Source organism: Pygocentrus nattereri, chromosome 21 (assembly GCF_015220715.1).
Source record: "Pygocentrus nattereri isolate fPygNat1 chromosome 21, fPygNat1.pri, whole genome shotgun sequence".
Taxonomy (NCBI): domain Eukaryota; kingdom Metazoa; phylum Chordata; class Actinopteri; order Characiformes; family Serrasalmidae; genus Pygocentrus; species Pygocentrus nattereri.
The window spans coordinates 14,003,562-14,147,740 of NC_051231.1; the positions used below are offsets into that span (position 1 = coordinate 14,003,562).

The window sequence follows — 144,179 nt, forward strand, 5'->3', positions numbered from 1 at the left end:
AGACTCTGACCTGAAATTCTGAAGGAAAAAGCAGTTAACACAAGTTAGCTTCACACTCTTAGTGAAAATAAGGTTCCTCAGTGGTCCCTGGCTTCAACCTGAGATCCTAAGTCTCAGAAAACACTGTAAAATCTTGAAAATGTAAGCATGATTTTCTGGGTGTGACCTAATATTCTAATGAGCATGTGTGATTGACATTCCTTAGTCCAACACCCCCGGCCTGCTACACCACTGAAGCAAAACTAAACACAACAGGCAGACAGTTGAGCTAGCTGTCCATCTCAGTTAAGCTTGCTACGCAAGCTTTCGCTTGGCAGTTGGCTTTCTCTCAGTAAGATTCTCTGATTCACAGTTTAGCACAAACTGTGTGGTAGGGACAACCAACAGCAGCCTGGTGATTGATTGGTGAAGATTAGGAGCATTCAGTTTACGTAAAAAGAGGAGAATTGTGGTGAAATACATTGCCCATGTATTGAGATATTTAAGCATGAAAAAGCTTTTGGAATTTTACTGAATGTCCTCATGATAAAGGGTATCTAACAGTAGATGTCTGAAGCATAGTCATCGTTATAGCCATTTTAGGAACTCCAATTCTAAGTTAGTCTGGCCTATGAGGAAAAAATAATGCACACCAAAAATCTCTGCATATCTATGCCCTCTGGTGAGCAAAAATGTCCCTAAGCTGATACAATTTGTCATGCATCCATTTTCCTCCACATGTTACTGGATCCTTTGAAGTACGAGGTCATTAAAGAGCCAAAATATGAAAACTGCTTCAGGCAAGCTAACACTGTTGTACACTGAACTGACATCATAAAACTGGCAACCTCGCCAAAATACCCAAATACCCCATGCGTACCAGCATGCTTTGTTTAATGTACTTAAACTGCTTTTGGCAGTTTCAGGCAGCAGTTTGAGTAGCAGATTTTGGTAATTAAGAGTGTTGAAGCTTGTATGCTCTCCACTAAAAAAATCCTCACAGCAATGTTCCATCATCTAGTGTAATGCCTTCTCAAAAGTGTAGACACTGTTACTGCAGCACAAACTCACTATTTATAAACCTTCATTTCAGATGAAACCCTGGAGGAGCAGGTGTCTGCAAGCTTTTGGACATATAATGTAGCTGCAATGTGGTGCCAAGTATTAAGCAAGGCCACAGCTCACCTCCATTCTTTCTCTTCCTCTTTTAGCATCCTATCTACCAAGCCCTGGAGGGACAGCATTCCAGTTTGTGTACATAGATGAGTCAGGGGAGATCTGTGCAGTGAGCCCTCAGTTTACCTTCTGCGCACCAAGGCCTTTGGATGAGCTGGTGACGCTGGAGGAGGAGAGGAATGGAGCAGAAGAGAATGAGGGAGAAGACTTACTGCTGGTGGTCCCCAAAGCTCAGATACTCCAGGTCAGACCATGCCTGTGAATAAGGAACAAAGGCAAGGACAGCTGGGTATTTCAGACCAACTAACCAATGTACTGTGCCATGTACCCACAGAGCCATCTGGACGCATGTCAGCAAGAACTCAAGCAGTTACAGAAGAAACTTGATGCTGCCACAGAGGAAGCAAAGAAACAGAGGGAGCGAAACGAAACATCAAAGATGGATTTTGAAAAAGAGAGGGCCGAGATGAAGAGTGAGATTGAAGAACTGAGGGACAGCCTGAGATGCAGCGTGGAGAAGATTCAGCAAATGGAAGAGAAGCAAAAGGTATAAGCACTGCAGCTAGAAGAAATGAAATGGTATAAGCACTGCAGCTAGAAGAAATGAAATGGTATAAGCACTGCAGCTAGAAGAAATGAAATATAATTATTGTTGGTAGTGAAATGGTACCATAGATAGTACCTAAAGAAAACATTCTTAGCTTTAATCTGTATTAATGTAACAGCATTATTCAAGCAGTTTAGCATCACTTTCATACATAACGTGTAAAGAGCAGCTTGCATTTTTAAGTGATATAAAGCAGTGGTTTTAAACCTGTGGGCCATGGCCCCCCAGTGGGCCATGGTGGTACTGCTGGAGGGCCTCTGGCTGTATGTTTTTTATTTGTGAAACAATATTGCGGTGTATAGACATTTTTTATGTTGCATGATTATACATTCAAGTGAAATTTGATAGGTTACACTGTTTATTATATTTATGTTTTTAATTTTAAGTGATTGGCTGGTGTGTATGAAACTTCTGTGGTTAGTTGAGCGAGCCATGAGTAGCTCTGGTATAAAGAATTATGAGGTTTTGATATGATAGTACTCATATATACCATAACAAACATGTCAAACATGTATGGTTGTATGTCAATGCATGTCTAGGAACAATTTAATATGTGTACATGGATTGTCACAAAACACTAATATTAACGCTGCGGCTCAGACCTTTAATCTCATATCTTTATTCTTAGGATATGCTGAAGTCCAGTGAAAGTATCTCTGCAGAGGTTAGTGTGCTGTTAGCAGAAGGAACTGAAAACCAGCAGCGAATCAAAGAACTTGAGGAGGATTTGCTCAATCTGACTCAGCAAAAACAAGAGACGGACGCAGAGCTGGACAGGTAGGCCACATTTATTAGTTATGTAGATGCACTCAAAAGGAAATATGACTCTTACCAAGAGCCACTATGAAAAATACAACACTCGTCAGCTATTTTTGGCTGAACTTTGTAGATGACTTGCTGGAACCAGTCCAGCATCACTCCTGTGCCCAAAGCTCTCATACTTATACTCAGTGTATCTAGACCAGTTCTAGACTGTTCACGAATAATGTTTTTTAAGTATTATTTTTAAGTATTGTACAATAATAACAAATTCGAAAAGAAGTGCTTTATCAAAAACAGAATAAATGCTGAAGAATGACTTTTAGAGCTATAGGGCTTAAAAATTATATAAAACTTTAAAACTGTGTTTAGAACATGAAAAAGCTATCAAAAATATCAAGGCTGTATTTACTTTGGCAGAAGGAGCCTTTAGCATAAAACTACAAGATGGTTCTTCGAGGTTCTTTAGTAAATGAGTTTGATTCTATGAATTTTTTTTTTTCATCAATACATTTTTTTGTTCATTCATGGAATATATTTAGACAGAAATGTATTTAGATTTATAGTATTATAAGTGAATGAGACTTTCCAGGGTGATTGTTTTCACAGCAGGGGGTACTCGTCCCTCATCTCATTACTCACCAGCATTTCAACACAGTCATACTATTTCACATACAGATAAACAAATGAAGTCCTACTTCTTCTGATAACAGAGCAACAGGGAAAATATTTAATTTTATTAATTAAAATATCCAAGTTGATTTCCAGTCTGGTGGTGGCCGACCAGAGGGCGCTACAGACAGAGGTTAATTTGTCTTTAATTTCGTTTATTGTTGTTGCTCAAGTGTTCTGTACTAGGCTAAGTTCATTTCTGTGTTTTTGTAAATACATTTTGGCCCAATCCCATTTTTTATTTTTACACCTACACCTTGTTTTCGAGCGTCATCTTGCTGCTTGGAACTGAGCTACAAAGGGTAGCTGAAATCTTCCCTACGAAGTGGGACAAACATCCAGTAAAGAGTAGCATTACTTATTTAACAGGGAAATTCTTCAGTGATATAAAGCTGAAGTCAGCTATTCGACAGCTTCTCATTCGAATTTTGCCGCTCCACCTAAAATGGAGCAGCAGTTACATTCTGGAGCTTCAGGCGTTAGAACTGCTATTTAAAGACTATTTAAAATGGAACGCGCTAGTTACAGTGATGTCATTGTCCTATTAGCAATTTTTATGCTTGTTATGTAGAATATTACCATAATACATTGAAACGACATTAAACTACACAAATCAATGGTTATTGTAATTTGTCAACAGAGAAAATTCTTTGGTTGCTTGTGCAGACATGAAAATGTGAAATGCCATTTTTTTCTTTTTCTCATAACACTCTGTTTGGAGTGTGCCTCTGAAAAACCTTCATTTCGAGGACGATGTAGCCTTAACACTTTGCCCTACCCCTCTCTATCGCAACGAGAATCGGAACACCCTACCCCTAGACATGGGCATGCAAAACGGAGGGCCTAAGGGCTGAGTGGTAGGGGTAAGGGGTGAAATGGGATCGGGCCTTTTCCTTTTATTACATTGTTCACTTTATTAAAAAAAAATGTAACTTTACTGTTTGCAGGATGAAAGAGAGAGTCAAGAAGATGACTACACAAAGGAAGGATGAGGAGGATGAGAGGAGGAACTTGCAGGTGAATTGTGAAAAAACATCAAATGTTTAAAATGACTCTTTCCCGTCTAATGTAATTAAACAGTGTTTGGTTTGTTTTGTTTGTTTTTGTTTGATTTAAAATGAAACAATGACCGAACAGTATGTAGGATTTTTTTATTCCTTTTAACCAGGAGAAAGTAACTGGAAATTGAACACAGACTTACTATAAATAAAAGCAGATGATTTGAAATACTTTACAGCCAATGAATGCCTGGCATGCCTTTGCCTGTGTCTTCTGAAAGGTAAAGCACTGTCAACTCAATATTGAGAATATTGAGGCGAATGGGTCTGAGGTCAGATGAAGTGATATGGTTTGCAAGCTTTAGTCTGGGTACCAAGGACTTGGCAAAATATGAGATCTAAATATGAACTTTTTTAATCAGACAGAGAGCGTACAGGCTCATGAGGAGCTGCGGGTCCTGCAGGAGCGCCTGGAGGCAAGCGAACGGAGCACGGAGGCTTTACGGAGGGACCTGAGTGAACTCGGAGCCCTGCAGAGCCACAGCCATGCTGAGCTGCATCAGGTCAGGTTGCAGGCGGCACAAATGACCCTGCAACTTTCCCAGGCCAACCTGGCGCTCCGTGAGGGACAAGCTGCCTGGTCCCAGGAAAGAGAGAGTATGAGGCAAAGTGCGGAGGTGAGGGAGGATGCTGTTAGACACTGCATCTCTTCATCAGTATTAGATTTGTGTAGCTGCATCTCATCTCACTGTCAGTTTAGTCTCAGGCAGCTGTTTGTACAGATTGAATTGACTTTTGTTGGCTCTTTGTTTCATAGTTTTAATAGCAGTACAGGTTTTTTCTTATATTGATTTCATTGTGTGTGTTGATTTCAGTGTGAGTGTTGATCTCATTGTGGGTGTTGTGTTGATATCAGTATCAGTCTTGATTTCAGTGTTGGTGTTGTTGATTTCACTGAGGATGTTATCTTGATTTTAGTGTTGGTGTTGTTCATTTCAGTGTGGGTGCTGTTGATTTTAGTATGGATCTTGTCTTGATTTGATTTGCCAGCCTGCTAGCTGACTTATTAGCAGTAAAATGTTTAATTAAAAAGTAGGGTTTAAATTGTGTGCTTTGTAGATTGTGGTTAATAGGATGTATTGGTTTGCCTACTGGCTTATTAGCAGTGAAAATATTTTAGCTAGGAAACTGGCTCTTTGTTTGTCACAAGATCACGTTCCACAAAAGTTTGTGGTATTTGTTATGCATTTTCTTGTTTTCAAGTTTTAATAGCAGTACAGGTTTTATCTTATATTGATTTAAATGTATGTGTTGATTTCAGTTTGAGTGTTGATCTCATTGTGGGTGTTATGTTGATTTTAGCAGTAGTGTTGATTTCATTGTGTGTGTTGATTTCAGTGAGTGCTCTATGATTTCAGTGTGAGTGTTGATTTCAGTTTGAGTGTTGATCTCATTGTGGGTGTTATGTTGATTTTAGCAGTAGTGTTGATTTCATTGTGTGTGTTGATTTCAGTGAGTGCTCTATGATTTCAGTGTGAGTGTTGATTTCAGTTTGAGTGTTGATCTCATTGTGGGTGTTATGTTGATTTTAGCAGTAGTGTTGATTTCATTGTGTGTGTTGATTTCAGTGAGTGCTCTATGATTTCAGTGTGAGTGTTGATTTCAGTGGATGTAGTGTTGATTGCAGTGTGAATGTTGATTGCAGTCTGGCTGTTGTTGATTTCAGTATGTCTAGAACTATTCTTCCTCTCTCCACAGCTGGATAAGGAACGAATCCAAAAACTGAGTCGTGAGCTTCAAAAAAAGGAAGAGTGGCTCCAAGAAGAAAGAACAGAGCGAGAGAAACTGGAGCTGGAGCTTGGAAATGAGAAAGACTGCAACCGGGTAAATATATCAGTGTGTATGCAGGACTATACTTAGACACTTGCTGTCATTCTCTGTGTCCAGCACACAGCTGGGTCGTGTTTCAGGCAGAGTCATGAGTTGAGAATAACTTTTGGGCCTGTTGTTGCATAATAAAGGTTAAAATAGGCTTCGCGGCTAACACTACAACTAAATACATGTGCTTTCTGATGCCTCAAGAGCCACAAACACAGATGCAAAGTTGATGAGGCATAGAGAAAATAGAATTTAGAAACTGTCATCCAATAAACAAGCAGATACAGTTGTTTCTTAGCCTAAATTCAATCGAATTATAAAATGCTATGGATAATAGTTTGTTTTGTAGTTTAAATGTGAATAACACTACATAAAAAATAATCACGATGAATGGAAACAAAATTTCATACACATTATCTTTGTGTGCAGGAGCTTAGGGCGAGTCTCAGAGCCATACAGAAGGAGAGGGAGCAGCAGCAGCTGGAGAAACAGGCACACCTTTCCTGTTTATCTGAACATGATAGTGTCTGCATATTTCTTAAAGGCTTTCTGAGTATATTCACACTGATTGTATGTTTTTATTCAAACGCAGGAGCTCTTAGATCACATTCATCTGCTGCAGCTGCGGATGGAAAGGGAGGCCGATGCCAAATGGACAGAAGCAGCATCTGCAACACGTCAGTCAGGCTTTTTGAAGCTACAACACAACCACTTGCTCATTTTTGTAGTCTTCGATCAGTTAGCGTTATGCTAACATACTCATGATACTTATTACTGTGATTATATAAACAGAATTATGTTTTTATGCAGATTAACATGGGCCTCTTGGTCTTTTTTGCCTGGATATTTTATTACTGTACTAGATATATGTAATTGAGCTATAAGGGCTCCACCCATAAGTGCTTAAACACTGAATAAAAATCATTGTAGTTGTTGTTCTTCATATTGTCATTTATTGTTATTATTATTATTATTATTATTATTATTATTATTATTATTATTATTATTATTATTGCATCTGTTTTGTCTTATTAAACCTCAGAAAAACTAAACATTATGATGCATATTGTGTATTATGGAAATGCTTGAAGCATTAGTATATAATACTATTGCAGTATCACCCACTGTCTGTAAATTAATAACTCACTCTGTCCAACTTTACAAAGGTAGCTACAAAAGAATGCATTTGTGGGCAGAGCTTGGCAACACCAATTGATTCATAAACTCTTGTATCACCCCTTAGTCAACATTGAGAGCGCACCATCAGCCATAGAGACGTTTGGCCATAATGATCTAGAGGAACCTCCTGAGATACAACCTCTGATCCACAAAGAGAGGGATGAGGACAACCAGGAACAGACTGAACAGGAGAGCTCGATTGGGACAAGAGAGCAAAGCAAGAGTGAAACAGACAGAAAAGAGATGGTAAGAGAAATAACATTAAATCTACCTCCTTGTTTCTTCACTCATTGTCCAGTAAGTGTTGATAGAAGGAATTGGACTTAATAATATGGCTTATTGGTTTATATTCAAATTTGTTACCTAAAACTATATGGAACAGTTTCCAACATGTCATGTTAATGTTATGACTGAGACATATTGCATTCTGCTTTTGAGTTGCATCTTGTGGAATTGAGTAAGATGTTGAGATGATCTGGCAGTGAATCTTTTATATGGGTTTTTGTGTGTCTTAAACAAGGTGCCAGTTAATTTGGGAGTCCAGGATGATCCGAATGCTAACAAAGACAAAGCGCTTATCCTGTCTGACATCAAGGGGCACATACCGAGGTAACTATGATGGACGCTAAACCTAACTGCTCAGTTTATATCACAATTACATTTAGAGCCAGTTATTCATTCAACCTAATGAGAAACTGTGGAATAGGCTCAGTTTATATCATTATACCTTCATTTAGAGTCATTTATTCATTCAGCCTAATGAGATTCTGTGGAATAGGCTCAGTTTGTATCACAATACCTACATTTAGAGTCAGTTATTCATTCAGCCTAATGAGATTCTGTGGAATAGGCTCAGTTCGTATCACAATACCTATATTTAGAGTCAGTTATTCATTCAACCTGATGAGAAACTATGAGTCCAGCTTATTAAATAATTTTCTAGAAAAACTCTGGAGTTTTTTTCTGATAATACTTTGTGAATTACTGATTCTGAGATGTGCTGAGTTGCTACAGTTTCTTATTAGATTGAATGGAATTTTTTTGCCAGTTTTCTGTACAGTTTGTCCAGTTTCACAACAGTTGCTATAAAAGAGCATGTTTGTGGGCGGAGCCTGGATATGTCAATTATGAAAAAAACCTGATTTGTCGAAAACTAAGAAAAATGATGTCTCAGGTGTGTGAAGTACACTGCAGATGTGGTACCGTAGTATGTGAAAACATCTTAAATCTAGTCAATAAATGTAACATTTCTTATGCAATTTTATGTAGCCCTAAAGGGGAATTTCACCCATTTTCCAAAGTTTCTCCATAGATAAATTTTTAATATGTTAACAGAGTCATTCAGGATGCTTTGGTGCTCTGTTCTAGAGAAACGTACTAAAATTGTTCACAGCGGTGGTGATAGGAACCAAACGTCTAAAAAGTTTTAATGCCTCTAAATGCTACAATACAGAAAGTTAGATGAATTGGTTAGGAATACACTGCCTGACACTTACAATAGTTTTGAGATTAACCTCCGTCCTAAAATGTATTTTTAAAAGCTATTAATGGTGGAGGGATACATGCAGGGCATGCAGGTTCACTTGTGATTTTGGATAGTATATATATATAGTCTATATTTGTGCTGTAGTCATGGCAACCCCTGGTTCCTATCACCACCACTGTAAAGAAATCCAAGTAATTTAGTTTCTCTTTACACCAAAGTACTTCAAATGACTTTGTTGACACATTTATTTATGTAGAAATGTTAAAAGAAATGGTGAGGTTTCCCTTTAAGTTTCCCTCTATTGGCTCAGTAGTTTTTTCAAGCATTATTCCTCTAAAGAATTTCCACATTCATTACATAAAATTTATGAAACATGTCAAGATATAAGTCCTTACAACTCACAATTAGAAACATTAAATATTACATATTAAATATAAAGTATCATTTTTGCAGTGCACAAAAAATAAAAATTCTAATGAGCAATGAAATCCGCACTGTTCCCCAAGAACCTCTGACCAACAACAAGCTGGCAGAAGATAAGAGCTGTCCTCCTCTTACTGTGGCCTAACATTTCCGTTCACTTTCAGCTCTTTTATAAAACGCAAAGCATGAACGCAGTTAGCCCTTCAAAACGATTCCGCTGCAACTGCGAAGCCGCTGAAGTATTTTTATAGCATGGAAAAAGAAACCACTCACAGAAGGGAGTTGGGTTGAATCTCCAGCCAAGTGCTCTTAGAATTGCGGAATATTGCTCAAGTGCAAATTTCCCATGAAAGCACCCCTCTCGCGTGCCTCTCTCTTTCGTGCGCGAGGCTCAGATGACAGACCCGTGGCCTCATTTAATCCCTGTTTGCCTTCCCGCAGTGATCTTGCTGATTTTCCCTTGTGGTGACACACAGGAATAGAGCAGAGGGAGGAGAACCTGATGCTACTTGTTTACATCCCTGCCACATCATGTGCTCGAGCTGAGTGTAACATATCAAAACAGAGCTCTGCAAGCTGCCTTGTTTCCTAATTAATGAGGTATCTAATGGATATGCTGTGTGCGACGGGTGTGTGCCTTTTATTGTGTGAATGTGTGGCTGTTGGTGTGAAAATGAGTAAATAAATAAATCAGGGAACTTTATAAAGATAGATGCTTAAATACATGTGCCAACTTGAATTCATTATTTAAATATGCTGTTTGATTCAACACCTTTATATCTGTTTTTTTTGTGGAATATTTTATATAAATCACAAGATTATAGATCTATAATGTAAAATGCTTGGGCAGACCTGGTTTAACTTCTGTACATTTTACTGCACAATTACTGTTTATTTAGTGAATCGAACATATTGGGAGGGGAAATAAAGCACATTGTGCCACAATTTATAATATGTAAACTCAGGACATAAACAGTAATTGCTCACTAAAATGTGCTGAAAATGTTCCCTGTGGTTTATTTTCAGCCAACAAAACATGTAATTTGACCAGAGGTGTTTAAACACTCATTTCACTGCTTAGAAAGATGCAATAACATAAGCACAGAGTAGCCCACCCACTGAGGTTTGGGTACATTTGCGGTGCTAGATGAGTAGACGTGGGCAATTGTAGCAAAAAAATAACATCATGATACTTTGATACTTTCAATGCACAATGCAAATCATGATGTTTCGTTTTTATGAGATTTGACAAATAAAGCACCAGTGAAAAAAAAAATACTGTCAAAAACTATAAGCACAATCATTTTTCTCACATTGAAATTCACTAAATCCAAATTAACAGGACTAATTACACGTCCTCTGTAATAAAACATGCAGTTAGTCAGTGTTCTTCAAGTACGATCCACAGTAGACTCAGAAAAGCATGCTGTGATGTGAATAATCACAGTAAATATCGTGCTTTTGCCCACCCCTACTGATCAGTTAGATTAATACAGTCTATTAGCTTTGACTAAATGTGCCTGAAAAGATTTTGAAGTGTTACAGATTCCTTTATTTGTGTATGCAGTGTTTACTTTGAATGCTTTCACACAGTGAAAGAGAATCTCTTCAATAAAGTGCTGTCTATTTATTGACCTCCGTGGTTAATCATGTGATTTTCACACTTGAATGCTGTCAAATTTTTGAGGGTATTTACACACATGTAAGGTGAACCTTGTAGGAAATGCAGCCCTTTTTATAATAATAATAATAATAATATTGATAATACATTGAGGTTCTATACTAATTGAAGGCTTTCCTAGAACTGTGTATCTAACCCAGTCATTTTTGTAGTCACTTTAAAATCTAATTTCTGATTGGAATATTTATCGTTGTAGGTGAGCGAACAAATCAACATTATTAAAAGTGTTTTTTTGTAAATGTTGTGTGTCTGTTGTGTCAGTTGTACAGGATTGTTTGATATGAAAGAAAGCTGCCGTTTTGTCCATTTTATCTCTGTCTTTGTGGAGAGGTCCTCACCCCTCCCCTTTCATCCTCATTGCTCACTAGCACACAGAGAGAGTCCAGATAACAGTTACCAGAACAAAAATATTGTATTTAGCTGTAAGGTTAACATTATGATTAACAGCAGATGAGTGTACAGGACATTAAGGGGTGTATGCAAAAGTTTAGCACAAAAGAGTAGAAGATGTAGATATGCAGTTTAGGCACAGGGTGGTCAAGATTTTTCCGAAGTTTGGTTAGCTTGCTAATAAGCTCATTGACATTAGCCTGGTGGCAGTCGTGGCCTGGAGGTTAGGGATCTGGCCCTGTGACCGGAAGGTTGCCGGTTCGATCTCCAGGGCTGACAGTTCATGACTGAGGTGCCCTTGAGCAAGACACCTAACCCCCAACTGCTCCCTGGGTGCCGTGGATAGGGCTGCCCACCGCTCCGGGCAAGTGTGCTCACTGCCCCCTGGTGTGTGTGTGTGTTCACTAGTCTGTATGTGGTGTTTCACTTCACGGATGGGTTAAATGCGGAGGTGGAATTTCCCCATTTGTGGGATCAAAAAAGTATCACTTCACTTCACTAGTTTTTACTGTTGAAAAGCCGTTCCACTTGTGCAATGTAGGTTCTTCAAAGTCATAAAAACTATCCATCCATCCATCCATCCATTTTCTAAGCCACTTCTCCCTCAGGGTCATGAAAACTATATTTAAGCAAAAAGTAAGATTTTGAAAGCGGTATAGTCTCAGAAATAAAGATTCTAAACTGTATCCCTCTTGTTACTGGGGTGGGACCCTCAAGGGTACATCTTAGTGCCTTTAGTCAGAGAACATAATGGTACCATAATCCATTGAAATGATATTTTCCAAGTTGTATTGACTCCACACACCCCATCTCATCTCCAGGCTTTAATTTTATTGTTCTATTTTAAAGCATTAGGTTATGGAAAGATACAAATACCCACTTTCCACCTGGAAAAGCGCATTTAAGGTACACAGTTGGACCTTAAAACCGCTGTTGTACCTTTAAGGGAACATTTACATTGTTTTTTACCTTGATGAATGAAAAATGTTCCTGCACAGTAAAGAAAATGGTTCTATATTGAAACATGAACAGTCAAAGAACCATTTGCAAGTTTAAATGGTTCTTTCCATGGTGAAATGGTTCTTTGGATAAGTGGAGAATGTGCTGTATATGGTTTTATATATAACATTTTTGAGAAATGTTAACAACTTGATATTGCAGCAATTGCAGAACTGATTTGGTGCTACGTAGAAACATTTTCAAAAATGTTCTATGTAGAACCATCTACAACACATTCTCCATCAATTTTTGACTCTTCTATAAATGTTCATGGTTCTATTCATTCATTCATTCATTCATTTTCCAAGCCGCTTCTCCCTTAGGGTCGCCTGGGGGGTGCTGTAGCCTGTCCCAGCACTATCCAGTCCAAAAGAAGTCCAAAGTGTATCCTATCTTCTGCCCAATGACTTTAAATGTTCATGGTTCTATATAGAACCATTTTTTAAATTAAAGAATCTTGTCAGAAAACTTTGAAATCAAATCAAACGCTCCTTAAAAACCAAATCATTCCGAAAAATCTGGCACCAACCGGACTGTTTTAAACATGCTGATACCTCCTGTTAAAAAATGAGAAGCCAGACCTCAGCTGGGTTAGGGTTAGATGTTCTTCAGAGGAATTTAAAAGCTGCTTTTCATGATGTGACATGTTGCTGAGTAAAGATCTATACAACCTAAATGATCTGGCACTTTCCTTGCTTTTATGCTATTGTTCCATCTGAGTGACTTCAATACACATTTGCCTGTTTTTTGCTTCTCTTGCAGAATATGTAATCCACATTGAAATATAGGTTCTCCGTGTGGGTATTAATGCATAAAGCCAGATGAACAAATTAAATGTGGGGGGATTGCAGATCGTACACATTTATTGGTGTAATTCTGTAGACCAATGGGGTGGGGAATCCTCGCTATTTGAAATATTAGCCTAGTTTTATACCTCTAGGAAACTCGCAGCAGGTGAGAAAGAGAAGATGCAGAGCAAGCTGTATCTGACAGACAACCAATTTCAATCATTACGAAAAATTGTGTCAAGAAGACTCTTCAGGACTGCATACAGGTATTAAAAGAGTCCAAGAAAGAGAAGAAGACGCTGGCATTAACTCTGGTTTACCTCTCGCTGGAAAGCCTGATGAACAGAAGAGCCCTGTTCAGTGATCTAACTGGGATTTATGGGCCACAGTGCAAAACAAACATGAACTGTATCAGACTTCTAGTGAATAAGAGATGAAAATGAATGTTTACTTGCTAGTAATTTTTATTGTTCAATTTTTATTTTTATTGTTTTATTTACTCGCTCAAATTATTACTGTTGTTATTGTTGTTAGCTGTCAACATGGGCCATATAGATAGTGTTTCTCCAGAATATTCTGTATTCTGTTTGGGTCTTTAGCCTTCTTAATGGTTTCTTCATGATTCACCTGATTGTGTCCATCCACCTTGTTGCTGGTCATCCTCTTCCTTTTTTACCCTCCCCCCAGTTTCCCCAGAAGAACCAGTTTCCATGAAACTTTTTCTCTTAATGTGTCTAAAAAGTTTTATCTGGGCTTCAACTAAGAAGTGAGACTTGATTTGGTTGGGGATCCATCTGAGATGCTCTGAAGAGGCTCACCTCAAGTCTTGTCCAGGGGCCGGATTCACAAAAGTGTTTTAAGAAAGAAAATCTTTTAAATGTGGGTTTTTCTTCAGTTCATTCTTCAGAAAAAGTACCGAGAAATGGTTGTTCTTCAAATAATGTTCTGAAAATTCTCTTATTTTCTTTTCTTAATTATTTTATTAAGAACAAGTGTTATTCTTGAAAATATTATGTTCTTAACTATTATCTTGTCTCAGGCTGTATAAGCTGACAAGGTGAGCATCTAAATTTTTCATGAATGCTTTCTCAGCTGCTCCTCATCCATCACCTCACGATTATCATACTTCCCCAATGAGGGTTTTTTCCTGTTGGCTGTTTCTTCCACCATCCTCTGTAGTTCCTTTTTCCTTTTTTTAAATGTTTAGTTTGATGTTTTTTCACTGTCCTTTGAACTTGTTTAAATAACGGAAAAGACAGTTAATACAAATTCAGAATGTATCTTGCGTCGTTTATGGAACGCAATAAAATGCAACATAGTATATACAGGAAAACAGATTATCTTAAGAAAATTGTAAGGAAATAATGAAAATGATGTTTAGTGAATATTTGAGAACTTCTTAAGTTTTTTTGAGAATTGCATTTAAGAACATTTTTATGAACTTTTTAGCGTTTATCGTGAGAACCGTCACAACTTTCTTCTTGAGAAAGCTTTCATGTATCCAGCCCCTGCTTTTTACAGTCCAGCCTTCACACCCATAATTAAACACAGCAAAATATTTATGGATATTTATGGTGTTTGGCAGATGCTCTTATTCAGAGTGACACACGTAGGTGAGGGAAGTGTTAAGCGTCTTGCCCAAGGACGCTATGGGACTGATCTCCAATCTACAGGGTAGAAGGCAGAGGTTTCACCCACTACACTACACCAACCACCTTGCTATCTGAGAAGAATCCACAGCCTGGACGGTTCTGATCCTTGTTTGTAGAGACACATCATTAGTGCCAATCTGTGTTGTGTTTCTTGACTGCTGGATCTTTTAGTTAGTAATTGAACCAAAAGCTGGTAACATTAAAACTAATATGGAGGTTTTCAGGGTCAAAAATGGAAAGTTCTTGAACTGTCAGGTCAACCATTCAACCAGAACTTGACTCAGTATGCATTTCACTTACTGAGAACAAGACTGAGAGCAACAACCCTCCAAAACAAACAGGACCCTAAACATCACTGTATTACAGGCTTGGCAGAACATCAGCTGAGAAATATTTTGTCTCTATGGGTCACAGGCTGGAGATGATCACTGCCAACAAAATATTTGCAATCAGTTATTTAAAAAGACAGTTGAATGTAAGATGCTAATGTTGATTTGTCTGATCAGCGATCAAATATTGTGTTTTGAAAAGGGGGAACAAGCTGCAAAATGACTGTAGTTCATTCGTGGTTGGTGTAAATATCCTTGTCTTCAGCACATTAACCTCATTTCAGGTCCAAAATGCTGAAATACAGAGCACAACAACAAAAAACAAGTATTTATAGCTGCTTCTAAAATGAAAAGTACCCACTTTTAATAAGCCTTTGGCAATAAAATGGGTAGAACATTAATCAGAGAGGTGAAGAGAAGACGCAGCCAGTGACGTCACCTACAAACACATATAAATAATGGGTTCTTTGCATGATGATGGAGAAGAAACGATTTTGCTTCCCTGAAAGCTTTTCGCAGGATGATTGTATAAAGAACCATTTTCGTAAAGGAAGTGTAAGTATAAAGAACTTTTTTTTTTTCTTCAAATTTAAAGAAACTCCACTTAATGCAAAGGTTCCAGGAAGAACCTTTAACTTGGTGTACAAACCTTCAAATGGTTCTTTATACTCACATATCTTTTTCATACATTCATTTCAAAAGTACACACTTAAAGAAGATGGTTAGTCTAAGGTTCTTCATATGGAACCATGAACACTCTAAGAACCCATTGCATGATTATGGGGATTGTTGCATGGTGAAATGGTTTATTATGATGGAAAATGTGCTGTGTATGGTTCTGTATAGAACCTTTTGAAAAAAGTTAAAAACTTAATATTGCAATAATAGCTGAACCCTTTTTGGTGCTATATAGAACCATCCATCCATCCATTTTCTAAGCCGCTTCTCCGTCAGGGTCGCGGGGGGATGCTGGAGCCTATCCCAGCAGTCTTCGGGCAAAAGGCAGGATACACCCTGGACAGGTCGCCAGTCCATCGCAGGGCAGACAGACAGACAGACACACACTCACACCTAGGGGTAATTTAGCATGTCCAATTGGCCTGACCGCATGTCTTTGGACTGTGGGAGGAAACCGGAGAACACCCACGCAGACACGGGGAGAACATGCAAACTCCACACAGAGAGGACCCCGGTCACCCGGCCGGGGAATCGAACCCAGGCCCTCCTTGCTGTGAGGCAACAGTGCTACCCACCACGCCACCGTGCCGCCCGCTATATAGAACCATTTCCAAAATGTTCTAATATAGAACCATGTACAATATATACTCCTGCAAATCCAAAGAATCATTTCACCATGCAAAGAACCCCTTAATCATGGTGTTCATGGTTCATGGAACCATTTTCTTTACTAAAGAACCCTTGAAGAACTATCATTTTTTATAGTGTAGGGAACCAAAAATGGTTCTTCTTTGGCATCACTTCAGCAAAACTTTCTGTGGCATCAAAGTGTAACATGGGAAATAACTCTTTAAAGCGCCTTTATTTTTTAAATGTTATTGTTCCAAAAACCCTCTAATTGTTCCAGAATCTTTACATGATGTGGAGGTTCTCTTAACTTCAGACTCAAACTTGTCTCTCTCCATTCATTCAATCTTTTCTTATTATATGAAATAACAAAATATTGTTTATTTCAATAAATAATATTTGAAAATTATCTTCCAGTGCAACAAGACACTAACTAGTGAAAATGACAAGGACACATGTATGGAAAGAATCTTATAATATTCTTATAATAGTCTTATATATAGTTTTCGCAGTGTGTCACCTCACTCTCAATCAACAGACGCCCTGCTAGGCTGCCAATCTTATGGCCTCATGCCCGCCACTCCCTTCTTTCTCATTATGAAGCCTGTGGTAATGCATGCTTGCTTTTACAGCCAGCTCTAAAGCCTCCGCTGAAGGCTGGGAACAGGATTAATAGCCCGCTGCTCCCTCTACACTTTTAATTAGAAATGGAGGAGGGGTGAGAAGACTCTGGTGTCCACAGCTCATTCCCTCTCTCTTTTATCTCCCCATTCGTGCTTTTTTCTCCTTGTCCTTCTCCCGGTGACCTGGTAAACACCTCTGTTATTGCTTTCTCAGCAAATCAGATTTCAATTATTTTTGCTCTGGATTTTTTAATTAATTAGAGAACTTCTGCACCTCATTCAGTGCCTCAGCGTTCCTTCTGCTGCATTCTTCTTTACCACAGAACCGTTTCCACGAACAAAAGAACAGAAATGGTGATTAAAAAAAACTTACAATAGAAGCCAATGGGAAGATCTTTTACCATTTCTGCCTATTGACTTCCATTCTACATGCTCTTTAAGTCTGATGGTCTTCTCTGCAGAGCTCTAGATATACACATAGATACTATGAGGTGCAGATATTATCTATAGATACTATGTGAATCTGGTCCGCACCTGATAGTACCAGGTGCTCACCACATGATATCTGCTGGTAACTGGTGTGTACCCAATGGTATCTGGTGCTCACCACACAGTATCTTTTGTGCTCCTGATAGTGTTGGACGCTCACTACATAGTGTCTAGTGTACACCTAATAGTATCTGGTGCACATCCAATGGTGTCTGGTATGCATCTGAATGTATCTGGTGCTCACCACATAATATCTGCTAGTAACTGGTGCGTACCTGATAGTATCTGGTGCTCACCACACAGTATCTTCTGTGACGCTGATAGTGTCAGGTGCTCACCACATGATATCTAGTGTGCACTTAATAGTATCTGGTGCACACCCAATAGTATGCACCTAAAACTATCTGGTGCTCACCACATAATATCTGTTAGTAACTGGTACATATCCGATAGTATCTGTTTTTCACCACACAGTATCTTATGTGCTCCTGATATTGTCAAATGCTCACCACATAGTATCTGATTGTATTTGGTGCTTACCTAATAGTATCTAATGCTCACCTCACAGTATCTTGTGTGCACCTTATATTATCAGGTGCTCACCTAATAGCATCTGGTATGCATACCTAATAGTATCTAGTATACACCTGAAAGTATCTGGTGTTCACCAGATTGTTGCCTAAAAACACCACATCCTTACAGGTATTTCTGAATAGAGAAAAACTCACTAAAATTATCAGCCATAATAATCTGTCATAAACCTCCAATGTAGAATGTGCAGATTAGGCTGAAAAGTGCTGGAGTATTTTGAAATCTTTTTTTCCTGAATTAACAGCGTAACAGTTCTTTCCTTTTCAGTGTCAGAGCGGCATGAATGCCATGTCCCTCGACACCTCTGTTCTTCTGCATCCCGGGAGCGTACCCTGGAGAACATCTAATTCCAGGCAGCAGAGAGCAGATCAAATATAAATGAAGATGGAGACGCATAAAACAGGGGAATAAAATATACTGCTTTGCCTCTTTACGCCCTCCTTGGCCACAATCTCGTTCCCATGGCAACACGCCTTGCTCTGGTCAGATATATGAGATCATTAAAAGCTCCCTTGTAAAACAGTGTATAATGTATGGACCTTGTTTTAATCCTTGCACCATTTTATTGATCTCTGTTAAGCGAATGTTAATTATGGCAATCATTTAATTAGCAGAGGCCGAACCTGCTTTACTGCTTTCTTTCTCTCCGCTCATTACTAAAAACGGTCTTCCTGTCAAACCCATCTATCACTCCGAAGTAAGAAAGGATGCACACAGTATGTGTATGATGTGTGCCTCAGGCTACAGTGCTGTAGGTCAATGTGTGAATAGAAATAGGATTATTTAGAAGAATTTTTGTTGACAATTCCAGCTGAACTTCTTGCAAGTGAGTTTTCCAGCTTGCCTTATAGCTGTGCTGACTAAAATAACTCTTTATTTAGTTAATTTTATATGTAAAACAAACACATGATCATCATTTAACATGGCAAGAGCATGATTAGTGAGTTGTTAGTCGGTCACCTTCATGTAATGTTTCAACAGCTTATTAATAGTTGTAGAATTAAAATTCTTGAGAAACTTTTATCATTTTAAGAAGCGGATTTTATATGGTAAGGGTGTAGCGATACACAAATGTTGACTAGTATTGTGATTTTTGCATCATGATATTTAATTTCTCTTTTTTAATTTATTATTTTGTCCTAACAGTGGATTATCAGCATTTTAAGATGCAGTGACACGGTGTAGTTTTGCCAGCTGGTAGGGCAGTGCTGATATTCCTCACTCTAACACTGGCCAAATCTCATACTGGACTTACGGTTTCCATAACACTTATTTGTGCAAGTTTCTCCATTTTAATGATGCACACAAAAGCTGCTTGAGTGCTAACAGCTCCCCCTTGTGGTGAACCTTCAGCCTGATAAACCGTGAGAGTGAAATACATGCCAGGTCCATGAAATACGACAGAAACACAGGACAAAACAGATGCACAGCACATATTATTAGCATCAAGCACATCAACCTACAGATAAACAGTAATCTGCGCTGCACTGAATCTGACGGAGAGTTTGGAATGCATAGCGCTGTGACTACCGCCCTCCACATACATGAAGACCACCAGGACATCTTCTTGTTGTAAATTTGATTTATAAATCCGTTCACCCAGCTTTACAGATATAGAAATGGTTATGAATACATTGCTTGATGTCTGAGCCCTTGTTTTTGGGAGATTTGACAAGATTTTGGCCTAAAATGTGTTTTTTCACCTCATTCATGGTGGAGGGATACATGCAATTTATAAACTGTCATTAACCCAGTTTTACAGATACATAGCAAAACAAAAGTGTAAGTGTTTAGTACACTCTTAAAAAGATGGTTCTTCAAGGGTTATTTAAAAGGAAATAGTTCTATTTAGAACCATGAGCTCTATTTCATGCTTAAATGGTTCTTTGCGTGGTGAAATGGTTCTTCAGATTGATGGAAAAAGTGTTTTTTAGAAATAATTCTATATAGCACCAAAAAAGGGTTCTTCTTTTGTTAACACTTTGACAAAACAACAGGTGAACACGTTTTGGTGTGATACAGTGTAGAAACATAGAAAAGGAAAGTCATGGACGACCGTTTGAGAGTTCCTGTGCACAGATGGCAGATGAGCTTTTAAAAAGTGAAATATAAATGTGAACATTTTTCAGTTGCAGTTTGTTCTGTTGGAGGGATACATACAGGGTGTTGTGAGGCAAAATAATCCCCAAAGAAAACTTGTTGTAAATATGATTTCAAAACTGTCACTGACCCAGTTTTACAGATATATATCCAAACAAAATCTTAAGCATGTAGTACACTCCTAAAAAGAAGGTTCTGCAAGGGTTATTTAGAAAAGAGAATTGTTCTTTTGAGAACAATGAGTTCTATACAGAACAATTTCATGCTTTAATGGTTCTTTACATGGTGAAATGGTTCTTCAGAGAGTTTTATGGAGAGTGTGTTGTAAATGGTTCTATATAGAACCAAAAAGGGTTCAACTTCAATTATTTTTAAAAGTTTAACATCATAACAACAACATTTTTGGTGTGATACAGTGAAGAAAAATAGAAATGGGAAGTCATGGATGACACTTTGAGAGTTCCTTAGGTAGTCTTTTAAAATATGAAATATACAACTTAAATATAACTTAAATATAACTTTCTTCAGTCGCAGTTTGTTCTGGTGGAGGGATACTGGTAGGGTGTTGTGAGGCAAAATAGTCCCTAAGAAAACTTTTTTTTTTTATATATTTTAGACTATTTTACCATCATCAACATTCCATATAAAGCTCAGGAGACACATGCAGGTTCACTGGAAGATTTTGATAGTAAATAAAATGTCTATATTTCTGTTGTAGTCATGGCAACCCCTGGTTCCTATCACCAACACTATACTGAATCTAACAGAAATGAAGAGAACATCACACATTTCAATGAGAGATTTCTTTATAAAATAAATTTGGGAACAAAACTTTCAAAAACAAAGTACAGTAATAAAAAACGGAATATTTAGACACGTTATGGAAATATTTAGGCGATTAATACAAATGGCTTTGTTTAAACACTTTTCAACTTTAATCAAGCCAGTTCTAGCTTTCCACTAGATTTGTGCAAGGCACTGAAAAGAGTTGTACAAAGGCACACAGCAGACAGAAAGAGAGGGAACTACTGGGGAGAAAAAAGGATAAATCATGAAATTAAAAGAGGTTATATTGATATGCATAATTTCTGTCCAATAGATAACCAAATTAGGGATTTCACGTTTTTACAGGGGCACAAAAAAAAAATAAGTCTAGGCTGTTCTTGAAAATCCCTGAATTTGGAGATATGTCAGAACATCTTACAATGAACACAAATATTGTTTTGCACATGATGAAACAACACATGCATAACAAGCCCATTACAAGCCCGATGCGTCCTCATTAGCAGTTCTAACTTGCCCTACAATATTCATGAAGCTTTAAAACACAAAAGAGAGACAATCGATCTGACACTCAATATGCAGGTACATCATTTCAAAAACATGTTATAGAAATAAACAAATGGAAATATATAAGTGAAATTATACACAAGCCACCGAAAGGAGATTCTTCATGAGAGATAAAGTATACATCTATAACAATAATGGTCAAAACGCATGCACAAGTAAACATTATGCTATACAAAAAACAAAAACAAAACAAACATGACTAAACAAATACGTTTTCTCACAATCGTTACAAACATATTAGCATCCTGTGGCCTTTTCCAAATCTCTGTTGCCACAGGTTAACTGCTACATTTACAGAGCCGTCTAAGCAAGACTATCATTGAGGGGTCATAATACATCACGGATTTGCTATTATAATCCTATTCCTTTTCATCCAAGCACCTGAATAAAATGTATTCCCAGAGGTATGGCTGTGTATCCTAATAGCTATTGCAACATTTTTGTAGAAACACATGAATGCATACACATGCACACGTTAAAAAAGTGTGAATTCCTCTCCTTTTTCAAAATTTCAGTATAATTAAATGGTTAACATTCAAGCCATTCAGAGTGGTTTGGTGTGAAATGCTCCATTCTTTAGTTAGAATTGTTGACAGTGGTGATGAGAGGAACCAGACGTCCACCTCTAAAAGCTCCCTCACAGAATGTTATACACTGCCTGATGACTGAGACGTTATTTTATGATAGTTTTGAGAGGATTTTGGCCCTAAAATATATTTCAAGGTGTAGGAATACATGCAGGGTTTTGTGGGGCAAAGTAGTCTAAAAGAAAACTTATCTTAGATTTTGCACTCATTAGAAAGTGATTTCCCATCAACATTCCATATAAAACTCAGACGACACATGTAGGTTCACTGGTGGTTTTGGATAGTAAATAAAATGTCTATATCCGTGTGGTAGTCATGGCGACCCCTGGTTCCTATCACCACCACTGTAAAAAAATCTAAACAGTGAATCCAAGAAAGCTGCTAAGCTTCTGCGTGATGAATGTTTATGCATCAAACCACACCAAATGACTTTATGCATCTCAACAACTGAATTATCAAGAAATTTTGATCATTTGGTGGAATTCCCTTTTACAAAATGGCTTTGGCTTCTGTTTTGTTTTAATCTGGAGCAGTGGTCACCAACCCAGGTCCTGCAAATCTACCTCCCTGCAGAATCATGCTCTCCAGCTAATTAACTTCTTCTGAAGCCTCCAGTTTGCTGGGTAAGATGTATTACTGTTAGATGGCATGTTAGATCCAGGACCTCCAGAAGGAGGGTGGGGTGGGTGACCAGTGATCTGGATGAAGTGTACTGTGTTTCCTTCAAGCCATATGATGTACACTGAAAATACAGCTGTAGTTTGGCCTCAACAAAAGCAGACTAGTTCAGCATGTACAGGGTTCTCACTGGACAGACAGTATTCATTTGAATGTGCTAAATCTGCAGGCCATTATTACCCTGTCACAACTCCGGATATCAGTGCATATACATTAAACTGTTTAGACATTATTGGCCCTGAAGTTTAATCTAGTTCATAGTACATCTGTACAGAAAATGGCTAATGCAATGAATGGTGGCTAGGATGGCTTAATTTGATGCATTATTAGCTGCATTAGCTTTTCTGGGTCTAGCATCACTTTGCTGTGAAAATGAACTGGTCTGCACAATGAAAAACCTCAGACACTGCTAGTCTTGGAAACCTTACTCTGCTCAAATTTCAATTCTGAACTCATTTGAAGTTTTCAAATTTGCTTTAAAGGCACAACAGAACTGACCTTTCCAAGCTCCGCCCACAAAAGTTTTCTACTAGCAACTTTCACTAGGTTGGAAGAGTTGAATGAGAAATAACAACGTTAAAGTTTTCAGTTTATAACGCTGTGCTGAACTGGACAGCGGCAGCCTATCGAAATTTGGTAGGTTGGAAATGACAATGACGAACTTGCCACCATGCTAACGTTAGCTGGATTACACAACAAAAACCTACGTTAATGATCATGATGAATTTTGCATTAGGATTTTGGCAACTTAGTTGTGCATGTCTTATAAATTCTGTCCAACATTGCAGCACTTGGTATGAAAGAACTCATTTGTGGGCGGAGCATGGATACAGCACTGTAAAAAAGTTAGAAAGACCTTTCATTTATTCAATTTCCAGTCATTTCCAGCTTTTTAAGAATAAACAAGCAGATATATTTAGCAAAACATTACACAGAAGCCTTAACAACTCAATCTAATATCAGATGTTTGAGTGTTCAGTGTGTCACCCTTTACCTTTATTATAACTTCCACTCTTTTCAGGGGACTCACTTTCATTTTCTCAAAGAAACCTGCAGACACAGCTCCAAAGTTCAGTCTTAGAAGTTGGTTGACCATTTTCTAAAGTAATCCAAACACATTCAGTGACGCTGAGCTCTGATATCTTGGGTGGTCAGTCCATTGTTCCGCCTCGTTGTTTGATTTGCAAATGTCCTTCTTTTTGTCTGTTTTAAGTACTGTTTATCTGATGCAGACAGTTTTGGTGTCTACCAGGTCTTTCAGGTGGTTGTTAAGAGGCCCATAGCTGTTTTGACTGGAAATTAAATAAATAAAAGTCTCTGACACTGCACTGTGGATCCTAAAACTGTTTACAACACAAGAGATCTATTTGGCCTCTGTTTAAGTTGCAAATGGAAAGAAGAGCAATAATAAATAAGTAGCGAAAATCTCAATACTTTTGTATTGTAAAGAAGACCATAATGAAAACACTGCAGAAAATAGACAGAAGTCATACAATATACAAATCAGTAGGGACAAATTTTAAGCCTTAACATAAAAAATAGTGCACACACAAACACACAAGTTTAACATGCAACACACAAACACAAATGTGTAGCCCTATAAGATGTCAAACCTTATGGCTATGTCCCATTAAGGATATGCATTACATTCTGTACTGCATTCTTGCATAATCTACTTCAGCACCAGAAGAGCAACAAAGAAGAGCTTTGTGTGTATTTATATGTACTGCATGTTCATCCAACACTATAAAGAGGTATGAAGCTTTCATAATGCTTACGATTATGATTATGGCTCATGATAACAGATTTATGGACTGACATCACACTGAACTGGGGAATGATCCAGTAAGGCACTCTCAGATTTTTCATTATACAAGTGCATTTTAACAGAGTAAAAATACAAAAATGCAAGAAATATTAATAAAGCAAGAAATATTGTATTAGCTGGTGTATACAGCTTTGAGCTCTTATTGGATGCAGGCCTGAAAAAAATGTCCAATTTGGAGTACAATGTCCAATTTGGAGTACTGTGGCAGCCAGACTGGCTGATATGGACGCACATATGATTTGGTCCTTGTATATAGTAGCCCTGAGTGAAAGTTTTGGTCTGCCCTGAACTAGAGACGCATCATGTTGCCTTTGGAAGAATGTTTGAGCATTTATGATGCAAAACGGAGCCGTTTTCACACTCTAATAGACCCTTTGCTAAGCCCCTCCCTTCTTGGTTACTGCGGCTATGTCTGACAACCTTTGGAGCTTGGTATGTTAACTTGTGCTGCTTTCTATTGCAAATGTAGATGATTCAGCCTTCAGTCTCAACTTAGCCTCGCACTTCAGAGACTCGAGACTCAACTGGGACTCGCACTACAGAGACATGAGACTCAACTCGGATTCTCACCTCTGAGGCTAAAGACTCAACACGGACTCACAACTTAGAGACTCAAGAGACTGTAAACTCAACTTGGACTCGCTCTCCAGACACTCCAGTCTTGACTCAGTCTTGCATTCCAGAGACTCAAAAGTTGACTCCGACTTGCACTTTAGAAACTTGAGACTTGACAAAGAGCAGCACCTCATAGACCCGAGACTCGATTTGGACTCTCATCTCAGAGACTCAAGACTCGACTAGGACTCTCACCTCTGAGACTAAAGACTCAATTTGGACTCACACTTTAGAGACTTGAGACTCAACTTGGACTTTCACCTCAGAGACTAAAGACTCGACTCGAACTCCCATCTCATAGACTTGAGACTCACACCCAGACTCCAGATATTAAAGACTTGAGTCAGACTCACATCTCAAAGACTCCAGTCAGACTCGCATCTCAAAGACCTGCGACTTAACACCGACTTGCATCTCAGACACTCAAGACTTGACTCAGACTCACAGCTCAAAGACTAGAGACTCGATTCAGACTTGCACTGCAGAGCTTCAGGACCTGACTCAGACTTGCATCAGATTCATATCTCAGAGACTTTATGCTGTGTTGTGTTCCTGAGACTTAAGACATGAGTTGGACTCACAGATCAGAGACTAAAGACTCAACTTAGTCTTGCACTCCTGACTCTAAAATTCTAAAACCTTGTCAGATCTGCATAGGTCTTGCTACGATTTGTCAGTCTGTATTTAAGGGAGAAGTTTAGTGAAGGGTCAGTTACCACCATATTAAACTGATGCCTAGACAGTTTCAGTTACTTTGGTAGTGATACCTTAGTACAAACTAATCCTGCATTTCTTTCCTAAAAAAATTATCAAACACAAACTGCTTTCCAGATGTAGTTGTCTCATTAAATTAAGCTAGTATTAAATTAAGCTTAACATTGCTTCTTGACAAACAGTTCTGACAAAGAACAGAACTAAACATGGACAGGAGAGGGAAAGGGAAAGAAAAAGTACTTGAGTGATGATTTGGAGGAAAAGAATGCTGCTCAAATATTTCCCTCCAACCTCAGTATCCCCTAAGGAGCCCTAAACTCAGCTTAAAATGCATCCTTGCCAGTTGCCAGTTGGAGATATATAGTTATGAACCGAAGTAACATCGTAATTATGACGCATAAAACACAGGTGGAAATAGTTGGCATATGCATAGAAAAATAAATAGAACTGCATATGTGCAAAGACTGAAAAAGTTAGATGAAATGAAAAGCAATGCAAACCATCTGGATTGAAGTTTTTCACTGTTTTCGGGTGCTTAATTGTCTATTTAGGCTCATATCCTGAATTTTTCTTATAATTTGTTTTTCCCCAGAATTCCGTCTAAGATATTCTCATATCAAAAACAACCCATTTTCCAGTCTCTCTTTTCACCCCTTAGAATTAAGCAGGCTGCATCTTTAAGACTCATATATGCAATTGAGTTCTGTTCTGATTGGCTGCCATGCATTGTGTCTCGCTGAAAAAGCAGTTCAGGCTCAAACACAAAGAAACCCAATGTGAAACTGCTGTATGCTAATTGGGTGTATATACAGTACACTGTTAAAAATGGGTCAACAGTTCAACCTAAAAAAATTACTTCATGTATTAACATTCACTGCTATCAGAACAAAGACACGTATTTCCAAAGTGATAACTTTACAGGAGAAGGAAAAAACATACTTGACTTTTAACATAAGTCAATAGAACCAGACCTTTTTTGCAAGTAATTTTGGGCCATTTCTTTTGTCCTGTTCATCATGAAATTTAAATATAATATAATGGGCAACAGGCATTTTCAAAATATGTCAAAAACTGAAAAATGACAAAATTGGAGATATGAGGTTTTGTTCTGATAGCAGCGAATTGAACAAATTTTATTCAACTCCAAAAATTACATTATAAATCATTGAAAGAATCGCTCATTTAAAGTTTATTTTAGTTTGAATATAATTAATTTACTTGTTACCACATGAAGCAATTTTGATGAGCCATTTTGTACAGGTATGCAAATGACATCATAAACCCAATGGATTGAAAAACAGGATTTTTTTCCACAGCACCCTGTGGTTTTACTGTAGTGATGTTCACATAGTACATCGAACTCTTTCATTAAAAAAGAGAATTTTCATAGTACAAGCCCTTAAAAAAATTTTGGCGTCTTCATATTTCTGAATGTGCTTGTCAAATATGCAAATATGTAAAAATTGAACGGCAGCTTCTTTTCACCTCATTCATGTTCAAATTGAACTTTATCAGCCCTATCGTTCTGTCATTAAATTCCAGAGCCAGTCCATATATCACGCCAGTCTTGAGGGATGGCTGTCTGTTTTCCAACCATGGCTGGAGCTGAAGGAATCAGGGGTGGTATCTGCACGTGGAACGCATATAAGCCGAAGAGTACATATGAATGTGCACGAGTATGAATGCATGCTGTCAGAAGAAAGGCTCCAATGCTGTGGTGGTTTGCTGTCCACATAAATTATTAATGATAAATCACTCCTACACACCTCCAGCAGTCTCCACCAATCACTGCGCTCTGCCTGTCACGCTCTTCCTGGTCCCACCCACATCCCCCTGCAGAAGACTCCAGCTTTCATCCTCGCTGTCTCCACCTCTCTCCCTCTCCTCCTCTCCACACTCGTCCTCCTCATCCTCCTCCTCCTCAGGGGCTGAATCTTCATCTCGCTCACGCTTGATGGCCTGGATGGCAGGGGGTGGCAGCGGGGCAGCGGCTGCACTCTCCCCTGAGTTGCTGCTCTCCTCGAAGACCTCCGGGTTCTCCAGCATCTCACGAATGAGAGGAGGCATGGGGCCTGGGATCTCCATCTTTAATGTGATGGCTCGTTCCGCTCCTACAAACGCAGGAAGAAATGTTGGATGGGTCTTTTAAGTGGGTAGCTGGCACATCTGCCAAAGCACCACTAATGTTGAATGTATTTTTGAGCAACATGTACTGCTTTCTAGACACCATCTTTCTAGGACCCTCCACATGCTTATTTCAACAGGATAACAACAAGCCACAATCTGTATGTGCAACAACAGCATGGCTGCATGGCTGCGTGCAGGACCTAGACTGGCCTGTCTGTAGTCCAGAACTGTCTCCCACTTGTATAACATAGGAACTGCAAAAAAAAAAAAAAATCAGCTGGATCAGTTTGTGTCTTCAGCCCCCAAAAGATTTTTAAGTGCTGCTAAAATGGAAGGTGATGGAATCAAGTTTGTAATGAATGTATATTTACAAAAAACAAGAAAGTTCAGAAGGTAAAACACTAAGTAATTTATAGGTTTTATAATGTTTTCAATTGAATGAATGTCAACTAGGATTTACTAATCACTGCTTTCTGTTTTTATCAGCATTTCACAGACTGTCCCAGCCTTTGAAATTAGGGTTGTACATTAAGAAGCAAAACTATACTTTATTCATGTTTTAGTTACCTCTTTATTTACAATACGGGCCATCAAACGATGCCATACCATGCTTATATGATTTTTACAAAAATGTCACATACACTGGTTTTTCGTTGCATAACCTCAGTTGTGCATTAACATATTTACTAACACTAACTTATTTTCACTTCATCAACAAAACATTTAATTTGACCAGGGGTGCCCAAACTTTTGCATTTGACTGTATACTTATTGCTCACTGATGTACAGCAGTATCTATAGTGTATAGGGTATATAGTGATGCTGGCGTATTGTGATATTGTTTTTCAGATGTGCCTTATATATAGTAGGGCTGGACAACAGACAATATTTATCATGATCATGATCAATTTAATCATAATCATCTTTTCAGAGTGTATCGTTGATATTGTCAATACTTAGAAATGAGCATAATTAGTTGTGTTCTTTGCTTGGTGAATTACATACAAAAAAGTTCAAAATTAGGGATGCACAATTGAAATCAGCAGATTTCTTTATCATAACATGCAATTAGTAATCGACCATTTTATTATTTTGAATTTGGCCAACATATCGATATGCAATAATATTATATGAAGTATATCCATTGGTGCTGAACTCACAGTGTTAGTATGTAGATGTGTGTGCAGGTGAGAGCTGACCTTTAGTGCTGATGCCTCGGAGGTCAGTGACCTTCATGAGCATGCGAGGGAACATGTGTGGCTTGTTGGGGCGTCTTCTTCTGGCATAGATCTTTAATGCCTCCAGCAAAGGCTCCTGTAGCCGGTCCACTCTCTGAGGCTCCTCCAAGTCCATGCGGTCTAAACAATAGACAAAAGAGAGTGGAGAGTCAATAACTGAGCAAACAATCACAGAAAAATACTGAGAATAGAGAGAGGCAGCAGACAGCATAAGTCAGGTCAGGCCAATTGCAACTGGATCCAGTAATCAGAAATACATGAGTGGCCACTTACTTAGAAATACATTTCTTATTGGTACACACTGTAGATGTTCAGTTAGAAACAAAGGTCATCTTTCCATGCACATGTTAGCTATCCACTAACCCTACATCAGTATTTGACCACAGAGCCATTCTTGGCTGGATATTGTTGGTTGTCAGGGTTTTCTTAACTCAGCAGTGACACTGAGGTATTTCCATATACACTACTATATACCACTGTGCTGATGAGTGAAGGTTCAACTGCAGACCCTTTCCAATGACCCACAGTTGGTCTACAGGCTCAAACTGTAAACTCATTTGTTGCAAGACTCTTCTTTAAGTGACAAGGGCAAAACAGGAGACATTTATACAGAAAATTACACAGAACCTCAACAGCTTAATCTAATATCAGTTGTCTGAGTGTTCAGTGTATCACTCTTTACCCTTATTACGGCTTCCATTCTTTACAGGACACAGTTTCTCAAAGAAATCTCCAGACACACCGCCAAAGTTCAGTCTTAGAAGGTGTGGTAATTCTTTACTGTAGGGTTTTGTTCATTACTCTACATGATACCTACATAAGCTCATCATGACAGTTGACATAACCCTACACAAATGAATATGAATGCTTATTCCAATTCGCCTCATCTATCATAAAGGCGACTTTGATCAAAATTGTCAGATGTAGCCACTATAGCGAATCACATCTATTGGAATAAGCATTTGTGAACATTTATGTAGGGTTATGTCAGCTGTCATGGCAAGCTTATGTAGCCTTATGAACAGAACCCTACAGTAAAGTAATTCCAAAGTTACACATTCACACTTGTCCCTCCATAAAACTTAACTCCACATCTCAAATGTCCAGTTTTGCTGTTCTAGTGCAAACTTCACATCTGAGGCAAGAAAGGAGCTCGATTTTCTCCTCTCTTTAAGATGAAAGATTTAAGTGCTGTTTCTCTGACGAGGACAGATTTGGCATCTACCAGGTCTTCTAGATGGTTGTTAAAGTCCCATTTTCTCTGTAGCTTTTAATAGTTTTTAATCATTTCGAGCATTATAAACTTCTATTTCTTTTTCATTTCTTATGAAAATGGATGATTTTCCATTATTCTGAAGAACACTTTCATGATGGCAAGAACATTTTAATTGTGGAAAGGGTTATTTGAGTGTTCATGGCTCTATATAGAACCATTTTTTTTACTACAGAGCCCTGAAGAACCATCTTTGTTAAGAGTAGGTATCTATAACAAACTCTGTGTTTATGAGCAAAGCCTCAGCACACAGGCAGATTTCATAGGCAGTTTGAACGATGCAAGACACAAGACAAACTCTCACACAAATGAATTGTTGCATGTTTCATTTTTTGCCAACTCCAAACTCAAGATAACAAGCAGCAAATACTTTGAGATACAAGTTCAGCGTTTAAAGTGTGTAAAGCTAAACAGAAGTGGGTGATTGAAGTACCTCCACAAATGAGGCAGATGGCGCTGAGGAGACCAGTCTCTGTGTCATCCATCTCAAGAGGAAGGAGCTGGCCAGCAAAGGCGAACACGAGGTCAGTGAGGGGACCGAAACCGGCGTTGTGCATCTGTGTTCGGTTAAGAGTCAGTCCGTCTGAGAAGGTCATGGTGTCCTGCTCTGGTGTGTACCTCGTACAGATCCGCAACATCTGAGGAGACAACATGGCTGATGAACATCGGTGGAAAAGGGTGATGTTTGATAATGAAGAGGAGGAGAATAAGAAAAAGGCATATAAAGCATTATATTATCTGCACTGAATGCGTATAGGTGAGCATGAGTTCTCAAACTGAAAGCAGTGTTTTTCATTATGTTTGTGGTTATTATGCCAAACTGGACGGATATTTTAACTGCTGGTATTTACTGTCTGCACTGAATAAGCACTTATTTTTGGCAGTAATCACGTTTAATGTAAAGTATTTATGTTAAAATGATGTAAACGTTTAAATCAAGTAAATTCAATGTGTTACCTTGCTCAGCAAGTGGGCATGAATACCTCTACCCAGTCATTATTATTTTTATTTTAGTTTTTATTTCTTTTTATTTTATTTTATCTTATTTATCTTAGCATCCTTGCAGGTATTTTAAAATGCCACAATGTTAATAAATAAATATTTACAATAAAACCTGAAAAAACGACAGAAAATAGCTAATCGCTAACAACCTAACAGCTATCTCTCTGTCTTTCAGTGCAAACACTGAAACCTCTGATATTAGATTTAGTTGTTGAGGCTTCAGTGTAATTTTCTGTTGGCTTTATGTTTTTATGCTTGTATTTGATGGCTGTTTTGACTGGTAATTAAATAAATGAACGGTGGTCTCTGTGCACAGTGTGTGTGGTGTACAACTTAGAAAATATTCAGTGGATTATGGTACAATTATGTTCCCTGATTAAAGATGTACCCTTGTGGGTACCACCCCAGTGACAAGAGGGGTACTGCCCCACTGAGAGTGCAGACTGTGTACTGTATGAGCAGTAATTCTTACGAGTATGTCGAGGCAGGCAGATTTGAGCAGGGTTATCTGGTCTGCAATAGTGAGGGAGGTGAAGCCAGGCAACCGCTTGGCAAACTCCACTATCTTTATGATGCATTTAGTGGAGAGCTCACTGAACTTGTCCCACAAACCCAAATCCAGCTGCACCCTGTGATCTGCACTCGAGTTCTATATAGAGAAAACAAAAAGAAAGATGAAAGTTAAACAGACATTTATACTTTGTCACTGCTATAACAAAACCACGCATGTCTGATATGGTAACTTTACAGGAAATGCTTTTAAACTTAATGTACACAATCGAGTCAAAGGTTTGGACACATTAAATCACAGAAGGGTTTCCTCCCTTTCACTACTTTTCACATTTTACAATAACAGTGAGAACAATGCAGTGAAACAACACAAATTCCAAAATACAACGGTCATAGAAGGAGCTAACTATCTTTTAATTTGGATTGATCGGTACCGTTTTAACAGGACATAACAGGCTTTTAACAAGGATTTTATCCATCTGATGCCTGGTGAAGTTTGGGAGAAATCTGGAACCACACTTTGCTCTTTAAAAGAGTTCCCAAAATAGCAACTATTTTATTGACAATAAATCCTTTTTACTTTATATGTATTTTCTTTATGTTTTTTTGGTATTTTATTCTAATATGCAGTGGGTTTACAAACAAAAACACTCACTGCAAAAAAAATACCCACTATGTCACTGTGTCGACCCAACAAAAACATTTTTATTGCTAAAATGAATTGTTTTAAACATTTAAAATGGTTTAAAAATGTGTTTAGGTGACTTTTTGCACAGTACTAAATAAATATATTTTGCATTTGTCTTATAAATTTCATTTGCATTTAAAAAAATATATTTAAGATTATTAGAAAATGATAGTCAACATAAGTGTGTATAAATGTTTGACTTACAAGATTTGAATTTTGTGGTCCATTTATCATGAGATGTTCAGTCTAAAGAGCAGCTGTATTCAAATAATGGAAAAAAAATTAAAAATGAAAGATTTGAGCAGGGTTATCTGGTTTGGATATTATGACAACTGTTGCTATCATATCAAAACTCCATCTTTTTGCCTTATACAAAGATTGAAAATGCCAGCTGCCCATTGTGAACATTTTATGAAGAATGGTCCAATCATGGTCTTGTACTGTCTCCTCATATTTCAGCTTTTCATGTTCAAATGCATGTTTTTTGTGAAAATATCTGTAAACACACAGCTCAGGGGGCTGTGTAGGAGTGTTTGTAGGCCTTAGACTCACAGTAGTGTATTTCCCCAGCTGACACAGCGAAGGGAAGGTTTCTCTGTGGGCTTTGCTGACTTTGTTGACCAACTCTTCCAGTTCTCCACTCAGCTCATAGCTTTCTGGCAAGACCACCTCCTCCTTCACGTCTTTCTTCTTCTTATTCCGGTCATTCCGCACCGCTGATGGAGAGAATGAGCGAGAGGGTTCACTATCTATACCAAACAATCAGTGCAATTTTAGAGCAGTAGCAGTAAATCTGCAGCCAGGGGGTAATCAATACGGGTAATCAATTCAATGATTACGGGTAATCAATTCAAAAGTTGCTATGTTAAGAGTCACTTAACATCACTGCTTTTCTATGGACATTATACAAGCTATGAACAACTGCTACACCTTATAATAAATGCATATCCAAACGTATCCACACACTTATTAGAAGGGTGTGTGGATAATTTTGGACATACAGAACTAATCAGATAAATATGAAAAAATTCTTTAATCACTGAACCGGGAACGTAATGGATAACCCCAGTGTAAGTGTATGTTTCACTTCTAATAGTTGATGCTCTGTGCTTTGCATGTGTGCATTGTTTTCCTAAATTAAATGTAGGTTAATAAACAGGGGTGAACAAAGTACAAAAATCAGTATTTGAGTGAACATAGTGACATCCTAGGTAAAATATTATTCATGTAAAAGTACAAGAGCTCTATTTACTTGACCTAAAGTATGAAAGTACTTTCTTTTAGAGGTAGTTGAACAAAAGTTTTGTGAGGCATTCTAATGATCCCACATTTCTCCTTTTCTGTTTCAGTTTGGGAAATGGCTTTTTGTTTTTAAAGTTACAGTTGCTAAGCTGTGATTGGACAGTCAGTATTTGGGGTAGGGGTTTAGTGAAAGGTAAATGCTGTGATTTGCTTGATTTATTAGTGAGAGTGTATCATATTAATATGTTTATTATGGAAAATCAGATATTCAATTCACAGTATCTTGCAAAAAGCAATGGAAAATGATAAATGTAAGATATTTTACTGTGAAATCCATTTGTAAAAGTAAAAATCTCCAAAAATAAGAAAAGATAATTGAAAGAAGTACTTAAGTACAATAATAAAGGACATGTACTGTCTTACTGTCCACCACTGTTAACACTTAAAAATAAATAAATTATATATATATATATATATATATATATATATATATATATATATAAATACTGCAGGACCTCGGCTCACAGTGGATATCCTGAGAGGAAGGAAAGTGTGGGATGCTTCTGGCAGAGGGCTTGAGTCAATGGCTAATGGCAGGAAGGTCTTTCCCTGTGCATCACATAAGGGATTAAAGGGCATCTATCATGGAAAACTTCCCTCCCTTCTTTTTAGAATAAATGAATTTCATGTAGAACATAAATCATTGTTATAGTTTCAAACCTGAAGACGCATTTATACATATCCACCTATTAAGCCTACAGCAGTTTACAGTTTACAGCTCCACTTACTCATACTGATGAGGAGGGTTTCAGACACAATACAGGGCAGTCAATCAGAACAGAGCTCAGTTACATATATGAATATTACAGTCTGTTTAATTGTAAAGGCTTAAGAGAGTTAAGAGGGAAATGATCATGTAAAAATGAATTATGATTGTTTTTGGTAGTTAACAAACATCATTAGTTGGCCCTGAGGAACAAAACTAAAACACATGAAAAATTTACAACATGGGCACATAGACTTAAGATGACTCAGTGGGAGCACATTCTGATTGATGGTGATGATGCAGGCTGTGTAGGACACTGTGTACTGTTTAAATATTTAGATGTTTTTAATAATAATAAAAATCTCTATAAAAGCTGTATATTCTATTACTATTACACAGTCATTAAAATGGGTAAGATGGCAAGTGAGTCCAAAGTTTAGAGTGGTGGAGTGGTAGAAAAATGCCTCGTCCAATGAGTGCCTACTCTTTGCACATTAAGTAAGATAGCATCTTACTTACCCACCATATTACCCCACTTACCTCACCTCATTGATCCCTTCCTCGGCCACAATACACCCTTTAACTGCTGCTGCACTCTGCACTTAACTTTAGACCCATACTTTGCACATTGTAAGGTCTACAGGTATGACTGTGTGTGTGTGTGTGTGTGTGTGTGTGTGTGTGTGTGTGTGTGTGTGTGTGTGATGTTAGGAATGCGTGTTTTATTTTATTTTGTTATATTTTATATTTATTTTATTCAATACATGTAAATGTCTGTCTGGTACTGTGCACTGTGAGCTCCTGTAACAAAAAAACAAATTCCTTGTATGCATAAGCATACCGGGCCAATAAAGCTTGATTATGATTCTGATTACGCTGGAAACAATCAGTGAGACTGTATATTTATATTCTCCTTAAAAGAATACTTAAAAGAATGCCAGTAGTGGGGTTGAGGCAGGGAGCCCCTTTCTTTGACCTTGTAAGCTCTTTTTCTAATATCATCTAAGAACTGACAGCCACAAGTTAGATTCTCTTACCTGTAAAGGAAAAAACAAAAAAGCTAACATCTCAGAGTGAAGGTGTGGGTCTTCACAAGCTTCTGTTCATTTCTACCTTTCATTACTGAAACACTGGGAACTAAATGAATTCTTCACTCCTCCTCACCTTCTTTAGACATGCCGACCTCAAAGCACTTCTGTAAGCGACAGTACTGGCAGCGGTTCCGGGTCACCTTGTTGATCTGGCAGTTCTTGTCTCTGTGGCAGGTGTACACCATGTTCTTCTGGATACTGCGTCGAAAGAAACCCTGAGAAAGAGAAGGAGAGAGACAAGAAAAAGTTTAAAAATACTCAGTTTGTTTCTTGATTTACTTGCTTTACATTCATTTAATAGTTTGCTGAACTGCAATTCCTTGCTTTTCTCATCAATATTATTTTTTTATTTTAATACATTTTCTAATCTATTTTCATTTTCACCCTCATCCACTATCTTTATCTATTTTGTTTTTTTGTTGATCTCTTATCAACATGCTCTTTTGTGCTTTCTTCTGCTGTTGTAAAGCACTTCATGTTGGATTTTAATGTATAAGATATGCTATATGAATAAAATGTATTAGTAGTATTATCTGCAAAGTCTAAGATGGTCTTCTTTTACATTTGAAACCTGTTTTCGAATCTAGATTGAGTGCGAATTTAGATTGAGTGCGTGATTGACCAGGTTCTGCTGTGTATGCTTGTTGGAAAGGGACCCAGTGTGTCAGACTAAGATTGTTAACTAGTGAGCTATAAATGTGCCATCCAGATTCTTTGGTAGGACATCTATGTTCTAAACTGAGCAAGGGTCAGAATCACAGCCAAAGACTGTGAGTAAATTCTGTAACAAACTCCACCACTAGGGTGCAGCATTTGACCATTTAAAACAAATGTTTCCATCTGGTCCAGCATTTTTTCTTCCATTCCTTATCACAGCCAGAAATGTAATTAAAGGGGATTTTTAAAAATTTCAAGTAAATTGTTAAGATGTAAACAGAGTTATTCAGAGTGGTTTGGTGTGACATGCACTTCTCTACTGAAAGTTACAGAGTCAGAATTCTTTACTCTAAAAGCTTCTTCATAGAACGCTGTTACATGGAATATATGTGAAATAATATCTGAGACATTGTTTGTAAAAAGTTTTGGCTTAAAACATATCTTTATTTATGCTGGAGGGTTACATGAAGGGTGAACTTCTCCCCAAAGAAAACTAATTATTTCCGATTTTCCACTGTTTTACCATCATCAACATTGCATAGAAAACTCAGAAGACACGTGCAGCTTCAGTGGTGGCTGTAGATAGTAAATAAAACTGCTGATTGTGGGCCAGGCCCTCTTGACCAACATCGGTGTCTGACCTCACAAATGTTCTTTTGACAGGGCACAAATCCCAAACACTCCAAAATCTTGTAGAAAGCTTCCCAGTGGAGTGGAAACAATTCTAGATGCAAAGGGAGGCACTTCCATATTAATGCCCATGAATATAGAATGAGACGTCCCACAAGCTCATACAAGTGTGAGACTTCACTGCAATGGATCTGGATGTTGCTCAGGGACTCCAAATGTTTAGAAAGAGTTTTTTGCTTGTTTGGGAACCTCTTTGGAACACATTTCAAGAGCCATCAGTGCCATCTTCATTTATTTCTAGAGTAGATATTTTGATCTGCATGTGCTGGTACAGCATGTTTAGACAGGAGCTGGTTTGTGCACACTTGTGCTTTGATGCTAAACTGAGTCACACTGATTCATACTGAACTGAACTCAGTGACCTGTGCTAAATGCCTGAACCCAACAACCTGAAACAAATCAAACAGAACAGACTTGAACTGAATTAAACTGTGTGGCTGTTAGATGACTGTAAATCAAAAGAAAATCAAAAGAATAATCCACAAACTGTTCAACATTTCAACAACATTACAGAGTCAGAATTGTTCACAATGGTGGTGATAGGAACCAGATGTCCACCTATACAATCTCCCTCACAAAAAGTTATTACATTAAATGGTCCATACTGCCTGATGTCTGAGATACTGTTTATGATAGTTTTCAGAGCTTTTTGGTGTAAAATATTTATTTTTTGATCCATTCAGGGTGGAAGGATCCATATAAAACTTGCATAATAAAATACACATGTAGGTTCACTGTCTTTATTTGTGTTGCATTTTTTTTTATTTCAACCACTGAATTATGTTAAAAATTGATGAAAATTTGGTGGAATTCCTCTTTAAGAAAATGGAAGTCACTGACTGGCTGATGTGGTTCAAAGCTTCCATAGTAGGAGGTCCTTACCTTGCATCCTTCGCAGGAGCTGACTCCATAGTGGTAGCCTGAGGACTTGTCCTGGCACACAAAGCAAGGCTTGTAGACCCGAGGGGGAGGGGGTGGAGAGGGGGAACTGGGCACCATCTCCTCTGAACTTGTACTTTGAGTTTCCACCGCTGCAGAAACAGAGGCAAAGGAATATTAAGCTTTTGAAGTCAAGAGTCATCAATATTGTTTTGCTATACTGTTTCAATGTAATTGCATAATTAATTAAAATGACATAATATAACCTGTGCAAAAGTTTGAACACCCCTGGTTAGATGGCATGAAGTTAACCTCTAAAATATGGCATTTTTCCTGCAGATTTCAGTGCACAATTTCTATTTATTTTCTTTAATAAAAAGTTTAAAATATTGAAGAAGTGGAAAATATAATGTGATAAACTTTGCACAAGCCACATTTTATGTGTATTTATTTCTGATATTACTGTTAAATTTATCAAATAAACTGTATTTGTGCATTAGAACTGTGTGTCAAGGATGTGCTCACTTATTGTCACTTAGAAAACCAACAAAAACATAAAAATTGAGCAGGGTGGACAAACTTTGCATATGACTGTAAATTACATTTCTTTTGATTTACATTCTGTTTAGACAGGTACTGTTTGTATCAACATAAGAAAATGATAAAAAAAAAGGCAAAAATGTAAAGGATGTTTTCTGGATACACAACAAAAAAAATCTAGTCAGAATCTCTTTATTTGGCCAAGTATGTTACACATATGAGGAATTTGTATTGGTGAGTCACAAATGTATGACATGACACACACTGAACAGACCAGACAAGCATACTGACATTAACAAGTATTAAATAAAAACACAATAAATAGAATTTAGAATAATAGAATAGCATATAGAATAATAATAATAAAAATAGCCAATGTGAAAAGAGCTCAGTAGATGTGCATAAGAGATGTGTGGATATCTGTACATATGCAGATATGAACATCTGTACGTATGCAGGTCAAGTATATATTTAAAAACATGCAGGTCATGTTTTTAAAAATATACTTTAAAACTATTATACACAGAATGTTTCAACGTGATATGAACATTTGTGAAAATTAACTTGTACAGAGAGTATATGCATAATGCTACAAAAGGAATTATTGTAATACTGTAAGGACGTGTGTTGGTTCAGTTTAAGTTTAAAGTGTGTTGGTTGATGAGCACTGTGGACATTTTTCATCAAACCCAAATCATAATAAAGTATCTCCTCTTGTACTTACAAACACAAATTTTATGTGGATTGAAGGTTTAGAATCTGAACTTTCCACACAATTTCAATGAACAGTGAGAGATGATTCAGATATAATTACAGCATGATGTAGTTGTCATTTGTGACTTCTAAGGGTCAAACAGTTGTAAGAGAATCAAAGTAACTACAAAGTTGACCTGTGCTGTTGTCTTCTCTTTTGGTAGCATTTTCTGCCACAGTAAAAGCATTTATCCACAATGTGTGTTTATATCCCAGAGAGCGAACTTTAATTTAAACTATAACGATACTAAACTATAACTAGCGCTGAGGCGAGAGACATGAGCAGGAGTCAAAGGGCTTATATTTTGCAAAGAAGGAAGCAAATGAAATCTTTCTTTTATAGCTGTAAATTTATATTTATATCTGTAAATAGCACCGCTGCCAGTGTTAGTGCTTATTTGAGTCATAATTGCTTTATTTTCTTAATATCTGTGTAGCACAGGTTACAAATAAGTGATTTTCCTCACATGATTGAGGCCACAAACATTATGAAGAAGAATACGTATCTGGAGGGGTCCACCTCTATCATCCCTGATTGGTCCAGGAACTGTTTATGATTGAAATCTTGAACTTATAAAAAATGCTCCATCGTTGTGAGACAGAAAATCCAGTTCTAGATCAAGCTAAGCTCAACATTAACTGGCTAAACTACCTTTTTTTTATTTGTCATTGATTTCAGCAGCTGGAGTTAATCCTGAAATTTGGGGATGCTGCAGCCCCCCACTCTACTCTACTTGATCAACAGTACTTACATTAGCTCAACAGCTATTCAACCATCAGTGAATGCTGTTCAATCAACATAGAATCATTGTTCCACATCTTTGATCATTCCCATGCTGAAACAATGGCCATAAGATCAATTAATGATGGATATTTTATTCTAAACATCTTTTGTTGGTATTATATGGAGGTTCTAGACTTTAAAAAACCTTCACATTTATATATCACATTTATGAAAACACATTTTAAAGAACTATTGATTAAAGATTCTTTAGAGAACCAGAAGAAGCAGGTTAGTGCTATACACTCTTAAAAACAAAGGTTCTTAGAAGGTTCATGGCTGTAGATTTCTAAGAAATACCTTTAATTGGTATAGAAGTTGTACATTTTGTTGAGGTTCTTTAAACTTTTTTTTTCCTCAATTGCACATCTCATTTACAAAATGAACCTTTAAAGAACCACTCACTCCCTGAAAGGTTCTTTAAAGAACCAAAAGAAGAGGCACAGTGCTGTACACTTCTGAAAATAAATAGTTCTTAGCTTGAAGTATGTTCTAGGAAATAAAAACTGTAATTGGTAAAGAACCTTTACATTATTTGGAGGTTCTTTCAACCTTCATTCAACACTGAATCAATGTTCAACAGGGTTTCCAATGTTTAATGGCCCATAAAACAAGCAAGATCAATGCAGAATTAACAGCAGAGACCTACGTTCTCTCAACCAGACTTGCTCAACATCAAATCAACACTGTTTCAATTACTAAAAGTTCACTCTCTGGGTTCTTAAGCACTCTGTGGAAATGTGAGCCGTGTTCTGCATTAATCTGGAATGCGTCTGTATACAGTACAGTACACAGCCCACTCTGACTCTAACTCTGAGTGAAAGGCAGAATCATTGACGGCTGTCTGGTGCCATTAACAGATGAAGAGCGACTACTCGAGACAGAGGGTCCCGAATGCGCTGAGCTCATGGGGGTGAGCTGGAAGGCAAATATTTTCTGAGCCCAGCTAGAGGTAGGGGTGCTGACTGATGTGGAGAGAGACAGAAAAGCTGAGAGTGAAAGACAAAAAAATTAGCTGTAGGCCAGATGGCGAGATTGATAAGATTGTCTGGGGCAGAGCAGCTTTGACTGACATGAGACTGTATGTCTGTGTGCACACATTTCAAACCAGACAAGAACAGGACAAACAAAAGGCATTTTACAAAACTACATCCCTGGTCACATTACAAAAACACACTTCTACACACTTTCACTTATACAAGTACGGTTATAAATGAGTTGTAGATATTTTGCAGTACATCCCTGGTCAAAATATGCAACGTTATGTAAGCAACGTTAACACAACCTATTAAATATGGCATTTTTCTGCACATTTTAGTGCAAAAATTCTATTTATTGGTTTAACATACTGGAAAAAAAGAAAACATGAAATATAAATCATGACAGAAATTGCACAGGCCACACTGTATGTTTCATTTGTTCTAATGCGTTAAATTCAGCAAATACACAGTAATTGCACATTAAAATGTGAAGTGTGTGCTCTGTAGACTTATTTTAGGTTATTAAACTGTTGCACACAACTGCACACAAAACCCTAAAACTAACTTTAATCTTAACCTCAGAAAACAAAAAGAAAATTTGGCTTTTGTAGAAATCACTTTATAAAGTCAATGGCATCTTCACCTTGTAGGTTTGTGGGTTTTCCTCTGGTTCTACCACAAATTCAGGACATTTTCCTCAAAACATACAACAGAACAGTGCTGAGTAGCTGCAACTGATGTCACTTGGTTCAACTTTCACCTTTTGCCACCCTCTATCCTGCCTCTAACCCCCCTCCAAACCCCCCCACCCCTCCTCTATCATGTTTCCTGGACCCTAAATTCCTCAGGCCCGGCTGGCTGGCTTTTTTACTGGAGGTCCAGGCTCATAAGCTGCCCTATAAAGGCCGTCTGTAGCCTGGAAAGGGGGCCTCCGGCCTGGTTGACCGGAGCTTTATTGGCACCAGGTCACCTTGGCCAGCCATTCACGCCATTGCCAGCTGTCCCTCTGGCTCCCTACTTATAAAAAAGAGGGGGAAAAAACAGCCAAAACAGGGATTCTTCAGAACTTCAACTTTTATTGCCCGCAAACAGCCCCCCTCAAAAGCCAGTGCCCTGAATGGATACCACAAGGCTGGCCCAAATGTGTCCCCTCTTTATCCCCCTGTTTCTCACACCACGGCCACTGTTTAACAAGGGTGGGATGACTTCAAAAAGAAAGACAGGAGGCCAGAAAGGGTGATCTAATAAAAAAGGAGGAAAGACAAATGAAGAGAATGTGAAGAACAGGAGGTAATGAGAGAGACAGACAGAGAGACAGCCAGACAGAGAGGCAGAATGAAAGCCATGTCCATCTTACTTTGACCTTGGCTTTGACTGCACTTTGGTCACTCAACACTTGAACGTGAACTGAAATTCATGGTAGGTGTTGACTGCCTAAATGGACGGATCATTCTAGGAAACATCTTTAAAACAAGACTTTAAAAATGTCTACGTTTCACATTTAACATTTCATTTGTGAAAAGAATGTTTAAAGAACTATTAATTGAAAAGTTCTTTAGGGAACCGGATAAAGCAGGTCAGCACTGTACACTTTAAAAAACAAAGGTTCTCAGATGCTTTCTGGACACACATCTAGGAAACACCTTTAAGTGGAAAGGAACTTCTACATTTTGTGGATGTTCGTTAAATGTTTTTTTTTTTTCCAAAAGTTCCTCACACAACTCATTTACAAAGAGAACCTTGAAAGGACCACCCACTGAAAGGCCATTTCAGGAGTCAGGGTCAGTGCTGAATACTCTTAAAAATAAATATAGGGAATACAGACTTTAAATGGTATACAACCTTTACAGTTTGTGGAGGTTCTTTCTACAATTTACAAGATTGAAAGAACATTCAACCATCCCATTTACACAAAACCACCAAAAAAATAACAAAAAAGATCCACTGAAAGGTTCTTTGAGGACCCAAAAGAAAATGGGCCAGCAATGAAAACTAGGAAATATCTTTGATTGGTCTATAAACTTTAAAATTTAAACTTTTTAAAACTTTATCCACACTCACACATCTCATTTTCAAAAAGAAACCTTAAAAAATATCTAATAAAAGATTTTTTAGGGAACCGAAAGAAGAGGTTCAGCACTGAAACCAGGGAAAAATCTTGTTTTTTAATTGGCACAGGACTTTAAGGAATTAAGTTCTTTAAACTATTCCATTTTTTAAAAAAAAAAAGGTTTCTCACCATCTTAATCACAAAAAAACTTTTAAAGGACCATCCACTGAAAGGTTCTTTAAGGAGCCAAGAGAAGAAGGTAATTGCTGTACACTCTTAAAACTAAATGGTTCTTATAATAATAAGAACCTTTTCAGTATATGGAGTTTCTTTCAACCTTCTAAAAGGTTCTTCACAAATATTCTTCACACTCACATGTCTCATTTTCAAAAAGTACTCTTAAAGACCCATCTGAGAGTGAAAGGGAAGGTTTACAAGACAGTAGTGCATCCTGCTATGATGTATGGTTTGGAGACTGTGGCTCTGTCTAAAAGACAGGAGGCTGAACTGGAGGTGGTGGAGATGAAGATGCTGAGATTTTCGTTGGGAGTGACAAGGATGGACAAGATTAGAAATGAGCAGATCAGAGGGACAGTGAAGGTGGAGCAGTTTGGAGATAAAGCCAGAGAGTCCAGGTTGAGATGGTTTGGAAATGTGTTGAGGAGGAATAGTGGATATATTGGGCAAAGAATGTTGGAGATGGAGCTGCCAGGTAGAAGGAGAAGAGGTAGACCTCAGAGAAGGTTTATGGATGTAGTAAAGGTGGACATGGAGACGGTTGGTGTGAAAGTAGAGGAGGCAATGGATAGGGCAAGAAGGAGGCAGATGATCCACTGTGGCGACCCCTAAAGGGAGCAGCCGAAAGAAGAAGACTCTTAAAGACCCATCTAATGAAAGGTTCTTTAAGGAACCAAAAGAAGAGGGCCTGAGCACAAGGAACTATCCTTAATTGTTTAATTGGTACAGGACTAAAGAATTTTGTTGTGGTTCTTTAAACCTTTTAGAAGATCTTTCACTCACACATCTCATTTTCATTAAAAAAAAAACCTTAAAGAACCATCCATTGAAATCTTCCTTAGGCAACAAACAAAAAATTAGGGAACAAGCTACATCAGTCCAACATACAACATAGTTAATTGCATATATATTAATAAATCAGACGCATGGTTACTAATATAGGATAAAAAACTAAAAAGGTGGTTCTTCAACGGTTCTATATAGAACCATGAACAGTCAAAGAACCCATTGCATGATTAAAAAGTTTTTTGCATTGTGAAAGGGTTCTTCAGCTTGATGGGTCCTTTTTGAAAGAACCTTTTTGAAAAGCGTTCTTTACAGCACCAAATGAGTTCTACTATTTTTACCAGCTTGACATTGTCACAGTAGAAGAACACTCTTTGGTGCTATTTGGAAACATATACAACACATTCTCCATCAATCGCACCATGCAGAGAAGCTACATAGTACCATTTTAGCATGCAAATTCTTTCAATGGTTCTAAATAGAACCATTGAATTTACTAAAGAACTCTTGAAGAATCTTTTTAAGAGTGTGACTAAAGAAAAGGGCTTAACATATCACACACTAAGCGCCAAGTCTGTAAATCACACTGTGGAAGACTAACTGCTTTATTTGTTTCAGGCCTCTCTTGATTTCTGAATAACTGAATCGAAAGTCACAGGTGGCAGATCTACATATGGCTTAAGCAACCTCATCTTGGTATTAGCTGGTTAGCAGCAGAAAGGGAACGTGGAGCTGTCTGCTGTCGCTGACATTGTCTGAAGGCCGACAACACAACCAGAGCCGAGTGTTTATGTAGTAACCTTAATCTGAGAAGGCTCTGTCTGTTTACACACCAGCAATGCACAGGAGGTGCTGAAAAAGCAACTGTTATAGTACGAGGGGGTGATATCTGAACGACTGACAGACAGACGAGGCATGTGTAATGCTTGTCTAGTAAAGTTTATCTGTTGTTTTCTTTTTTTTTCCTCTTCTATACTGATATAGCGAGGTTGGGTGGGGGTCACACGGGGTTAAGAGGAAAATCTTTTAATCAGCTTCTAGCAAACACTGAGGGGCCTTTAAGTATCTGCAAAGCACTCCTCAAAATCTAGTAAAAACAGCTCTTCTGCAAGAAAAATATGTTATGTACGCCACTCAAAATGCTAACATGTCTATTAGTGAGTAGACACTAGAAACTGTTAGTACTGTTTGCACATTAGTTGTACATTTACATGAGCTACTTTACAAAACATTCACCTCAAACAGACGCTAAGAATAAAGCGCTGCACGAGGAACCAAAACAAACCTGACAATTCATATCATTTGCTTTTTAAGATCCATTTTTCACTGCTGTCACAGAAACACCACCATAACCACTTTAAAATACAAATGAGTTGTAAGACATTTATACCACTGATAGACAATGTGCTGTAGATGGTTCTATACAGAATCTTTTTGAAAAGTCTACTATATAGCTCCCAAAAGGGTTCTTCTATTGTGTATAAGCTTGACATTGTGAAAATAGCAGGACCCTTTTTAGAGCTAAAAAGAACCATCTACAGCACACTGTCCATCAGTTTGAACAAGGTGCTATATAGGACCCTTTACACAAAAAATCTATATAGAAACATCCACAGCACATTCTCAATCAATCTGAAGAAGATGCTATATGGAACCCTCTTCAAAAAGGTTCTACATAGAAACATCTACAGCACATTCTTCATCAACCTGAAGAACCATTTCACCATGCAAAGAGCCTTTAATCATTCAAAGAGTTAACTGAGTATATAGAACCATTTTCTTCACTAAAGAACCCTGAAGAACTGTCATTTTTGAGTGTGTAGGTAAGCTTTCGCTTAGTTGTAAGCTTTCTTGCAGTAAGCTTCTCTGACTTTGATGCAGGGACACCAAATACAGATTAGTTAAAGCTGTGAGGGCGGGACAAACCAGATCAACTTTGTGATTAGTCAGGATACTGTATATGTAAATGTGACCAAGAATTAGGACCACCCAGTTTACCTGAAAAAAGGATTATTATTATGACAAAAACATCAGCCAATTTGTGGACAATGGAGGTTATTCTGTGGACATAGTCTGTCCCTACATATATATATACATACATATACATACATCGTCTGGAACCAGTCTGCCCATTCTCCTCTGACCTCTCACCTCAACAAGGCATTTTTGTACACACAACTGCCGCTCACTGGATATTTTCTCTTTTTCGGACCATTCTCTGTAAACCCTAGAGATGGTTATGTGTGAAAATCCCAGTAGATCAGCAGTTTCTGAAATACTCAGACCAGCCCGTCTGGCGCCAACAACCGTGCCACGTTCAAAGTCACTTAAATCCCCTTTCTTCCCCATTCTGATGCTCGATTTGCACTTCAGCAAGTTGTCTTGACCACCTCTACATGCCTAAATGCATTGAGTTGCAGCCATGTGATTGGCTGATTAGCTATTTGTGTTAAGCAATTGAGTGTGTGTATATATATATATATATATATATATATATATATACACACTCACTGTATATGTATGTACACACACTGTCCACCAAAGCAAAATGAACCTTTTGCTATGCTTACAAACCACATTAAACTCTTTCATTTCACAACATGGGTGCCTGTTTTTCCAAATGTCTCAGCATATGCTGTAAGCATGTGCTACTTTGTAGACGAACAATAAACTACATCAGCGTTGAAACGTAACAGACAGTGTAATTACTGTCATTATTCTAGTACTGTTTCAGAAACATATAATAGATGTTTCGGGAGGCTGAGGCACGGACGTGGTGGGCTGTGGTATTGACGATGGAGCACAGATGAATAGCTTCTTTCATTTCCTCTGCATGATTGTGTGTATAAATGTACTGTGCCGAATGGGTGAGTCACTGCCAGAGTGCTACAAACTTGTTTTCAGTTCTTCACAGAGTTCTTAATGTTCTAAACTTGTAACAAGAGCTAGGTGTCGACTTTCAGTCATCCAGGGGTGCATTTTAATGAGCGTACAGTTTGAGATCCCACAGGGGCACAAAGTTATTTTAATTCAGATTGAAAATGTTAGTTTTATCTTTATGTAAATTGCCTGTTTTTGGCTTATAATATCATATTCCTCTGATAATTTAGTTGGAAATATCTGACATGTTTATTTTTTCTATGGTGTTTAATGTGTATTAAATCTAATAAACTGTACAAAAATGTACAAAAATCAAGAAACACTGATTTGGACTGATATGAGCTCTGCTTTATTCTTAAATATAGATGGATGGTTTTCAACTCATGCACAGCTTCTGCTTGTTATGCTTTCCTTTTATGCATAATATGATTGTACATTCAAAGAAAAACCAGCACCACCCCACCTTTAGTTCACTTTCAGATCTGTGAATAGAAATTTCAGTCAAACTGTATTTGAATAGTGCCCCCAAGGTTTCATACAGATGCTCAACTTTGTTCTTAGAAATTAGGAACCAGATGTGAATACGTTTTGAGGTTTTGGCTTGAAAATATAAATATTTTTAAATTCCATTAATGGTGGATGGATATGTGAAGAAGCTTGTGAGGCAAAGTCCCCAAAGAAAACTTATTATATCAGATTTTCCACTATTTTCCCATCATCCACATTCCATATAAAACTCAGAAGAGTCGTGCAGGTTCACTGGTGGTTTTGGACGTTAAGTAAAATGTCTATATTTGTGTTGTAGACATGCCGACCCCTGGTTCCTATCACCACCACTGTAAAGAAACGTCTAGACTGAGCCATTTGAGCCTAATGAACCAATTTAGTACATATATAGTAGAATTTAATGGCTATTTAGTTTAGTGTTAGTTAAGGATGAGCTGATGATCTACAGCGGGCGCTAATCATAAATCATTACCAAAAATCTTGAATTATTTTTAAAGCCTGTTAAATTTTTTATATATTTTCCACCCGTATTCCACCCAACCTGGAGCTGTCAACCTCACCTGGGTACCTTCATGTTGTGAGATTTCGTAACACGGCAACAGGAGTGTGCGATGAGATGTAACTGGGAAATCTGACAGAGCAGGTCAATTTGAGAGCAAGCGTATTTTTCACAGCAAAGCTGGCGCCGAGTGCTGAGCCCGAATGCTTCTCGAGTTGCAGTGTGGAGGCCTTTTTTTTCTTTCTTTTTCCTTTTTTTTCCCAAGCGTTTGGCCCCGCGCCAGGCCATGGCGCTCTCAAGTCTCCTTGAGCCTCGTTTGATTTGCTAATGCGGCTTTTACATAACTGCCTGCATTACAAAATGCTCCCCCCCGCCTTAAACTGTGGTGTTTGGAGGAATGTGAGTGTGTGTGTGGACATTTGAACTGTTGACAAGTCAATTGGAACACGCTCTGTTGTTATAAGTCTATCTGAACTACACTAAAAAAACAATAATGAAGCAAAAAAAAACATGATCCGACTGCGGCTTTGTCTGGGACAGTCTTCAAATTAAATAGAACCAAAAGGATCTCAATGGAGGGAACAGAGAGAAAGAAGCACTTTTGCTTCTCTAAAGAACATAAATTTTTGTAAATGATATCCACATCATGTAAACATTCTAAAGGTTCTCACTAGAATCAAAGCCATATCTAAAGGAGAATTTCACCATTTTTTACAACTGCATAATTGTGTGTGAGATGTAAACAGAGTGATTCAGAGTGGTTTGGTGTAAAATGGTTCAAATTTCTTTACAGTGGTGATGATAGGAACCAGGGGTCACCACGACTACAACACACATACCTACACCAGTTTCATATGGAATGTTGATGAAGTTGTCTTTGGGAACCGTTTTACCTCACTACGCATATCCCTCCACCATGAGGAAATTTTAAGGCCAAAATCTTCTCAAAACTATCATTAAACAATGTGACAGACATCAGGTAGTGTATTCAATAACTGTAAGGGAGCTTTTAGAAGTGGACGTCTGGTTCCTATCATCACCACTGTTGCCAATACTCCCTCTAGAGTGAAACATTTTGCATGAAACCACACTGAATGGCTTTGTTTCTATCTCAATCTTATAATTATGCATATCTTTTGGAGGGAACATCAGTGGAATTTCCCTCTAAGACAGCACACATGGAATGTTCATATATTGAAAATGGGACCCTGAGGCAAGACCCTCAAACACCCTCAGTCCACAGAAAATGCTCTTGAACGCCATTAATCCTTGTTTTCACTATAAGAGGTTGTATACATAACAATAGCAGCAGTCTCTGACTGGGCTAACTTTACACTTAATCCTCCACAAACCTGCGCTCCACCCAGACACTGCAGGCTGAACACAGGAGCTGTGGGAAAATACATAGAGAACACAGAGCAGGAAAGAGTTAATCTAACTTTAACTTCCCCTTGTGCTGCCGCCCCAGCTCTGCACTCTTAAAGTACACTCTTAAGGTGACAAACAGGGTCCTCTGGAGTGATATCACAAAAAAACACTTTTGTTTCCCTAAGAATCCATCAGTGGATAATTCTTCAATATAGAACCATTTTCTTTACTAAAGAACCTTGAAGAACCATCTTCTTTAAATGCATATATAGGCCCACTCTTGACAAGTGTGTGGTTTTATGTACCAAAAAGACTCATAATCCACTTTTACACATTCATTTCCAACCTCCTTGTAGACTGGTGAGCTTAAAAAGAATTCATAAAAAGTTCTTCCAAGGTTCTTTAGAAATGGGGTTGGTTCTATTTAGAACCATGAGTTTTTTATAGCACCACCTCATGCTTAAAATGTTCTTTGCATGGTGAAATGGTTCTTCAGATTGATGGAGAGTGTACTTCCATACAGCACCAAGAACATATTATTTCATTATTATATTATATTATATTATAATTTTTGAAAATGAGATGTTTAAGTGTAAAGTGCAGTGTGTGAAGAAGTGTTACACTAGCATGCAAACGGTGCTGATTCCAGACATCCTCCAGTGATTGGTAGACAGTTAAAAGTTTTGCATAAATTAGAATTCTCTGGTTCTCCAGGTGGTGGAACTGTAGGAGGAGTCACCAGCTTTTAATTGACTATTTATGCCTGGGTTATCTGTATGCAGTTACACGTGCTGTTGAATTTGTTACTGCTGGACCAAAGGGTTCTCACAGGGGAACCACTTTTGGTTCTCTAAAGAAGCCTGAAGTGGACTATGCTTTAAAGAACCATGTATGTAAATTACATGTGCAGGAGTAAAAAAAACTTTTTTAAAGTTTAAGAATGTCCCAATAATGCAAAGGTTCTACATCAATTAGAGGGTTTTTCTAGAAACATGTCCAAACCAAGAATCGTTTGTAAATCTTTAAGAATGTACAGTACTGACCTTATTACCTCACAGTACTTTGAGTACTAAGTTGTTAGGTCATATATATATATATATATGTGTGTGTGTGTGTGTGTGTGTTTGTGTGCGTATATCGTAATTTAATGTTTTATAGAATGCTTTTTCTTTGGAATGATTTTCTAAAATTCCGAATGATTCATTTACTAAGATGTAAACAGAGTCATTGAGAGTCGTTTGATGTGAAATGCTTTGTTCTAGAGTCAGAATTGTTCACAGTGGTGGTGTTAGGAACCAGACTTCCACCTCTTAAAACTCCCTAATAGGAAGCTATTACAAGAAATTGTTATGAATACACTGCCTGATGTCTGTTTATTGTTAGTTTTAAAAAGGCTTTGGTCTAAAAAGGTATTTTATAAAGTCTATAAACAGCAAATATGTACATGCAGAGTTTTCTGAGGCAAAATAGTAAATTTTATAAACATTACTTTGAAAAAATTAGAAGACACATGTATGTTCACGGGTGGTTTTGCATAGTAAATAAAAATGGCTATGCTTGTAGTCATGGTGACCCCTGGTTCCTATCACCACCACTGTAAAGAAATCTGAACCACTTCACACCAAACCACTCTGAATCACTAGTCACATCTCAAACACTGAACTTTACACCATTTTTCTAGCTGCTTAATGTCTTAATATGTTGCAGTTCAAGTTCTATCTCTTCACCACCCACCCAATAGGACCATTGCCGTCATCATTATGCACTCCCAACCCTGCCCCCTCATTGCTCCCCACCTTCCTGCCGCATCAGGAGGAGGATCTCTTCCTGTCTTTGAAAGGAAACCTGTGATAAAAGCTATCCACTGTCCAGGAGATGACCCAATAAAACTCTCTCTCACATATACCAACACGAAGCTACAGAGTCACACCAAATACAAACCTCTAACCACCCCCACCCCCCACCCAAACCAAACCTGGACTCCATCCAAGAGCTCAGCTAATAAAATGGGTAACACCACTGTGTCCTCCAGGGTGACTTTACACTTCCTTGCAACAACAACATGTAACCTTGGCCTTATAAACAAAATATAGATAGAACATTGTTGCACAACAGATTGGTTGACCAAAGACTGACTGAACTGTTCACTTCAATTCTAGTTTTCAATTCTAATTCTCTAACACCAAACCACTCTGAATTAGTCTATTTACATCCCAACCACTGATATTATGCAGAAATTTTGATGGAATTCCTCTTCAACTCTTATCAAGCCAGTAGCTGGCAATTTAGTGACTGCTTATTACTGCATCATCAAGCAGTAACTAGTATGAATTACACATTTTCAAGAACACTTTTATTGAGATTCTTATTAAGCCTTTTTCAACTCCACAGAATACACATGTCCAGACACATGGTCCGAACTTGCTTAAGATGGACAGGAAAATCGGGGGTGTCCTTCTTAGGCACATTGTTAAACCTAGATTGCCCCTATAATTCGGCAGCGTGCATACAAAGCCCCTTTCTTCTTTACAGCACCCCATAAACTGACTTTTTTATTTTGCTTTTTCCTGGATGAAGCTGAGTCAACATTTGGTCACAGCCCCCAATATTGCACTTCACCCCTCTCAAAAAAGAAAACCTCACCGAACAACACCTTCCTGTTAAACGACACAAGGGTCTCAAACGACCATGAAGTCCACCTCAAACCTGACTGAGACCTGGCTAGACCAGCTGGAGAAGCAGACAGGCTGGGAAAGTTGGCCTTGATGCTAATTGTAGACCATAAAAGATGCTAGACGCTAACTTAACAGGTCATTCAAGTCCATGAACAGCTTCGGTCCACCAGCCTCACCAACACCATCACCCTCATCAAGCCTGAAACAGCCCGAATCACAAATGCAACATTTCTGTCAGTACTTTTTCTTCCATAGTTTAAGCACATTTTGTATTTGTCATTTCAAAATGTTCAGTGGTTGATAGGAACCAGAGGTCATCATGACTACAACACAGATATAGACATTTTATTTATTGTCCAAAACCACCAGTGAGCCTACATATATCTTCTTAGTTTTATATGGGATGTTGATTATGGAAAAAATAGTGGATTTCTTTGGGGACTATTTTGCCATGCATGTATCCCTCCAACATTATAGTTTCATTGGTGGTTTTGGATAGTAAATAAAATGGCTATATTCACACTTATGGCTCTTCAAGGTTTCTTTACTAAAGAAAATGATTCTACATAGATCCACCAACACTTAATGGACAATTTGCATGATTAAAGGGCTCTTTGCATCTTGACAGTGTTCTTCAGATTAATGGAAAATGTGCTGTACATGGGTCTTTATAGAGCCTTTTCAAAAAGAGTCAACGTAAAACCATCTACAACACATTCAAAGGGCTCTGCTATTGTTATAAGCTTGAATCGTAACAGAATTATTTTTGGTGCTACGTAGAACCACTTTCTTTAGTAAAGAACCCTTGAAGAACCATCTTTTTTAAGCATGTTTGAGTTGTAGTCTTGTTCATATCACCACAGCTGTAAAGAAATCAGAACCATTTCACACCAAACCACTCTGAATCTCCCTGTTTACATCTCAAACTCTGAATTATGCAGAAATTTTTAAAAATCTGTGGAATTTTAAGATTAAGTAGGAGTATCTAAGACTTGTGGAACAAACCAGACCAGATGTTTGTCCCATTGGTGTTGATGTCCTCCAGGGATTGAATCCTATTTAAGGCACAGAGTGTTTCGAGACAAATCGCAGCCATGCCCAAAACCGAGAACCCAGAAAATCTAGCCCTGATCCTCTAATAAGACCAGAGATAAAAAAGAGCAACAAGTTCAAGGTGAACTCAGAGGGCAAGCATGGAGCAGTTGAGGGGACTGGACAGGACAGGAGGATCTCTTGGAGACAGAGGGTGGGCCCATGTTATTTACAATGTTTCTCTCACCCAGTGCAGTCCAGCTATAAAATGCTATTACAGCATAGGGCCAAATTCCAGCAGGAACCTGTGAAACCTGCTCAGGCACACACGAGACGCCCAGTAGGCTGCCACACAGACCCTTTCAGAGGGGCTTTCTCAAGTCTTCATTAAATCTCAGAATGATACTCTTCATGCTTCATGCCATTAACTCCATTCTCCCCTATTGGTTTCTCATTGACATTAAACTGTGCTATGCTGTTTTGTTTGTTTGCCTCTTGTTCTTTCTCACCCTCTAGAACATGGGAAAGTTTGTTGTTGGCCTTGAATAGCCCATCCAGCTCTCTCTAGTGTCCACTTAAATCTTAGAACTATGGATACGATTTGCATTCTCTTCTCCCTCACAATCTGGCAGTGCCCTTCCCTCTGCAACAAAGACATCTCTCTGGTCCAAGATGACTTCATTCGTATTTATGTTCCCAACCACGTCAGAAGCATAACTTCTTTGGCACCTATTTGTTATATTTTTAATTAATCTGCTACTCTATAAACAGTGACCGGGCTGATTCGATTGAGAGGTTCTTTAGGGAAGAGATTCTTTGCCCAAAGTGTGGCCTGCCAGAAAGTTATCCTAACCCCAAACCAATCTGTCCAATGAGAAAAGACATACATACTCTATGGTGCATTCTATCCAACTCCTTCGAACTGCAATTCCACAGTAAGAAATAAACAACAGATTTAGACATTTTAAATGATTATGGTTTATTTAAACCCAAGGCCTCAATAGAGATAGTAATGAGCTAAATATGCAGTATAAACAATCATCATTTATAGGATACTTCCTGCTGCGTGGTGTCTTTCCAAAACTATAGGCACTACATTTACACTCCTGAAAATACAACTGATAAATGAATTTTTTTTGGTATTTTAAAAGATCATTTTGATTTTTTTTAAAGTGAAGTTAAAAGATTTATATTGATCAAACCTTATTCAAAATTTGCTATCCCATGTTTTTATGTCACTTCCCAAACCAAGACTTTTCATTTAATTTGGAGCCTTATTTTAGAGCAAGAAGTGAGGCTGCATCCCTGTCCCTCATGGCCACATGGTGAGCTGTTAGATCCTATTGATTTGGAGTAAATGTGTCCCAAATTCTGAAATTCAATGCCAAACGTCAAGAGTTATGTAAACATCAAGAAATATGATGATTTTATGTGCATGCAGCTGTTCAAAGCTGTGTTTTCTAGTCATGTTCTGGCTGCGTTTATGAGTTCTGCTCAATATGAGCTAAAATTTTCACTACCGAAACATTTGGATAAGTTTGGGCAGGATTTATACTGTACTGGCAGTGACAATTTTTTTTGGTTATTTGTTTTAATAAAGTAAAAATAATTAAGGTAAAGGGTCACTTAAAGCAAAATGATTTTACTCAGTTATAGTCAGTTAAAAGTGACATTTATGACAGTGCTTTAAAAAACATTTATAAAAGCTCAATTTGAAACCTACTTCTTTTCTTTTATATCTTTGACATTATTTACTTTATTTTCTGTTTTTGGCTCTCAGCCCACCACATATATTTAATTCAATTCAATATTGCACATTGCCCCCCTAAGAGAAAAAAGTTTTAGCACCCTGCTCTATGGCATTTTTTTCTTTGTTTGTAAGACAGTATGCTTATAATAAAATAAAAAATGTATTTATATAAGTATAAATTTCTCAAGATTTATTTTTTCTGTCAATCATATTAAGAGGTAAACATGGAGATGAAAACGTCTTAATCCCTTCATCAGCTCCCATTCTCCCTTTCCCAGTGTTCCTCTTTCATCTCTTGCTCTGTTCACAGCTTGTCCCCACAGGCTGCCTGATCTCTTAATTGAGCCTATTGTATGTATAATTGAATAATTAAAGACTTTCATGATGGGTCAGCAAATGATGGGGGGAGGAGCCGGCAGACACTCCAGGCTCCAGAACTACAGACAGCAGAGTTTGCATTCTGACTCCCACACAGAATAGATAACGCTGGATCATTACAAGGCATTTGCGTTGAACCATAACAAAGCAATGTGACAATTTACATGTTATCAGTTTATTAAACCATAACTCCAATTATTTAGCTGTTGTTTATGTTTTTACATCAATTGGAAACATCAGCTGCTCGTTACACTGTATGAACATTTCATGATGAATGGACCAACAGGGATGGTTCAGAATTACTCCTGTTACATTAACATATCCACATTATTAGGAAGACTTGTATCTACACTCACTGTGTATTGTAGCTCTACTGACCATATAGGAGCACTTTGTAGTTCTACAAATGGTTCTTCAGATTGATGGAGAACGTGCTGGTTCTATGCAGCACCGAAAAGGATTCAACTGTGACAATTCTACAGTCACAAGAGATAAAAGAACACTTTTGTTGCTAGAACCAAACCCGAACCAGAATTCCACCATGCTGAGAACCTTTTAAGCATGAATTAGTTCAATGTAGTACACATGGTCCTAGAAGGGACCATTCCCTTTTCTTACAGAACCTGTAGAAGAATCATCTTTTTAAAGAGTGTAAAAAGAACCACACCCTTTACTAAAGAGCCCTTGAACAAGCATATTTTTTAAAGTGTAGGCTTAAGTCAACTTGGGGTAATGTAGCCTTATGAACCTACAGTAAAGTGACGCTAAGATTCTTTCATTTAACTTTGAAGCATTGAGTAAAGCAGCTATTAAAGCAGCCCAATGGCACTAGCACACTAACAATGCATCCTTCAGTAGATAATACACTGCAACCTAACATAAACACCAGTTGGCTTTTTTCCACCAACAAACTCTGACGTAGCAGCTGATATCAAGACAAATGCCTTAAAGGAGAACGGGACAGGTCACTTGGCCTAAAAGCACTCCTCAAACATCCTCTCATCACTCTCTTGGCGAACAATGTAATGGGATCCACTGAATGGAGCGGGAGCCCCCCCACCACACACAAATGCATTGTTCTGACATACTTCCAAAGATTATGCTGAGTGTTTGAAATGAAACTGAACACCACGTCCCAAAGGCCTTTGTCACCCGAGGGTGCTGAGTGGTCATTTTTTGCATTGTCTTGCTGCAGTTTTGCAAACTTTTGGCATTCTTTGTGTGTACTATGAAAAAAATATATTTTTGAAGAATAATCACCATATCATAACAAAGGTATATATGAATTCTCTTCCTGTCTCTGTTGTTATAGTCTCATAACCTTTCCTCAAAAAAACACTCCGATTTTATACGTAGTTCACTCAATAGGCAATAACTAACACAGAGCTGAGCATTGAATCCTCTTATAGCTAGTTCAAAATTGAAATATGCTTTTCAAGGCGTATTAATATGTCACAGTATTTAATCAGACAGCTCACTCGCACTGCAGTTAGACACTTTGGCAGCTCTTCTTTACTGAGTGGCTGCTAGTTTAACTGCAGCGCTTGAACACTTGTTGTCAGAAGCATACCTCATTAATCAAAGCCAGAAAGAGCACGACAAGCTGATGGAGCAACACAAAAACTAGCAGGCATGCAGACACAGGATCACATTCACTTTGTCTTTGTCTCTGTCACGCACACACACACACACACACACACACAAAGGCGTGTTTTTATACAAAGTCAGGACATGAGGTCATACATATGTCCCATTTGTGTTACATATATCGCAGTTGTTGGAACAAAACCTCAAAAAAAAGAAACTGTACAGGAGAAGGAAAAAACCTTCTTTACTTTTATTGGATTCAATGGAACCAGACATTTTCATTTTGTCATGTTGGGCTGTTTCTGTTGATCCATTCATTGTGAAATTTACACACAATGTAAAGAACAACAGGCATTCTCAAATTATGTAAAAAAAAAAATATATATATATATATATATATATATATATATATATATATATATATAGCAGAGGTGGGTAGTAACTAGTTACATTTACTCAAGCATATGTAATACTGATGGATCAGTGCTCAAACACTTTTACTTCTACTCAAGCATATAAGTGAGTAAAGGAATTTACTTTTTACTCAGTTGCATTTTAACTGTCCATATTAAGTAACTAATTTTGCTTCTGTGTTTAATTTCATTCTGTTTTGTCAATGACAATGTCTGTATTTGAAGCATTGGTAACTTGCGTATTTTATTTTAGACCAGAATAACCCGAAAAAAGAGAAAGTAGAGCCATACAAACTCCAGCTCCTGTGCTGAGAGATGCCAGATTTATTATAAAGTTCCACTGTTCCATATGGTTCTAAGTGCTTAAGTAGTTTTTTGTTTTTTAATGTTATTTTTTTAATAGATATTTTTACTTGAATTGTTATTTTATCATTAGTCTTACTTGTGTACTGATTTAAGCCACTCTACACACCTCTGTATACAGGTAAGCGCTCTACATGTATTGATAATAATCATAATAATATTAAAATGTCCCATTTGTTGTGGTAGCGATATGGCAAAAATATATCACAATACATTAAGTTTTAATGATACATGTCACAATATTTGCTTTGTATGATATCTTAGAAGTTGCATAAGTAACAAATGAAAAGAGAAAAATACTATCAAAAACTATGAAAACTATTATTTGTTTTCAAAATTGACATACTTTGTTATCTTAAAACCAACTAATCAAGACTAATTATTCTCTCTTTGTAGTAAAACCTTGGGCCTCTTGGTGGGCCCTAGTATTTATGGGTAGGGCCAGGAAATATGATGATATTTATCATTATCATGATAAATTATGTTACAATATTTCACAATAGGCTTCTCTGATTATATAATGTATATTGTCAGTACTTCTAGAACTGCATGTTTCACCTGCAGTTACTGAGTAATAAGCCTTAGTATGTAATAAGCCTGAAATTTTAAGGGGTTAATAGCCAATATCTATCAATGTAAACATTGTCAATGCATGTTAACTATGTTTTTCTGTGGCTTAACTAAACAGCCTAGACATTTGTGTCCTAAAAATGTCCTGAAACAAACCCAAACAAACAGAAAACAGCAAACAGACTGAAGGTTAAGCACATAGAGACCCTCAGGGTGAAGAGGAGACACTTACAAACGCACTGACACTTACACTGCAGGTTGGTGCTGGTGCTGTTGGACCAGGAGAAGGGTTCCAGCCCAGAGAAGAAGGAGCTAGCCTTGCGCAGCATGCAGGAACCCTGAGTGGACACGCCAAAGAGAGGCCTTGCACCAACTCCTAGAGCCTCCATGCAGTCAAACATGATGTCCACTTCTAAACCAAGCTAACCAAGTTCTCTATAGTCTCTGTCAGCTGCTGTCACTCACCAAACAGGACAGTAGGACAACAGAGGAAACTTCTATTCAAGGCTGAGCTGCTTCTTTTAGCACCCAAAACAAAAAATAAAATAAACTGCTTTGGGAACCAAAACAGCTTCTATGAGAAGCATCAGAGAACTTCTTCAGGTACTACTGTCACTTTCGTATCCTCTTGTCTTTGGATCTTCACGCCTTTTTCTGCAGGTCTGAGGGTCTCCAGACTGACCACCTTCTCCTCTTCTGCCTACGTGCTTTGGTTCTAGATCAGCTGGTCTCCAAAACCTGGTTTAGATGTAAAAGCTTCTCCAACCAGCACACGGAGGTTCAGCAGGACAGTGTGTGCTAGCTGCACTCACGTTGAGACAACACGTCTAAGCTCAGCCCACATTGAACAGAGGGGAAGGGTTCGGGGAGGGAGGGAGGGAGGGAGGAGGAAGAGAGAAAGAGGGAGGGAGAAAGGGAGGCGGGAGTTATCCTGGTTGGCCCAAACTTTCTGTCTTTCCCATTTTCTGGCCAAGCGGTCAGTCAACCCTGCGTCATATTTCAGAGTTTTACAAATGAAAGCAAACAATCGCTCTCCCCACAGTCCCTTTCTCTCTCTGTCTCTCTTGCCCCCTCTTATTCCCTCTTTTCCGCCAATACTGACTCCTTTGTTCTCTTTTCTCTCTACACATCTTACTTAATACTCATGATACTCCGTGTTGAAACAATATAACTGTTCTGACGTTGTTCTTTTAATTGTTTACCATCATTTACACCTAATCCATCAATGCTTTAAAACGATTCATAACTACACAGGGCTCTTAGTAAAAATGAACAAGAAAGCAGTTTTTGTTTTTTTAAGGTGAAATTTGTTACACTAAAAATGACCAAATATCAAATCATAAATACATACACAAATACATAAATACAAATGCATACGGCTGCAACTTTTTGCCTTTAGTCCTCAAAGTGCCACTATAAACGATGATGTATAATCTTGGTTCCTTATAGAACCATGTCGGAAACATTTTAAAAAGTTTAAAAGATCCTTCACAAAGGTTATATACCAGTTTAAGGGTTCTTTTTGGAACCTTTTGCATTTTGTAGAGACTCTTGATGAGGTTCTTGATGCTTAAAAGTCTCCTTTACAAAAAATGGTTCCCTAAAGAGCCGTCCATTAAACCACCAAAAGTGGTTCTTCTATCCCTCAAAGAACCCTTGGTGGCAGTTTTATTTTAAAGAGTGCACTATACTTTCAGCAAAAAGGGCTCTAGTACCAAAAAGGAAGAACCATTAAAGAAAGTTACAAGTTTTTATATCACAGAGAAGAACCATTTCAACACGCAAAAGGTTCTTTGTGTTGTCATGGTACACTTTGAATAACCCTTCTGTTAAGACTGCAGCCATTATTATTATTAATAGTAGTAGTAATAGTAGTAGTAGTATTACTATTATTATCACTATTATTATTATTATTATTATTATTATTCATTTAGAACTAATAATGTTTTTATAAGTTAATAACAAGTAAGTCATGACATTTTGAGGCTTTCTAATGTATTTACAACTACAACCATTGAATGAATGTGTTCTTAGGGAAAATAGTTCTATATAGAACCATGAACACTCAAAGAACGCTTTGCATGATTAGGGTGATTGAAGGTATGTTACTTGTGGTTCTACATTGAACCTTTTTGGAAAAGGTTCTGTATAGCACCAAAATTGGTTCTTCTATTGTTATGATGTCAAACTGTAACAAAAGAAGAACATTTGGTGCTATTTACATTTACATAGAACTCTATTAATGTATACCTGCCTTTTCAGTCTATAGCAGTTTAGCCCCACCCATTCACACTGAAGTTACAAGGATACTTTCAGTCTGGACTGCTTTTTGAATTAGGCAGAGAGCAGCCAATCATTAATTCATTATGTAAATTATATCATTCTTGCAGTAACCAAAATAGCCCGTTCAATTCTATTGAATAATGAGAGGTTTAAAAAATGGTCATGTAAAAATGAATTATGGCTGTTTTTGGTAAATAAAAACACAAACATTTGAAGTGGACCTCAGGGAAAAATAACAAAAATACAAGAACAATGTGGGATATGGGCCCTTTAATGGCAACGGGTGTGCCTTTTTCAGTTATTTCCTATAATTTCAACACTTCCAGTATACAAAAACAGCTTAATAAAAGAAGTGATAAGAATCAGTACAGTGATGTTCTAGATAGGAAGTGTGTTGGAAAGCAAAGTTTTGGGAAACTCTCTGGATATTTGGAGTCTAGCGCCCTCCATAGGTGAAAAACAGCAAGCAAAGGGTGGTGCTTTAGTGCACATACACACTACATCTAAGGATCATTAGGAAGATCAAGGCCAGAGAGGGAACCAGGCTTTGTTTTTTACCTTTATCTATACCTTCTGTCTCTCTCTCCCTACCTCTCCCATTATTCCTGTGTTTAGACTGGCAGCCTAACAGTCGTTCTCCGTAGCCCCCTGACCCTTTACTTCGCCAGTGCTTTCACTGGAAGTCCTCTTAAGTCATATTATTGTTACCCACGCTAGTACACATTGTGCTGTGACCCTTTTTTCCTCTTCTCAACCCCATCATCCTTGTTTTTTTCTCCATCTTTCCAGCAATTCATTGAATCAAAGAGACCACAAGTGAATGCGGTTCCAGACAGGGGTAACTTTCCCAAAACGGCTGCTACTGAGAACCAGTCCACGTCGACTATCCCTCCAGACCCATAAGTGACCTCCTGCCAATTTCTTGCTATATGTTCCATACAAGTGCTGCCCAAGCCAGCCAAAGCACATTTTATGACCTCTAACACTGTATTATGGAGGATAACTTAGACTATGATGTGTGGAGGCTTTAAAGCAAATGTACATCTTTGAATAATTATACCTTTATTAGATCAGGTACAGCTTGGCTGACATTTCATCCAAATGTGTAAACAAATACGGTAAAGCTACAGAGCTATGCAAAAAACCTGAAAACGTTTTTTGATTTCCTAAGTGAGAATACGTTGGACAAATTTTTTTTTTTGGTGAGGAAAAGTTAAAATTAATATATGAAAGGTCCCGTAACTTTTACACAGGCCACATTTTATATGCTTCCAATACACTAAAATAAAAAAATGAACAGTCAACAAAGGCTGTGTTTACATGCAAAGATTTAGCCAATCTGATTGAATACATTCAGTGTTTATATCACAGTCTACTCAACAATCTGATGGAAAAATTCAATTTAAGCTCACACTACAAGTAATCTGATCCAAAACTGTGTGCATGCATAGAGAACCACTTAGCGTAGACGATACTATGACAACCAATATCATGTGAGTCCAGTCACAGTGAGATGAGCAGCAGTAAGCGGTGCTTGTGTTTTTTATTACTTCACATGTATTTAAGAAGGCTGAGAGGAGGACGTTGTGTTCTGAGACACATAAACTGGACGCCGTCAAACTAACGCCATCAAAGCAGAAACTTTGTCTCCTCTACAGACCAGTTGCTGCTCCCGCCATGTTGAACATTACACATTTTCGCTATGACATACTGTATGTTCACATGCACAGAACATACTTAACCTTTCTGATTGGAAATGTAAACAGATACAGTCATTTACACTGTTATTAATCTTTTATTTAACAGATTATTTACAGGATTATCCACCTCGCTCAATCAGACAGAACTTGTCCAGTCCAGCTTTAACTGGACACAAAGTTTTGAGATTAAAATGGTTATAAGCATATAAGCAGGTCAAGCAGACAGCAAACAACCATCAAACTTTTTTGTTATGAAATGCTAATCAACAGAAATTAAGAGGCGAAAAACATTAGAAATAGCTTCTTAGCTTTGACAGCCTGCAGATGTTTTGCCGTCTCTACTTTAAATCATTAAAGAGACCTAGAAGGGGTATCTGTGTCAATGTGTTCTCAATTTCTCTGTGAAGTTTCATAGAGTTTGGGAGGGAACACTGTCAAGGCCACTGCACACCGGATGCGCTGCGTCACGTAGCAGTGTGTCTCTATAGAACGCTGACAGGTAGAGCTGATATACGCCAGGCTCAAGTTCATTTTGATACTCTACTTGTGTAAAGTGTTCAGGATCACCCATCAAACTGGCTTTTTTCGATCTGAAATATAGAATATAGAGGCTAGGCTCGTAGCATTAGCTGTGGTAAGTTACCATTAGCATTTGTCTGTTTATGTAAAAGACTGGCTGGTGGAGTCGCAAGCCCTGCCTCACATCGACTCAAAGTTCCGGTGCCGGATTGCAGACCTCCATTAAAAACCAAGACTAGCCAGTTCTGCCGTCATTTTTTGGAATGGCAAGTTTTTTTGTCTATAGGCAAAATTACTAGTTCTTTGTTTACAGGGTGGTGTGTTTTTTATTCTTAAATACAATGATACCATAACTGTATTGTTTCCATGTCCCAGAAATCACACCATGGTACACCACTGTACTATTGCAACAGTAGCGAACAGGATAATGCCACAATTCTTTTTAGCTTATTTTGAATTAGACAAGAATTTTTGATGTGAATGTTTTGATTTGATTCACCAAACTGCCTTAACCCCTCCAATTCCTTATCCATTTAGAGAACACATTTTCATACTTTATTTTGTTTTTTATTTTACACTGTTACTAAACTATAGTCACTGACCACACTGTACCAAAGCAAACACATGCCCACCATTCATTACATAAACACTACAGATATAATGCACTCATAACTCAATTTGAATACCATCTTCTTTATTTGTATACTCTACCACGTTATCTTTTGCCCCTCCAAGACAAACTTTTGGGGACTCCCGGTTTAAATTAATCAAAAACCCAAATTTACACATTTTTCCAGTTACCCTAGATGTAGTCAATCAGCCAAGGTCTGGCGTCCAACTTCTGCTTCTTTAGGTTAGCACTGAAGATAAGAGGCTAGCATTTCTAACACTAGAAGTCAATAGTCACCCACATCTTTTCTGTAAGCACATCCTTAAAACTTCTGTCAACCACCTCAAACCTTATAAAGGTCTTCATTTAGGCTGGATATGGTTGGGTGGGTTGAGAGATGTTGTTAATTTGTAGCTTTTGGTGGTTTCAGTTTTCTTTATAGAAATCATTTGGTTTTGTATATGAAAGTGTAGATCCTGGCATCTTGCCTTTTCCCCTCCTTACCCAAATTATACTCTTACTCATAAATATCTTATGTATAAATACCTTAATGAAGAGCTGGATGCGGTTCGAGCAGATTTAGAGCAGTTTGGGATGAATTAACAGAAAAGATTTGGGTGACTATTGACTTCTAATGCTTGTTAGCTACATTAGCCTCCAGTTTGAAACCAAGGAAGCACACTTCCAAACTGTCTAAATGAGATTTTTTGCCAAACTATTGTTTAATTCCTTGGTCACTCTGCAATGCACTTTCCAACTCAACACACTTTCAAGTGTCTTGAAAAAGCTCCTCTTCTTGGCACATACCTGTGTTTTGTCACTCAACCGTTCCATTGCTGTTTTCCTTCACTTTTGTTTTGTCTTCTGTGTCTTCTTGGCCTCTCACTTCTTTTCTTTCTAACTTATGCACAGGCCACATTTCATGCTTTATTTCTGTCAAATCATCAATAAACAGGAAGTGTGCATTAAAATGTGTGTCTAAGCAGAGGATGTTTACACTTATTTACCCATTAACACAATACTCCATCTGAGCAGGGGCGCCTAAACTTTTACACACCACAGTATATATTTGCGAGTATAACATCGGAGAGACATAAACAGTAACTGAGTCGCAGAATCATCCTTGTTTATATTGCACTTTTCAAAAGTTAAAAAATTTCAGTGATTAACAGATTTTAGTCTAAATTAATGAAAATTAATATAAAATAATATAAAAACAATTTATAGGAGAAAAAAATAAGCTTGGACACACACACGTAGCCGCCTCCTCCCTCCTTCCTTCCCTTTCCTCGTTCTAGAGGACTGAACTCTGGAAAGCACCCCCAGAGGGGCGCTAACCATTACCCCTCCAACACCCCTCCACAACCCCCCCCTAAAACTTCTGCTGCCCTCCCTCCCTCTCTCTCTTTCTCTCTCTCTCTTTCTTTCTCTTTCTCTTTTTCTGGCGCCTTGTCCTCAACCGCTGGCTCACTTGCTTTTTCTGTCTATTTTTCCATCTCTCTCTCTCTCTCTCTCTCTCTCTCTCCCTTCATTTCTCGATTCGATTTGATTTTTATTGTGCCGTCCATCATAACATCGTGGCGTATTTACGATTAAGTGTTTCTGTTCCGTTTTCTCTCATTTTGTCATAGTTGCTCAGTTACAGTGCCAATAAAAAGGGGTAAAAGAAAAAGGGTGGGGCTTATTTTTTATCTTTGAAGTGAATTATTTATTTATTTTTAGTGGCTTTTACTTTCTTTTCTTTTCTGTTCTCTTTCACTCCATGTCAGTGTAATCTCTATGTGTGTTAGCCTCTACTTCACCTCATACCTCTGCTCTCTCTGTCTCAACATTTTCACCTGTCTTTCAACAGCAGCGCCCCCCCCCCCGTCCCCCCCCGTCCCCCGTCCCTCTCTCGCACACACACACACACACACTCCTCAGTGACACACAGCAGGGAGCAGAGCTGCACAGTTTCAGCTCCGTTCTCTCCACACCTTGAGGCAATTACACCCCCTGTCCCATATGAACCCCCGCCCCCCCCCAACACTCCCCCCGCCCCAAAGCATGAGGGCCACAGAAAAGAACCTGGATTGAAGCAGCACATAAAGTAATACAGCTGGCCTGTTGCACCTCTCTTTCTATTTCTTTTTTCTCTCATTCCTTCAGCTTTCTCTTCTTTCCTCTTCTCCTTTCAGACATTCCCTTCAGTCTCTTTTAGGGCTGTCACCATGAAATTTTAGCTCATGATTGACTGTCATGTACAAACTCAATTCTCAAAATGATCGTACAGTAGGTAAAATGTAGGAAGGGACATGTATTTTAACAAAAACAATACAAAAACAAGACGTAATGTTTCATCATATCATCTTCATTGTTTTCTGTAAATATACCTTCATTCTGAAATTGATGCCTGCAAGACAAAGTTGGGACAGGAGTAATTTAAGACTAGGGACATTGTGAAATACTAAAAAAATCTTAAACAGGTGATGTAATCATGTTTAGGTATTAAAAAGGTAATACAGGAAAGGCTGAGTACTTTGTGAGCAAGGATGGGTGGAGGCTCACCATTACTAACAGTTTAAGAACAACGTTGCATCTCACCCTCTGCAGCGCAGCAAAGATTCAGGAACCTCTTTGCATAAAGGAGAAAATCACAACTCTCCAGACCTCCAAACTCTCAAAGGCACTGCATTAAAAACAGGCATGTTTCTGTGATGGAGGTCACCGCATTGCAAAAAATTTTGATCTTAGTAAGTGAAAAGATCTTAAATGTAGTTAATACATATAATACTTCTGATTATGAGATTGTGGTAAGAAAATTGCAAGATTATTCTTCTTGTTTCTAGACATTTTTACTTTTACTAGATATTTTTAAGTAATTTATCTACCAAGAGTGTCTTATTTCACTGGCCAGGTAAAGTAAAATGATCTGCCAGTGGAATAAGACACTTTTATAAGATTACTTAAAACAACTAGAAATGTCTACAAATAAGTTAGTCATTCAGAAGTCTCACAACAATCAGAATTTTTTAAAAATTTTTGACTACATTTAAGATGATTTCACCTGCCAAGATATAATTTATTTGCAGTGCACATGGGCTCAGGTATACTTTAACAAACTGTTCACAATAAACACCATTCATCGATGTATCCACAAATGTGAGTTAAGTCTGTACACTGAAAGTTACATGTCAAAAATGCCCAGAAATGCTGCCGACTTCTCTGGGCTCAAGCTCATGAAATGGACTGATGCTCAGTAGAAATGTGTACTGTGGTCTTATGAGTCATCCTTTCAGAATGTTTTTGGAAATAATGGACATTGTGTTCTCCAGTGTAAAGAAGAAAAGGGCCATTCACATTATTACCAGTGTAAAGTTCTAAATCTAGCATCTGTCATGGTGTGAGTGTATGGGTGGGTGTGTGGTTGGGGGGGGGGGGGGGGGGGGGGAGTATTAGTGGAAAGCCTGTACATCTGTAAAAGCTCCATTAACCACAATTTGAAGCAACATATTTTTAGATGGCATCTTTTTCAGGGATGTCTTGCTTATTTCAAAATGACACCAGGAAACATTCTGCATATGTAATGGTTGGTAATCAGAGAGTGTGAATAATAGACTCACCCAGCCAGCAGTGCAGAACTGTCTCTCACTGAAAACATGTCTTATTAAGCTCAAAATATGACACCAAATGTCCCTTATGTGTAACAGAAGATTGGATCAGTTTGTATCTTCAGCCCTCATGAATGATTATTAAATGCTGTTACAAGGAAAGATGATGTAACTCGGTGGCATGCATGCTCATGTCCTAACTATTTTGGAATGTGTTGTAGGCATCAAATTTGGAATGACTATATATACAAAATCACTAGAGTTCAAGGTAAGACAAATATTATGTTTTTACCGTTTAATACAGGTCAAACAGAATTCATTACTAATTACTACTTTTTCTTTTCATTAACATTTCACACACTACCACTGCTTTTTTGAAACTGGGATTGTAAATAATTGTGATTAATGACTGAATTGTCTCCTTTTGTTCATTGTATGCAACTACTGAAGGACAAGCTTAAATTGGTGAAATTAACCAACTAGCCATTTAGCTGTTTTTACTGCCCTCTAAACATGTAATATGACTGTACTCATAAAAAGTGACTGTATAAAATGACTGCAGTCAGCCTAAATAACTGCAATCATCTCAAATAATTGCAATTGGGGGATTATGCAATAATTGTAATAATTGTTGCTTCCTCTCTCTCTCTCTCTCTCTCTCTCTCTCTCCGCTTCATCATCTTTCAATCATTCCCTTCTGTCTCCTGCAGCATTTATATTCAATTCAATTCAATTTGATTCAACTATATTGTCATTATACAATACAGGGTAGTACAGTATAACGAAACACTATCGGGCTACTTTTCCAGTGAAGTAATAAAAGATGCATAGTATACAGTGCAAAGACAAAATACAGTAAAAGACAAGACAGTCTGGCTGTCTTTCTTTCCCTCTCTATTTCTCTCTCTGTCTTTCTCTGGCTTTCCCTCTATCCACTTCAGTCTTCTGCTATTATGCTGCTCTTTTTGCTCTATCTGTTTTCTCCTTTTCACCTCCTTTTTAATTTCTCTTTCTCTCTCTGTCTTTCTCTGTTTCTGCCTCTTTAAGAGTCTATAATTCTTTCTCCCTTTCTCAGGCTTTCCCTTACTCCACTTCTTCATCTTTCACTCCATCTCCTGTGCCAATGCTATTCTCTCCCTCTCTTCTCTCTATTTTTAGCCCTCTCATTCTCTCTCTCTCTCTCTCTCTCTCTCTCTCTCTCTCTCTCGCTCTCTTTCTCTCTCTCTCTCTCTCTCTCTCTCTCTCTCTCAGGCTTTCCTTCACTCCACCTCTTCATCATTCAATCATTCCCATCTGTTTTCTGCTATTGCTCTCTCTCTCGTTCCCTCTCTATTTATGTCTGTTTTCATTTCTCCCTCTGTCTCTTTGTCTTTTGTTCTCCCTCTCTTCTTCCACACTCTCCCTTTCTCAGGCCTTTCCATCATTGAATTATTCTCTGTCATACACTAGAACACTGCTCTCTCTCTCTCTCTCTCTCTTTCTCTCTGTCTCTCTCTCTCTCTCTCCCTCCCTTTCCCTCCTTTTCTTTCTTTTCTCCCTCCAATTTACTTCTGTCTCTTGTTTTCTCTCTCTCTCTCTCTCTCTCTCTCTCTCTCTCTCTGTGTGTTTCTGTCACTCGTTCATCCACATTCCAGCCGTTCATAGAGCTCGGCAGCCTCAGCCTCAGGTTCTTTAGTGTTTAGCGTGGAGAGTTGGTGTCATGGGCTGGCGAAAAACGGAGCAGAAACAAAACCCGCTCTGTTCAAACAGCAGCCTCCCCCACCCTGCAGCTCCAGCTCCAGCCTGCACTCACTAAACCCAACCCAGAAACGCTGCGGTTACAGCTACACGCCATTTGGGCTGGCATGTTTTAAAGTATGTGTGCTGTATTTGCTTCTGTTGGAATGTGCAGCTCCTTTAGGGGATGTTAGGCCGGCTTTGCACAGCAAGACTTTCACACCACTAAGTTTCAGGCCGAGACATTCAGCAATGTAAAAACTTATAGCATCACATGGCAGGAATGATACTGAGCGGACAGTAGCCTCTTTCTGCAGCCCCCCTAGTGTCCCACCAGTGAAATGGAAATCAACAATAATCAATAAAGTGATAATCAAATAAACTCAGATTGAATAAACATCAGATGAAGTCTCTGTTGTCTGTGTGTGTGTGTGTGTGTGTGTGTGTGTGTGTGTGTGTGTGTGTGAGACTCTAAGTTGAGCTGCTTGTGAGCAACAGGGGTGAAACAATTCACACCAGTTGATTAGTAAATTACAATTATTTAAAGAAGAGAGAAAAGTTTGGTGCCAGTGGGCTCTAATGTTAGCAAGCTAACCTAGATTAAGAGACCCTTAATAGTCCCACAATGGGGAAATTTCAACTCCGCATTTAACCCATCCGTGAAGTGAAACAGCACATACACACTAGGGGGCAGTGAGCACACTTGCCCGGAATGGTGGGCAACCCAATCCGCAGCGCCCGGGGAGCAGTTGGGGGTTAGGTGTCTTGCTCATGTGCTGTCAGCTCTGGGGATCGAACCGGCGATCTTCTGGTTATGAGGCTGGATCCCTAACCTCCAGCCCACGACTGCCCCTTATGTAGCTCATGTTACAACCCAGTGGCAAAAGTCAAACTGGTCCTTTGTGGATACCCCTGATATAGGCTGTGGGGTGTATAGGGTGTTACCTGCTGAGGCTCTTGTTCAGAATGTTTTTTGTTATTATAATTATCTTTAGCAGAAACAATAATCAAATCAGAGGGTGCTGCAGCCCCCTTAGCACCCCCACTTCTTGGGTCCTTGGCCAAGACATTAAGGTAATCAAGGTAATTAGCAGCGTTAAAAACTGAGCATGACTTTTAACACTCAAACAAATAAATATGATTTAAATATGACTGCAGCTTTCCTCTGTTTTCTGACTAATTCAATTGCTGTGTTTATTTTCACATAGAAAAATTTACTAGATCTTATTCCCAGTGGTGGTGATAGAAACCAGGGGTCACCCTGTCTACAAAACAAATATATACATTTTATTTACTATCCAAAACCACCAGTGAACCTACACATGTCTTCTGAGCTTTATATGGAATGTTGATAAATGTAGCGGAAAATCTGAAAATATAAACGTCTTTGATTGTTATTTTAACCGCACAACACCCTGCATGTACATCACTTCCATAAATGTACTAAAAATATATCATTTTTAGGCCAGACTCTTTACAATACTATAGTAAAACAATGTCTCAAACATCAGGCAGTGTATTCACAACCATTTCATTAATAACCTTCTGTGAGGGAGCTTTTAGTGGTGGACATCTGGTTCCTATCACCACCACTGTGAACAGTTCTGACTCTGTAAGTTTCTCTAGAACAGAGCATTTCACACCAAACCACTCTGAATGATTTTGTTTACATCTTAACCATTTCATTTTATGCAAAGTGGGTTGAATTCCACTTTAAAAGGTACACAAAGCAGTTTAAAATGAAGTTACATGCAGTATGTTTGATTATTTCAACAATCAGCCAGTTTAGTATATAATATTAATCATATATCACATTGTTCTGTCTATCATCTATAGTATACACTCTACAGACTGTAGCAAAAAGTTCTTCCAGGGTTCTTTAGTAAAGGGAATGAGTTCTATTTAGAATCATTTCAGGCCTGAATGTTTCTTTGAATGTTGCTTTGATGGAGAGTGTGTTGTATATGGTTCTATTCAGAACCCTGTTAAAAATAGTTCCCATGTTTTTTAGGTTCTATACAGCCGCATATACAACACATTATCCATCAATCTGAAGGGCCAAAGCACAAAATGGTTCTACATAGAACTCCTGGACGATCTTTTCAAGAGTGTAGTATAGTGTGAGGTTTTGGGGTTCTGTGTGGATGCCATGTCCAGGATTGTAACCTGAACTTGATGGGGGTGGGATGGATTTCCTTTACTGCCGCTCGGGTTAAGCATATGCGCATGTATGTGCACCGTAACTCACACCCCCTACTATTACAGAACACAATAAAGCATAATAAAACATACAATTACGTTCATTTTTCATCTGTTCAGTGTGTTTCCGCAGTCGGCTGGGCCTTACTCCTGTTACATTCCGCCTCTCTAATGAAAACTCCTTCATCGAGGATGGAAAATAAACAGATTTGAGAGTAACTCTACCTCAGGCAGTCTTTCTGTGAAGAATAAAGCAGCCAGAGCCGCTCTGCTAATGCTGCTGGCATGGACTTCTGCTGCTGTTCCAACCTCAAGGTCAAGCAAACTAATGGTTGGTCAGCTTTAACAGTAAATACTGGCATATGGCTTTTTACTGGTGCAGCATTCTGTCGCTCTCTGCCCCACACTCTTTCATCTTCATCCATCATCATCCGTCTACCCACACCTCACAGCTCTTTTGTACTGTTCCCTTTCTCTCTGCTAGCACAAAGTCCTTTTTAATAAATCCATTAAAAACCCATTAGATCATCTGGATCACTGTACCGGCAAGGTGCAAAATACAGGGGGTCCTGTGGGGTCTGGGACCTCCTAATTAACCACTTGGACCCCTGAATGTCCCTGTAAATAAGCTTATCACAAGATTACGCTGTCTGTTTGGGAAAAATACACACTCATTTACAGATTCAGTGAAGCTCATTGTTTAGCTGCTTCACTCAAAATCAGCTTCTGTCATTGGTGTTCTTAACTAACTAGAGCTGCAGCACTGCTCTGCCTCAGGGTGGCGCTGTAGCAGACTGGCTCACTGTGTTATTCCTTTATAGCCTTGAAACTGTAACTCTGCCTGGATTCCTCTGAAAAACTTTACATTGTGCTGCAGCATTACTGCAAATCTGAAAACTCGCCCAGTTTCCCAAGAGTTTGGTGTGAAGCGTGACTGTTTCTTATTTCTCACACTGAATACACAAGAGAAGATGACTAAGATCTTGCAGATCTGTGTGTCCTCACCCTCAAAGCCTTCCTGTTCTCGACTATTTTAGATAATTGGTTTAATCTGAATATGCAACTATCGCAACTGTGTCGCAACTAATATCCACTGTGATATTGTGTTCTTTGAGCGGGCTACTGCAATGATAAACAAAGCTAAACCAGCTTTAAAGTTGGCATGGGATGCACTTAAATCAGTCCTCTTAAGGACTTCAGCCCATCAGATGAATGCCTGTAAAACTCACCCTACACTTAGTTTCTTATTTGGTGTAACAGTGTTATATTTGTACTTGTACAGACTGTGATCCTGACTGTACCTATTCATGTTTGTTTGCACTGTACAGGAATGTAAGTTACATATCTGTTGAAAGCTAATAAAAAGTTGATCACAAAAAAAGCCCCGCCAGTCTCCACGGAGACATCATAATCCAAAACAAGTGGTCTGATAACATGGCAAGAGTCAGAGATCAGTTTAGAGATCTGTGAGTCAGGAGGCAATAAACGCCACCATTCTAGACTCTGCTACTCTGAGTCAGTGATTTATACAGTTATTCTGACAAATAACTATTTGGCAATATTCTGGCAAATAAACATGAACTTGCTCCCTTTCAAATCAGACCAAGATCATGATTGTAGCACAAAGTATGTGGCAATGGTGCCCCTTTTACTGGTGCAACAGTTTACAGGTTAAAAGCCAGAGCTGGGCAATTAATCACATTTCATTTTCGATTATGCTTCCAATGATTATGAAAAAAATAAATAATCGAGTAAATCTTATTCCACATTCCATTTTGCAATGATTCTTTTTTTTGTCTTCCCTCCCAAAAATCTTATCTAAATTATTTTGGTCTAATTTGTTTTTATTTATTGTTTTTACACATGATTACTAGTTTTCAGCAGGTTGTGGAAATGCACCATGACACACTTGATCTCATTTCTTTTGATCTGATTTAATTTTATGTTTTAGTTTTGCATTAAGGAGAAGGATTCTGTTATCGTGAAGAGCATCACAGCAGCATGGGCTGGCGGTGAGTACAACTCATCAACACAGCCGCAATGTTACTCATTCTCAAGTTATGCTTTTATACAACATTTCTGCAAAATGAAGAAAAAGGGTCAAACAAAGAAGCCCGAACATCAAATCAGACATGCTGTAATGTTGGCATTTCCTCCGCCACAAAAAGTAGGACCCTTTACATTACAGACAGAGCCGTAAAACTGATTCCCAGATGAAGCTGGATGCGGTTTTGTTCCAGTGAGTCTGTAAAGCGCTGCCGTCTGTTTGTTTCTGGCTGATTTCAGTTTGATTAGTACTTTAACACTGCAGGAGGCTCTTCCCTTAAATCTCTCTCTCTCTTTCTCTCTCTCACACACACACACACACACACACACACACACACACACACTATTTTCTAGCTTTTATTTGCTCTCTCTTTTCAGACTCTCTTCCCTCTTTATCTCTCTTTTGCTTTGTTTTGCCCTCTCTCTTTTCTTTCTCTATTCCTCCATGTTCTCTCTCTTTTACTGTCTTGCTCTATCTCTCTCTGTTGCTCTCTCAGTCTTTTATGCTTTCTACTTTATTTTACTGCTCTTACTTTTATCTGGTTTTTATTTGCCCTCTCTCTTTTCACTCTTTCTCTCTCCTTTCCTTCCTTCCATTTTGCTTTCTTTATTCTTGTCTCTTTTGCTCTTCCTCCCTCTTCTCGTTCTCTCTTCTTTCCTTTTCTCTCTCTGTTGCACTCTCACTCTTTCCTGTTTTTGTTTTTTCTCTCTTCTTTTGCTTTCTTTCTTTATTTATTTCTCTTTATTGCTTTCTCTTTGCTCTTTCTCTCTCTCTCTCTCTCTCTCTCTCTCTCTCTCTCTCTCTCTCTCATCTCCCTCTCTCTCTCATCTCCCTCTCTCTCTCGCCCTTCCTCCCTCCCTCCTTCTGTGCTGGTTTTTGAACTTTTCTTTTTTTCTTTCTCCTCGTTTTACTTTTAGAGACTGAACCTCGTTAGTGTGTCAGAATATAATCATGGCGGTTGAGATAAAGTCCAGAATATATGTATGTAGTTATACACTGATAGAAATAAACGTACTCTGCAGGTACATGATTCGTTCATCAAGGTACAAACAATGTAAGAGTACCCTCAAAGGTACAACGGTGGTTTTAAGGTCCAATCGTGTACCTTACATGAGTTTTTCATAGTTGAAAAGTAGACATTTGTACCTTTTCATAACCAAATGCTTTAAATCAGAACATTAAAATAAAAAGGAGTTGAGACGGGGTGTGTGGAGTCAGTTCAGTTTAGAAAATATCATTTCACTGGATTCTGGTACAGTTATGTTCCCTGACTAAAGTACTCAGTAGGAAGCTGTAAAAAATGAATAAATGTTAGATGTATCAAAAATAACAATATTATTATTATTATTATTATACAATTAATATCCAGAATTCGTTTTTTGTACTATTTTTAAAAATAATACACTCTTTGATGTGGTCATACTGAAATGAATCCCAGAGAATGTAATTGGTCCCCACATGTAGTTTAATATTATATTATTAAGTAACAACTGTATTAGTCCATGTTGTTTTTATATTAAGTTTCACATTAATGAATGTATTTGTAAACATTAAAAACACAGATACAATGTTAAGAATTGATGTCTAATATTAAGTAAAGATGTAACAATTGCATTTATTCATAAACTTCACTTCTTGGTTTTTAAACTGAATTGAATTGAAAGATTTAATAAGCAATGCTTAATAACAGCTTAACTGGCTTATGATTTTACTTCTACTCCACTTTTTACTCTGTACTTTTTTAGTCATTAACATTCACTTTGTTCTGTTGTGCTGGTTCAGCTTCTATACTGCTTTACTGATGGCCACTGCTCCCACTTTGAGCTCTAATGTTTTATATTAGACTAAAAGATCAGAATAGAGCTGAGATATACAGAGACGAGAAAAAATAACATGACAAACTTAAAAAACTAAAACCTAATAAACTAGGCTAAAGCATACTTGTAAAGCATACATACAAACAACACTTAATCTGCTTTGATATTTTGACAGCAAAGTTTAGCTACTGTAAAGAGCATAAGTACCACATTTACAGACCAATAACATCATCATCATTAACTTTAGAAATGCGTAGAAAATGAACAGCTGTTAGCTTAGAACTAACATACCACTGAAATCCAATAGGGGCCCTAGTGGAAACTAGCATTACTGTGTGTTTTTCTTTCATCACTTTTGAAGGAGTGTTAAAATCAATGAAGGCCTAGTGCTAACAGCCATGGTTTACCACTGACCTAATAGTAAAGGCTGACATTTCAACAGAAAATAATTAACAAATGGTGAAATGCGCAGCCCTGAACCGTCTATAAGATCCCATTCAGATTGGACGGCACGGTAAATTCAACTTTTCCTGAAGGAGAGCAAGAGCTTACTGTGTGCCTGCCAGGTATCAAGTGAAAAAAAGAAGAAAAAAAAAACATTTGGGATGCGGAAGTGTTTGGCTTAACCTTTTATGTCTCCAAATTCAACATTAACTGATCCCAGACGGCTGAACAAAGTGCTCTTTCATATGTGCTCAATAATTCAAGTGCATTGTGGTAAGCTCTGAGGATGAACTGTGCTTCAGTGCTTTTGGAATGGCCGGGCAAACACTCGGTCACAATATTTAAGGTGGAGCGAGCTTTTGTTGTGCCCCAGAGCGAACGCACTTAACCTCAATTGCTTCTGTGCAAATATGGCCGGTAAAAGGGCAAACAGGCCGACTGCACACAGGAGGAAGTTTGTTCTTTAGGCTGCGTGTCCAACCAAATAAAACTATGCAAATCTTGAAGGAAGTGAAGTAACATTTAATCACGTATGAGACAAACAGAAGTTTATCAGAGCAAAAATCTCATGGTTTTAAGCAGTCTACGTTATTCTGGACAATCAAAACTGTCCCCATCAGGTAAACAGCACTTAAAGCTTTCATCTTTGAGAGAGAGGAGAAAATCAAGCTGCTGCAGATCTGAAAACGTCCACAGGTGTTTCTGTCCATCCTTCCACTGTGAGAAGACAACTCAGTGCTATGGGTCTGAAAGGATGTGTAGGTGTCAAGAATCGTCACTGAGAAAAAGAGACACATCAAACAAAGAAGCTGAACAATGGACTGACCACCCCAGGGTTCAGACCTCAACATCACTGAATGTGTTTGACTACTTCAGAAAATGATCAACCAACTACTAAGACTGAGCTTTTGAGCTGTGTCTGCAGATTCCTTGAGAAACTGAAAGTGAATCTCCTGAAAAGAATGGAAGTTGGAATAAAGGTAAAGAGAGACAACCTGAACACTCAAACAGCTCATATTAGATTTGGCTGTTTAGGCTTCTTGTCATTTTACTGTGAATAATGTGTAATAATGTGTACTTAATGTCATTTTGACTGGAAATTCTAAATAACAGGGCAAACTCCACTTGTGCTTTTTATATATTAATGTGTGTCAGCATTTGGTTAACCCATTCCTAACCCCTGTTCTTACAGTCGTCATCCAACACCTTGTTTATCTAATCAGGACTCCATTGTGTTGAATCTGATGCTGCTGATGGAGTTCCTTCAATGGCTGGAGGCATCCAGGAGAAATTTGTAATCCAGCATTGTTCTTCAAACTAGCTCAAAAAACAAACACAAAAAAACCTACTTACTGTACTTTTTACTCTTACTGTATTTACTTTGTTACCGTATTTATGTTTATTTGCAGTTTTATGAGCAAAAACACAAGGTACATTTTAATATACCCATGTATATCACTGATGTCCTAATAAAACCTTGAATCTTAATTTTCATTGCTTTCAGTTTTTTGACATGATTTTAAAAACGCCTGTTGTCTTTTACATTGGGTGTGAATTTCATGATGAATGGACCAAAAGAAACGGCCCATAATGAATAAAGTCTGGTTCCACTGACTTGCATTAAAAGTAAAGTTTTTTTTTTTTCTTCTCCTGTAAAGTTACCATTTTGGAGATACAATGCTTAGTTCCAACAACAGCGTTGTGCTTTCATCATTTATTGATCATTTTCCTACAATCTGAAAAAAAGATGGTTCTTCAAGGGCTCTTTAGTAAAGAAAGTGGTTCTACATAGAACCATAAACAGTCAAAGAAGCCTCTGCACAATTAAAAGTTCCTCTGCATGGTGAAAAGCTTCTTCGGAGAATGTGCTGTAGATGGTGCTACAGAGATTCTTTTATTGTTACAAGCTTGACATCTTAACAGTAGAGGAACCTTTTTGGGTGCTATACAGAAACCATTTCAAAACTATTCTATACAGAGCCATCTACAACACATTCTTAAATACCCTTTCATAGGGCTGGGTGATCAAATGATAACGATGATTATCGCCATATAGCTTTTCCTTGATAGAGCGATAAGACGTTTGATAAATTTTCAATATAATAGACCATTCTCACACTTCCAAATGGGGGAGAGTGGGGGCACGATTAAGATGAGTCTTTAGAAATAGCTGAAACGCAGAGTTATACATTCCCAGTTTCAGCGGAGAGACCAACGATCTGTTCTCTGTCACCAAGTGTTGGTGACAAGATCAGTGGTGTTACTATTGTGGCTTAGAGTGAACTCTTTAGCAGCGCTATTCACAATCACAATCCTCACAACTCCAGCGCTGTTACAGCGCTCAAAAAGTCATATTTTAATATTAGTGCATTCCCAAGCAACGAAAGTGAAAGAAAGAAGTGGGTTCATGTGAGCTACAGCCCTGATTTAAATGAAAGTAAACTGAAGAAGCTGTGAGGCATTGGAAAGCGAGATATCGCTATCTTTCCAGGCTAGCTAGATAGACTCTAGATAGTGTAGATCAAACATGACACAAAAGCACCACTTTCAGTTGAAACTTACCTAAAAGGAGGACTCTGGTGTTGATATATTATGGTTCACCCCTCAAACTACTACGATAATATAGAGAAATCCAGTCATCTGGTGTTTGAATACTGTGATATGCTCTGATATGAATATGGTAGGACTGATGGCAGTAAGGCGGTCAGTGATCCATCACTGACGTACTGAGCCAGCTAATGTTTGCTGTTCGTACTAAGTTGGCGTTGTTGAGAAAGTAAACAGTTTAATACTATTGTTGGCCACTTGTTTAGCATTTATAACGGGATAGCCAAGCACTTGCCACCAGACAGCTAAAAATAATCTATTTTCTTTCTTAAATTATGACTATTGCAAAAACAGCTCACCAGCTCACTTTCTCCCACTGTCCCATGACAGATTTGTGAAATGTTCCGTTGTTTGGTGAGCGTTTGTCGTGTTCCGACTATAAAGGTTAGTTTAAAACAGTAATTAATCACCCAGGAACAAAAATCAGCCTTCAAACTTACAAATAAGTAATGATTTGACATTTATAGCGATATGTATCGATATCGAACAATATTAATTTTGTTTTAACATTTTTTGCCATATCGCCCAGCTCTACCCTTTCATGATGAACAGTATCCTTTAATCAGGCAAAGGGCTCTCTGAGTGGTCAAGGTTCTTTATAGAACCCTTTTTTCACTAAAGAACCCTTGGAGAACCATCTTTTTGAGAGTGTACGTAAAAACGTAGCTACAGGTACAGAATTATTTGGGGCCTGAAAGCCAAAGAAAGTGAGTATTTAAAGTATGCAAAGTCAACGTCACATGACACCAGTGAACACACACAATGGAACAATAAGAGCAGGTGAAGTCACTTACACATGCAGTGAAGTGAGACCAGCACAACAGCACCTGAAGGCCAACTCTCTCTCTCTCTCTCTCTCTCTCTCTCTCTCTCTCTCTCTCTCTCTCTCTCTTGCTCTCTCTCAGAGAGAATAAAGGACAGTGCAGTCAGAGGGAAGAGCAGATTTTATCTCTTATTAAAGGCTGCTAATGGACTCTGAGTTCGCTCTGACTGCACCGCATAATCACACAGATCTGAGATAAAGAATCACACACACACACACACACACACACACACACACACTTGCGCGCACACACACACACACACGCGCACACACACACACATGCACGCACACACACACACACACACACACACACACACATTTTTATATCAGGAACTAGAGTCATACTTACATCCCATATCCTACACTCTTAAAAATAATGGTCATTCTAGGGTTCCTCAGTATTCTTCAGTAAAGGGATTGGTTCTGTTTAGAACCATGCATTCTACATAAAACCCATTTGCATGCTTAATGGTTCTTTGCATGGTGAAAATGTTCTTCAGTTTGAGGAGAATGCGTTGTGCTTGGTTCTATATAGAACTCCTGGTTTTAAACAGAACAGCTCCCTTTCACTGAAGAACCTTTAGAGAACCATCTTTTTAAAGAGTGTACATATAAAAATGTGTTTAAATGCATTTAGAAGCACAGTAAGTGTAATTGTTTTCATTTTCAACATTATAATAAATATAAACATTAATATAGTAAAACATAAGAAGAATATGGTGTTTCCAGGGAAGTTATTTATTATGCAGGTTTGAGGAACACAGGTTTGGTTGCTGATGTACCACTGCTCTGATCAGTTCCATCAGCAGCACCTGATTTCATGTACTGAAGTTATTGATCAGATAAACAGGTATTGGATGTATATGTTTATAAAGTAAACTGTAGTCATACTCCAAACAAAATTAGTCCAGTGCTTCAAAATGAAGCGTAATATTAATCCCAAACAAAGTAATCGAATGCTACACAATAAAGTGTAATAATAATCCCAAATTAAATTAAGTGCTACAAAATGAAGCGTAAAATAATCCCAAATCAGATTACTCCAGTGCTATAAAACAAACTGTATAAATAATCCCAGGTGATAAAACTAACCATAGAAAGTATCCCATTTGATATTAATCCCATACTGTAAAAGAATCTCAATAACTTCAGGTTATATTAATCCTGTCATTTAAAGCAAACCACAGAAATAACCCCATGTTATATCTCAGTAAATATTCCATCACATTCTGTAGAAAAGCAGTTTCTGCGGTTTTTCTAAAGTATGAAGAAGCATTTTGTACAAGAAGTATATACTTGCATCCTCTGAGCTACAAATCAAACTGAAATGTACTGTTCTAACTTACATGTACAACTCTGAACACTAAAACATGGGAGTAAGAACACACCAGTGTTCACTTCACACAGCCAGGTAGATAGTTAGCACACTCAAAATGATGAGTTTCGTGGTTTTACTTCTAGAAGCAAGGTCATGCTGTACGTATTTACATGTATATGTGATAATGTGGCGATCTAAACAGCTCCTGAGGGGACAGAAGTTTATCCTTCCTTTGATCAAAACATGAGTAGTCCAGATACATCAGATCTCAGCCGCTACGTTTTAAACTGCCACACAATAGTAGGACTTTTTTTTCTCGTGTGGGTGTGTATTCAGCTCTTTGTAGGGACCAGGATGATGGAAAACAATAACATTGTGACACTGTGGTTACATCTTGCTGGCTCCCATTTGGAAAAATGCCTTTTTATGAATAGTCAAACTTTTCTGAAAGCTAAAGAAAGACCGAGGTCTGGGCATAATGAAATTTCCTTCATTCTTGCACTCTTGAGGGTTTTGTTCCCTCTTTTGTTTCTTTGGCTTGCCATCCACTTTCCATTTAGCAAAGGCAGACAACAGCACCCCCTGTGGTTTTAACAGGAAATTCTCCTCAATGTTCAACCTCATAAAACAGAGTAGGGTTGGCAGCACACACACAGACACACGCACTGCAGGTCTGAATGGAAAAAGGCTGTTTTCCAGGGACAAAACAGCTCTTAAAGTGCTTTCTCCAGTACTATCACTCCATAAAGTTGTGTAAAATAAAAGTCTGACACACATTCGTCCCAGCTCCAAACACTTATAAACTTGGTTTGAGAGTCAGAAGCAAGCAAACTCTGTCTTGTATCAAAAGAAACGTAACAATGTAACAAAAATTCTCAGTTACTCACATAGCGCTGCCATCTCTTTGGGTAGGTCCGTCCCATATCGGCCGAAGAGACTGCCATTGGCCAGGAGATCGAAGGGGGAGTGGTTTCGCATGGTGTTAAAGGCGAAAGGGTAAAACCCAGTCATGTGACCTACAGGACGCTCCCGGTTTGTTGCCATGGTAATCACAGGGCGCCCCAATATCAACCAATGATCAAAGGGGGCTTCGTTAGGGAGAGTTCCCACTTATCCTCTTATCTCTTTTCTTCCACTCTTTCCTTCTGGTTTTCCCACAATGCTTGGTAACTTAATAGGTCTTGGAGATACCTGATGGCTCACAACCACCGCCACTTGCCCATTGTAGGCTCTTTTTCAGTAGCCAGTAAGCAATGTCTTTTAAAATTTGGGTTCCTAGAAGACAAGAAAGGGGACAAAAATGAAGAAATATTAGCAAACTGTGATTTTGTAATCACTGAATCAAATGAATTAATTTCGGCACACTGTGCATGTTTTAACTTGCAAGTTGCAGCTTGCTTTTTAAACCGCTATCTCAACACAGAACACAACACAAGAACTATGATGGTAATCAGACAGCCACAGCTTTATTCATCTTGAAAATAATCCCTTAGTTCTACAACAACTGTCCTGATAACCGGCCCTAAACACAGCTTTAATAATCCCCAAAGAATCTAATAGTTCTACACAGACTGTCCTGCTAACCAGAACTAAACCGTTTTAATAATCCCAAAAATAATCCTACATTTCTAAACATACTGTTCAGCCAAGACCTAAACATAGGTTGAATAATCCCACAGATATATAGACTATACAGCCTGCCCTGTTAACCAGACCTAAACACATCTTAAATAATCTTAAAAGTAACACCACAGTTCTACAGACTGTCCTTCTAACCAGGCCTAAATACAACTTTAATAATCCCCAATTTTTAAACTCTATACAAACTGTCCTGCGAACTAGCCCTAAATCCCAAAAATAATCCAACACTTCTAAACATACTGTCCGGCCAAGACCTAAACATAGGTTGAATAATCCCACAGATCACAGACTATCCTGCTAACCAGATCCAAACACATCTTCAATAATCTCAAAATAATCCCACAGTTCTATACAGACTGTCCTGCTAACCAGACCTAAACACATCTTTACTAATCCCAAAAATAATCCCAATGTTCTATATACTGCCCTGCTAACCAGACCTAAACACGGCATTAATAACCCAAAAAATAATCCCATAGGTCTATACCAATTATTCTGCTAACTACACCTAAATGCACCTGCAAAATAAACTCATATGTATACACCAACCAGACGTAAACACATCTTATTATTCTCCTAAGTAATCACACTGTCCTGTGTCAACTTGTCTTTAACAAGGTTGCATCTCCAAAATAATAATAACCTTCATTTTAAGGACTGTCCTGTTAACCAGAGCTAAGTACAGCCTTATTAACCCAGTCCTGAAAAGTAGATGCTATGATCTAAGCTACTTAATAAAATATTAGTGAACTACTTTATATGCTTTAATATCAGTATGATATTATTGATTATTTTCTCTTTAAGCAGAACAAGCACTTTGCAAGCATAACACACCCTATGTACAATGTATGGTCCCAAAAAGAAGGGATTTTTTAAAAAGCGATGGACTCACTTATGGTCAAATCCAAATACAGATTTTTTTTTAGCACTAGGCAGATAAAGGTACCTCTTATGTAAACTCAGGATCAGCACTAGCGTTTTTATGGCAACACCAACTCTGGACAGTGCATAGGCCAAAAAAACTGCATGTAAAAGGCCACAGACCAATACTGAGAGGATGATTTGTTATTAGACCATGGCTTCCCTGCCATAAAGCTTTCCTTTATATCTGTCATTTGTTTGGAAAAAACAGATCAACGAGAAAAGACTCGTCTCCAACCATTTGGCCTTAAAGCGTGGAGCGATTAAATTTGTTCCTGCGCTTTCTTGCCTCGCAATAAAGGGAGTGGAGAAAGAGAAAGGGGGATAGAGAGAAGAAGAAGAAGAAGAAGAGTGTGTTTTATATTCTGAATGACAAAAAAGGTCTTTCTTTATGACATGATCTCATTAGATGGAACTCATCAAAGTAACAGCTCAAGAGAAAGGCAGGGTACGTGCGCCAGCTTCAAAGAGTCTAACATTTCTACACACAACAGGGGATGGTAAAGACTGACAAACGAAGTCCATGTAACTTACAAAGTATCATTAAATTAGCGAAAGTGAGAGCAGACAGCCAGATGAAAGGGAGGGAGTGGGAAGGGGGGGAAGAGAGAGAGCCTCTTGTTTCGGGCGTTCATTTGAATGGCCTCCAAAGCCGTGAAGTGATTCCAGGCAATGCCATATGATTTAAATCAGAGGCAGTCCTCAATAAAGACGCTTCTGTTCCACAGCCAGCCTCCAACTGCCACATGCCCAGGGTGGAGGGCACCCACCGTGGGCACACTTAACCCCTTCCACCCTCAATTCTCTCTCCATAAATACCTAATGGAAAGTTCCACAACACTTCGAGAAGCCTGCGTAATAAGATTATAACCTTAAATGTTGTTTTCTTTAAAAAAAAAAGAAAAAAAAGCAAGCTGCCTACATCATAGGCTCTTTCTCTTTTTCCACGACTTTTGAACCACCAAACGCTCTTTACACATATAAAGACGTTTTTGTGCTTAAACATGCAGCGCAAAATCTACAGAACTGTGGTCAGAAACCACCTTGCTGTTTAATTTCTTGCCAAAACCTCTTAATTTTTCAGATGTGTCAGAAGATATTAGATATAAGATAATATACTTGCATAAGGAAGGAGAAAGTCAAAGAGAAATAAGTGAAAAAGCAGGAGTTTCCAAAAAATGATTGAAAGCTACAGAGAAAAATGGGATCTGAAACTGGAAAAAAATTCCAGAACTTTGAGAGAGACAAGAAAATCAGTTCTATAAATAATCATCTAAAGCACGGTTTTCATTCTTTCATCATGCAAAGAACCCTTTAATCATGCTACAAACCTTTTTTCACTAAGGACCCTTAAAAAAAAACATCTTTTTAAGTGTGTTGTCAGAATAGAGAACCCTTTTTCGTGCTACATAGAGCAACATACAACATATTCTTTATCAATCTAAAGAACAATTTCAACAAAGAACTATTTAAGCATGAAATGATTCTATACAGAGCCCATTGTTCTAATTAGAACCATTCTCTTTACTAAAGAACTCTTCAAGAGGCATCTTTTTGAGCATTGTCATTACAGACCGATCAGGCGTAACATTATGACCACCTCCTTGTTTCTACGCCCATTTTATCAGCTCCTCTTACTATATAGTGCACTTTGTGGTTCTACAATTACAGACTATAGTCCATCTGTTTCTCTGATACTTTGTTAGCCCCCTTTTACACTGCTCTTCAGTGGTCAGGACCCCCATGGACCCTCACAGCGTCGGTACTATTTGGGTGGTGGATCATTTTCAGCACTGCAGTAGCACTGATGTGGAGGTGGTGGTGGTGTGTTAAACAACTCAGTGTCACTGCTGGACTGAAAATAGTCCAACAGTGTCCTTTAGGCTGCATCCTGTGACCACTGAGGAAGGACTAGAAGATGACCAACACAAACTGCAGCAGCAGATGAGCTAACGTCTCTGACTTTACATCTACAAGGTGGACTGACAAGGTAGGAGTGTCTAATAGAGTGGACAGTGAGTGGACAGTGATTAAAACTCCAACAGCACTGCTGTATCTGATCCACTCATACCAGCACAACACTAACACACCACCACCACGTCAGTGTTGCTGCAGTGCTGAGAATAACCCACCACCCAAATAGTACCTGCTCTGTGAGAGTCCATGGGGGTCCTGACAAGTGAAAAACAGGGTAAAGGGGCCTAACAAAGTATGCAGTCTATGTTCCCATCCACATTCAGCCTCACATTTTTCATGACTGTCCTTGAACGTTCTCTGTACGAGACCACATCTGGCCTGAGAGACTCAACTGCTGTTTGATGACTAACAAGGTTGTCTAGCAGTGTTGTGGAAGTAAATTCAGCTCGTGGCCAGGCCTTTGCAACCACATGTTTCAGAAGGAATGTGACGGGTAAATGCAGATGTGGGACTGAACTGAAACTGGCATACATCTGTGATGCTTCGTGTAAGGTGAGGCTATATTTATCATTCAGTTCTGGGTTTTGGGTCCTGACAGGTGGCTTGTGGCATGCAGTCTTTTGAAACTGGTAAACAAGTATGGACCACATTTGTTTCTGTGGTTTCTTTCTACTTCAGTCCAAAACAGAGAGAATCCACCACACACAAACGGCACAACATTTCGGCAGATTTGCGTCACTGACAGACACAAAAAAGCTAGGAAAAAAAAAAAACAATGCATACTCTGGAACACAGTTGTGTTCTCACAATTATTGCTGTTTGTCTTCTGTAGCCTCTTTCTCTTCTTTTGTTTGTCTCAGTCTCTCTCTGCAGCTGACTGCAGTTTGCAGCTAAACTGTTCCACATGTGAGGTCCGCATGGAGCATCCATAGTGCATGAACCAACTATACGCACTAACGTCACATTTGCGCAGGTATTTTATTGCTGTACTGATTTCAAGGACAAATTCTGTCCAACCAATGCAATCAGCTAATATACAGTACCGTGCACTTCATTTATTACATTTACAGTCAAAACATCCATTAACTAACAGTGATTAAATTTTTTCAGATGTTTCAGATAAAAAATATATATAAAAACAGATAAAAAATATTCCACTTATACAATGAAGGAGAGAGTAAAAAAAAATGAAAAAAAAGGAATTATACAGCCTAAAAACAGTGCAAGACCTGGTAGACACCAAAACTGTCCCCATCAGATAAACAGCACTTAAAGCTTTCATCTTTGAGAGAGAGGAGAAAATCAAACCGCTTCAGATCTGAAAACATCCACAGGTGTTCCTATCCATCCTTCCACTGTGAGAACACAACTCAGCACCATGGGTCTGAAAGGATATGTAGCTGTCAGGAAGCAATGGTGTAGTTGGTTCTGTAGGGCAATATTTACAATGGGGTGGCCAGTTTAGACCCAGTGTTTTTCATGAGGAATGGAGACTACTTAGGAAAAAAGCAAAATGAAACAGCAGTTAATAACATTCTTCTGTGCTTATATTACATAACTAGGTGGCCATACTTTACACTAGGGCGGCAAAGGCCACTTCAGCCACCCCTTGGCTTCAGCTCTGTCAAGAAGCCTCGCTGAGAAAAGGAGACAGAAACATCAAACAAAGAAGCTGAATAATGAACTGACCACACCAGAGAGCAGACCTCAACTTCACTGCATGTGTTTGATTACTTCAGAAAATGATCAACCAACTTCTAAGACTGAACTTTGGAGGTGTGTCTGCAGATTCTTTGAGAAACTGAAGTGAGTCTCCTGAAAGAAACAAAAGCTTTGTAATTGTCAGTTCTTTTCACACTAAAGAATAAATAAGTTAATTACTTAATTACTTACTTAATGACCATTTTGACTGGATATTAAATCAATTCATTGTAGTCTCTGACCTTTGCACAATAGTTCATATTATTTGTATTGTGCAAACGTTCTACATAAAACTTCTACACAGAATGACTGTCTTTACTAAAGATCCCTTGAAGAATCATGTTTTTAAGAGTGCTGATTTAAAAGGATGAAAGAAGTATGTTTCTTGTCATATGCAAACGTTTGGGCACCCCTGGTCAAATGACAAGTGAAAAGTGAAAATAAGTCAACATATCCTCAACAGGTCAACACACTTCGGTAGGAGGGACCACCAGAGTTACCACAATGCTTGTCTACACAAATTTCTTTAAACTAAGTTTTAAGATTTTAAGATGGTACAAAAGGGGGCCTAAAACAGGGCAGTTCATTAAAAGAGAGAGAGAGAGAGAAAGAGAGAGAGAGAGAGAGAAATGATAAATGAGATTGGAGTGAGGCGAAAGTGGGAAAAGATGGAAAATAGTGAAACAGTCCTCATTTGGAGCAAGTAATTAATCACTAATTAGTAACATGTTGAGTGCTGAATGAGTCTATAGTGCATGTGTTTGTATAAACCAGGGTGAACAAGGACCTAAAGCATATAAAAAGGACTTTATTTCCCCCAATAAAATGGAAAAAATAATGAGCAGCCATGCCAGGAAGCTGACTATAGCCTTTAATGACTCATACCAGCCTAATGTACTAAAAAGACCCTCGCGAGTGCGCTCACACACACACACACACACACACACACACACACACACACACAAACTGTTGCTGCCTTAATAAAGCTGTAAAGTTCAACCGCACCTACATTCTTGAATGTGGGAACACATTGCGAAAGCATTCTCATCTATACTCGTATAAAGAAGCACAGTACAAGAGAACATTATTTCTTGTGATGAGACTTTTATTGTATTTTTAATAATATTCTTGACTTTGTTGTTGTAAATTTTAATAATCACTTCAAGAGCTGGTTCTAGATTACAGAGCCCAGGTAGGTTTTCTCATTGTGATGCACCTCATGAACCTGTCCTGTAATTTACTTACTCAATCATGTTTAGCAGGCTGAAAACCCTCCACAGTGGGCCGCTATTAACACTCCAGTAGCTTTTGGTGCTTTGCATCAATTATACTGTCTGAACCTGACCAATTCCTTTTATTGGTTTACTTAATCTACAAAGCTTTACAAATAAAAATGGTGCTTGGCCATGACTTAGTTAGGCATGGGAATGAGATAATGAAGTCATAGCCACGACTTAGCAAAATGTGCAAATGACATAATTAAGCCTTATTAAGTTGTGGCCATGACTTAGTAAGTCTCTATCAATCTCTATCATGACATGGGAACAAGATCCTAATGCATAGTCACGACTTAGTAAGGTGTGGGAATGAGATAATTAAGTCTTGACCACAGCTTAATAAGGTAAGATCTTTTTCCCACACCTTACTAAGTTGTGGCCATGTCACCAGCAAGGCTCCATAAAAACGACAAAATATTACATAACATTTTTCAGTGTAGCACCACAGAACTTTTTTACATGAAACGAATGCGAATACGCAGCCTGATCTCTGAGACAGAGAAATTTTGGCCCAAAACATCTTTTTCATGGTAGAAATGAACATGCAGGGTGTTGTGAGACAAAACAGTCCCCAAAGAAAAGGTATTATTCCAGATTTTCCACTATTTCCCCATCATCAACATTCCATCTAAAACTCAGAATGTAGGTTCACTGGTGGTTTTGGATTATAAATAAAATGGCTATAATTGTGTTGTAGTCATGGCGACCCCTGGTTCCTATCACCACCACTGTAAAGACATTTAAGTTTCCCCTGAACATTGCATTTCACATCAAACCACTCTGAATGCCTGCTGTCTCTATCCCATCCTGAGCTCCACAGCTCCAGGACCTAGTCTCCAGAGTCTGTTTCTCCACAGGGTGCACACCTTTAACATGACAAAAGGGCAGGGCTGGGCTGTCTGGGTCTCCATTAGTTTTTGTGTAAGGCTGGGGTTGAGTAGTAATGGAACTCTAATGATATCTTCATGCAGTCATTTATAATTCAAGTACAAAATAAAGGTGGACAAAAGTTTCCTGGGACAAAAAAAAAAAAAAAAATATCATCTACTTTAAATATGCCTCCTCGCTTCCTACCAAGGTCTTGCAATCTTCTGTAGAATGAGATTTCCAGTTTAAAGGCTTGCAAAACCCTCTTCTGAAGATGCATCTAGATCAGAGGTACCAAACCCAAGCACTATAAGAGCCATATTAAAAACTCTCAACAAATCTGTGGGCTAGAGAACCCCTATGTTTTATTTCATTTTTAATGAACATTTTGCTATAATCTGGACTGACCAATGTTTATTCAAAATACGCAAACATACAGGCTCGTGTAGTAGACCTTAAAATATTACATGAATACTTATATTCAAAATTGAAATGTCCCCAGGAAGTAGGTCTTTTAAACCTACTTATTTGCTGGAACGAGACACCTGGCGTTCTTTCTTTGCTCATTCATTAATCATTAATATTTGGGCTCAATTTCCGAGCTGCAGAGCTAACATTATATTAGTTGATGAATGCTAAAAGAAGGCAGATAGCTAGCGTTACTGCTAGGTAAACTTACTGCAGACATACAACTGTGCTAACCACCTCCAAAGCATCATTACAGAGGAGAGAATGGATCACTCAAACCACAGACATGAACCACCAGAGGACAACAAGCTAAAAACAGCAGCACAAAATAGTGATTTTAGTATTTAAATACTGGCATCTGGAACAGTTATCCGAGTGCTCGAGTACCCGTTCACATCCCTTCTTTCAAAACACAATCTTTTAAAAATAAAGAACTGAAAAAATTGATTGTGTAACACATTAGATTTGCATTAGATATGGGGTAAACAGGGGCTTTAGTACAATTTTAAAGTGACAATCCCACGCAGATATTTTGTGTATGTAATACAGATGCAGTCTTGCTGCTTGAATTAAACAGACATTACAGGCACAAAGTGCCCTTAAAGTGTATTAAGGATTACAGCCTTGGGGCTGTAGGAGGAATCAAAGGCTGCTTTCGTTTTTGTTAATGTCTCAGGTCTTTCCACATCCCTTTCGCTGCCTTGTTTTTCCACTAAAACCTTCAAAGGAAACTTTTCCACTGCCAAATCTGGAAACAACACTCAGTACTACAACCCCAGCCATTTGGGTTCTATTTGTAGCTACAGCAAAATCATTTCATAGAGTTCATGTCGCTGTTCTTAGCATATGTGCTAACTATTTCTACTGTAGATGTGAAAATGAATGATAGTCTACTATGTGGTATGACAATAAACTCCAAATCTGAACCATATGGCCAATCACTGTAAGAAAAATAAGTGAAATTGGATTTAAGTGCATAATTGTTTGTGTAATGAACCAGCTAGAGCCACAAACCAATATAAGAGGTCACTTTACAGGCTCTTAATTATACTGAACGTACTCGCACAACACCTTACATTATTACCCAGAGCAGGGCGTCCAGCAAGAGCATCAAATCAGTCATGAGAATTAAGTTTTGGATGCCATTTCGACAGAGTGAGTAATAAAAGTGCGGCAAGGATTTTAATAGTTGCCCTGGGCAACATAACACGACACCTGGCAGTGAGGACAGAGAGGTTGTGTTGCAGTGACATTTGTGGAAAAGAGCAAGCGATCAAGAAAATGACAATATTCTGACATAATTACACCACGTATGAACTCATAGGGTGGCACTCGATGAGAAAAAGTGAGCAAGACCAGCTTTTCCATGCATGAATGGGAGAAAAATGAATTCCGGACACTGCCACTTTGTTGCCACAGTTATGCAGCAAACACTTACGCATAAAGTTTGAAGGAGTTTTTAAAAGGCATTCATTTGTAATTGCTTAAAGGTCTTTTGGCATACCTCTATTTACCTTGACTAGCTAGTCCCATTTACTCAATAACATGTACTGAATTGAGAATTTAACCAAATATTCTCATTAGGGTCATTCAGAGTGGTTTGGTGTGAAATGTTCTGTTCTAGAGTCAGAAGTGCTCCCAGTGGTGGTGATAGGAACCAGACGTCCACTTCTAAAAGCTCCCTCACAAAGTTATTACATGAAATGGTTATGAGTACACTGCCTGATGTCTGAGACGCTGTTTAGTTTTGAGAAGATTTTGTCCTAAAAATCCATTCATGGTGGAGGGATACATAATATGCGGGGTGTTGTGAGCTAAAATAGTCCCCTAAGAAAACTTACTTATTTAAGATTTTCCACTATTTTACCATCATCAACATTCCATTTAAAACTCATGTAGGTTCACCGGTGGTTTTGGAGACTAAATAAAATGTCTACATTTGTGTTGTAGTCATGGTTCCTGTCACCACCACTAAAGAAATCTGAACCATTTCACAACAAACCACTCTGAATCATTATGTTTACATCTCACATCGTAATTCAACACTGAATTATGTGGAGATTTTGAATGAAATACATCATGTAATTCATTCTGTTCAGATGGACAGCTTTGCCATTTAACGTGTTAGCTCTAGCATTCACCTTTAGACCAAAAAGAAAAGAACAGTGCCTAATAAACCTCAGTTCCTATGCTGCCAGATGCTGGATGCACTAGATCTTCCACTGCAGAGCTCTAGAGGACATTTCTGACCTGACAACTTGCTAGGCTACTTTTATTCTGCTTTCACTAAAGCAACAACACGTTTACTTTGTTTGAGCTACCTCGCCAGTTACAAGTGAGACAAGCGCGCTTTGAGCCAGGTGGGAGAAAAAAGACCCTTTGAAGTTCACTAATGACTTCAGTTTGGCACCTCCTGGTCCAATAGCAGTGAGGCAGGGTCCGTTTGAAAGGGAGAACAGTTACACAGGCAAACATGTCTGGAAAAACATGAGCTAAGAGGGAATAATTACATCGCTGAAATATGAGGCATAAATCAAGGTGCCTGAGGGAGGTTATGAACCTCAAACCAAAGGATGTGGTGCACTAAAGCGCTCAGATTAACAGACACACATGCATCGCAGGCATTTTCACATGCATGCTTACAGTCTCACCAAGCACAGATGGATACAAACCTCCACAGGCACCAGCTACAGGGGGCCACTGGGTCACTTGAATCCCCAGAACCAAAGTTGGGTGGGAGATGCCCCTCTGATCCTTGCGCAAAGCTCAAGAAAAGCCATAGTAGTGAAAACGCATAGCACATAGTCTTATAATAGAATATAGGCAGAAATACTGCTTGTTAACAGTTGGACAACAGTAGAGATTCAAAACCTGTGTGTTTGCTAAGGGGGTAATGATTCTGAAACCACAATTGAAACTATGATTCAAAAGTTCACGGTTTTGCATCACGGAAAATACGACCCCACCTCAATCCCAACTGTTGCTGGTGTGGCCTGTTGAGCTCTTATTACCTTACTAATGTAATACAACACATTCACAGTTAACACTAATGTGCAAATTATAAAATTATTACTCTATTTAAAGTTAGAGGAAGCTGTACACCATGTCCTTTAGTGTTCTTCTCTTTAGTGCTCCAAATCATTTTGATTTCTTAAAACCCAGACATAATTTCCCTGTTTTTAGTTATTCACCCCGACCCCTCATTAAGTGTGTCCCTACAGCTGTAACTGGACAGACTGGTCTTCTACAGCAGGCAAAAATGTCCAATTAAGGTTTAGCTGAATTAACTTTTACATTTACATTTACATTTACCATTATAGTTTTACTTGAACTTGATAATGGTGCCATCATACATTTATATACAGCATATTTATTGAGGATGCATGTCCAATTTAATCAATTACCCCATTTTCTCGCTATATGATCTACTCATAATAAGAGAAAGCTCTAAAAAGTTGACAGTGCAAGGCAACTACATTATTTTGTTTATTATCTGCGAAGTAAACTCACACTTATACGGCAACATGCAAAACGTCTTTAAGTTCAAAAACTGATTGAAAGCTACAGAGAAAATGGGGCTCCTAACAACCATCTGGAAGACCTAGTAGACACCAAAACTGCCTCTGTCAGATAAAGAGCGCTCATCTTTGAGAGTCCAGACCTCAACATCACTGAATGCATTTGATTACTTCAGAAAATGATCAACCAACTTCTGAACCAAACGTTCTGAAAGACTGAACTTTGGAGGTGTGTCTGCAGATTTCTTTGAGAAACTGAAAGTGAGTCTTCTTCTTCTTCTTCTTTCGGCTGCTCCCTTTAGGGGTCGCCACAGCGGATCATCTGCATCCATCTTGCCCTATCCACTGCCTCCTCTACTTTTACACCAACCATCTCCATGTCCACCTTCACTACATCCATAAACCTTCTCTGAGGTCTACATCTTCTCCTTCTACCCGGCAGCTCCATTTCCAACATTCTTTGACCAATATATCCACTATTCCTCCTCAACACATGTCCAAACCATCTCAACCTGGCCTCTCTGGCTTTATCTCCAAACTGCTCCACCTCCACTGTCCCTCTGATCTGCTCATTTCTAATCTTGTCCATCCTTGTCTTGAAAGTGAAAGTGAGTCTTCTGAAAGGAGTAAAGAAAAGGTAAAGAGTGAAAAACTGAATACTGATAAAATGCATTTTTACATTTAATAAAATAATCATATTAGGGCACATGTGTAATTTTCTGTTAAATATATTCTTTCTCCTTTTTTAACTGACGCTGAAAAAATGAAAAACTCACACTTAATGGCCGTTTTAGTGCTTCAGGTGTCCGTGAATGTGACGCAGGTGTCCAAGAGCACAAACTCTTCTCAAAACGCACATAAAAGCACAAACGTTGCCAAACTTCACTACACTGAGGCATTTACACACATATGTATCCAATCTAAAAAAAACTCCACAACCGCAGCTTCCAAATATGACTAAAGAAACAGCACATGACTTCAGCTAATGAGCCTAAATTTCCATCTCTGATAAATTAAAACATTTTTGTGAAACTGAATCGCGAGAGCGAATTGCGCTTTTTCCAAAAAAACATTTTTATGAGCGCGGTCACCGCTGGTGCACAATAACTCCGATTTATGATCACCATTATGTCGTTGGCCGCGCAGTTAAACGTGGTACGAATATGTGTATAAATATTCTTAAGTGCCATGGTGCTTGTATACAGTGGTCACATATAGTCAGAAATAATCAGTCCCTCCTTTGTAAGCAGTAGCAGAGTCCGAGCCAGACTGTAATTAGTTTAAGCAAAAGGGCAGCGTGAGCTCGGAGTCTGAGCTTTGTTTTCCTCCTATATACAAACCTGAAAATGACTGTCTGAAGTTGGGAGTCTGAGCAAGTGCTTGAATGCATATTTTTTGTAGTATACAAAACCATGTTTTTGTAAGCGTATAATTGTAACTACGAATATAATTTTTTTCCGTTATCTTAGAATAGGGAGCTGCTGCTCTTCCAGTAGAGCCATCATGTTGCACCACCATGTTTCTACAGTAGCATAGAATGGACAAACCAAAAGCTGTGTTCCAATTCAGGGGATGCATCTTTCGGAGGCTGCATTTGAAGGCCAACAGCATTACAACAGAGCAACAGGTGGATCCTTCGCCAGCCAACATATTCCAGGGTTCATTGCGTGTCTGCGAGGACTCAAGAGCAGAGGCTTCAGCAGAGGTGCGAATGACGGCTGAGCAGTGCATTTTAAATATAAGTACTGGGTTTAAACTGAGTCTAATAGCTAACAATACAAATGTTTAAAAGAACACCAAACTGGTTTAAAGCAAAACTTATGCTAATGTTTTGTTTTGTTTTAGGGCGCAATGAACAGATGGAGAGCTACATCTCCAGCTCTAAAGTAAAATCTAAATTTCTGGCTCCATCTTTAAAGAACTTTAAAAGAACTTGACTAGAGCGGCGTTTCGTGATGCAACACTAAGGGCGAGAACAGCAGCGCTGTGATGCAAACAGGAAATACGCTATAAAGCAGACCGTCTCATTTCGGTTCAGCCTTTGTGGCTCTATGCAGCCTTCAAAGGACCAACCTTCGTCAACCGCATCCTTCGAAGGATGCAGCCCCTGAACTGGGACACACCTAAACACTGGGTCTGGAGAATGAAGACAGCTAATTAAAATGCAGATGAGTTAACATGTGATTAAGCCAAACAATCATTTCAACTGACTTATTTCAATCATACATATGGCCAAAAAAAATCTATTGGATGTTCTATTGGAATAATGTTGTTTCTTTACTTGTAATCGGTTATCTAAACTAGTTAGCCAGCTCACATTCATATTACAGCTGTCTGAATGATGTTTTTTGTGTTTGTCCTATTTTGTGTTAGTCTGCTACATCAGAATCTAAGAGGTCTGAGTTATTAAATTTCCTTCTTTTTACATAAAAAAGGACACAAAGATGCAAACATAAGATCAATAATACGTCACAGATTATTTTAAAAAATGCTGAAAAATAAAAGTCTCATACCATTCGCTGTCCACACCACACAGACCATCTATGGAAACTAAGCTTCAAAATACAGCCCACTTTTAATTCACAGTTTCTGTGATGTCACCAAAACAAACACATTTACATAAATCCACCTACTTAGCCTATATCATTTAAGCCCCGCCCACTCACACTGAAGTTACAAGAAGTGTTTTGGTCCTGGCTACTTTTTCAGAACCAGAACAGAGCTTATTTACACCTATCGGTCTTAACAACAACAGGTTTATCACCTCTAAGAGAGAAGTGATAAACTAAGAAAATGGTCACGTTGAAATGAGTTACTACTGTTTTTGGCATGTAGAAACACAAATGTTATAAGTGGACCTCGGACAAATCAATAAAATAAGAAAAAACATGCAGGACACTGGCCCTTTAAGTTGTGTGGACATCAAAATCCACACCAGAGCTGTGATTTATAAAAGCTGGAGCTTTGCATGGAATGGTGCTTAAGTGTACGCTGGCTCTGGATCATGTGTAGGCTAGAATGTGTTCCTGGTGGTTGCGTAGAAGAACAGCCAGAACACAGAACTCTGTCATGAGGAAAGAGACAGTATGTTTTGTAAATCGCACTATATCAGAAAAGAAACGTCTGACTTAAATTGATTAACCATGTCTAGTTGGTCCACACATCATTGCTTCATTGATTTATTCAATTCATTGGAGAAGTTGAAATATAAATAAATACAAGGTTGTTTTGTTTTTATATTTTTGGAGAGAAATAGAAGAGCGGAAAACGAATTACTTGTCATGTTTTCATGTTATAATTTATGATCTGATAAACTGGAAAATAAAACCACAAAACATCTAATATTTCTTTCCTCACTTTAGGCTATAGTTTTGTGAGTTCAGGTGGAGGGTGGGAAACAAAGTAAACTAAATGGTACAAGATCATCTTTCACAGATCCTTTTGTAAAAACAATGGTTCTATATAGAACCATAAACAAGCACAAGAACCATTTGCATGCTTAAACGTTCTTCAGATTGATGGAGGACAGGTTGTATACGGTTCTATATAGAACCTCTTTAAAAATGGTTACTAAAAAACTTTCATGTTTGACACCATAACAATATTAGAACCCTTTCTGGCACTATGTTGATCCATATATGACACATTTTCAATCAGTCTGAAGAACAATTTCACCACGCAAAGAACCGATTAAGAATGCAAACAGTTCTTTAATATAGTTATGTCCACTGCTCTGTACACTCTTACAAAAGATGATTCTTTAAACATTATTTAGTAGAGACACTGGTTTTGTGTACAATCATGAACACTCAGAGACCCATTTGCATGACGAAAAGGTTTATCAGTGTGTTGTACATGTCTCTATAAGGTTCTATGTACATACACAATAAATCTATATAAGACATGATATATGAATTATGGTCATTTCCTTCATATACATTTAAAATTCTGTGCAAATCTGAGGCCTCTAATCACAGCCCTCAGGCTAAGGGCACATCATTAACAACTACATCATTCCATACCATTTTCGCTCAGTAATAACTTTGCATTAATCAAATCAATTAACAAAGCCACTCCATTTATACACATACGTCTTGTTTAAAACTACTGCTAGGAAAGGTAGATAATGACAAATAACATACCAATTAGGATGCTATCATGTTCATCATACTGTAAATAAACTCATATTAATGTACCTTTAATATCTTGGTGTAACTGTGTGTCATGATTGGCCCCTCCCAGTCCTGTCCATGTGCATTTGTTTTGGTTTTCAAGTCCTGCCCCTTGTTTGATTACTCCGCCCCTGATTGTTTTCACCTGTCCCTCGTCTTCCCGGTGTGTATTTAAGCCCTGTGTTTGCCCTTTGTTGTTGGTCTTTGTATCTGTCTTTGTTTGATGTATCGGTCTATGTTTGATATTTGCTTCGTTTGAATCTCTGTGTTGTTTATGTCATGTCTGCACCCCGTTCTCTCGGTATTGGCTCTATGACCCTGGACCGTGATGACCCTGATTTTGGATTTGCCCTCAATAAAAGTCGCGTACCTCCGCACATGCGTCCGCTACCTCGCTCCCCGTTACACTGTTAATGTAAACACAAGTGTAATATGTGACTACAAAGCGTTTGGTTTTTTTTCACAGGTTTGTAGATTTGTGTTAGATGAATGTATAGAAAGATAACGCATTGAAAAAGTGAGAGGAAAAAAGAAAATAGTCATTATTTTTCAGTTTACATTAGTAATTCTGCATAGCTGACAAGGAAACCTTCTTTTTCAGCAGTAACGCAGTACACATCATGCGAAAAACAACTCCCTATACAACAGCTGCCAAATAATTTTATCTTCAACTTCAGAGGGTTAAAAAGTCATCATTTCAGAGGTACAAAGTGTTGTTACCACAGAAACAATCTACACCATACAAGTAGCATGCTTTCAGTGTATTGGATTCATGATTATACAATGAGTGTCCAGAGTCTGAGAAATTCTGGATCTTCATCTCTTTTTAAATGAATGAATTTTGTTTTGTTTATTTTTCTGTAAAGCACCTTGAGTTGATGTTGCTGTGCTTCATAAATAAAATGTACATTAATTAACATAAACAAAAAGACTAAAAGTCAGAATGTGGCTCCAACATCATCCTTTCTTTTTGGCAAGGCTGTATGTCTTTATCTGAGAGGGCGCTGGACTAACTCTCCGACAGCTGATGATGATAATCACAGAGGTGCCTTTATTCCAACCAGACCCAGACAGCCGGCCCCTGTAGTTGAAAGGTCACTCTCTCAGTGCCCGGAGCTACAGGAAAAGGTCAGGGGTCGAGCATAATTAAGTCTGTGCCCAGGAACCGACACCCTTTTTTGCTTATTCTGAGCTCACGTCTCAGTGCTGTGTCAGATTCCATGGTAACACTTTCTTTGATTGGACTTCATAACACAGGCATAACACATTTATGAAGCACTACTTGAACATTTATGAATGTAATCTCATAAGATGTTTTATGAAATAAATGATATTGTATTGAGGGCATTAAACTAAAGTAGAAGACATTTCTTTCCATTTATAGCACTTATGAAGCTTAAATTCCCAAGTAATGGAGCTTTTTTTTTTTCCTAATACTTTTAATCCCACAAATGGGGAAATCCCACCTCCGCATTCAACCCATCCATGAAGTGAAACACCACATACACACTAGGGGGCAGCCCTATCCTCGGCGCCCGGGGAGCAATTGGGGGTTAGGTGTCATGCTCAAGGACACCTCAGTCATGGACTGTCGGCACTGGGGATCGAACTGGCAACCTTCCGGTCACAGGGCCAGTTCCCTAAACTCCAGCCCACGACTGCCACCAAAAGCAGAAGCCTTTAAGCAGAAGCCTAGTTATAAACACTATATATTAGTTCTTTATGTATCAACAAAATGTCAATTATCGCAAAAATCCCACATGAAAGAAAAATAAACATACATACATTTGCTCAAATTAAAAATGTATGTGTAATATATGTACAGTACTTATGCTGTTTTATGTACACATTTAATCATGCCACTGTAATTTATGCCAATAACTTAGCATATGTGTCAACATATCGAAATACTTGCCACATATATAGGCATAAATAATAAAGGGAACACTCAAATAACACATCCTAGATCTGAATGAATGAAATATTCTCATTGAATTCTTTGTTCTGTACAAAGTTGAATGTGCTGACAACAAAATCACACAAAAATCATCAATGGAAATCAAATTTATTAACCAATGGAGGCCTGGATTTGGAGTCACACACAAAATTAAAGTGGAAAAACACACTACAGGCTGATCCAACTTTGATGTAATGTCCTTAAAACAAGTCAAAATGAGCTCAGTATTGTGTGTGGCCTCCACCTGCCTGCATGACCTCCCTACAATGCCTGGGCATGCTATTGATGAGGTGACGGATGGTCTCCTGAGGGATCTCCTCCCAGACCTGGACTAAAGCATCCGCCAGCTCCTGGACAGTCTGTGGTGCAACGTGGCGTTGGTGGATGGAGCGAGACATGATGTCCCACATGTGCTCAATCGGATTCAGGTCTGGGGAACGGGCGGGCCAGTCCATAGCTTCAATGCCTTCATCTTGCAGGAACTACTGACACACTCCAGCCACATGAGGTCTAGCATTGTCCTGTATTAGGAGGAACCCAGGGCCAACTGCACCAGCATATGGTCTCACAAGGGGTCTGAGGATCTCATCTCGGTACCTAATGGCAGTCAGGCTACCTCTGGCGAGCACATGGAGGGCTGTGTGGCCCTCCAAAGAAATGCCACCCCACACCATTACTGACCCACTGCCAAACCGGTCATGCTGAAGAATGTTGCAGGCAGCAGATCGCTCTCCACGGCGTCTCCAGACTCTGTCACGTCTGTCACATGTGCTCAGTGTGAACCTGCTTTCATCTGTGAAGAGCACAGCGCGCCAGTGGCGAATTTGCCAATCCTGGTGTTATCTGGCAAATGCCAAGTGTCCTGCACGGTGTTGGGCTGTGAGCACAACCCCCATCTGTGGACGTCGGGCCGTCATACCATCCTCATGGAGTCGGTTTCTAAACGTTTGTGCAGACACATGCACATTTGTGGCCTGCTGGCGGTCATTTTGCAGGGCTCTGGCAGTGCTCCTCCTGTTCCTCCTTGCACAAAGGCAGAGGTAGCGGTCCTGCTGCTGGATTGTTGCCCTCCTACGGCCTCCTCCACGTCTCCTGGTGTACTGGCCTGTCTCCTGGTAGCGCCTCCAGCCTCTGGACACTACGCTGACAGACACAGCAAACCTTCTTGCCACAGCTCGCATTGATGTGCCATCCTGGATGAGCTGCACTACCTGAGCCACTTGTGTGGGTTGTAGAGTCCGTCTCATGCTACCACGAGTGTGAAAGCACCACCAACATTCAAAAGTGACCAAAACATCAGCCAGAAAGCAGAAAGGTACTGAGAAGTGGTCTGTGGTCCCCACCTGCAGAACCACTCCTTTATTGAGTGTGTCTTGCTAATTGCCAATGATTTCCACCTGTTGTCTATTCCATTTGCACAACAGCAGTGAAATTGATTGTCAATCAGTGTTGCTTCCTAAGTGGACAGTTTGATTTCACAGAAGTTTGATTTACTTGGAGTTATATTATGATGTTTAAGTGTTCCCTTTATTTTTTTGAGCAGTGTATATGCAATAGTGTCCATTTTGAATATTTATATATACAACCCCATTTCCAAAAAAGTTGGAATGCTGTGCAGAATGTTAATAAAAATTATGAATAAAAATATAATGATATATAATAAAAAATATGATGCAATGATCTGAAAATCATGTGAACCATATTCTTAAAGGAAAATGCCACAAAGGCAACATATCAAATGTTGAAACTGAGAATTTTATTGTTTCTTGAAAAATATATGCCCATTTTGAATTTGATACCGATAACACATTCCAAAAAAGTTGGAATGGGGGCAAGTTTACTACTATGTTTCTTTACCTCTTCTTTTCACAACAATAAGTGTTTGGGCACTGAGGAGACACTGCTGTAGTTTTGAAAGTGAAATGTTTTTCCATTTTATTTTACATAGATTTTCAGCTGCTTAACAGTTCTAGGTCACTTTTATTGTATTTTTTTGCAGCGCCACCAGAGAGCCCCGAAGATCATGGCATGAAGATATGGAAATACTAATTTGTTATTATGTACTGTAGATGATGAAAAGCAAAGGTTCTCTGCTCTTTTATGTTGAGAGTTATTCTGGAATTGTTGCACTATTTGATCTTAGTAGTTCACAGAGTGGTGAACCCCTCCTCATCTTTACTTCTGGAAGACTCAGCCTCTCTGAGATGCTATTTTATATACAATCATATTACTGACCTGTTACCACTCAACCACCATGTGTTTTTTAGCATTACACAAGTTTACCAGCTATTCGTTGCCCCTGTCCCAACTTTTTTGGAACGTGTTATTGGCACCAAATTCTAAATGGGTATATATCAGCAAAAAAAACAAAATTTCTCAGTTTCAACACTGGATATGTTGTCTTTGCCCTTTTTCTAATTAAATTTGGAGTTTAATGATTTGCACATCATTGCATTTTGTTTGTAGTTACATTTTGCACAGCATCCCAAAAAAATGTGGAGGTTGTATAATAAAATATATGAAAATACATTACACATATTTGAAAATGGATCAAATTATCATTCCTTTGCATCCTTTGGGATCTTTCATCTTGCAATTACTGGAATTAGCTGTTCATGAATATGTAGCTGTTTATGTAGTGATATGTGATTAATTTCTTATGTATGCGTTATGAAATCTTTATGTATGTAGCCTTCAAACAAGGTTTCCTTCATACTCATAGAGATGGCAGTGATATCTTGTATAGAGATGTACAGTAAAAAAAAGGACAGTAAAGCATTAGAAATTCAATCCCCTCGGTAATTATATTTGTGTGTTTTTTCATTGCTTATTAGCTTTGCTTGTTGCCTGCAGTGCAGTCCACAGATCAGTTTTCAGTCTGACTGCATTGTATATGCACACACGTTTACACTGGTATCAAAATACTCGCAAGAGGTGGTGTCTAAACGGATTTCCTCTCTCTACAAGAGTCAATACTTGCTTCACTGTTTTCGTAATATTTTGAAGGTCGTATAAATGTTTATACTTAATTTTTGTGTTAGATCTGGTTGCGATGGAGCGACATTTGGGTTGCGTCCCGCCCCCAACGCCACTGAAAATCCAATAAGCATTCCCTTGACGAACTCACAAACTCATTCTCTGCATCTGAATGCAAATACATTTATGTGCGTCTTCGCAGAAGATAAATAAGCCTTTAAACATAGCAGACCTCAAAATTTCAACATCATGCCCACATAAAAATTCCAGGTCTGTGATGGTATCGTCTACGGGAAAAATTCCCGAAAATTGCTGCAGTCAGGCCCTGTGGTTTTAAGCTGATACATTTTTGTACTATGTTCATCCCCCTACCTGACCCCACACCTGCCCCCACACCCACTGAATAGCTAAAACATGGATAAGTTTACATACATTCTACAATCAGGCTAACACTGCTGAAATAACACTAACACTAAATATACCACCATCAACTCAAATTGTAGCCTAAAACTGCCAATGCCTCCAAACTACACACTTAAACATGATGATTTTTCAAGTGTTCTTTTGTAAAGAAGATGGTTGTATATATATAAATAAATATAAATATATATATAAAACCAGGAACACAATGGAAAAATGTGCTGAAGGTTGTTCTATATAGAACCTTCTTGAAAACGGGTCTATTTAGCAGCAAAAAGGATTCTGCTATTGTTAAGAATTTTCTTCAAAGAGAGGGTTCTTTTGTAAAGAAAATGGTCCCAAGAACAATCAAAGGACCCTTAGCATCGATAAAGCGTTCCTTGCATCATATAAGGGTTCTTCAGAGAGATGGGGAATGTGTTGGATATGGTTCTTTATAGACCCTCTTTGAAAATGGTTCTATATAGCACCAAAAAGTGTTCTGCTATTGTTACAACACTCTTAAAAGAGTTGGTTCTTCAAGGGTTCTTCACTAAATGGTTCTATATAGAACCAAGAACTCTCAAAGAACCCTTTGCATGGTTAAAAGTCCCTTTAACTAAAACTAATTCTGCTATTGTGAGTTCATATTGTAACAACAGCAGAACTCTTCTTGGTGCTATATAGAACCTATTTTAAATAGAATCATACATAACACATTCTCCATCACTCTGAAGAACGTTTCGCCATGCAAGCATGACATGGTTCTATACAGAAGTTGTGGTTCTAAACAGAGCCATTCCATTTACTAAAGAACCCTTGAACAATCATCTTTTTAAGAGCATAGGTCACTCTCTTGTGTTATCTTACTGAGCTTATGCTTAGTAAAATCATACTTCTTCATAAAACTCGTCGTTACGTCCACACAGCAGGGCAGCAATGACAGAAGGCTACAGTTGTTTAAACAAACATGAATAACGAACTCATTTAAGTAAATCAACTGAGAGGACGTGATACTTTCACTGGGAGTGTGGAAGGTAGCGATGGAGAGGGAATGCTGAAAACAGCAGGTGATGACAGACCGCTGGAGACGGCTAGAAAGAAAGACAAAGAGAAAAAAGAGAGCCTTCTCTGCCTCAAGGGCTCATCATTCTTTAAAAAACGCACAAAGAGATCAAGATCGAGGAGCAGTTAAAGTATTTAAATGCTCAAGGCACACAACACAGTTTGTTTTCAGACAATGTCAGTATGTGGCACCATACATATGTACCTCATATGTTTTGTAAGAATCTACAGTACATGTAATGATAAAATGCACCAATTTTATATATATATATATATATATATATATATATACACACATATATATAAATGTGTATATATATATATATATATATATATATATATATATATATATATATATATATATATATATATATATATATATGTGTGTGTGTGTGTGTGTGTGTGTGTGTGTGTGTGTGTAAATAACATACATGTTATAATAATATGGTAGTTATCGTACAAACAGTAGAGCGCAAAAAGTTTTCCAGTCTAAACGACCATTAAGTAGAAGTCATTCATTTTTCAGAACATATTTCTGTGTAGATTAAATATAAGGTAACAGAAAAAAAAAAATATGAGTTTCCCAAATGCACCTCCTAACAACCACCTGGAAGACCTGGTAAACACCAAAACTATCCCCATCAGATAAACAGCACTTAAAGCTTTCATCTTTGAGAGAGAGGAGAAAATCAAGCTGATTCAGATGTGAAAACATCCACAGGTGTTTCTGTCCATCCTTCCACTGTGAGAAGACAACTCAGCGCTATGGGTCTGAAAGGATGTGTAGCTGTCAAAAAGCTTCACGGAGAAAACGAGACAAACACAAACTGAATAATGGACCGACTACCCCAGAGTCCAGACCTCAACATCACTGAATGTGTGTGATTACTTCAGAAAATGATCAACCAACTTCTAAGACTGAACTTGTAAGACTGAACACATCCTCTACAGAGAACACTTATTTTAATGCACTGTTTATCCTGTTTATTTACTCAATTTAACAAACGAAACATAAGCCTGTAACAATAGAAGAACCCCTTTTGTTCATGCTTATAAGGTGAAATGGTGAAATGCTTCTTCAGAGTGATGAAGAATGTGTTGTATATGGTTCTATATAGTATTTAAAAGTGTGACAACCCTTTTTGGTGCTATATAGAAGCCTTTTCATAAAGGTTCTACACAGAACCATCTACAGCACATTCTCCATCAATCTGAAGACCCACTTCACCATGCAAAGCATGCAAATGCTTCAATACAACTACTGTCTTTACTAAAGAACCTTTACATAACAATCTTTTTAAGATTGTAATCCTGAACCTAATTGTAATTTGAGCCTTGGAAACCAAATGAAAACGGTTTTATTCTTCTGTTTTCTTTCTTCTTTTTTTTAAAGCAGAGTTTTTTAAAGTCAGAAGTTGATAATTCCTGTTTTTCTACTCTTTTCACAAAAAGTCAGGGCCAGAAAGTTTAGGACAAAAACAAACACATTTACACTGCTGGGAGGAATGTAACCTGAATTCTTAAGAGTGGCTGAATTTGAACTCATTTACTGGAGTAGACGAACAAAGCTGGCCTGTCAAGCGAGGTAAGATGGAGTGGGAGACAGTTAGCTGACAGATTGACTGATGAGATCTTTCACGGCGTGCACACCGGGCGACAGGCCCAGACAGCCTGCAACACAGCCGTCAGCAAGTGCAATTAGCATTGCATAGTATACTCATGAGTAAAGTGTCAGCTACATTATATGCATTAAAGTGTATGTGTAAACCGCTGTCTGACTTAGAGAGCTCCAAAGTAACGAACTGACGATAACATTATACACAGGGAGAAAAAAATCCATTGCTAATCATCTCTCAGCAAATTGTTGTTGTATTTGGACAACCTCAAAACCCAGTTTTCCATTTTTGTCTTTTTATATGAAAACACTAGCTAGGCCAGTAGAAATGGTACAAAAGGAGGAGGCACAAATCACTTACTACTCCGGTTACTTAGGGAGTTCCACAAAGCTCAGTTCAGGATCCCCTGCTATTTATTGTCTATGGCATATCTCATTCCTGTGGCCTCAATATTGAAGTTTCCATGTTAATTTATAAAGCATTTTTTACAAATGCTATTGTCACAATGCAACTTTACAGAAAAATCCGGGTCCAGGCAGCTATGAGTATTGCCAAAGGCAACAGCAGCAAGAAAAAACTCCCCAAGAGGCCCAAGAGGAAGAAACCTTGAGAGGTACCAAGACTCAAAAGGGTAACCCATCCTCCTTTGAACCACATCAGATAGCAAACAATAACACAAAAGCAAAATAGGCAGAGAATAAATCTTCGTTTGTAGAATGATGATACACAGATCTTAGCCTTAAACCCACAGAATCATTCCCAACATCCACACTGTTGTCCTGTGTAAAGGAGTTAACACATCGGTTGAATGTTCTCAGCTTGGTTAGTAACAAGTCACTGTATTTTTATTGTTGATAATGCTCCAGTGAGCCCTTCCTCTATTGCGCAAACCTTGGGTGTCCTATTTGATTCAAATCAAATCACAATGTATGTCACATCACATTAACACAGGTGTGATGGCACTGAAAATCTTATGTAGTTCCCTTGTAGTACTTAAATACAAAAATATATTAAAATACATACAAGTTAGACTCTAATACACACATTAGACTCTAAATATAAACATTATATACAATAGCACTGCACCATTCCCAATATACAGTTTTGTAATGGTAATACAGGATATGAATCAAAAGTTATGATATGTACAGTTGTACACATTTACATATATGCAATTAATGACTCTAAGGTAGATACATGAGAAGCAGGGTGTACAGGGAATAGAATACTGATTACATCTAGATTATACAGTATATGGTAGAAGATGTACAATATGTCAATCTATATATGCAGGTATAGATTTGCTAGATTAAAGTTACAGTAGATTAGATTGAGTCTGTTTGAGATGTGGATGTGGTGTGGATTGTCAGTACAGGTGTACTGACACTATGTCTCACCTATTCGCAAACAGGTAAGACATGAGTCATCTATTCAATCTCTGACGACATCTGCATTCTTCCATCTTCACATTAATGCTTATCTTTAAAGATGCTGAAATCCTGGTGCATGATTTCATTACATCAAAGTTAGCCTACTGCAGTTCTCTGTTCTATGGTTAACCATCTAAAAACTCTTCATTCTCTCCAGTACATCCAAAACTCTAGCCAGAGTTTTAGTTCCCACTAAGAAATCTGCCTATGTTACCCCCATCCTTCATCAGTTGCACAGGCTACCAGTTGCAGAACGCATCTGTAACAGAATCTTGCTGTTAACCTGAAAAGCCTTGCGTGGCCTGGCACCTGCTCATCTCTCTGCTTTGTTACATTCTCATGCCCCATGGTGCAAGCTAAGGTCCTCTGATTCTTCTGATTCAGTCTGTAACTGCAGAACTACACAGTGCACCTATATAATCAATGGAGCTGATAAAATGAACAATATATGTAGGAACAAGGAGGTGGACTTAGTTGTGCTCAGTAAAGTGTACACTATTAAAAATGGTTCTTCAAGGGTTCTTTAGTAAAACCAATGGTTCTATTTTGAATCTGTATGAGATCTGTATAGAACCACTTTATGCTTAAATGTTTCACTGCATGGTGAAATCGTTCTTCAGATCGAAGGAGAATGCGTTGTATATGGTTCTATAACAAACTCAACAACATGACATTAAAAAAAACTATATATAAGGGATATAGAGCCATATATAACACATTCTCCATCAGACTGAAGAACCATTTCACCATGCAGTGAACAATTTAAGCATGAAATGGTTCTAGACAGAACTCACGATTCGAAACTGAACCACTGCCTTTACTAAAGAACCATCTTTAAATGTGTACTATACGTATTGCATATACATTTGTATATGTCAGTGTTTGTTTTCCAAACTGCTCCTCCTACTTAGTTTATCTAATCAATGCTTTATTAAATTAAATCAAGCGTGGTGATAAGTTTATGTGAGAGAAGCAGGAACTACTTTTCATCTACTTTTTTGGAAAAGTTTGTTTTTCTGTATTCATGTTTATTTATAAGTTTTAAAACGATAAATGTTGTTTATTAAAATCAAAAATTAATTATATAAAGGGTTCTATCAAAGGGTTCTTTGGAGCAATGCCAGTGCCAAAGAAGAACAACTATAACAACTATGTCAGTGTCAAGAGCCTTTTGAAAATCTGATAAACACAATGCAAAGTTTCTATCCCAAATGACTTCCCCTACAACCATACGTCAAACCCAAGAACCATTTAGGAACCTTCATCTTCGAGACCATATGCTACTAACAAGTTGCTCAGTTATACTGTTTATGTCTTGGTTTACATGATTAAACTGTTCATCACAGCGTCCTCAGAGCTGTAATCACAGGCTTGGTTCTGCAGCTCTTTTGGGTCTTAAGGCTTTAGCTATAACTGCAGTGTTGGTCAGGCTGCTTTGATTTCAGTCAACCTAAATATACATGAACTGGAGAGTCCCTTTCACAAGCACTTAAAATCTTAGCGACACAAACAAGGTTTTATGTCTATGGGAAGGCGGTGTTCAGATGCCCGGTTTGTGCCGAGCTCCTCAGTGCTGGTGCCAGCTTTTACTGCCTGTGACTGATGGATGCTGACTGTGGATCCTGCATCGACAGGAAAAGTCAAAAAGTTGGACACAATGCTACACGTGTAAGCGGATAAAGGATAAAGGATAAGTGAAGAAACTGTGTGGAAAGTGCACTAAGTTGTTTTATAATTTGAATTATTGTGTCTGATCTTGTGAAATAAAACTATTCTTTTACTTTTATGCCACTTCATTCTCATTTCCCAACAAACAGTCAGAGAAACAGTCTTAAATCTGTTAATACAGAATGAACATCAAATGTAAATGTGCTTCATTATGTAACTTAGGTTATTACATAACTACACTTTAAAAGTATAGTAAAGCAATTGTAAAACTCTTGACTTGGGACATTACTGTAATTAAATTAAAAGTGTTCTTCTCCTATTATTTTTCCATTTTGGAGATATAAAGTTTTGTTCAACAATATGCAGCTGAATATGTGTAGCTCACAAGCACAGATTTGTTTTTATACCCTGTCAGGACACGGAGTCATACAAATGCTCAACATGTCCTGTATACAGTATGTACATACCTCTTTATAATAATGCTCTATATGTATTGCCCATATGTAATAAAATGCCTTATAATTCCTTTTGTAACAATAAAAAAATCACCAGATTTCTTAATGATCACATCAGTGGACATTATCCAAAATTTGTTTGAAGAAAATCTTGTCACATTGATTCACAGTGGAATTTACAGATGTTTTCTTCTTTCCACTGTAAAGGTCTTTGGAAGGAAAGGATATTTTGACACAGTGCAGAGAGCAGCATTTGCAAATGATGTAAAAACTTAAAAAATGAAAAGTTATATAAAGTGTTGCTCTAACCATAACATAAGAACCTACACTACATACTCAAACATATATGGACACTTGACCATCACACCTATATGAATTTGTTGGATGTCCCACTACAAAAAAATGGGCATTAGTATGATGTTGCCCACCTTTGCAGCTATAACAGCTTCCACTCTTCAGGTAAGCTTTCTACAAGATGTTGTGCCCATTCAGTCAAAACAGCATTTGTGAGGTCAGACACTGACGTGACACTGATGAGACGGCCTGGCTCACAATTGACGTTCTGGTTTATCCTAAAGGTGTTCAGTGTGGCTGAGGTCAGGGCTCTGTGCAGGCCACTGGAGTTCCTCCACACCAAAGCTTTCAAACTATGTCTTTATGGAGCTCTGTGAACAGGGGCTCAGTCATGATGGAACAGGAAAAGCTCTTCCCCAAACTCAATAATTGTATAAAATCTTCTTAATCTTCTGTGCTGTAGAATTAACATCACCCTTCACTGGAACAAATGGGTCTCCAAACCCTGAAAAACAGCCCCAGCCCATTTCCCCCCTCCCCCAACTTTACTGTTGGCACTGCATTTCAGTAGGTAATGTTCTCCTGGCATCCACCAATCCAAGATTTGTCCATCAGACTGTCAGATAGAGAAGTGTGATTCATCACTCCAGAGAACATGTTTCCACTGCTCCAGAGTCTGGTGGTGACGTGCTTTACACCAGTCCAGCCGACACTTGGCATTGCACATAGCGATCTTAGGCTTGTGTATAGCTGCTCAGCCATGGCACCCCATTTCCTGAAGGTCCTGACACACAATTCTTGTACTGATCTTTCTTCCAAGGCCAGTTTGATGCTGTGTTGATAGTGATACAATCAAGTATAGGCGAGTTTTACATGCTATGTGTCTAAGCACCTGGCGGCGTTCTTATGAGTATGTATGGTCTACCGCAGCGGACAGAAATTCCATGAACTTACTTGTGGCAAAGGTGGCACCCTATGACAGTGCCACGTTTAAAGTTACTGAGCTCTTCAGTATGACCCATTCTATTGCCAGTGTTTGTCATCAGACACTGCAAGGCTATGTGTTTGATTTTATACACTTGTTAGTAATGGATGTGGCTAAAACACCTGAACTCAATAATTAGAAGGAGTGTCCACACACTTTTGAGTGGTAAAAATATTTGTGTTATAAATGTATCTATAAGTTACTTTCTAAACTTAACCTATGAAATCAAAAAGAAGAAGTTTACACAGAGTTTTTGTAGAATGCACTTCAGGAACATTTTGGTGTTGACGTTGTAAATTAGCCCTGTTTTTCTCTGGTTTTGCTAGCAAGTCTGGGTACCACTGTCCAGAATATGTGCAAAAACAAATACACTCTCTCTCTCTCTGTCTCTCTGTCTCTCTCACAGACAGATGTCCGGTAAGGAAGTTGTAGTCCTGTCCCAGACACTCTCGCTTGATCTCTCCAATATTCAAAGTAGCTCATTTCAATGTTTCCATTGCGTTCAGATTAATTGCTGTAGATGGACGTGTTTACATAACCTTTTCAGAGGCAGCCTTTCACCTCTCTAAAGAAAATAAACAGGACTAGAGTTGACCATTTACATCACTTACACAGCCGTCTATCACAACTCAAAATTTACTGCAGCAATCATGCCCTGCCAGTCACAGCAGTCTCTACTGTTTACAGTGAGAGAGGAATATTTCTGGCAGCAATCACCGAGCAAAAGTTCATGTTTATGTCTGTTTTTACTTCTGATTGTACCGCAACCCATTCACGTTTATTTGGAAAGGAACGAGTGATGAAAGGAAGTATTACTGAAAGCATGTGTAGCAGGAAATAAAAGAGCAATGTTTGGTTATTATTTCTTTTTTTTTTTAACAATGGCGGGGGGGGGGGGGGGGGGGGGGGGGGGTATACAGTAATAGGCAAACATTTAAGCTCCCCCAGTCAAACAAAAAACAAGTTTTATTGATTTTCTAAGTGAAGAAAAGTTAACACATTCTCAAGAGAGGGGGATTAAATATGTTTGAAAATGTATTACATTTTATTTGCTGAATTTAACATGCCAGAACAACATGGTGGAACAACAGAAAATATGCCATAACTTTTACACAGGCCATATTTTATGTTTCATTTTATTTCCAATATGTTAAACTCAACAAATAAGTGTGTTCTCTGTAGAGGATGTGAACATCATGTGTAAATAATACAGATGTGACAAAAGGATGGTAATTCTTATTAAGTCTGTAATGTGATTATAAAACCTTAAACTGTAACTGTGTCACCCTACTTACTTGCTTTATTTAAGTAACTGTATTAACATTACACTTCACCACATTACTACGTTTGCAAAAATAATGTTTGTCTGTTTTGAATGAATCATAAACTTGTGAATGTGCTGTAGATGGATCTAGAACATTTTGAAAACAGTTCCACATAGCACCAAAAAGGGTTCTTCTACCATTACAAGCTTGACATCATCACAATAGCAGAACCATAAAACCATATACAACACATTCTCCATCTGAAAAACCATTTCACCATGCAAAGGGTTTTTAGTAAAGAAAATGGTTCTATATGGAAATAAAGATAAAGAACATTTGAAGAGTGTGCAGTTGATATCTCGTCAGCAAGTTTAAAGGAGGTTCCAGATTTCTCATACAGCAACACACAGATTTATTCAGTTCTACCAACAGCACCTGATTTAATATAATGAAGTTTTTGACTAGGCAATGCAGATATTGGATGACAAATGTAAACAATACTGGGCTTCCTCCAGGTGAGGGCAGGAAATAGTTAAACACACTTTAATACACATAAAATCACTGCTTACTATATTAAAATTTGTATTCATTCTAATATAGTACTTTTCAGAGCAAACAAATACTGTTCATATAAACAGCTTGTGAATCAAAATTTCTCTGGTGTCTAAAACCTTCGCATAGAACACTCTTAAGAAGGTTCTTCAAAGATTCTTCAGTAAAGAAAACATCTCTATATAGAACTGTTCTATAGAACCTATATAGAACCATAAAAGAACCCTTTTGCGTTTCATATGGTTCTTTGCATGCTGAAATGGTTCTTCGGATTGATGGAGAATGTGTTGCATATGGTTCTATACATATCTTTCTGAAAATAGTTCTATATAGCACCCGAAGGGGTTCTGCTTTTGTAACAATGCCAAGCTTGAAACAATAGAAGGACCCCTTATAGTGCTATATAGAACCATTTTCTATACAGATCCAACATCAGATTCATTACACCTGGCTCTGATGTTCAGCTCTCCCTGATGGCCTTCATTACCTGGATCAGGTTTGTTAGATTAGAGTTGGAGCTAAAGTCTGCAGGGTGATGGATTGAGAACCCCTGATTTTTTTTTCTCCTTTTCTCCTAAGAGTGAATGGACTTTTCTTATATATATATATGTGTGTGTATAAACTTGCAAATTTCCATCAATCTAAAGAACCATTTAACCATGCAAAGTATCCTTGCAGAGAGACTGAGTCAAAACTGTTCACAGCAGTGGTTATAGGAACCAGACGTCCACCTCAAAAGCTCCCACACAGAAAGCTATTATGTGAAATGATTATGAATACACTGCCTGATGACTGAGACATAGATTTGAGAAGATTATGGCCTTGAAATCCATTCATTGTAGAGGGAAACACGCAGTGCACTGTGAAGCAAAATAGTCCGCAAAGAAAATGTAATACTTCAGATTTTCCACTATTTTCCTATCTTCAACATTCCATGTAAAACTCAGAAGACACGTGTAGTTTCACTGGTGGTAGTGGATAGTAAATAAAATGTATTTGTGTTGAAGTCATGGCGACCCCTGGTTCCTATCACCATCATTTAACATCAATGCAATCCAGTTGACGCTGTTCACACCACACCAATTGAGTTATGCAGAAATCTGAACAAATTGGTGGAATTCCTCACTAAGTGCATGTCAAATAGAATATATACATATTAAAGTGGAAATATGGTTGGTACTTGGGTTGCATACAAATAAAATGTGCTAGACTGACAACTGCTGCCTGTCAATTTCCTTTTTTAGACAATAGTTATTAGTTGATATTACTCAATTTTCATGTTAAGCTGTTTGACACACTTGATTCATGTCGATTCAAAAGACCCGAGAATAATTTTTTATCATTCTTAAAGACGTGGTTCTTCAATGGTTCTTTACATGGTGAGATGATTCTTAAGACTGATGAAAAATGTGTTATATATGTTTCTATATAGAACCTTTTTCAAAATGGTTCCTTATAACACCAAAAAGGGTCCTGCTACTGATGTTGTTACAATGTCAAGCTTGTAGAGAAGAGCCCTTTTTGGTGCTATATAGAACACATTCTCCATCCAGAAGAATCACTTCACCATGCAAAGAACCATTTAAGAATAATATGGTTCTACAGAGAACTCAAGTTTCTAAATAGAACCACTGCCTTTATTAAAGAACCTCTTTTCTAAGTGTGTAGAACACACCAAAGCACTCTGAATGACTTTGTTTACATCTTAACCAATTCATTATGCAGGAATTTTGAAAACTGGATGGAATTTAATGATATACAAACAAGCAAATAAACACAAACAGTTCTGTCTTCAGTTCAAGCATGTCCACAATTAGAGTCCTGTGCAGCATAACAAACATTTCTCTCAAGCCAGTCATTGAAAAGCCACAGAAACGTACACAAAAAACACACGCTACCCAAAACACCACGTCCTTAATGCCTAACTTGTTACACGCACATGCACGCAAGCGCACTCACGCCGCTCAGATCTGTCCTCCGTCTTGCTCTGACATGTTCTGCCTCTCTGTCTTTCTCTTTCAAGTTGAGTGGAGGAACATGTTAGATGTGAAATAGTTCAGCTCTGTGTGTATGAATGTATAAATTGAGTTATGTGTAAAAACAGCTTCTTAAAAAGGTCTCCAAAAACAATATGGTGAAAACAGAAACTCACCCAGTGCAGCTGGGTCTGGCGAGCAGATGGGATGAAGTGACAGAACGAGTGGAAAGAAAACGAGAGCAGCTCGGCTGACTTGAGCTTAGTGAGTGTAGAAGTTGCGCTCTTTTGCCCGGATAAAGAGAAGCCTGTGGCATTCCGCCCCTTTTTTCACTCTCTCTCTCCCTCTCTTTCCCTCCCTCCCCATTATCTTTAGCTCTTCCCCTCTCTTTCTCTCTCTCTCTCACTCACTCTCTCTACCTCTCTCTCGATCTCCTTCTCCATTCAGCTCCTATTCAACCCAGCAATGTTACATATTGTTTCTCTGTAACACATCAGTAGTTCTTAGGTCAGTTTTAGCTCTACAGGCATTACAATTGAAGGGGAATTCCACCAAACTTTTAAAAGTGTTTGAAAAGTGTTTGGTAAGAAATGTTTCATTTCAGAGAAACTTAGACTCAGATTTCTTTACAGTGGTGATGACAGGAACCATGTGTCAAAATGCAGAACATGCATTTTATTTACATTCAAAGAAAAAAAAAAGTACAAAACTCTCAGACAGTATCCCTCTTGTCACAGGGTATATTTTTTGTACCTTGATGAACGAAAAATGTACCTGCACAGAACCTTTTTTTCTATCAGTGTACAAGTTTTTACAAGTGATGACAATGATAAAATATAATGGCAAATCTCCAAAAATAAGTTCTTCTGAAACTATTTGCGTCATAATGCCCTCTACGCATCCCATGTAGCCATTTTTAAGCTACTTTTTTACTATTCATAACCATTTCATATAATAACTTTCTGTGAGGGAGCTTTTAGAGGTGGACGTCTGGTTCCTGTCACCACCACTGTGAACAATTCTGACTCACTATGGTTCTCTACAATGAAGCATTTCACACCAAACCACTCTGAATGACTGTTTACATCTTAACCGTTTAATTATGCAGAAACTATTTACTGGAATTCAATTATTCACTGGAATTCCCCTTTAAGTGCACTATTTCAAACCACTTTATGACAATATTTGCACTAGATTTTCCAAAGGACTTTTTAAAGATGCTGCTAAAGGTCATACATGTACACATAACAATGACAACAAATAAAAATAACAAAACTAATAAAAATATTGTTCTCTTTCTTTTTCCAGCTGTTTTATAGATCCACATGTCTCTCTCTCTCTCTCCCTCTCTCTCCCTCTCTCTCCCTCTCTCTCCCTCTCTCTCTCCCTTTGTTTCTGAAATAATAATATCCTTACAGTCATAAATGCTGCTCCTCGCTCACGTGATTCAACACTTCAAATATTCATTGCGCTTTTGTTTTTTAGAAGACCACAGAATGCCTAAAGGAATGGAAAAATAAGGGCCAGAAAGTTTCCCTCTCCACCCCCTCCGCAGACTCTTCTCTTACCCATTTCTCCTTCTCATGCCCCCCCTTTCTCTACCCTGCCACTTTTTCTTCACCTTCTCTTCTTGCGCCCCCCCCCCGCATTTCTCTGCCACCATCCACCTCTTCTTTTTTTTGTTATTCTCAAATGCTACATCTCACGCAGTCCTGCACTTTCTCCAGGCTGCTTTATTTTCCTTCCTCTTCATTATCTTCTTCCCTCTCTTTCTGCACCCTCTCTGAAACCGTCTGTTTCCTCTGTGCTCTTCCCTCGCTTTCTCCGCTTCATTCTCAGGCCAATGGAACACTCCCCTCCTCTTCTCTTACCATCTATACTTTTTTTTCTGTTTAACTATTTCTTTCTCTCTTTTGCTTGTCTTCACTAACCTGGGCACATTTTTTCCCTTTTCTGAGTCATTCAGAGTGGTTTGGTGTGAAACGCTCCATGCTAGAGAAATTTATCGAGACAGAATTGTTCACAGTGGTGGTGATAGGAACCAGATATCCACCTCTAAAAGCTTCCTCACAGAAAGTTATGAATACACAGCCTGATGTTTTTTCCCCAATTTTTCCTTCATCAACATTCCATATGAAACTCAGAAGGCACATGTAGGTTCACTGTTGTTTTTGGATAGCAAATAAAATGGTTATATTTGTGTTCTAAACATCTTAACCCTTGACCCCATCATCACCTACCACTGTAAAGAAATCTCTACAAAAACTATTTCACACCAAACTACTCAGAATGACCTTGTTTACATCACAACAAATGAACTGATGTCAAAACTTTGAAAATTTGGTGGAATTCCCCTTTAAATGATGCAATGTTCACCATCCCTCCCTGAACACACTACACTGTGATGAATGCCATGAAACATATTGTCTAACACGAGAGAGAGAGAGAGAGAGAGAGAGAGAGAGAGAGAGAGAGAGAGAGAGAGAGACAAAAAGAGAGACAGAGAGAGAGAGAGAGAGAGAGAGAGAGAGCGCGAGACAGAGAGAGCGAGACAGCGAGAGAGAGAGAGAGAGAGAGAGAGAGAGAGAGAGAGAGAGAGAGAGAGAGAGAGAGACAGAGAGAGAGAGAGAGACAGAAAGAGAGACAGAGAGAGAGAGAGAGAGAGAGAGACAGAGAGAGAGAGAGAGAGAGAGAGAGTCACTACCCCCTCAGACATATATAAACACACCTGCCTCCTAGACCAGGCACTGTGGGGATATCAGTTATCAATGCACGGCCTGCAGCACCCGTTCTGAGAGGTTAAACTCCAGGCTGGCTGCAGCTCTTTGGTAGCTCCAGCAGACCTCTGTTGCTGATCTAGGGTCAGATTTCTACTCTTCTACACCGATCCTGGTCCCCACAAAGCAAAAACACAAGAAACAGTGAGCTCATTACATTATTACAACAACAGCAATTAATCAGCATTACCACCTTCTAATCCACCTTCTAATCTAAAGCCATGTTTAAGCTGGATTTTTGCTTTACATTTCTACACATAATTGTCACATTGTCTCAGTTACGCAGTCAAATTAGCCGACATCAGTCTTGAGGATTTACATCCAAGGAAGGTGCCAAAATGTTCAGGTCAAAGGTTCCTAAACGAGTCTCGGCTTTGACACACTCACTAGGAAAAATGTTTTAGTCATGAAGAGGTTCTTTAGACTTTAAAAAAGTTATTCGCACTTGCAGAAATGTTTGAAAACACATTTATTAGAAAGTTCTTTGGTACACTCCTAAAGGCAGTTCAGTAAGGGTTCTTTAGTAAAAACAATGGTTCTTTATTGAATCATAAACACAAACCATTCTCATGCTCAAACAGTTCTTTGCATGGTGAAATGATCCTTCAGATTGATGCAGAATTTCTTGTACATGGTTCTATATACAACATGTAACTGGGCGAGTTTTCAGATTTACAGAGATGCTGTAGCACATTGTAGAGTTTTTCAGAGGAATTCGGGCAGTTTCTCATCTATGAAGGACCAACTGGGTGAGCCAGTCTGCTACAGCACCACCCTGAGGCAGAGCAGTGCTGCAGATCTAGCTAGTTAAGAACACCAAAGACAGAAGCTGATTGTGGGTGAAGCAGATAAATAATGAGCTTCACTGAATCTGTATTTGAGCATCTGTTTTTTCTCAAATGAACAGCATAACATCATAATAAGTTTATTTTCAGGGACTCCTCAAAATCAAAATTCTAAGATTTTCAGAACCTCCCATGGCCCCCTCTATTATGCAGCTTGCTAAACATGACACTTACATTACTGAATATAAACTATAATGACAATTTATGACAGAGTGTCATATTTATAGAATAGATATGTCAGTGTCATAGAACCTTTTCCAGTTATTCTGCAGTCTATATGTACTACATGTAGGAGCACAAGCATAATGTATACTCATAGTACTCTGTATTAGAGACAGCGCTCTGTTCCCATCACTCAGATTTCCATAGTCCATGAGTCTGCTGGGTTTGGAAAACCTGTCATAGTTTTACATATACAAATCATTGGTGTGCTGAGTTGTAAGGAAGAAGGAAACAGGTGACCCAATGAGAACAAACAAAGCTAAGAAACTAGATAAGGAACAAATGAATACAATGAGATGAGTAATGGATCTGATTAATAGCAGATATGATCTCTTTCTCACCGTCTGTCTCGAAGCCAACAGCCCTCTGTCACTGTCATTCTCTGCTTCTCTCTAATGCTCAGCTTTGGTTCATGACCACTCTAAATGTGTTTTCCATAAAGGCCTCCACTGTCATGTTAGGACGGTTAGGCAGGTCAAGAACTGTCATTAGGAATTATCAGCAGACCATAATAAATTCTCTGACTCTTCAAACTTTGCACTGCTAACACCCAGCACTCATGGGGTGTTTTGTAAACACCTCAGTGTCGCTGCTGGACTGAGAACCAAAAACAACCAGCCAGCAGCATCCTGTGGGCAGTGTCCTGTGACCACTGATGAAGGACTACAGGATGACAGCAGAAAATGAGCTATCGTCTCTGACTTTACATCTACAAGGTCAATCCACAAGGTAGGAGTGTCTACTACAGTGGACAGTGAGGGGACACAGTAGCACTGCTGTGTCTGAGGCACTCATGCTAGTGCAACACACACCAACATACAACCACCACATCAGTGTCACTGCTGAGAATGATCCACCACCCAAATAACACCTGCTCTGTGGGGGTCCTTTGAGGGTCCTAACCATTTAAGACCGGGGTAACAAAGTAAGCCGAGAAACAGAACGACTACAGTCTGTGACTGTAGAACTAAAGTGCACCTATACGGTCAGTGGACCTGATACAATGAACAAAGAGTGTAGAAACGAGGTGTTCCTAATAAACTACTTGCCTATTCTGCCTACATCCGTTTAGCCCCGCCCATTCTCACGGAAGTTATATGGAATGCAGGAATATTGAATAAATGCAGCCAATCAGAACACAGCTGACATACATATATCTTAAAGATACAGTAACTAAAACAGGCTGTTTAATTTTAAGGGATAGAAACTGTCATATAATAATGAATTAAAACTGTTTCGGGTACATAAACCCAAACATATTAAGTGGACTACAGTGAAAAATTATATAGAAATTTTAAGAAGCTCAAATAAAGGGTCAATATTTCAGCTGGTGGACATCTCAAGAGTGTTTTGCAGTAGCATTAGTAAGGTCAAAGGTTAGCGGTGTTTGTGTTTCAGTGTCAGTGAAGTCTTTAAGGACAACTTGAGGATGAGTGTGGAGATTTATGTGTGTGTGTTTGTGTGTGTGTAACCATTTTACTGGTTTGCTAGTGTAGATTAAACAAATTAAACAAAAATACTGTCCATCGTTTCTCTGTTCCAAGTGTTTAGGGACAAAATGCCTATCAAGCAGACCAAAAGATAAAACGGTGCTAAACCTGAAACAGTAAACCTGAACTTCTCAGTATCCAAGCTATATATACACTCACTGAAACCTGCACATTTACTATTAAATTCATTAACAACAGTATTTTTTAATCCACTTTTGATTTTCTTTACTGTTATGTATCCCTCTGGTCATCACACTGGTTGAAACAGTTAAACAATTAAACAATCTCTCACAATTAACACTGTTAAATACAATAAAAGTGTAATTTAAATTAATTTTTTATACATTTAAGGTCCAGGCCATTATTTGGCCAAGAAATTCTCCCACTTTAAAACTTGTTAAGACATTGTTGATAATGTAGGCATTAATGAACATTGCAGCTCTTGTGATTTGAAAATTGAAAAAAAAAATTTCTGTAATCAGACCAAACGACAATTTGATCAATACAGCACAGCACTTTTTAAAATTCAGCTGTGATTGCTTCTAATTTACTATCTAAATTAGATTTTTCTGTACTGTTTTAATGATGATTTCTTGGTGATATTTTATTTTCTTACTATACTTTTGCTATCAAAAATATACATTTGCTGTGCTACATAGTAAATGCGGGTCACTTTCAATGCTTCAATTCAATACTTGAGTTTAACAATTGATTTAATGGAATATTTAAACCTGGATGTTTTTTAATGTGAGCAGCCAATCAGAACAGAGTTTATGTACACATTATCACTCTGAAACACAGAGTAACAAGAACAGGCTAATAAAGAGGGGTTAGAAAATGGTTATGTAGAAATGAATTATGGTTATTTTTGCCACAAAGAGCACACAAATAGCATAACGATTCTCAGAGGGAAAACATAAAATACAAGAAAAAGACAGTTGCCATTTAGTGAAATAGGACCTATTATTGGTATACTCCACCTACAGTGACAGTTGATATGTACGTAATATGTAATCTAATAACTAGCTCTACATGTAAATTAGGAGATAAAGATTGTATGAAGGCACCCTGAAATGAATAAGATGTGTGGAATAGAAACTGGGACGGGATGGCGAGCCAGCTTTTGGAGAACATAAAATGGGGCCCCATTTGGACGCTAGTAGAGGAGAAACCGCAGAGTGGTGTGAGCCTGGGGCTGGGAGAGAGAGAGAGAGAGAGAGAGAGAGAGAGAGAGAGAGAGAGAGAGAGAGAGAGAGAAAGAGAGAGGGGGAAAAAGAGAGAGGGAGAAAGAGAGGGAGAGGGAAGGGGTAAAAAGAAGGGGAAGGGGGGCAACCACGGCAGGTTTTAATCAACAGCGAGCTGTCTGTAATGAGATCACTAGCCCCATCCACTCAGATTGAGGTCATGTGAAGTTGCGAGCGCAGGGGCATTTCAGTAAACACATCTTTATACACTGGAACTCAAATTCTTCTCTGTTCTAACTGTGAAAGTGTCATAACCCAGGGTGGGTTCAGGTAAACTGAACAACGTAAATACTCTCAAATGTGCAACATCATCCTCAAAGTTCAGTTCTGTACTTTTACACTTTCCCAAATGAACTTGGGTATTATAATAACAACTTTTTTAAGCAAAAAAATTAAATAAAAGCCTGTGGCCAAAACAGACTGTATGAAGTCAATGCAACTCCTTTTTTTAAGTTTAAAAGAGTTTAAATATGAAAGTTTCACAAAAGACAATGGCTCAAAAATCATTTGCAGGGTTAAATGGTTCCTTGCATGGTGAAATGGTCCTTTAGATTGATGGAGCGTGTGTTATATACCAACTTTTTAAGTATGTAATTTTCAGTCCCCAGTCCATACATATAAGTTAAACTGCAAAAACAGCCCCTTTGGAATTCATTGCTTTTATGATGTCACAAAAACATATTTACATATCTGCTCATTCAGTCTATAGCAGTACATCCCTGCCTATACATCAAATCCATGAAATTATAGTGATTTTTATTTTAAACAAAAGCGTTTCGGTCCAGACTCCTTTGTGAATAAGGCACAGTACAGGAACAGAGCTGAGCCCATTTACATATTTCAGTCCTAAGGCACAGAAAAAAACAGGCTGTTTAATTCTAAGGGATAAAAAGAGATTAGAAAAATGGTCTTGTAGAAATTAATGAAGATGGTTTTTGGTACATAAAACTACACAGATGTTCTGGGGATCTCAGGAGAACATAAAAAGTAATATATAACTGCAATGGAATGTGGTACAATTATTGTTGCTGATGAAATAGTAACTTTGCAGGAGAAGGAAAAATGTTATTAATTTGGAAGCTAATGTAGTCAATCTGGACCATTTCTATATCACCACAGTGTAAACTGTAGCTGCCGTTTTTACTTTATGTATGTAGTTCTCTGATTGTTACTTTGGGGGTCTTAACTATAACAATGTGTTAAACTAACCCCCCTGTGTGGAGGCTGCACTTTAGCCTGGCTAGCTCTTACTGTGGACTGTTTATTTGCTTCTAAATCAGGGGCCGCAAGCCAAATTCTGAGCCATTCTGTCCTTTCAGAAAACAAATCAAACCACCTAGGGAACCAAAATATTTTATGTCCATTTTACAGTCTTGTAAATATGTCTCTGTATGTGATACTTTGGTAGTTTAGGCTAACAAATTTAATATAAACGAAAACACAGACTTACTTTCCTCTGCTTTAAGCTTTAGATCAGCTATAGCCGTTTGTCTCGAACCTCTGGCAGGAACCCCCCTCCCCCAATCAGCTTCATGTTCGAATTTTTTCAGTCCACCTTAAATGTGAGATGGCAAAATGTAACTGCTACACCAGTTAAGATGTAATGGGAAAATTTGAATGAGAAGCTGACTTCAGCTTGCGCCTTTTTAGTATTTGACAGTTTCTGTGCAGACAGTGCAGACTAAAAGCATCGGGAAACCAGCTGCACGCTTATAAACGCAAATAAGTCCATTCCAGTATATCTTATATCTTTCTGTTTGCCTTTTTGTTAGCTATTAACTAGGCAAGACTGTTGTCTGCATTGCTATGATGACCAGCAGTTGCGCTTGCCGTCAGAGTAAACGGATGAATCAGCAGTTCTACATTAACTCCAGCGTTTAAGACCATTAGTTGTTAAAACTGTGTTTGAACGATCAGCAGAACGTTATTTTACTGCAAAGGGGGATCATTTTATTTTTACCTAAATCTAATTCTGCAGTGGAGCCATGACAGAGCAGTAAGACAGCAGTATGCAGCTTCGCTGCTATATTACACACACCAAGAGAAGATTCTAATAATATTAGAGTGTAATTTTGTACAGCTCACTAATCGCAAACACTGACAATGAAAAACTTACTTTCTACAGGGTAAATCTAGAGAAACATCTATCTGATTGCCATTAAAATACATAGATGATGTTGCTATGGGAACACAAGAAGGTGACAAAAAGCAAGCTGTACTTTACCTATTTAACTACATAAAATATCCATGTGACACACCACCTCAGTGACAGCGTTTGTGCCCTGAAACATTCTGAGTCTGCAAAAACACAATCAAAACACAAGCACACAGCCATACAACCAAGCTAACACACAAAGAACACACTGTAGTGAATTTGGGGACAGGCAAGTACAAGAGAGAGCGCAGTGCAGAGCAGTTGTCAGTTTTGGGTTATAAAGTTAAACACACATCCTGAGTGATGAAGGAGCGCATTCATTCCACTGCAGCTCCAATTTACACATTTTAAAGCATGCAAGTTGACTTGTTTGTGTGTGCATGTGCACATGAACATAACTCTGTCACTAAGATAAGAGCACAAGCTAACAGAGTAAAACGTAATATAAATATTTTATGTTCACAATATGGCCAAAAGTATGTGGACAACTGACCATCACACCTATATGAATTTGTTGGACGTCCCATTACAAAACCATGGGCATTAATATGATATAACAGCTTCCACTTTTCTGGTAAGCTACCTACAAGATTTAAAGTGTATCTGTGGGAATTTGTGCCCATTCAATCTAAAGAACATTTGTGAGGTCAGACGCTGATGTTGGATGAAAAGGCCTGGCTCACAACCTCGATTCCAGTTAATCTCAAAAGTGTTCAGTGGGGTTGAGGTCAGGGCTCTGTGCAGGCCACTGGATGTCCTCCACATCAAACTGGTCAAACCATGTCTTTATGGAGCTTGTTTGTGCATAGGGGCTCAGTCACACTGGAACAGGAAAGGCTCTTCCCCAAAGTGTTGACACAAAGTTGGAAACATATAATTGTGTTAAATGTCTTTGTGTGCTGTAGCATTAACATATGCTGGAACTAAGGGGCCCAAACCTTGAAAAACAGCCCCAGCCCATTATCCCTCCTCCTCCAAACTTTACTGTTGGCACTATGCATTCCATTAAGTAGCATTTTCCTGGCATCCACCAAATTCTTTGCTTTACAACACTCGCACTTGGCATTGTGCATAGTGACCTTAGGCTTGTGTGCAGCTGCCCCACCATAGACACTCATTTTATGAAGCTCCTGACATGGTTCTCGTGCTGATGTTGCCAAAGGCGGTTTGAAACTCTGTAGTGAGTGATATAATAGAGGACAGGCAATTTTTCCTATCCATCCATCCAACCATCCATCCATTCATTTTCTAAGCCGCTTCTCCGTCAGGGTCGCGGGGGGTGCTGGAGCCTGTCCCAGCAGCTCTAGCATGGCAGACATTTCACAAACCGACTTATGGCAAAGGCTGCATCCTATTGACAGTGCCACATTTAAAGTGACTGAGCTCTTCAGTATGGCCCATTCTTCTGCTAGTGTATTGTCTATGGAGATTGCATAACTATTTGCTTGATTGTTAGCAATGAGTGTGGCATAAAACCCTGAAATGACATACTTTTGGCCATACAGTATAGTTTAACAAGTTCCAGTACATCATATGTTTTTGATTACTGAGTTGACAATTCACAGTGAAAGCTAGCCAGGCTAAAGTACAGCCTCCACACAGCAGGGTTAGTTTAACAAGCTGTTACAACTAAGACCCCCAGAAGCAAACAATCGGATAACTCTATATAATATTCCTCCATATATGTTCAAAGTATTTTTTTAGAAATCAAAAATGTACTGCAGATATCATGTAAATGAAATATATTTTAAATGTACTGTGCTCATGTTTATTCTACTTTGAGATCTAAAATACATTTGATTCATTTTTAAGTTATGTTTTTATGTATCGAGGTTGGACAGCTTGTTTGTTTCATGCCAACATGTTGAATTAACTGTGTTTGAATAATATTCTCAGATTCATCAGCAACTGTTACAATTCCCATCTTCAGTTTGTGACAATTAACCCCAACTATGGAGTGAGTTGTAACATTTGCACTCACTCTGCTTTCAGCTGAATTGTTGATGAACAGCAGGTGCTCGAAATAAAGTTTCTGTTTTCATTTGTAGCACAGATATTTAGATTGCTCAAATAAAATAAACATTAATCTTGCTTGAATACTTTAAAAGTTATTAAAGAAGATCTAAAGCGCGTTAAGCTGTGCTCCGCTCTCTCCTACGCTTGTTTCACATGAGGTGAGTAGCTTTCCTATATAAACGTCCCTAAAATCAGCCAATGATGTCATCGTGAACCTGCGGTGAACCCACCTCTGTCAACTGCCATTACTGTCTGATTCCCCCCTCTGCTCTGCACTCGTTTTCTTTTCCCTTCAAATCTGTTTCTCCTTTCCTAACTTCAAACCTCCACTGCTTTCATTCTTTCCTTCTTTTCTCCTTCTCTTTTACAGTCATACAGTTTCATACGGTTTCCTGCCAGTCGCCCACTTTCTTGCTGTTTAAGTACGATCGCTGAAAAAGTTCAACAACATTCATTCTGGCTCTCCTTTTTTCTTTTCTTTTTTTTTTTTTTTTTTGCTCTCACACTGATTGAATTACCATAAGTGTAGTTCCAGAGCCAAAATGTGCCAGGTTGTTTTGATTAAGACAGAGTCTGTAAAAATCCAGAAATTTCCAAATGATCAGAGAGAGACAGAGAGAGACAGAGAGACAGAGAGAGAGAGAGAGACACAGAGGGAGGGAGGGGGAGCGAGAGAGGAGTAAGAATGGTTTAAGAAGCAGTTTGATGCACATATGGAAATGATTTTGCAGTTTCTGAAGATCTGTGGGTTTAGGAATTTCTGATTGGAGGACAAAGTCTCACTGACTTCTCTGATGGGAGGAAATCCTACCAGGAAGGGAAGCTGATTGGTGGATAAGGAGAAAGTAGCTAACTTGAAATTACACTGTGTATTTACAACTGACCTATCCAGGCTCCGCCCACTACAGCAAACATTCACAGCTACTGTTATGATGCTTGAACGCACTGCAGTGCACAACACCAAAATAAGTCAAATTTTAAATATGTCATGGATTTTAAATGACATTTACAAAACTTTAAACACCTTCAGTCAAATGTTTTGTTAGCAAGGGAGCTTTTGTCCATCATATTTTGTTTTGTCATATTTTTGTCATTCTTTTGTCTTTCTTTCTGGCAAATTTAAGTTCACAATTTTTAATACAAAATATAAAATGTGCCATAACTTTTGCACAGGCCATTTAATGGTTTTTTTTCTCCCAATATCTTTAATTCAGCCCAATAAAAACTTACTATGCATTAAAACATGCACAAGTGTGTCTCTGTAGAGGATGTATTCACTTATTTACACTTAGGAAATCAACAAATCATGTAATTTAACTTAGGGCACCATAACGTCGGCACACATGCAATTTGTGTGCACTTAAAAGGTCACAGAGTTATGACAGATTTATGAGTTTTATAGTACTGTTCAAAAGTTTAGAATCAATGGACTTCATTCACTAACTGTTCTTAATACGAACCCACTGCTTAAAACCCACTTACACAGTTTTCACGAAGATTCTGATGTTCACCAATCTCAAGGACACACTTAAGAACAAACTTAAGAAAATATTAAATGAATTACGTCCCAAAACATTCTCCATCAATCTGAAGAACATTTTCCCCATGCAAAGAACCATTCAAATGAGAAATGGTTCTATATACCTATCTAGAACCATTCATTTTACCAAAGAACCCTTGAAGAGCCATCTTTTTTACATGTGTAGATCTTTTGTTGTAATTTTAATCAATGAAAACATAGTTCTTACAAATAGGACATCGATTCAAAAACAAAAACAAGGGATAACATATCTACAACAATGCTAAATTCTGATACCTCCTTTATGGAATTACAGTAGAATGTTAGAGCTAAGCTAACAGAAAATCACAATCACATATTTTGCCCATTGTAAATTATACATAGATATCTGAAGCTTGTAAACAACATTAACTGCAGAGTGTTGCAGCTCAGTGCTCTGAAACAGTGATTCCTCTGTTGTTGATCGATACTGAGGCTTCTTTGATATTCTAAAGTCAGCCTACTTATGGAGGTTTTTCGTAGCGCTCAGTCAAAAGTAAAGCTGACTTTTTTGCATTTGAGACAGTTTGCAAAGGCGTCACCTGAACGGCCTAAAATTGATTCATGCTATTTACCTTTATTGTTTTTGGTAATACTGCCTTTCTGCCTACTGTCTTTCTGGGTAAACAAACACACACACACACAAACGCGCACGCCCGCACACACACACACGCACACACACACACCTTCTAATCCGCTTCTCCTTCTGGGTCACGGATGGAGCTGCAACCCATCCCAGCTTTCATCGAGCGGAAGGCAGAATACACCCTGGACAGGTCTCCAGTCGATCACAGGGCAGACAGACAGACATACACATTCACACACACACTCACACCTAGGGGCAATTTACCATGTCCAATTGGCCTGACTGCATGTCTTTGGACTGCGGGAGGAAACCGGAGCACCCAGAGGAAACCGACACAGACACGGGGAGAACAAGCATGAACAAACAAAAGACCAGATAATTATTTTAAAAATCAAATTTTCTCAAGTGCCAAAACGTTCACTTTTGTTTTCTCACCGAACTGAAGGACTAATTTCTCTCATATGTTCAGTGTAAGATCAAGCTGATGAACATCAGACAGTGTGTGACAGCCTGTTTGATCTTTGTGTAAGGGTGCTAATAATTTTGGGATGTACGTGTGAATGAGAGAGAGAACAGTGAGCACATTAAGAGCATTTCTCAGTGAACTTCTGTGTCAGAACATGTTGTGATGGGCATGTTGGTAACAGGTCTGTGTTTTGTAGCTTATCAAAAATGCCTGCCAACACACACACACACACACCTGTAAAATACAGCACCTGGAGTGCTCGCTGCGCTCATGCAGATTTGCCTTGTAAACATACACACACTCCCATATCATATCAGTCTGAGAATACAATATCTCATGTATGCGCAAAGTAAACACCAGAGATGGAGCGGTTCCCCAAGTCCACAGTTTGATTCATACCATGATTTTTTTTTTTTTTGTCAAGGTTTGAATAAGAAATACAGTTTGGGTTTGCCTAAATCACAAACAATTTGGAACCCTAAGGAGAAAAACACTAAATCCTGCCCAAACTTTACACAAATTATTTTATGATTTATATGTGCTTTGCTGTTAACTGTGAAATGAAAAATGGGTCTTGTTACATTAGTAACGTAATGAGAGCTCAAAAGGCTGCACCAGCAGTGACTCAGACTCAGAATCATTACACTCCACACATACAAGTGTAAATCACATCCATCAGAAACTCAATCACAAAAATATACACTGAATTTACAGTCTTCTAGAACAGGGGTTCCTTCCCAAACTTCAAACACCCTCAGTCACATACCATATTTAGCTGACTTTCTAATCTAATGTAAGTTTACACACCCTCTACAGTAAACTCACTTAAATGTGTCATTATTCTGCTAATTGTGGTGCACAATTTCTAGTTATTTAACATACTGGAAAAGAATAAAACATAACATCTAACCTCTTCTATAGCTTTTTGCACAGGCCACATTTTTTGTTATTTTTTTTCCCCCCAGTATGTTAATTTAACCAAATTAACAGTAATAGTGCATTAAAATATGCAGAAGTGTGTTCTTTGTAGGGGACGCATTAACTTACTTTCACTTAGGGCTGAACGATTTGGAGAAAATATCTAACTGCAATTTCTAATAAATAAAGATTCTGGCCTGATTTATTTTGGCCAAGAACACAAGAATATCCACCTTTTTTGGCTTGAGGCTTGACCCCAGAATGAAGCAACCTCTAACCTCCCACATGGAGGTTTGGTTGCCTCTGGTTGGTCTAACTTATCCACAGGCATCTTACAAACTCTTATTAGGTTCAATTTCCCCTGCTAAAACTTAAAACAATGTTTTTGCTAATAAAAGAGATGGTTCTTGAATTAAGGGTTCTTTAGTAAACACATTGGTTATAAACAGACCCATATACACAACTTATCTGCTTGCTTAAAAAGTTCTCTGCATGATAAAATAGTTCTTTAGATTTATAGAGAATGTGTTGTATGGTTTTATATAGTACATTTTTTAAAACAGGTATATAGCATTAAAATGTCCTATTGTTACAAGCTTGGCATTTATATAGAATGATTGTTTTTACTGAAGAACCATCTCTTTTTAAGAGTGTAGGTTATAATGAAAAAAAAAAAACTGCAGCTCTTGCAATTTGAAAATTGCGATTTTGATCTAAAAATAATTCATCTTTCTGCCCTACTTTCACTTATAAAAGTTCCTACATTTTTAGTTCACTTTTACTCAAAAACTGTTTTTTTAAATCAACAAAGGACTAATCAACAAATGCACAGGACTACACTCATATATTTAGCTCAGAGAAGGCCTAATGATTTCTGAGAACTAAAAAAAAACCTTAAAAAGTAATTCCTTTAATAAAATCATCCTGCTTGCTTGTACTTAAACTGTACGTATTGGAGTAATACTCCTTTGTTTTGGTTGAGATCAAAAGGGTTAAACACCCAACAAAAAATCAGCCAATCAGGATTGTTTTCTCTGTGGTATCTAAGTAGATACAGCCATGTGAGCTCTCCCATTGGTTAGGACTTCAGGAGCTGAACTGAAGGCCTTACATGTTAGATTAACTACCAACTTAGTTAGGGAGTGACAGAGGAATCAACCAATCAACTGATTTACAATTAATTTGAACAAACGTCACTCTAGAGCTTACAGAAGTTCTAGATATGCCAGTGACTATGAATTTTTCAAACTTCTCCTGATAGAAGCCTACTTTTATTTGTAGTCATCATCCAATTCCTGGTTAAGGCAATCAATACTTCACTATGTTAAATCAGGAGCTGAAGAAGGAGCTGAATAAATCCATGTGACGCCTGGAGGCGTCCAGGAGAAATGTGGAACCTTGTTTTTCAAATTACAAAATATCAACTATTATATTTGGAAACAAGACAGTCTTGTTACTTTTAACTGTTTATGTTTACCTGCATTTACTCTAATGACATACGGCCATTTTACAAGCACAAACTCTTCTTCTTTCGGCTGCTCCCTTTAGGGGTCGCCACAGATCATCTGCCTCCATCTTGCCCTATCCATTGCCTCCTCTACTTTCACACCAACCATGTCCATGTTCACCTTCACTACATCCATAAACCTTCTCTGAGGTCTACCTCTTCTCCTTCTACCCGGCAGCTCCATCTCCAACATTCTTTGACCAATATATCCATTAATCCTCCTCAACACATGTCCAAACCATCTCAACCTGGCCTCTCTGGCTTTATCTCCAAACTGCTCCACCTTCACTGTCCCTCTGATCTGCTCATTTCTAATCTTGTCCATCCTTGTCACTCCCAACGAAAATCTCAGCATCTTCATCTCTGCCACCTCCAGCTCAGCCTCCTGTCTTTTAGACAGAGCCACAGTCTCCAAACCATACATCATAGCAGGACGCACTATTGTCTTGTAAACATTCCCTTTCACTCTTGCTGCTATCCTTCTGTCACACATCAGCCCTGACATCCGTCTCCACCCACTCCATCCTGCCTGCACCTACTTCCTACATACTACCAGAACCCCCGATTACCATGGGGTACTTCAGACAATGAATAGTCCAGGGGTGTCACCCTCTTCAAGGGTTCTTTGGTAAAGAGCTATGAACTCTATATAGAACCATTTGCACACTTAAATGGTTCTTTGCATGATGAAATATTTCTTCATATTTTGTTGTATATGGTTCCAAACAGAAGCCTTTTGAAAGTAGCTCTATATAGAAGATTCAAAAAGAGTTCTACTACTGTTGCCAAGAACCTTTTTGGTGCTATATAGAATCATTCTTCATCAATCTGAACAAACATTCCACAATGCAAATGGTTCTTTGAGTGTTCATGGTTCGAGTTCTTTATGAAAGAGCTCTTGAGGAACCATCTTTTTTCAGCGTGTAGGGGGGCTAAGCCTTTACGAGGGGGTCTGGGGGCATGTTCTTCCAGTAGCAACAGGTGAAAAACTGGGCAAAAGCTAAAAGGTGGAAAACTGGTCAAGCTGGCAGACAGATCAAGCAAAGCTACTGAAATCAAGCAATGCTGTGTCCTGCTTAAATAAGCAAGTCCTAGATGATATTCAAAATAATATTCACATAGACAGATTATAGACCAGAAACAGCAAGATCTTACTCTGAATTTGGCCGTGCATGTTCGGGTGACGGTCACAGCAACATTTGACAGCACAAATGTTGCTCTTCCTCTCAATGAATCTTTCATTTAGTCTCACTGTAGAGGATACAATAGGAGAATAACACTAATATACATTCAATAACAACTTTAAGAGCTTTTAAGAGCTCAAGCCACTCTTACCCACTTTCCTCTTGATAAGTTCTGCTCCGTCAGTCTCCTTCAGCTTCTTTCTCTCCCTCTCCTCACCTGTGTTTACTAGAACATCATTTTTATTTCTATTCAACTCAAATTTACAAGAACTCCGCGAATAACAAAAGATCAGTTGGCAAAAATCTTCTCACCTGACTGGCCTTTAGAGGAGCATGCACCTCTTCATTTCCATCAGGGTGATATAAAAATGCATTAAGATCAACACTACATGACCTTTTTTATTCTAAACAATACATAGCTCATGCTGATGTGAAGAGAAATATGAAAACAAACAGCTGTCGATAACTAAGTCTTATTCTAAATGTTCATTCTTAATGCTTGTTAGTTATTTAGCTTGTCAGCTACCTAACGTTTGCATTATGTAGTCTTTCCGTATACTTTATCTCTTGTAAACTTGAAGCTAACGACAGCTAACGTTAGCCAACAAGCAACCAGGTAGAAACTGAATAGCCAGCTTTGTTGACCATAATTTGCCACAAATCCATATTTTATGAAGGTATTTTCACTCTGCAGCTACCTAATATTTCACTACGTATTTTATATATTTTTGAATAAGGCCTAATGTTTATTAGAGCTAGCTTTTAGCCAAAATCCTGTCACAATTTCAGTGTTTGCTGATCACCATTGCTTTTTGCACCGAAGCACCTCCCCCGGGTTTCATATGATTGGCTTACAGCTTAAAAGGAGCGCCGTGATTGGCTGAACTGGGGCTCAGGTTAGTACAGCAGCAGCGCCTCCCTCAGTTCGCGCCCTGCTATCACAGTATTTTGTGAACCTGGCGCAATTAAATTAGAGTGACTGAGAAAAGAAAAGAAAGATTTAAACTAATAACATATATTTATATATAAGGGTGCTACCTGAGGGAGTAGAGCCCCCTAAAGCTGGCCTTTCATCAATAAGTGCAACTGCAGTGATGGATATCATCGTCAAATAAATGAATAATTTGAGAGACTCCGTTCTAAAGCCCCCTAAAACTAGCCTAGCAATAACCCCTGAAACAGACAAGAGGTTGTTGACAAAGCTTATAAGGGCATCGCGTACCTACAGGTGCTTTAAGAGACCTGGAGCTGTCATTGAGCGGTCTGAAAGTGCATTTTGTCTGGCACACAGAGAAGCAGAAGATTTGAGAAGCTAACCTTTCAGGATTACAGTGGGAAAAATAACGATATATAAAGAGGTATAAACTCACCGGCCACTTTATTAGGTATTATTGCTAGTAAAAGGTTGGACGCCCTTTTGTCTTCAGAACTGCTTTAATTCATCGTGGCATACTTTCCAAAGGTGTCGGAAACATTCCTCAGAGATTTTGGTTGGTTATTTGAGTTACTGTTGCCTTCTTATCATCTGGGCCCAGTCTGCCCATTCTCCTCTGACCTCTCACATCAATTTTCGTCCACACAACTGCCGCTCACTGGATATTTTCTCTTTTTCTGACCATTTGAGCATTTTACCTAATAAAGTGGCCGGTATGTGTATATATATATATATATATATATATATATATATATATATATATATATATAGTGTGTGTGTGTGTGTGTGTGTGTGTGTGTGTGTGTGTGTGTGTGTGTATACATACTGGCCACTTTATTAGGTAAAATGCTCAAATGGTCAAAAAATCATCATCATTTATATATATATATTTTTTTTTTTTATATATCCATCCATTTTCCAAGCCGCTTCTCCGGCAGGGTCGCGGGGGGGTGCTGGAGCCTATCCCAGCAGTCTTCGGGCGAAAGGCACGATACACCCTGGACAGGTCGCCAGTCCATCACAGGGCAGACACACAGACACAGACAGTCACTCACACCTAGGGGCAATTTAGCATGTCCAATTGGCCTGACTGCATGTCTTTGGACTGTGGGAGGAAACCGGAGAACCCGGAGGAAACCCACGCAGACACGGGGAGAACATGCAAACTCCACACAGAGAGGACCCCGGTCACCCGGCCGGGGAATCGAACCCAGGCCCTCCTCGCTGTGAGGCGACAGCGCTACCCACCACGCCACACTGTATGTGTTTACCCCATGACCTGAAGGATAAGCGGTGTCAATGGTGTGTGTGTGTGTGTGTGTGTGTGTTTACTGACCCCTGAGAGACCCATATGTTATCAAGTAGTGCAGTTGCTGTGATGAACAGCAGGTGGCGGCATTGTCAAATGCTAAATAAATAGATCACTGAGCTGCTCAGGTAAGAGGGAAAGACATGCAGAACATCCACAGGGGAAAAAGCCTGTGGATACCTGAGCAATAACTTGCACTACACTGATTGTCTCTTATATGATTAACTGGGAAATAGGAAATGATGATGGGTTCAAGTTGACCACTTTGTTTAAAAGATGCATAAGAAACAATTGTGAAGAAGGACATCAAATAGACCTGCTTATTAATTATAATAATGTTTGAGCTTAATTAACATATTAATTATTATGCAGGCCACCTAAACATCTCTGCTACAAATAAAAATGTAAAGCCACTACCGTTTACAAACAATTCAGCCATAGGTTGCATGAGCGCAAATGTTACAACTTACCTCACAGACAAGGAAACAGCTGTAAGAGACTGAGGGGTCAGATTTAACAGGTGGCAAATCAATTAATCAATTCAATCAATACAAATCTATGTTGTTTGAACTGGAAGAGCTTCCCAGTGTAAATGTATAACAATATCAGCATCAAAATAAACATTATTAGCAAATATTAGCCATTTTTAGCATGGTGTTAATGTTTATTTTGGGGATATGGAGTTCTGACTGTGTACTTTGGAGGTTAAACTAACTTGGTGCTATATGGAACCCATTTCAAAAAGGTTCTTTATCGAACCATATACAACCCATTTTCCATCAAGCTGAAGAACCCTTTAATGATGCAAAAACACATTTAGTCATGCAGAGTTCCTTATTTAAGAGGCTTTTTAACTTTAAAAAGTCGTTAATAATATGTATGAATATGTTCAATATGTCCACAATATAGATTTAAGATGATTTCATTTTCAATGAGGCCATTTTTGCAGCGCAGGAGTAAATTCTGTACTCACTAATGAAAAACAGATGATGAAAAAGTTACTTATATGGGTGCAAATCATGTACTTGAGTTAAAGTAGACATACCCAAGGTAAAATATTACTCCAGTAAAAGTAGAAGTCCTTACTCTAGACCTCCACTTGAGTAAAAGTACAGAAATATTTGCCTTCAAATGTCCTTAAGTATTGAAAGTAAAAGTACTAAAATATTAATTATGACTGATGTCCTGGTATCATTTTTATAACAAGACTCACTTCATGAACTCATTTTAGTTGAAAATCCTCCAGTGCCTCTTAATAGAACATCATTAATTAGTGATGCTGACGTCTATTAAAATGATCATAAACACAAAAAACTGAAGGTAAACAGTTTCCATCAGGGAGAACCGAGTGGCTCTGAAATCACTTTTACAAACAAGCAAAGTTTCAGTTTAAGATTACTTTGTAAATTAGTTACAAGTTGAATAAAACTGGCTTTAAACTCAGGATCACAAATAAGTTTTCCTTTACTGTATTGATCTGTAGGCCTCTGTTCATAAATATAAACTAACCGAAACTAATTTACTATAAAATGGAAGTGTTTGTATGAATTCAGAAAAAAGAAACGTCAGTCACGACTGCATATGTGGACATATTTCTATATTGTGGTCTATTTACACAAAGTTAGGTTAGTTCATCATTTAGGTGACGGATGTGCTCCCAAAGTTTTACGCTGCTGCACTGAAGTTGAACTGTGTGCTGCACTGGGTCAGTATGACCAACAGGTCAAAACAAGCTCAGAACAAAGTGACCGCTGTGCCCTGATTGGTGCTCTTGCTTTGCACTTCTTTTGTTTTGACATGTTATGTTTTTATACACACAAAAACCAAAAGGAACGAGAGGTTTTGAATAATGTATTGGAGTAAAAAGTCAGATATTTGACTTTGAAATGTAGTGGAGTGAAAGTAAAAAGTCGCCCAAAATGGAAAAACTTCAGTAAAGTACAGATACACGAAAAAACTACTTATGTACAGTAACGAATTACATTTACTTAGTTACTGTCCACCACTGGGTATAAAACAGTCTTCACGGTGTATCTGGAGAAAGCCACAGATTAGTCTGGGAGCATGAGAGGACAACCAAAGAAAGCTAGACTTAAACCTGTTCAACTACATTAAATATCCATGTGACATTTCACCCCACATTAGTCAGTCAGTTGCCTGTTCGTCCACACATGCCATGTAAACAATACAGAGCAAGACAGAGCACGAGTGTACGGCACGTGTATTTAGGGTGTAAATGACCTTATTCTGTACGTGGTCACAACAAATACACATTTGCTGGCAACTCTGATGAAGGACATAAAGCTCTGACTTTTTCACCTTCACTTTAAAAACTAAAAGATGGTTCTTCAAGGGTTCTTTTGTAAAGACAGTGGTTCTGTATAGAACCAAGAACACTTAAATAACCACTTTCATGCTTAAATGCAAAGCATGATGAAATGGTTCTTCAGATTGATGGAGGAAGATTCTATAAAGCACCAAAAAAAGTTATTTTATTGTTATGATGTCAAACTTGTCACAACAGAAGAACCATAGAGCACATTCTTCATCAGGCTGAAGAACCACTTCACCATGCAAAGAAGCATTTACCCTACAAAAAATGATATCTTAGCAGGGATATCTTGTAAATGCAGTTCACAAATGTAATATTTCCTATTATGAGATATTGTAAGAAGATTCTAAGATTATTCAACATGTTTCTACACATTTTTACTTGTTTTAAGTCATTTTATCTACCAAGAGTGTTTTATTCCATTGGTAGATCATTTTACTTGTTTTGAGAAATAATGAAGATAATTTTGCTTATTTCCAGAAATAAGGTGCAAAACAAGTAAAATGATCTGCCAATGGAATAAGACACTTTCATAAGATTAAATGAATTAAAATGTCTATGAATAAACAATCTTACAGTCGTCTTACAACAATCTCATAATGAGAAAGTTTAGATATATTGACTACATTTAAGATCTTACCTGCAAAGATATGACTTTTGCAGTGTAAGCATGCAAATCGTTCTTTGGATCTATGTAGAACCATTGTCTTAAATAAAGAACCCTTGAAGATCCCTCTTTTTTAAGAGTATAGAAGTACAGGCCATATACCTGCATCCTTAGGAGATAACAGACCTTAAAGGAAGTCCTGCATTCTTCAGTTTTATCTGCTGTGTCTGTAGTGTTTGGTCAGTTATATAAATCATATAAAGTTTGTATAATTATCAGTTCACATATTAATGTAAAGTTCATTTTGTAACATTCGGAACACATAAAGTCACAGTTGTCAAACAAACACCAACAAAACCAAATATGGGGTACCTATTTGGAAGTTTCTAGAATGTTCTTCCCCATTTGCCCTGTTCAACAGTGTTCTCTGCATTCACACTTTTGTGCAGTGGTCTCTCTAATTCATGCTATTTTCATGTGTTTTTCACCATTTGTGCTGTTCTAGAAAGTTCTCCAACATTTACACTTTTGTAGAATGTTCGCCTACTTTGTACTTTGTTCTCTTCTTAAATGTTCTTCTACTTTCACCCAGTTCTTCAATGTTCTCCATATTCACATTTTTGTACAATGTTCTCCTTGCTGTTCTAGAATGTTCTCCAACATTCACACTTTTCTAAAATGTTCTTCTGCTTTCACCCAGTTCTTCAATGTTCTCCATATTCACATTTTTGTACAATGTTCTCCCTCATCCATGCTGTTCTAGAATGTTCTTGAATATTCAAACACTTCTGAAATGTTCTAGAATGTTCTTCTACTTTCACCCTGTTCTATAGTGTTCTCCTCATTTATACTTTTGTAAAATGTTCTCCCTCGTCCATGCTGTTCTAGAATATTCCTACCCATTCACACTATTCCAGAATGTTCTCCAACATTTGCACTTTTCTAGAATGTTCTTCTCCCTCACCCTGTTCTACAATGCTCTCCGAATTCACATTTCTGTACAATGTTCTGTCTTCATTCATGATGTTCTACAATGTCCTTCACCATTCATACTGTTCTAGAATGTTTTCCCACATCAAAAAATTCTCCTCACTCATAATGTTCTACAGTGGTCATCCTATTCATAGCCATCCTATTCATGTTCTCCCTCTTTCATGCTGCATGCTATTCTAGAATGTTCCTCACCATTCACTATTCTAGAATGTTCTTCAGCTGTTATTGGTACTGTTATAGACAGTTTTCCCCCATTCATACTGGTTCCCCATCTGACTGGTTGGTTCTTATGAAGTGGAGTGTGAACATTAGAAAGCTGTTTGTTGGCGAGCGTTGGGTCACTGCTCTGGGCTCAGAGCAGACAGGTACAAATTCCAAGGCAGCGCCTGAAATGCAAACTTAATTGAAAGCAACATCGGCTGTTTGCTCGTTTTATCTGCCCCTGGAGGATTAACGGTGGGTCATGACCGAGTTGCTGCTTCAGCCAAATGCTCACACAGGTGATCAGCAACATTTCACTATTTAGTTCAGTGTGGAGGAGTTCTTAATAAAGTGGAACCTTATTCTCTATCAGCGAAGCTATCAGTGAAACCTCAGCAGTGTAGGTGTAATCGAGTGATCTGTCATCATTAACGCTCCTGTTATTGTTCTAGTGTAAGGTATAGCAATAATAATCCTGGGTCAAACTGACCCGAAGCATTTTAACCACCAGAAAGTAGGAAAAGAAACATTTTTTACATGTTCTCCATGCTGTTCTAGAATGCTCCTTCCCATTCACATTGTTCTAGAACTATCCAATGTTAAGGTGTTCTCCATGAATATGTCTTTTCCTCAATTAATATCAGTTTAATCATTATTTAGTGTAATTAAGTTTTGACTTGTACTTTGAACTCACTCATGTTTCATAGTTAAATAGCTTTTTGGAGACTGGAAAAACTAGACATTTCTTTTATTTAATGCTATTTATCCATCCATCCATCCATTTTCTAAGCCGCTTCTCCATCAGGGTCGCGGTTAATGCTATTTAGATATTCATATTTAGATATTCTTATTTTCGACATGCTTGGCACATGTCTTTCAGTATGTTGATCAATACCAAAAGAAATCTGTTCCAGGTGATATTATTTGTTTATATGCTATTTAAATATGCATCTATCTATCTATCTATCTATCTATCTATCTATCTATCTATCTATCTATCTATCTATCTGTCTATCTGTCTATCTGTCTGTCTATCTATCTAAACTGATCCCCTTTTTTCCTGTGTTTTTAAACTTTGAAATGGGTCAATTTGACCTGCAATATAGCAGGTGGGTTAAAGGTGCGACTGATTGTTTCAGCATTGCTTGTGCATTTAGTGGGTTCAGTCTAACAGAAGTATAAGCAGTTTAACAGGTTTTATTAAATCAGATACATTTTAGACTGAATGCAAAGTACAGTAATACTGCAGATTACTAAAAGCAATGTTTTCAGTCAAACCTAATTACAAAAACACTTAAATGTCTGTGTTCTTCCACTTCTTGACAGTGTAGTGCTGAAATTGAATTCTGTTCATCCATCTCAGACACTTTTAATCTGCTAACACACACACACACACACACACACACACACACATATCTTGTAAGCCACTTATCCTTCTGGGCTGTGGGGGAGCTAGAGCCTACCAGCAGTCATTGAGTGGAAGGCAGGATACACCCTAGACATGTCACCAGTCCATCACAGGGCAGACAGACAGACATAAACATTCACACACACACACTCACACCTAGGTGCAATTTAGCATGTCTTTGGAGTGGGAGGAAACCGGAGCACCCAGAGGAAACCCATGCAGACTACTCTGCTAGCTTGCTAGTTATTACTGATTTTAATCATATATTTTAGTAATAATAACATTTTTTTACAAATACAGCACATGTTAAAGACAATGTAAACTCAAGGCTCTTCCCAGATGAGAAAAAAAGCTAAAGAGAAAGCATGAAATAAGAAAAACATAAAACAGTAATAAGATAACACATTTGAAATAAAATGCAAGTACAGACAGAACTGTAAGGACAACTCTGACAAAATAAACCCAATGTATTATGCCTAAAAAGAAAAGTCTTAATAATTTTCATTAAAAAATTTTCCTTAAAGATCCAGAGTTTCTAAGAGACTCGAGAAGCTCATTTCAGCATCAAGTTGTGAGTTTTTCACACCACGTCATACGTCTTTACGTAATAACATCACAGGCTCAAAAAGACCAGCTTGTTGCTTAGATCTCAAATGATCTCAATATTATTATACTGATGAAGATGTGATGACAAAAGTAGATAATTCCATCACATCCTTGGAAGAAGCATCCTTCACCAAGTTTAGACTGAGTTCTGCCTGAATCCTCTTTTTTCTTCATCAGATTCATCCACTCAGGGAAGAGAACCAAAGCACAACCCAGTCTACAAAATGTACACATTTCCACCAGAGAGGTCTCCAAATCCTGGCTTCTTGCATGGTGAAATGGTTCTTCAGATTGATGGAGAATTTGTTTAATATGGTTCTATAAAGCACCAAAAAGGGTTCTGCTATTGTTACAATTGAACAAATGTTTTTGTGTTTTTGGTGTTATATAGAACCCTAAACATATATACACACGTATATCCCAAAAGGACCCATGGAGATATATGTGTCACAAACACTTTAACAGGTCTGGAAAGTTACTTATACAGCTTTAGCCTTCACTTTTTCCTCATGATGTCCATAAGTGACATATACTGAACTTCCTGGATTCAGTCATATGACAGTTTGTGAATTTGTGTTCAGGTGACCTCATTAAGAAAATGGCAGTGTGCTTGGTTAGTGCTTGAGACCAAACCAGCTAATTTTACAAGTGTGTTATTTGTTTCTTCAGGTATGTTCCAACCCATTTAACAGTTGTAATGCTATAATAATATGTTATATATTACATATTACCCATTCTGACCCCATTGCTAGAATCAAATAATGAAATCTAAGTTACGAAAGTATGCTGAGACATATATGTTACATCGGGATCCATCCCTCCATCCATCCATCCATTTTCTAAGCCTTTTCTCCGTCAGGGTCGCAGGGGGGTGGATGCTGGAGCCTGTCCCAGCAGTCATTGGGCGGAAGGTGGGAAACACCCTGGACAGGTCGCCAGTCCATTGCAGGGCAGACAGACAGACAGACACAGACAGTCACTCACACACTCAGACCCAGGGGCAATTTAGCATGTCCAATTGGCCTAACTGCATGGTTTTGGACTGTGGGAGGTAACTGGAGAACCCAGAGGAAACCCACGCAGACACGGGGAGAACATGCAAACTCCACACAGAGAGGACCCTGGTGGGGGGTCCCAGGTTACATCGGGATATTAATCTTAAAAAAAAACAAGCAAACAAAATTTCTAATGTCCTATGTTGGCCCTGTTTCAATGGAATATTATTTATTTGTAATATAAATACCAAGAACTGATACAGTCTTCAGGATGCACTCAAGATCATCAATGGAGATGATGGTGAGTTTTAGGGATGTGAAGATAGCGCAGATGAAGACCCTGAATACCCTGATTACACGCCCAGCAATAAATACATGGAGAGTAATGAGTCATCTGGATCTGATGATTGACAGCAGTGAATCAAATGATTTAGATGGTGTACCTCAACCAAACATGAATCCCTGGCAGAAAAATAGAACCATCCAAGGAAAAAAAATTTTGTGGAGAAAGAAACCTTTTGAAATCCCTGATTGCACATTCAAATTACAACGTGTCACATCTCCAGACAGTACTCCATACTGTACTTCATACTCCACTGGAGTACTTCAGAAAATTCATAATGCCAGAAATGGTTCAGTTCAGAACAAACCTCTTTGATGCATGTGTTGCAAGGTACAAAGACCACATGAGGTCATGGAGGTTGCACCTCTACCTGTTCTAGCAAATCATCATGTTAGGCCTTGTTATAACACAGTTGATCTACCACTGTTACTGTTGACTACTTGGTATCCAAAAGCCATTGAAACAAACAAGCTTCCGAGCAGAGGTTGCCACTAGTCGGATTCTTGTGCATTCAGAAAGAGATTGCCCATCCCTTAACGCCATACCTCCAGCACCAGGACAACCCAAGAGAATTCATGCTGGAGTTCCAGATGATGTTCACACTGACCAGGTTGAACACTGGCCTGTGAGGAATTGTTTCAAGCATTACTATTTGGCTTTGACCAAATTACCAGATGAAAGGACTAATAATGATAGTTTAAACATGATAATAATGCTTAATAAAGCTTTTCTCACCAATTTATTAATTCTGAACATTCTTGCACTATGTACCCTTTCTCTAAAATTCACTACATAAAGTCTTTTTCAAATTTTCTGTAGCTACAGTTGCTTGTTGTAATTACCTCCAATATGAGGTAGTCTTATTTATTTTGTACATTTTACACATTTATGTGTTGTGAAACAAATCTGAAAAGAATTTGTTGTTAGGCTTAACCAGCAGTGTTGTAGAAATGCAAATAAAAAGGCAAATCAGTATTATTAGCAAAAAAATAAACTCAAGCAGATTTATGTTTAGCATATATTTACCATAAATGCCCGATGTAACGTAGCATAATTAACATTGCAGAATTTTGACACTAGGAGGTAGAATTTCAAAAAGAAATACAGAAATGTGTTCTTTGTGGTCCAATTGGTCTGTTTTATATCCCTTATAACTTTCCTTTAAGGTAAACAGGTTCTGGGCTCTTATGGGAGATATATATATATGCACAAACACACACACACACACTCACTGACCACTTTATTAGGTACACCTTGCTAGTAAAAGGTTGGACCCCCTTTTGCCTTCAGAACTGTCTTAATTCTTCGTGGCATACTTTCAACAAGGTGTTGGAAACATTCCTCAGAAATTTTGGTTGGTTATTTGAGTTACTGTTGCCTTCTTATCATCTGGAACCAGTCTGCCCATTCTCCTCTGACCTCTCACATCAACAAGGCATTTTCGTCCACACAACTGCCGCTCACTGGGTATTTTCTCTTTTGCGGACCGTTCTCTGTAAACCCTAGAGATGGTTATGCGTGAAAATCCCAGTAGATCAGCAGTTTCTGAAATACTCAGACCAGCCCGTCTGGCACCAACAGCCATGCCACGTTCAAAGTCACTTAAATCCCCTTTCTTCCCCATTCTGATGCTCGGTCTGCACTTCAGCAAATTGTCTTGACCACTTCTACATGCCTAAATGCATTGAGTCGCAGCCATGTGATTGGCTGATTAGCTATTTGTGTTAACAAGCAATTGAACAGGTGTACCTAATAAAGTGGCCAGTGAGTGAGTGTGTGTGTGTGTGTGTGTGTGTGTGTGTGTGTGTGTGTATATATATATATATATATATATATATATATATATATATATATATATATATATATATATATATATATATAAATAATAGATATGTCAATGTATGGTGTGATGGTTCTTCAGTGGTCTGCTGGGTGCTGTATCTGTACTAGATTTCTGGAATGTGACTGGAGTCAGAAAACCAGTCCCTGGAATGTGAAAGTAATAGAATTCTAGAAGTGCCTAAACGTGCCTGTGTCGTTTTGTGAAATATTTCTGAATGTTGACCTTTAAGGCTTGTAAAATCCACTGCAGTGACAGGAGATGGAAACATTGGTGGAGCGAATGGAGATAAGAGCCTTTCTAAGAATTGTGAGAATTCTTTTCTAAGAATTGTGAGAATTACAAGCTCACTGTACAACGTGACAGCAGCTCCATCAGTTTGTAGTTTGCATACTCCAGTGGTTCTTCTCAAATGAAGGGTATTAATAGTGAGTTTGTGCTGCAGTAATTGCCTCTACTCTTCTGGGAAGGCTTTACACTACGTCAAGAGTCACAACCCAAATGTTAAGAAGACCCATTTTGTCCTTTCAACAAAAATCAAACCACCTTGGGAGCCACAACATTTTATGTGCATTTTATTGTGAGTACTGTTTTACTATCTTGGCTGTAAATATGTTTTAGTGTGTGCTAATGTCCTAATACAAGCTATAAATAATTATTATTATAATTATAATTATTATTATAAATGAAAACACAGACTTACTTTGCTCTGCTGAAAGTTTTAGCTCAGTTATAGCCGCTTTTCTCGCATCACCAGCAAGAAACTTTTTCTCAAAAGTAGAATAGTTTCTTGTAAAATGTCTCTCAATGTTCTTATTTTTACAAGGGTTCTGCAATTTCCCCCTGGGATCAATAAAGGAATCTGAATCTGAATCTTCTTATTCGCCAGCTTACAGTTTGAATTTTCCCATTCCACCTTAGATGGTGCCTGAATTGCCAGAACGTAACTGCTGCACCAAGGTGGAACGGGAAAATGCAAACAAGAAACTGGCGAATAAGGAACTGATGTTAGATGGTCAGTTCTGGATCACTCCAACTCATCCCAGTGGTACTGGATGGAGCTCCATCACTTCAGAGAACACAGTTCCACTGCTCCACAGCTCAATGCATCCATGGCCAAAACAGCCTGTAAAAGCACTGGCCAATACAATGCAACGATATGGGCATATGGTGACCTTAGGCTCATGTGCAGCTGCTCCAGAGTGTCCCATCCCATTGGTCAATATTTTTACAAGCGGTGTGAGCAAATGGTGCACCCTAAAGTTGTTGAATTCACTCATTAAAAGAGGCTTCTGGATAGTTTTGGACATGTAGTGAATACACAGGTCAGAGATTCTTTCAGATCTAAAGGCGAAACAGTGTTTAATATGTGTGTGTTTACTCAACACTTCAAACAGCGAACCACCCAGTTGCAATCTCAGGCTTTAGTTTCTAGGTTGCAGAAGGTAACACACAAGCCAAAACAAACTAAACAAAACTGCAGAAAAACTCTGTGATATTCTGTGAACCACTACTCACCCCCAGTTTGCGTTTACTATTTTTGCATGTGCATAAAAGCACAGAGTGGCCCAGAACAGTTTAGCTTTGTTTGTGTCACATAATAATGGTGAGTCTTTCTATGTTTGTGTTTTATACCTTCTTTTTGCCAGATTATCTAGTATGTACTCCTCAGGACAAAGATCCAAGATGTTCTGTGAAAGACTGATGTAAAATGTGAGATGCTCTTTAAAAACTCTTTAAAAAGATGGGTCTACAAGGTTCTTTGTAAAGAAAATCATTCTATATAGAACCATGAACTCTCTACGTACTCAAAGGGTTCTGTGCATTGTGAAAGAGTTCTTCAGACTGAGGGAGAATGTGTTGTAGATGGTTCTACATAGAACCTTTACAAAAAGGATTCTATATAGCACCAAAAAGGGTTAACATCTTGAAACACCCAAGAGAAAATTGTCCAATCAGGATTGTTTTCTCTGTGGTATCAACCTATCACACTTTGATTCACAATTAGACCAATTTTGTGAAAGTCACTTATGTTAGTAGGTTCTATAAAGAACCTCTTTCAAATACTATACAATACAATATATACCATTTTATGTATATATATCCATTACTGAACTGAAGAACCCTTAATGAACCATTTTAATGGTTTACACTCTTAAAATTATGGTTCATCAAGGGTTCGTAGGTACGACAAAGGGTTCTACATTGAACCATAAACATTCAAAGAACCATTGCCACATGCAAAGAATCATGTAAGCATGCAAATATTTTGACATGGACCTCAAGGTTCTGAATAGAACCATCATCTTTACTAAAGAACACTCAAAGATCTATTTTAAGAGTGTTGTATACAATAGAAAAACCTTTTTGATGTTATATATAACCATATACAACACATTCCCCATCAGTTTGAAGAGCCATTTCATGCAGAGAACCATGCATATGGTTCTGTATGCAACTTATGGTTCTGAATAGAACCTTTGTCTTTACTAAGGAACCCTTGAAGAACTATCATTTTCAAGAGTGTTGTATAGAAAGACCCTTTTTGGTACTATATAGCACCATTTACAACTCATTCTCCATCAATCTGAAGAATCATTTCACCATGCAGAGAAGCATTTAAGCATGCAAAGGGTTCTTTGGGTGCTCATGGTTCTTTATA

At 38.3% G+C, this 144,179-nt stretch overlaps 2 protein-coding genes and 1 long non-coding RNA gene across 7 annotated transcripts in view; 1 reads left to right on the forward strand and 2 right to left on the reverse strand.

Annotated features, from left to right (window-relative positions):
• LOC108424630 overlaps positions 1-1,264 on the reverse strand; it is a 1,916-nt gene extending 652 nt beyond the window's left edge. Inside the window, exons 1-2 of the long non-coding RNA XR_001857633.2 lie at positions 1,165-1,264; positions 1-18 (exon numbers count right to left, since the gene is read on the reverse strand). The exon at positions 1-18 is cut by the window's left edge and continues 134 nt beyond it. This is a non-coding gene — a long non-coding RNA (uncharacterized LOC108424630). The remainder of the gene's footprint in view (positions 19-1,164) is intronic.
• Positions 1-10,792, forward strand: part of calcoco1b (calcium binding and coiled-coil domain 1b) — a 12,866-nt gene extending 2,074 nt beyond the window's left edge. For both annotated transcript variants that reach the window (XM_017692774.2, XM_017692775.2), the window contains exons 4-14: positions 1,191-1,399; positions 1,490-1,702; positions 2,391-2,539; positions 4,141-4,210; positions 4,614-4,868; positions 5,950-6,075; positions 6,499-6,561; positions 6,662-6,746; positions 7,313-7,494; positions 7,769-7,857; positions 9,599-10,792. In XM_017692774.2, the coding sequence (XP_017548263.1) occupies positions 1,191-1,399; positions 1,490-1,702; positions 2,391-2,539; positions 4,141-4,210; positions 4,614-4,868; positions 5,950-6,075; positions 6,499-6,561; positions 6,662-6,746; positions 7,313-7,494; positions 7,769-7,857; positions 9,599-9,626 (1,469 nt within the window). In that variant the 3' untranslated portion in view covers positions 9,627-10,792. The remainder of the gene's footprint in view (positions 1-1,190; positions 1,400-1,489; positions 1,703-2,390; positions 2,540-4,140; positions 4,211-4,613; positions 4,869-5,949; positions 6,076-6,498; positions 6,562-6,661; positions 6,747-7,312; positions 7,495-7,768; positions 7,858-9,598) is intronic.
• A 16,129-nt stretch (positions 10,793-26,921) lies between these two features.
• LOC108424631 (retinoic acid receptor gamma-A-like) lies at positions 26,922-113,237 on the reverse strand. Of its 4 annotated transcripts, none has more exons than XM_017692776.2 (9): positions 113,158-113,237; positions 80,749-81,136; positions 38,043-38,191; positions 35,887-36,028; positions 33,267-33,430; positions 31,989-32,165; positions 30,948-31,152; positions 29,203-29,361; positions 26,922-27,987 (listed from the first exon to the last, which is right to left on the reverse strand). In XM_017692776.2, the coding sequence occupies exons 2-9, from the start codon at positions 80,903-80,905 to the stop codon at positions 27,662-27,664; spliced, it is 1,479 nt and encodes a 492-aa protein (XP_017548265.1). In that variant the 5' UTR covers positions 80,906-81,136; positions 113,158-113,237; the 3' UTR covers positions 26,922-27,661. The 4 variants fall into 4 exon arrangements, with proteins under 4 accessions (XP_017548265.1, XP_017548266.1, XP_017548267.1 ...); XM_017692777.2 differs by lacking the exon at positions 113,158-113,237 and adding an exon at positions 112,965-113,014; XM_017692779.2 differs by lacking the exon at positions 26,922-27,987 and adding an exon at positions 28,003-28,257.
• Positions 113,238-144,179: the final 30,942 nt, after the last annotated feature.

Coding starts and splice junctions, on each gene's coding strand:
- LOC108424631 (XM_017692776.2), bottom strand. CDS start 80,905: ATGGCAACAAACCGGGAGCGTCCTGTAGGTCACATGACTGGGTTTTAC. Junction 36,029..38,042: donor GCTCCTGCGAAGGATGCAAG/GTAAGGACCTCC, acceptor TCTCTTTCTCAG/GGTTTCTTTCGACGCAGTAT. Junction 32,166..33,266: donor AGCTGGGGAAATACACTACT/GTGAGTCTAAGG, acceptor TTCTCTATATAG/AACTCGAGTGCAGATCACAG.